A 144,179-nucleotide genomic window follows, 5' to 3' on the forward strand; every position below is an offset into this window, starting at 1 on the left:
CCTGCAGCCCATTGCTAATAATGCTAGTAAACTGACCTAGCTTTGAACAAGTCCTACAGCTCTGATAACACGATCAGTAACCCAGGCCATGCCCACCAGGGCTGTAAGGGCATTGCCTCCTCTCAGTCAGCAAATTCTGGAGATGAAAGCACCTTCATTAAATCCCTTATGTACCACCTGTGCCCAAATTTTAAGAAAGACATTTTCTCACACAGGCAGACAGGCTGGAATGATATTAGAATATTAATGTTGAAGGTATTCAGCATTATAAAATACCTAACAAGCACTCCAGACCCCTCCAGCTCAGACAGGATGATCAACAAATATTCACAGTGGCAAAAAACCCCCACTTACCTGTCACATACAACCCCCCTAAAAGTTTGCAGATATTAACTGGGGAAACAAAAGATTGGAAGAATTTTGATCTCTTTATCCTCAAATTAAACATGCCACAGCAGCAAATTATTTCTCCTAAAATAAATGTAATTAATTGACCATCAGAATTTCTGCTATAGACCTTGCAACCCTTGGAAACTGATGTACGCACCTCCTCTGAACAGACTAGTGGTTTTCAAGCCCTTCTCCTCTAAACATCCATGTTGTCTTGCTTTGCCACCTTAAAAACTCTTAACGAATTTCAATTAATCAGTTCTTATGTTGCTTTGGTAATTGTAGTGCTGCTGCTCAGTTATTATTCATATCTGTCACAACCATGGTACAGGGAGGGTAAGATCAGCAAGCATGAGGTCTTGACTTTTTGGATGATTTTTGAAAATAAACACTGTTTACTTAGGGGCCTACTTATTTAATTAGCTGTATTGCGATAGCATCCCCAGTCCTCCCTAAGGATACGGGCATGTTCATCCCTGGCCGAGGGCCCTTACCTCAAACTGGTTCAGTAATCCAATGTGCAGTTGCGGCTGCAGTGTCCTGGAGGAGAAATCCATGCACAATCCCACTGCCTTGGTGGCCAGATCTGGTGTGAAGTGCCAGCCAGTCAGAACCCCAAGGATGAAGAAGTTGGAGGAGGAGAGAGGTGGATTTTGTATTTGGTTACCAGAAAAGTGACTCTCTAGGGACCAGAGCCAGCTGTGAGAGGTCACAGGAGCCCCTTGGGAGGTGCATGTGTGGGGGTGGGTAGACAGAAGCTGAATTGAAGATAACTGAATGAATTAGTCTAGCTTCTACCTGGCTCTAGACGAGGATTTACTCTGGAGATTCCACTTTAGTTACTTATGGTGAAATACCTGCCCAACACCACAGAAAAAATTAATCTCAAAATTAGGATTAGGAAGTAATCTAGGACACAGGCTGAATTTCAGACCTCTGCTTAGACCAGTCCCTACCCTGAGATCCAAGAATTGCTAATTAATTGCCTTTTTAGCATGACTTTGCAATTAACTGCTTCCACTGGTTCTTGAAGGACTTCCTAACGATACTCTTCTGCAGTGAAACACAGTGTGCTTTCATTCTTGTTTTCTTATTTTTGATCTATAACTATTCAGAAAGATAAATCTCAATTCTTCTTTGCTAGTACGAATACTTCAAACCTACAGAATATTTTGGGGTTTGGTTTTCTTTTTTTACTGACCAAATGTCTCAGGTTTGTAACTATTCCTGCTTTAATTCCTCAGAAGTCCCTTCCATGTAAGGCCCCAGATCAGCACAGTTATCCATGATCTAGTTGCTGCTCTGAACACCAGAGTGCCAAGACTGGGTCCATCCCAGCACATCCCACCCCCTTTAACTGTAGGACCACTCTGTACTGATGATAAAATGGCAAGAGGAATTATAACCTCCTTGGTTTTCTAGAGAACATGTGCTAAACATGCTTTCCCCTGGTTCTTTCTAATTCTAAATTTCATAATAACTTCTTAAATACCTACATTCGTTGTCATGCATTTGCAATTCCTCACAAAGGGCAACCTAAACGATCACAAACACACCCTTCCCCACACAGGGGGAATGCCTTTGTGATGCAGTTGGGAAAGTGCAATAGTCTTCCAGGACACCACAGGGTTTTTGATGACCATACCTACCCTGTACTCACAGATCCACCTGCACTAGAATTTGGTCAGTCATTCCAAACAGCTGCCTTTTCTTTCTAATTGCCCTTCCAAAGGATTATTTCTTTTTATTCCCAAATGCAAAACCCCCCCTCTCTTCCAAAATTATAATGGCTAAAGGTCTGTGATGGATAATATTTTGTCCTAGTTTCACTAAGACACTTTGGTTTCTGTGTTCTTTAACAACGAAAGCAGGCAAGCATTTAAAACTCTGGGAAGTGAATCTTGCTGCATCTTCTTTTTCTAATGGATTTGGTTTACGTATTGGCTTTTATGTCTTTTTCTCAGGTTGTTTTAGGGATCCTTCTGAGTCTCACAAGCCTATATCGTTGATCTCAGAGAAGCCACCTATATTTACTGATGGATTAGTTAAAATATAGTCCTAGTATCATTTGGAAAAAAGCTATAAAATAGATATCTGAGATATCTGGACTATGTACACATGGTTTGATAAAGGACGGAGCCAGCTCAAATTTGTGCCAAGAAACCCTTACAGCTACTCTCCAGGACACACTGTTCTACATGCATACCTGTACACACAGAGCAAGAGAGATGCAAGCACACGTGTGTACATTGTACATTTTTCAGCCTATGCTGCCTCTAGGTTTGAAAGACAACAGTTCAAACCAGCATGTAGCCATTTAGTAGAGGAAGTGAAAAACTATATTTAGCTGAAACTGTGGTAGAAAGGAGATGAGCAGAATATTGCTTATGTTCATGTCCCCATTCCTGTGAACACCGGTATGAGACTGGCTGAAATGATATGGAGTCCCCTACTCAAGGGCAATATTCCCAGCGTAGTTTACCCTCCAGCAAACAAAGGGACAGTTGCCTTCAGTGCTACCACCAGTATCACTGCACAATGTGCTCAAAGTATCTGCTGAGTTTGGCAAGTGCTCACTGGGAAGCACTGGAAAGATTGCACGTCAAATCAGTGTGGTCGTAAGCATGCTTTTCTGTTACATGAATTTCAGGAGATTTTATGTCTCCTCTCTGGATGCACCAAATGCAGGTATCTTTGGAGAGCACCTCTTAGTCCTTCAGGGCCACAAAGATGATTAGGGGGCTGGAGAATCTCCTCCTAGGAGGAAAGGCTGAGAGACTTGGGGCTCTTTAGCCTGGAGAAGAAAAGACCGAGAGCGGACCTTATCAATGCTTATAAATATCTAAAGGGCGGGTGTCAAGAGGATGGGGCCAGGCTCTTCTCAGTGGTGCCCAGTGACAGGACAAGGGTCAACGGGCACAAGCTGGAGCACAGGAAGTTCCACCTCAACATGAGGAAAAACGTCTTTACATTGAGGGTGACAGAGCACTGGAACAGGCTGCCCAGGGAGGCTATGGAGTCTCCTTCCCTGGAGATATTCAAAACCCGCCTGGATGCAGTCCTGTGCAACCTGCTGTAGGTGAACCGGCTTTAGGAGGGGGGTTGGATTAGATGATCTCCAGAGGTCCCTTCCAACCCCTACCATTCTGTGATTCTGTGATTCTGTGATTCTTTGTATCTTTACAGTAATATCCTGATCTTGGTGCAATGCATCTTGAGCACAGACATTTCCTTCCTGACACACACCATCCCCTAGGACTAGAAAGTGTACCCCTTATCAGAGCTTGATAGACAGCAGAGAGATTTGAAGACACTGATTTGTTTCCAGTTGCCTCAACTGTCCCTTCCCCACTTAAACATCTCACACGTTCTAGGTTGCAGTTTCCTTTGAGCAGTACTTTGCATTGCATCTAAGACCTGATGGGGCAAACAGGACTTGTTCCACTGATTCAAATAAGCTTAGATTAAGTCCTTTACAAAAGACGGCTCTTGAGGAGCTTTTCAAAATCGTTTACTCAGTTCAAACCTGTAAATGTTGGTATTAGATTTATTTACCGCACTGCAGAGACAGATATGCAGCCTGGGCAGACGAGTCACTTGATAAGAAAGCTTTTGTGGCTAACAAGTATCTAAAAGCTCCCATTCCAGCAGAAGTCATGGGTTTGATAGGGGACTTACCAAAGCAGTTCTCTGGTCTGCTCTACACAGGAGATTCGACTAGGTAATCAAAACAGTCCCCTTTGAAGCTAAAATCTGTGAACCTTTCCACATTCCTCCAGTGCTTGACCTTTTTATATCTACATTCATCACATGGAATCTGTCAACTGTGATAGTGGGTTTTGTGCCAAAAAGACATTTCACTGAAAAGATGCACAATCATTACTTCATTAGGCAGCCTGGTTCCCCAGAAACAAGAACACTGTAACCCACCCCAGCTACCTAAACCAGCCATTATCCCAAAGGACTATTTAATATTTGCATAGTATGTCTCTGTCTCAGCTCCCTTCTGCTCTCCTCATCATCTCCTCCGTACATTTGCCAGATGATGGAAGGCATATACCTTTCCATGAAACTGTGGTCACCAGGCTCAATCAGCTCACATTTCTCCAGATGTTCTGTGATCTCACCACTTATTAACGTTCCTAGGAGTTAGCCCGACTCTAGGCCAGAATTACTGGTTAGACTTCGCTGTTTCCCTCCCAACCCATTTTGGAAGAATTTGGTTAGACTGATTTCTTTCCAGCTCCTAGGTACACTTTTCCCCACATTCCTCTCAGAGGAGCTACTAATTCTGGAGGCAGATTTCTCCCCAGTGTCTTTCTGTCATCTCAGAGTTGTAAGTCAACAAAACCTCCTTCTTGATTTGCTATATGCAGAACACACCCTTCAGTCATTACTAAAAATGGATAGATGGTTACTTTCCAAGTTGCTAGGGTATTTTTATGATAATTTGCATTGCCACTGATTCTGTGTATGTGAGTAAGCTCTCCCATTTAATTGATAGCCTGAAGGCTATGGTGAAGGTGCAACCTCAGCAATTGCTCATGCAGTATTTGTCCACAAAATTTTAAAATCAGGTTCAAATTCTCCATTGGCAGCTTGCTGTATGTTATTATCTCTTTTGAAAGCTACCAATTTTACCTACACATACTTTGTGAAATTGGTGCCACAACATTGGTGCCAATGTGACCATAACAGGAAATTAGCTCAACATCACTTAGACACGTTTCTAATTCTGTAATATTTTGGTGGCCACAAGGTATGCATGCTGTATAATTTTGTGGATCTCCAGCAATATTGTGGCATGTAAACAGAAAGAGTTAAAACAGATTTTTAAAAATACCTAAGTTCCTTTTTATGAGTGGGAGATAGATTGAAAATAAAGACAATCAGTTAATGAAATAAAAGGCCATTCTGCTAAATTGTTCAGGTGCTCATAAACTTATAAAAAACGCATGCATCATGCCCACTCATGCTTTAATATTCCTGCAACCACTTGATTTACAGTCCAAATCCAGGGTCTATGGCTTGTTTACTGTCTCCTGCAACTCTAAATTGAAAGCAAACCTTTGCAATCATGTGGGTCCTTTCAGACAGGCTGAGAAAGAGATAAACAGTATAAATCTTTCAGTTTCTCAGTACTTGGCATCTTAACTATCACAAACGCAGGGAATATCTGCAAAGTGCAAGTTCTTTGGATTACGATCTACTAAACTTAAACTAAACTAAACTTACCATCTACTAAAATTTGACAGGGATTGGATTCTTTCTTTTTGTCCTGATGGCTGTGTGATCTTTGTCCCTCAGTGTTTAACATCAAGGGGAACTGCAGAATTGTACCTTGGAACAGGAGTGTCATTGTTCCACTTTATGTAAATAACTGAACAAGGCAAAAGTAGTTACAGCTGTAATGCAGGATTCTCCCTCCATCCACTGCACTCCATGCACATATTTAGGAACAGTGCTACAGTGAAACTATAGCACGCTAGCCTGTCAACAGCAATTTTATCAAAGGGGACTGATTTGCAGCACACTCAGTGACTGAAGATGCAAGTATCCCATATCCATCTATTCAGCTTCCTCTACTGCACACATCACAGACACATCTAGGAGCTTTTATTTGTGGGAAACTGGCTAAGTGTGCTAGACAGATAAGAAACCCTCTTAATATCTGGTATTATATGTTTTTTCCAAGGGGGATGGACGAAGGTTTCAGCAGCTATGTCATTTTCCCCTGATTGTTTTCAACAGGAAACAGAAATGCTCAGCTTCGGCATGGGCTTCATGATACAACAGAGCCTTGGGCACATTCCAGCCTGATCCTGGGATCCCAGTAGCTGATTGTCCTCCCAGTCAAAACCTATTTTCTCTCCCACTACATTTTCTTGGGGCTTGACCCTGCAAGGTGCAGTGTCTGTTGGCCAGGAGCAAGGGAAGCCTGGAGTCTTTTCCTAGCAGAAAGCACATCTGAAGTCTCCTGGGAGTCTGTGGACAGGGTTGGTGTGTACCTCCGTGTGCCAGAGCTGGAGTACCCATCAGCTCATAGGGATGAGCCCCGACCCACTTCTGAGCATTTCAGTCGAAACAAAGCAAGCCTCCCAGAAAAGATTTGTCATGTTTCCAAAAGCACGAAGCTCCCTAATTCTGTCCTTTGCCCTAAACTGCAGCTTGGAATTCATTCTTCTTTTTCCCTAAATATCTAAGATGAAAGCTAACTAAAAGCATTGCAGTTTGTTTTCGGCTGGAACATGTTAGCTAAAGGCAATACCGTAACTTACAGTACAATCATGCCACACCATTGTGATTGTGTAGCTGATAACCCGGCAGTCAGCTCATAAATGCAGCTGAGAGCTCTTTGTTAAGTAGGAAAAGGAAAGAGAGAGTTATTAAACACAAGCAGTCACTAAAGATTCAGGACTTACCCTGAGTCATCCCTGGCTCCCTGGTCTCCTGCTGATGTTTTCATTATTACAGCAAACTTCAAGACACTTTCTGTTTCACAGTGGCTTAAGAGTTTCTTGGTAAAGAAAGCAATTCCTTTCCATCGCTGAGCAGAACCTCCACATCCTTAGGTTTTGTACTGAAGATGATATTTCAAGGGGCAGCAGGGGGAGGATGTTTAAAACCAGCTTCAGACTCAGTACTATCAGAGGACTAAACAAGCGCTGAAATGAAAGCAAACTACCAAGAACGTCTGATTTTAGCCTCTCTTATTTCTACTTCCTGTATTTATATGAACGGGGGATTTCAGGAAGAGGCAGTCTTTGGTGGTCAAGGGTGTGTGTGTGCGTGCATGTGTGTGTGTGTGTGTTATAAAGCCATATTTAGTAGTGAAGTCAGGTTAACCTTATTAGAAAGAAGGGCCTGCAACTGTCAGCTTGCTGGTTTCTCTAACTTAAATGAGTTTCGAGGGAAATTGTTTTACAGACTACAGGTATATCAGGAGGCAACAGAGCACGGTGAACTTTGTAAAGGATTTTATAAGGCAGCAAAGCAGTAAGTCTCCATCTGCAAATTCCTGAAGCATGTGTATTTCTATTGCTCGAGTAACTGGAACCAGATGGAGCTTGGAAATCTTTATATTTACACAGGACCTGAGAAAATGAAACGTCTAACACTGGCAGAGCTTTGCAAAAAAATTCCCAGTTAAAGCAAAAGCTAATGATAAAGTTGTAAGACTGCTAGTAAATGAACAGCTCTCCATGCCATGAAGCTCCACTCTGTCTCAGAGCATGTTTGCCCTGAGTTACTTAAGTGGTTGAGTAGTGTTTGCTGTACTGGAAACCTGACTGAATATGGACCAGCTGTGGAGGCTGGGGACTGACAGATGTGCTGTTAGACAGGGCTGGTGGCACTCCTATTTGGCGGCTCTATCATTCCGGAAATATATCTTGTTAGGAGAATACATAATGGAAAAAATAAGGCAGCAGTATGAAGAGCAGAGGCAGAGAAAAGCAGTTGCATGGAATGGAGAGGGAAACAAAGGTAACTTTTTGCCCCTTTTATCTTTAGAAGGAATTTCCCAGCTTTCTAAGATTGAGTAGATTGTGCCAAACAGCCCACAGCAGAAATGGAGATGCCAGCCAGCTGCGAGTCTATCAGCACAAGGGAAACTAGATCTCGGTGTGGAACACAGAGTCAATTCTGCTGTAGCTAAGCTAGGGAGAGCCAGAGGGACCTTTACAATCATCAAGTCACACCTTCTGTGTAATACAAGGCAAAATTTTCTTGGGGTTTTTTTGATCACGTCTGTTACTTCTGTTGACATTGGAAAATTTATCCTTTAGCTTTTAGAAGGAGTTATCTTAGAAAATCAAAAAGTCTGACTGAAATGCTGCATGATGGAAAATTCACCACCCTCCTATGTAAGGAGTCTTAGTGCAGCCATCCTAGACAAAGGCCTAAGATTTTGCAAATGCAGAACATCAGTTTTCAGCAAGTGTTAGGAAAAAAATGGTAAAAATATAGAATACAGAAATCTAGTACCATGGTGCTATTTCAGTTTCACGTAATATGAGAGAAGCTGGTTTTTTGTGTGTGTGTGTGAAATTTTTCATGCTATTTGCAATTTAAAGAATGCAGAGTTTCAGAAATTTGAAGTTTAGAAATTAGTTTTATTAAAGATATCGACCAAGCTTCATATGACACAAAAAGTGTCATATTTTTCTACAAAATATTTAGTATTTCTGCAACATAGTTAAGTATCCGTAAAATATTTAAAATATGAAGACAAATTTTAACATAAGAAATTCTGTCTGAGCTTTGCTGGCTGTTTTTTTAAGCCAAAGACTTGATAGGTTTGGAATGTGACACTGTGTTCTAGTATCAGGCTTTGGAAGTAAACAATCGTATGAAAGCTAAATGGCAAAAAAAATTCCAGTTACTGGAAAATGCCGCTTCTCTGACAGATCCAAGCTGAACGTGAGAATTCTTGTCTTTTCTAGGATTGATTCACCCTTCCCATCTTAAGCCACAGTGTGTCGCAGCTTTGTTTTAACTTGCATTTCCTGGTAGTAAACTGGATAGGAGTATTCATGAGAAGACTCTTGTCTAATGAAATTGTTAAGACACCAGAACTGCATTTATAAGCTTTTTGTCAGCCCAGAACACTGTACCAGAGACTATATGTGTGTATCAGAAGTCATCACAGACTGAGGTGGACTACAGAGATGTTGGAAATGGACAATCAAGAGTAAAAGGGATTATTCCTTCTCTTCACAGTATTTCCAGTATTTCTACGTAACTGGGAAAGGAAAGTATTACTGTTTTCAGTAGCAGTACTTGGACCTTGCTTCCATCCCCTCTAGTCAGCATCCAGTACTCAGTGTGAACCTGCTGGATACCACTACACCATGGGATGAAGCAGCCAAAATCTCTTGACCAGAGTGTTTCTGAGACTGCCATAATGGCTTCTGGATCAGCGCCTCAGTATAGCAAACCATCTTCTCACAAATCACACATTTCTAGTCCCAAAAGGGCAAACCGTGTGTTTCAGAATTGCTGCAAATCAAACTGATACATTTAACTCACCTCAAATAATGGCTTGATCCAGGTGATACTCCCTGGAATAGATGAAATGTGGGCCTTCTGTCATTCAGTTCAGCAGGGTCCAGACTTCACCAAGAATGCACAGGCACATATCCTAGTTGGGTCCTGAAATTTGAGATTTTCAACAATAAATATGAGAATGTTTCACATGTTCTCATAATCTGAGGGAAAAAAACCAGCAAACACTGTAGTAGTTTATATAATTTATTAATAGTGTACATATTTTTTATATAGTGCATTACAATACTGACTGCTATAATCCTTTATAAATGCTGGATTAACTACTCTTAAATTTTCACAACAAAAATAATCAAATATCATGCCAACATTTTGTAACAAATTATCACATTAAATCCATTTGGATTTCATGACATATTTATCTGTACAAAGGACCCCATATCACAGAGCATTCACAGTGCATAAGGTCACAGTCATTGAAAAAATAAATAACATGATAAATAGATTTCTGTTATTTACAGTTTACAAACCCATCCCTTTCTCTTTTCAAAGTAAGCAGTTCTAGAAAGTTTTAATAACATTTAAAGAGGTATTGCACCTCCTAAGGGTGCACTGCAAATGCCTGCAAGTATGAAACAGGGAATTTTAAAAGGTTCAGAAGTTGAACCTTCAGTGATCATAAATGATTTCAAATACTTTCTTGCAACGGAGGAGATAGTGGAAGCCAAATTCTGCTCTCAGTTCCACTGATAGAAATTCGTGCCAACTACCAGGACAGTAATAATGAGCACTGGCACCACTCCCAAGAAAATGAAGGCAAGAATTTGGTCATAACTTTGCTGCAGAGTTTCAGCCATTTGAAACATAGATGCTGCTGGGGAAGCAGATTTACAAGTGTGCTTTGCATACACAACTGGTACACGAATGAAGGCCATAATCTTGCTGTAAAAACCCTCTGAAAGGAAGCATCTCAGTTGGTATTAGTGTTTCTAGAGATAATACCTGTCTGATTTTGATATATTATGATGCCTTTAGATCACATTTCCCTATTTCCCTGTCACAATTCCCTATTGCTATAAATCAACCTTTATATTTGTCTTTCAAGTCTACCAAGATCATCTATCAGTGATGTCAATGATCACTTATATTCTTTGTGTAAGTGAAAAAGAAAAGTAAATGGAATTAAATTCAAACTGGTAATTCTTGTAAGAAAACATCCAAATGGCACTAGTTTCCCATAATCATTAATTTCTTTCAGACAGTGCACTGTATGTCAGAAGTACGGCAGCAAGCAGAACAATGTGATGTACAGATTGCCACAATCACTACACATCTCAGCCTGTGGAGAATGAGCTACATGTCTCCCTCACATTTCAGGACAGGGATGTATAGGACTTCACAGCTTTCTCGGAGGACAAAATATCAGGACTCCACACGGGGAAATGTGAGAAAAGTGTATGCTCAAGTTATTCAAAAGGAAGTTTTAAACATGTACACAGTAGGTCAGAAACTGGAATGCACATGTCAGTTGAACGACATTCTTCTCTTCAGCAGAACATTGATCACTTGCATACAGAGTTTTCAGAATAGTTCAAGGGAATAATAAAGGGTTGGGTGCAGAACTGCTGGAACTAAATGCTGTCATTTACCTGTGTAACCATCACATAAATCTCACTGCCCAACAAAATGAAAAACCTGGAGTTCAGACTCAAAGAAATAGAAAGGAAATTGTGTAGTAAGTGCCTGAGCTGCAGAGATTTTCTTCTGAGTGCTTGAACACAAATAACAGAGATCTGAGGCTTGCAATGACAAAACATTATGCTCAAAGGTGATGCATTTCAATTAAGAAGATTCTTTGGTTTCACCTGGCTATCAGTGTTATTTTAGTGTTTGTTTCATATTACATTAGGTCTGGTCTTTCCTTGGCATGAATAATCAGGCAGTATTTACACAGCTTAAAGCACTCTTACTAAAAACACCTAACTGTAGGATGCAAATAAATGGTGCTGCAATTGCAAGAAATCCAAGAAAGGAAGACAACAAAACTCATGTGGGATTTGTGCAACTAGAGCAAACACATAATAGAAACAAGTGTGTCTAATTAAAGCACAGTCACAAAGGAAATCAAAGACAGACTAGAATATTCTCTATAATTGCTAAGTAATAGACTATTAAAGAAATTTTCCATTTGTTTACATGTTGACAGAATGTTTACAAATATAAGTTACAGCTGCAGCAAGCATATAAAAATAAAATAAAATTGGCACGCCAATGACTGAGCCAGGAGAAAGATGGTTGACTATGCTGTACCTGGGAAGACTTAAGGTGTTCTTCTAGGCTAGACTTCAGCCCAGAGAGCAGCCCTTAGATCATCAAATAGTTATTAAGATAACCATAACTGTAGCTTTTTAGATTTAGAGACGTAGGTCCTGAGCCTGAAATCTTTACTCATGCAATACTTTATAACGCAGTACAACTGTTATGGTAAGTAAATGGAATCAAACACTGCTGAACTCAATGGAAACATTCCCACTTGCTCACTACAGACAGGATTGCACTCTGTGGGTCTATGTGGGACTGTGCTACTCCAGTGTACTGCAGCGGAAAAGTACTGCTAAAAGCTCTCCTTGGCCAGCTGCAATTCAGTTTTGATCCTGCTCGTACACCAGGGCAGATGCACAGTTTTGAAGTCTGAGACAAGGAGCCAGTTCTCTTATTTACAAAAGTGGACATCCAAAGTGGTACCAGCAGAGCAGAAGCCCACAGATTCTGGCCAAATCTTTTTATCAGAGAAAAAATAAAATCTTTAGACTGCAAAACCAATAAAATATGAGATCTGAATATGATAGAAAACCCAGAAACCATGCTCCGCTGTCATCTTAGGACACAATCCAGCAAGGCACTTGGACATTTACTTAGCTTTAAGCATGGAATCAATCCTACTGAAGTTAAGCTTTGCTGGATATGGGATATCTTTCTCTGATTTGTATTACTTTTCAGTGTTAGTATGCTGGCAATTTTCAGATCACAGTAACAGTTTTCCCTCTCACATCCACCAGCTTTCTTTTCACTCTTGAGCTGAACATTAACTTACACAACATTGTGACACCATTCCAAACTTGGCCAGCTAACTTTTGTAATGGTTAGTACAACAAAATGGCTACGAAATTTTACAGACACAAAATGAACAGCTGCAATATAAAACTGTATTAATTGCAGAGCGCCAAGCACTAATCACTTCTTTTCTTGGAAAGCGGCAATATTTGTAGTGGTTTCCTGACCACATGAGCAAATAATTTTTTTTTTTTTTTTTTTTGTATACACGTGAAAGGCACTAGTCTGCTATTACTTGGCAATAGCCTCCTGAATTACCAATACATTCTGATGCAGGTTTATCTGACATACAACTGTTTGTCAATCAGATCTTTCTCAGGCCATTCAGTTTAGCTGCACGGCTTGATCTGTAACCGCCATCTTTATTTATTTTAGCATGACTACATAGGGAGTCTTTAGACTACTTCATATGATTACGTGTCATCAAGGCCCTGATACAGCATCTCATAATTCTTTGGCAAACAATACATCCCTGGTCATGTAGAGGTGTCAGAGGAGAATCCTACTAATGTTATTTATAGTGATAGGCATGGCGTGATACCTGTCTCATAGCAGGAGATGCATATGAGACCACCTCATGAAATGCAGCATTAGAATTTAATATAAATTGTCCTCAAGTGGGTCTATGTTTTAGGGAGGGCTATAGATGACAGGACTGGCTGTGTGATTTAAGGTCAGTATTACCTTCTGAGACTGTCTCTTGCTACAAAAGAACACCCTGGCTTTCTGAAGCAGGTAATATTCAGTTTAGGCAGAATAATTCTAAATGATGTCTGAAGGATTCATGGCATTAGCAAACACAATTTCATGCATATTTGGGCCTATTTGCTACAGAACAAATTGCTGCCCCTAGTTTTCTAATGTTGCCTGGCTCAGAAATATGAAGATACAGTACAATTTGCTAGGTCTGGCACTGTAAACATTGATGCCCTCATCACTGTCAATTCAGCTGATCACTAGGCATTCAAAACTAGATTTTGGAACTACTTTTCTGTAGTGTAAGGACATCTGAGCTGCCTGAACTGTGCACAGAAAAGCAAATGTTTGCTTGGAGACAGCTAGTTCTCCAAACCCACCTGACAGCAAAACACAGGAAAAAAAAACATTTACTCAGCCTCTCTCTCTGCTCCTTTCAGCCTCATATCTAAGCCATCACATGATTTCCAGCAGCAAACTGTCCTCCTGGAAGATAGCAGGGAAGAGAGCAAGACTACAGACGGATGCTCCTACAGTGGTGCAGCAGTATGCTACACCTTCACAGCCTTTCTGCAACAGAAGACTCACAAAGATGATCCATGAATTCCATCTCCTCAGCTTTACACTGCAGCAAAAATGTCTTGAATGCCTGGAAATGGGGTCACTGGCATACTTGAGATCAAATATGTTTACTGTCATGCTTGCCTACTGAATAAAGCATTTGAGTAACGCTGTATTTGTCGCCATCTTTAGGACTGGCTAGTTAAACTACATAACTACTTAATTAAGGTGAAAAACTCTAAATGGATACTAATACTGTCATTTGTAACAAAGTGCAAAGCAAATAACAAATATGTTGCTCTTTTTTTTTCTTCGGATTACATTGAAAGGATCCCATTCAAAAAAATATTCAACAGCAGAATACACTTCTTAATTTGTACCAAAATAATTTTTAAAATACCCTCAATCGTAAACACATTGCCTGGTGTAAACAGTATTCTGCATGTGAGCTGGCAAAAGAGAATTATTTGCCATATATGTCAAAATAGGGAACTTTCTGATTTAGTGCATATTTGCTACGGTTTTATAGTATGTTCTCACTGACACAATAATGGGATTTTTTGTATATACTCTTAAGTGCAAAATATTAGGATATTTAAAAATGCATCAACTGTCAGTTGATAGATTTGGTTTGGTTTATAAACATTAAAAAAAATCTATGTATAAAGTTAACTGTGCTTCTTTAGAAACTTTATGTGATCATTCACATACAGCTTTAAAATATTTTTTTAAAGTTTAGTATCAATTCAAAATACACTGTCTCAGTGATTTGCAATCATATGACTGCTACAATGTGGAATGTTACCCATTATTTTTAATACTCTGGGCCAGATCTTGCTCTCAGTTACATCCAGAGTAATTCCTTATATCAGATTTATGCTGGTGGAAAGGATATCAAAACTTGGTTTCTACTGGGGCTTAAAAAGAAGTATATCATGCTTCAAAACTTGCATGCAATCAAATCAAGGACCATATTCTCTTGACAGACTTGCTTTTGTCTAAGTGTTTCTTATCTGTACTGCTCAGTGTCAGACACTTATCTTCATTAACTTCTGGGAATAAATAAAAAATGGAGAAGAATACAGCAGCTTCTTGACTGATGAAATAAGCTTCTTCCCCCCACCAATCAATCAAATCATAATCAGGGTGGGTTTTGTCAGAAAGTCTGGATTATGTTCAGATACTACTCAGCTGATAACAATAACTGATAGTTATTGAGCACCCAGTTGTATTTTATTTGTGTAGTTTCTTCTAAATTTACACAATGGGCTTACAAGGGCCAATGCAAAGTTTTTCTTGTGGTGTAATATTCCATAAAAGTTAGTTTATATTTATGTATACAGCATTCCTCATTCACGGTAAAACATGTTTTTCAAGTATGAATTTCTGCATGTAATTCTCTTCTTCAATATGCAGATACTCTGACTTTTAGTGTGCATCATCACAAGTGATACAACATACAACCATTTCCTCTTCTTTCTCTGCCACACTGTTCATGTTTATTGAAAATAGCAATAAATATTCAACACTGCCATCAAAAACTGTCAGTGCAGTTCCTCTATAAGCAGAGCACTTGAAGGGGGAAATGATGTCCTCAACAGTGCATGCCATGGTATGTGCCTTGGACTTTCTGGTCCTGTAGTTGAGATATTTTGACTGAGCCAAGAAAAGTTCGGAACTTGCTTCTTACTCTTCCACGGAAAGTAAATGTGAAAACCAAAAGAACTACAAAGATTTTTCTCCCGTCCTCTGGTTAACCTTGGTGGTAGTAGTTGATTGTCTGCAGAAGGAGAATGAAAACCACAACAGAATGTCCCAGAAATGGGTCATTTTAGAGTTCTGCATAAGATCCATGCAGCTTTATGACTGAGCAGCAATATTCAAAGAGAAGGAAAATGCTTTGGTTGCCTCGAGCTAGCATGATAAAAGAAAGGTGTGCTTTCCTTCCACACAGGTAAAAGTGCTTGTTAGCTGATGAGGCAGGAACAATGCTCAAATTACTGATGGAAAGAAGTAGTAAAGTGAGATGCCACCTGTCATTTACAGCACATGTAATCAGAAGAATTTCAGTCTCTCTCCTTGTGGTTTAAAGTTCTTCTCGGCACATAGGGAAGTTGACAAAGGTGAAGACATTAAACTCTATCAATATAGAGAAGCACAGGAAAACAGCATAAAGAAATAACACGTAGATGCCTAATTTCCTGTCAAGTTTCCATTTATTTGCATGGATTCCAAACACCTGCAAACAAACAAAGTGTTAGTTAACTAAGCCCCAAAGGAGACTTTTGGAAACAACCATTATAAGCTAAAAATGAGTCTTTTGAATTAGAGATCCTGAACAAAGATAAAAATACATTCTCCGTATTTTATAGATCAAAAAAGCAACATATGTTTTTCTGATCAAGAAAAGGAACATAGAAGCCCAAACTAAGAACCAAAACACTGGTCTGACTCTCAGTTGTCCTAAGATCCTTTTATAAAATATTAAATTAACTCATTTAAGGCCCCTTCACAAGTTCTTTCTTTGACTGAGAAAAGGGCCCCTACGTCCTCAGTTTCACTCTGTGGTGCATTTTCAGTACATGAGGCACATTCTAGTCAGGCAGCACTCATTCAGTATAAACTAAAGGAATGCACTGAACTATGCCAATGCCTCTCCCTCCAGTGTTCCCCTACAGATCCCTTATGTCCCAGTAGTATGCCAGCACCTAATGTTCATTCTTTCAACAGCTTCAGAAGAGGTGCTTGCTTTGATGTTTTGCTCAGCTCCAGAACTAGAGGGAGTTACAAGTTACAGGTAGCAAAGCAATGAAGTCCTCAGGAAGGCACCTATTTTCAGTGGTGTTGAGTGCCTCTGAATTAATATTTATTTTCCTCCAAACTCTCCACTGGGTTTTGCTGGGAGAGTCTGTGCAAATCAGGGTATCCAGCAGAACAAATGAGACAATAATAGATGCTTTGAACTCAGGTGACATGGCTTCTATGAAAAGACTCTTTCCAGAAAAGCATGAGCAGCTAGCATAGTAAAACATTTGCATAATCCTCCCATTTTTTTCCAAAGTGCTGATTACCAATATGCATGCAGCAACATCAGAAACAAATGTCTACTAAGCATTTTTGTTGTTTCACAGGTGCTGTGCAGTATGGCAGAACCGGGGATAAGAAAAGAAAAGAACAGGCTCCCACAGTTTATATACCATATGCATTAGGAAGTTAGTGGCAGAGTGAACAGCCCTGGCCATTCTCTATCACTTAAGTCGTGCACAAATGATGTGGAATTTTGTCATGCAACAGTGTGAAATTTCCAGTGATGATGCCAATCCTCTACAGAGCCTCCACAGACAATCAGTGAAAGATGTTTGTACAAGTGGATATTTTTATACCTTTGTGATTTGGTTCTTCCCACAGAGGGTTCCCTGGGAGTCAGCAGGATCAGACCTTAAGTACCAGCAAAATTGACTTTTGAAACAGAATTATTGTTTCACCTTAACAAGTCATGTCTTACAAGGGTAAGTGTCTTATGCCAAATGACATTTAGCATGCCTATTCAAAGTCTTGAGGTTCACAGTCCTCAGACTAGTCTTCATTAAGGATTTTGGCTACAGAACTTGATTAGTCCAGGCTGGTTTTGGGAATTGGAGACACGGGCAGAGGGTGATGAAGCATACCTGAGTCTTATCCCACCATAAAGTAGAGACAAGCTGGGTGTATGCAGCTGGACACAGGAGCACAGAAGTATTACTGAATCTCACAGTTTCAACGTTGCCACTGAAATCAATGGGATCTACACAAATCCAGCATCTCTTGCACCAAATGTCAGATTTCAGTCCTCACTGAGGACTCTACAACTCATGGTATTGCTAGAAGAATGATACTTTACAAGAATCAATGCTTCAGGGATAATAAGTATTTCCATTTTGTCCTTTTATAGCATGTAAATACCTAACAAGTATTTTGCAATTGAAATACTTGGAGACACTCAAATACTTACAGTAAGTGCCACTGATCCTAGCAAAAGTGCAACTGAATACACCAGTCCTTTGCTGTTTATCTTAACCTGTGGGAATTAGAGAGAGAAGAGACCTTTAAAATGCTCAGCATATAATAACTGTGCTTTGGAGATCAGAAATCAATTTACTGATTTATGGTCCACCTTCTGTTTTGAATAGTGACTAACTTGCACATTTTAAACTACGCAAATCCATGACAGATTTATCATAATGAAGAACGGGAAGATTAAGGAATCAAACTAAATGTGTAAGTAATCCCACCTCCATAAAAAAATAAATCGGCTTTTATAATTGATTTTATGTTAGAAGACACTCAGGAGAGAGAGAGACTTGGTGTTATTCTCATCTTACAGACAAAAATACTAAGTTACAAGGAGACAGACAGAGTGCTTGAAGCTGTGTAGTGAGAAAATGACAGCGCCATGAACAGATACCCATGGCGCTATTTTTTCTGCTATGCAGTATAACGTACTCCAGTTGAAAACTGGGAATTAATTGCACCTTGTGGAAGGAGAATTGCTTCCTTAACTCCTAGTTCCTTGGCAAAGAAATAACACCTTATTTAGCAACCAATAACACGTTCAGCAGATTGTTGGGTTTTTGTTGTGGGTTGTTTTTTTTTTTTTAACAGACAAAAAGAACAAATTAAAGATTTCCCAAGTATACATACAGTTGATCCATAATCAATCACCATGGTCTGCAAACCCCATGGAACGCCAAGGCCCACCAGAATGTCAAAGACATTGCTCCCTACTGTGTTTGATACTGCCATGTCACCGAGACCTGCAGAGAAAAAAAGAAACCTCTTGGGTAAAAATGAAGTATAGAACCATTACTCTCTGTACTAGAGAAAACTAAAGGGGAATGATCTGCACTGATCCAAGCCCTCTTGGACTGGCCAGAGCATCTGATGTAAGGAGACAATTTCCATAATCTTTGCATGACTTCTGAAAAAAGTGTGCAAAAATTGCTCACTCCAACTACATCTTCCTTGTGTCCTGGAGAGCCTTTACTGGGTGCGTGGTGCCCATTCAGCACACAAGTTCTATGCCAATTAAAAAATACGTCTTGTTCTAGGAAGTCTGCTGCCACAGGGAACCTGGAGATTATGTACCGGCTTTAGTAGGTGGACACATGGCCTTTATCTCATGTGAATGATGAAAAGTGATCCTGAAAAGAACCCAACCAGATGGTAATCTAAGATATTAAGCATTTCTCAGAGGCTTAATCAGTAATGATTTCACTTCAGGAACAACAAAATGCTACAAGAAAGGAAAAAAAGAGTGAATGGTGGTGAAGTCCTAGGCATTACTCAAAATCTACTCCTAATGCTCATCACCAGCTGGCATCTCATTCTGCACCAGTGTCAATGTATGTGAGGAAGGCAGAACTCTTCTCTGCCCCTGCAAATTTCCCTTAGGCACCGGTGCGACTACTGAATCACTTCCACAAAGTGTAAGGGAAGGAAGAAGAACTCTGATATAATTGGGACATGTCCCCCAAATACTTTGAAAGTACACTGAGTGGAGACAGACACTACCACACCATAAGTACAATATCTTCTTGCAGGAAGCTGCTGAGAGGAAGGTTATGCTCTGGATCCATATTATGGCAGTGTCCATCTCTACTTTATAGATACTTGTCTGCAATCTGTCAGTTAACTTCTCTCTTGAATCTAAGTAGTGCAAAGTCCCTGTATTGTCTTTGTGAGAATGGGGCTGCTTTTTGCCAAGCTAGTGCTTATCTTCACTTTCAGAGGAAACAATCCCTACAGTAGTTTTGCCTAATACTAAAGAAGAACTGATCTAAAGAAGCCGTCTGCTCATTTAAAAAGGTAATGTGTTCCTTCTGTTCTTGCAAAAATCTGTTCACTTTAATACTACATATGGAAAATTAATTTAGTAGGAAAGTGGTTCTGTAAGAATCCTGAATACTGGTTTGCACTGCTTTTTGTGAGATTTTCCTGCGCACAACAAATAACACAACCTGGAAAATGAAATGTTTTAAATGTATAATTCTTTTTAACCAAGCAATAATTAACAGCACTGCTCCTATCTCAAACTACAAAGGTGGGGCTTTTGAGTGCTTAATTTATCACTTGGGAGTGCTTGCTGTTTGCCCAATGATGTGTGCTGGAGATCTCATTATCTGGAAAAAAAACTTAATGTGAATCAGAATAGTGGAAAAGAATGCAGTTAGGACCTTTTCTTGTTCTACTGCAGTACAGGAGATCACGCTGTCAGGTTTAATGTTTTTCAATAACAGGAAATGATGTGACTACAGGTATTTCTCAAGCAAAAAAAGGAAATGTAAAGAACCTTAATCAAAACTTAAAGATACACTAGAAAGCCTTTGACAATTTCAACTGGAAAGCTGATGAGGACATAGCTGACATTTATCTAAAACTCTTTCCAGTGTAGCTATCCGTATGTCCCAATGGGAAAGAGGTTTGCATTTGGATGAGAAGTATGCCTGGAGCAATACCATTACTGCCAGATCCTTAAACTACTTCCCTGGGTTCAAGAGGTCTTCTAGAAATCAGCACAAGTTTTACAGCGACAAGTGCTGGTCAGCATATATTCTTCAATGTATTTACTAGCTGATATTCCAGTTTTGTCTACTATCCTTTCACCCTGACTGATACACACTATGCACGGGATATCTGAGTGTTGAATGACCTTCTGGAATGCTAGAGTGTGCCCAGTCGCAATAAGCAAAGATAACAGGAAAGGGATTATTTTTTTTTGGTTTACAATAATTAGTGAAGTGTTTTGGCTTTTAACGAGGCTCTGAAACAGTAAAAATAAAAGAAAGAAAGATAAAACTGCATTGAGAGTTCGTGTGTATGGAGAAAGCAAATCACAGAGCACATATGTAGGATTGCATATGCTTCAGCAGACACAGTACCTTGTCTTGCTACTATTAAGCTGGCCATGCAGTCTGGGACGCTTGTTCCTGCAGCTAGGAAAGTAATGCCCATGATAACATCTGGTATCCCAAGGGTGTATCCAATCACGGTTACCTGAACAGTGAGGAAAACAGATTAACCTATCATATCTGGAAAGTCTCCTCATTCCAATACAGTTGTGGCATACTCTTAACTTGGATTTCTAGTATGGACCCTAACAGGATTAGGCTCAGGATACATATCCATTTCTGCAAATTAAATAATTGTGGAACAACCAGCCTAAAACCAACCCTGTGAAAAGGAAAAGTACTTTGGGTCATGTTGTTCAACATTAATAGGCAAATAAAAAGCTCCGTTTTCTCTACTTCTAACAGGATATACTGATCTTTTAAGGAGGAGCACAGACGTAATCCAACATGTGGGGTTTTTTTATTTCCAGGAGTGGCAAGATTCTCACTGGTTCTATTCTCAAAAGGACTGCAACCAATTTATATTGTGATATAGGGGCAGAGATATAAAGCACTTATTTTATCTTAACACATGGAGAAGGAATCAGTTTCTTGCATGACTTCTGATACAATCCCAAAGAGACAAGTCTGGTTATATTGCATCCTGAGAGTCCAGACGCAGCTTTAAAAGAGCTTAGGGAATAGCTAAAGCTTGTAGCAGAGCTCTTGGAAACGACAGGGAACTGTATTTAGCTGGAACATCCGAGGAAGGATGAAAAAGTGTCAAGAAATAAGGCTGAACAGGCAGCTGAAAAGGAAATAGCCTTGCATGAGTGAGAAGACTGAATCAGGGACAGGCAGCTGCTTCCCCACTGAGGCTGCTAAGGGTGGAAGTCTTTAAGGCTCTGTATTGTTTTTTGAAATAGTCTGCCAGTCTCTTATATGAGGAAAACTGGACCCTTCACCAAAGAAAAGGTGTATTTTAGGAATCTTGTTCTCAGAGGCAAACTGTGACTCAGAAATAGGAGCAGGCATGATTTTCCTGGTGCAAGTGGTAAAGGGGTATTAAGGTCTGGCTGCTTCTTAAAATAAGCTGTGTTGCAGCCTTCATGAGCCCATCTCTTGTTTGTGAAGAGGATATCTACAAACAGAACCAAGGTACAGAGTGTGGCCTTGCAAAGGACATGTGGTACAAAATGAATGTGTGGCTTTGGCACCATTATGCCAGGCAGAATGAGAGGCTGGCATAGAAATTTCTCCAACGCAGTCTACGTTAAGAGAAAAAAGGATTAGCTTACAACGCAAAAAGTATATAGAAAACACAATCTTCCATGAGAGGAAACATAAAGCGGTTTGCAAACACCTGAGATATTTGAGGAAGGTAGAGATGTTCTCCATCCAAAAAAGACTTTGCAGGTAAGAAGCCCATGAACAAAAAATTCTTCCATATGCAAGACTAGAAGAGTGTCTGTGTATATTTATATGTATATGTATACATATATAAATATATATGACTATTTATATGAGACTATACATACTGCAGTACGAAACCAGATGCAGATTTCTTAACTGTATTTTCCTTTAAAAGGAAAAATGACATATAAAATCTTCAGCAGCACATCCTACCAATCTTCCACTTACAGGTATATACAACTTCTTGGTTTTCAACTTTTAGTGTAGATAAAGGTAACCTTCTGTACTTAAAAAGTATAGCTAATTTTTCAATCACAGAAACTATCTGAGGAGCTTTCCTATTCATGCCTCTTCTCTGAGTGAAAACATAAACCTGAGAAACTGAATGAGGGTCAGAAAGAAAAAACATGAACTTATTAAAGTCTTCAGGTGTGCTCCTGAATTGACAACAATTTACAGATCTACACCTGCTTCGCACAGACCTAGGGCAAATAGAAACATACTAGCAATCATAATACTCTTCACTAAGAAGGGTTTTCTTGCATTATTCTAATCTATTTGAGGTGTTTTACACCACTTCCGAGTCTTCAAATTTTGTCATCCATCTGCCTTTTATGCATGTTTCAGTATCAGACCCCGTAACTAAATTTGTAGAATTGTCTCAGCAGCAGAGAGCTAATTGTTTTAATTTAAACTCCCTTTTACTAGTAGGATGTGGATGTCCACATTCTCTTGAAGATCAAGCTGGCTCCTTCCTATAGTGTATTTGGCCTTATACAGTAAAGGCCCAATTATTTGTGCAGAAAAGAGCAGCAGAAAGCTAAAATTATAATAATTAGGGTATGAGCTGAAGAGACTGCCCTACAATTACATGCCTGCCTTTAACAAATACACAAAATATCTGTTTTGACATGCACATTTCACCCAGTATGGGAAGTCCTGCTACATGCACTTACCATCCACACCATGAAGTAGGAGAACAAGGCAATCCAGAGAGTGGATAAGATGAATGTCACCATAAAACACTTCTCCCAGCGTGGTCTGCTGCAGTTGGGAATGGTGCAAAAGAGCACGAATATCAATGGCCACGTCAAAATCCATTTAATTTTGTTCATTTTTCCATCTGCAAAAGGAAGGAATAAAGGAAAGAACCAGTTTAGCTTTCCCATCGCTATCCCGGGCCCAGTTATACCTCTTTGAACACAGCAGATGATCCCCGAAGATCCCAGAAGGATGTTTACAATTGCGCATGCCAGCTTGTTTTCCAGTGTACCTTTCATGCCTACTTGGTCTCATGACTCTCAGCCAAGTTCTGCAAGTACATCCAGAATCTTACAGTTAAGCCTGCCAAGGTCTCTGTAAATCTATGAAAGAATTACAATGATTTTAAAGCATGGCTGATTTTAAAACCAAAATTAAGTCAGGTTTGTTGCTCTTTTGAGTATCTGTATTACCATTAATCCAAATTTTAAAAAAACCCCACCAAAATTAAATAACAAAATAACTGACCCCCTCACCTTTTAAAAAGGAAGATGGAAATCCCTGCAGTGAAAATAACCTTTACTTTCTGTGCAGCAACAGAAATAACTTTCACAGAAAACAGAAGCACAGACCCGACCTATACATGACAAACTCGTCTCACATGCCTCACTGTGGTCACTTGGGCACAACTTTAAACTGGTACTTAGGAGATCTAGACTTGTTAACTCTCTCCAACTGCATATAGCACCACTTTGAGATGGTCTCTTTTCCTCTATAAAAGGAAACTGAAGATACTGACTTCCCTCATACAGCTCTCCAAAATCAACTGGTGAGAAACATCAGAGAACTGTAATTACTGAAGACAAGTACACGCCATCTCATGTTTTAAAAATACAAGATACTGTTAACGTCAGATAAATCTCAATCTGTAAAAGAGAATAATTTTATAATTAGGCCATAAATGAATGGGGCACTTTTATGTTTCATGAAGTATCCTGTAAGTAGGTAACAAATTTGTTTCTCAGGCTAAACCAAGGTATCACAGCCAACAGCATGGTGGTTTTTGTTTGCGTTTTCTTTACATTGTTTTAGACTTGTGCTAGTAAGGATTTCCATCATTAACTGATAATTATATACATGAGATCCAATAAAATATGCCATTTTGAATAAAATTGTTAATCGCGTTGAAGAAAGTTATCAGATATGTCTTACATTGAAGTTATTTAGCTGAATTATAAAGGGCAGGTAATAATCAGTGAAAGCACCTATCAATTTCACCAAGAATTTTCTTTCAGCAAAGATACTAGGATGTTTAATAGGAGTTTTTGTCAGTGAATTTAATTAGATTGAAATCTGTCCTCTGGACCAATGCACACCAGATGCAATGAAATTATATATTAAATATTTTAAAATTAATAATACTTCTGTAATTTATAAGGCTACTTACTAGATTAATTTAACTTGGTAAGTCCAAACGCAAGTCTTTATTCATTTACTTCAGTATGTATTCTAGTACTAAATAGTCTTGCTTAAGATATGGATGAGCTTAACCTATGATTTCCTTGTGAATTCTGAGATGCCATCAACCCACCAGGAAATCTTAGCCTAGGCTTGGCTCTTTATTCCCACTTAGCTTGTGGCTGTGGAACTTCTAATGCATAAAACTACTGAAGTCTCCTTGGGTCAATTCTAATTCTAGAATTTTACATGTCACTGGGGATCTACTACAGATATTACAGGAAAGTCCTTTTTCCTTCTGGTTACACACTGCCATACAGATTTTTAAAGCAGTTATCTTTTATCTGTTCTGTCCGAAAAATGACACTTCTTGGAGCACATCTCACTTTAATTCTGTTAACAAGGCTGTAAATATCCTATGGTAATTTATACCTCCTCCTGTTTAATTTGTTACAGCTTGGACCATTAAAAGACTCCTGCTAGTTAATTTGTACTCTTTGTCTACCCAAGTTGCTAAGCTTGGTTCATAGTCAAACAAGTCAGCATGGCCTAGGCCAGTAATTTCCTCAGTGCATAATTCCAAATACAGGGTGAGTGGGCGACTGACAGGAAAAAATAATGGATCTGATGTGGCTGTAATCGGACTTCAGTGGTGCTACACACAGGAGATTCAGTCCCATCTCTCTTTTCAATAACATGAATAAAAGAAACAAAATTGCCTGAACAAATAGAGAATAAATAGATGCACTCAGCCTCTGCTGGGGAATATGTATCTTGTCAGGGATTCTGTCTAGCGCCCTGAATTACTTAAACAGATGCTTAACTGTGAAAATTCACAGTCCCTTACCACTGGCATTGCTATGTTTGCTCAGTTCCAGGAAAAACGAAGTATTAGTGGAGGAGGACTTGCCTTTCCCTTATCTTTGCTCAGTTTGAATGGATGTGTGTCAGATTAAAATTCCTGGCTCTACCAGTGGTGATGCTTTATCCACACAACGTCATGAGTCAGAACTGGTTTTTACAGCTAGATGGTTTATGGAAGCGACATTTGCATTCAGTACATGGCAACCAGGCTTGAGACTTCGGAGAACAACTTCATGTAATTCTGGATTTTGCTGGGTTAACAGTGAAGCTGTCCGGCCATTTGCAGTTAGCCTGGAATAGTTCTGAAACACCATGGCCAAAGTAGCCTTCTTGACACATTTTACATTGGCTTCTCTTTTGTGCCAGGCTTTGCTAGCTTTTATAAACTTTTAGACAAAGCCTTAAGTATATCTGGCCTTGGCTCTACCCCAGGCCATTTTCTTCAGCTCCTACTATTCTGGGTCATGGAACCTGTGTGGCACCCAGTGCTAAAGCAGTCTACTATTATGCTGTAACTTGGTAGTTTTTTAAGAATTTATTAAGTTTAGCAACAACCTCAATAAAGTGAGACTTTATTTCCTCTGGATATGGATGACTTCATTAATTTCACCTAGCTTAAATGAGTGCACAAACAACACACAGCTTGGAAATTTTATTTTGGGGGGTTTTTTTTGTTCTTTTGAAATTACTTCTTGCGGTGCTTTGTTGTTTTGTTTTTGACCATCCATCCTAAAACATTCATTTAGATGACTTAGCGATAAATTTGTTAAATTGGAGTATGCTTTTAGTTCATTACAAATTGTTTTATGATTGTTGCTTAGCTCCCTAGTACATCTGCAAGGAAGAAAATTATCATCCTCATTAAGGCTATTACCCAATACATCACTGTTCTGCAAAACCAGACAAACTGCCCCATTACAAGACGCTAGCTCAGTTGTTTTAATAGCAGTACCATACACTCCTGTGAGCCCTGGGTCTGAAGGCTCCTGCAGCAACCCACATAGCTAAGGAAAGGTGTATTTTGCTTGTCGCACCCTCCACGACAATAATGAAAGAATATTGCTTTATTAGAGAAAGCAACACTAGTCTATATTCTGTTCACTTTACCCTGCTATAAAACAGAAAGATGAGGTTTTTTGCATGAAGTTGTTTTTCATACTTTATACATCCATTTTTCTGTCTCTCCAGATATTTGGAAGCCAAGCACGCCACTTATTTCAGAGAGGTATCATTACAGAAGACCCTGATTACAATGTTTCTGAAAAATGAAACAGCAGCCCTACAACAAAGAACTCTTTTCTAATTTTCAATACATTTCTGGGCTTGTCTTCTTTCCAGATGTTATGCTCACAACAATTACTTTCACATACAGATAGCGTCCTGGTGAACAAAGTCAACAACACACATCACAGCACTGAGAGGAAATGAGTATTTCCTTAAGGTGATAAAGAAACTGCCTTTTACAGGAAAAATAGTCCTGTTCACAACATTCATGCAGAGTTGAGAGGAGCTCAGTATGAAATTGTGAAACTACATTTGTGTTTTCATTCATATCAGGAGCATACCCTTGAAGTAAATCTCTTGATTGTCCTCATTTACTGTATTTTGGTTTGCAATTTACTGTATTTTAGTTTGCAACACAGAGCAGCCTCAAGGATAATGAGAGTCCCTTCATTTAAAGCTGAACCAGAGGCAAAAACTTAAAAGTGCTCCAGATAATAATAATGGCGATCAGTCCATGGGACCAAGCTAGAGCTAGTCTGAAATAGAACTTCCAAATGCTTATAGTGCAGAGAGCCTACATGTCCTGGTCAATAAGCTGCATAGAAAAAACTTTTAGACAGACTGGAGTCTGCAATACACCATCAGAGTCAGACTTAAGCTATTTTAGTTGGTTAAATTTGATAGCTTTTCTACTTATTCTTCCCTCCAAAAGTGTGGCAGTCAAGCATAGACCACTGATCCACATATTAGCTGCATCAGAACATGCCTAAGCCTTCACATGTGAAAAAAGCTGACTGATCTAAAAAAAAATATAACATCCCTGAAGAGCATGAATCTAAATGGCACACAGAATTTTCATAACTGTGTTGCTATGAATTCATATAAATCACTAATTTAAGGTAACCTGAAAAATGGGAAAGGTTTTCTCTATTTTAAATCTATCTACAAAACAAGAAAGGCTTCCTGGAGTTTACTATTAATCTCTACTTTTCTGGGGGTTTTTTGCTTTTGACAATTGTAAACTTAGAAGAAAAATAAGGCATGTCCAGGCTGGCCTAGGAAGATTATTGCTGCAGAATTGTTGGTGCTCCACTTTAATATTTAAATTCCTTTTTTATCTTTTTAAATCTCTCTACCATTTTTCATTTGGAAAAAAACAACAACAACAAAACTAAACCCAAACCCAAAAAAACACAACTGCTTTTCCCCCAATGAAAAGTGATTTTTAAATCACCTGTCCCCTTGGACCTAATTAGGCTTTATATTTACAAAGATATATTTACACCCACATATCATTACTGATATTAATTCAAATCTCAACCTGAAAACGCGTAACAGTAACATACACACCTCCACACCAGGAGCTTTGTAATAACCCAGACAGCAAGTAAATTTCTGCTAGAAAGTGCTGTTGTTCATTAGAGTTGAGACTGACTAGAAAACTTTAATATATGTAAATCAGCAGATCTGAAAGCCTAATTCATTTCTGAGCACACAGAGTATCCAAAACACAACAGAGGAATACAAATTTCTGTCCCAAGTACAGGACTCAACATAGAAACAACTGAAATAGTTATAACAAACTAGTTCCATTGTGAATTTTCCATCAGAATTATTTTCCACTGAAAAAATGCCTTTGTTGCAAAATACAAAATTTCTGAGAAAATGGTTTTCAATTTGCTGTTAGGAAAATTAACACAGCAGCTGCCTCTCCACCTTCTTGGAAAATCCTTATTGATTTCAGCTCTGCAACTTCCCATAGGAAGTGTGGAGGCAAGAGATTCTTTGTGTTACCACACTAGAGACAGGCTACATAGTGTCTAAAAGGGTATCCAAGAAGGCCCAACCCTTGTCAGCCTTCCAAGCGGGCAGCTGACATACTAAAACATTTTTATTGCAGATCTCCTGCAACAGAGCTTTGGAAACAATTTTTTCCTGTGGAAAATACCAAGGTTTTACTTCTCATCCTCATCCAAAAGGGACTATTTTCCAAACTACTGACACTTTTCTCAGAAGTTCCATTTTCCAGAATACAAGTTCCAAATTCCAGGCCACAATCTGTCCAAAACAACTCAGATTTCCATTTTCAGCCTGTGCCTTTACCATACTTTGCAAATACGGATTTATGCCAATAATTTTCTCTTAAAGACACATTTTTTTGTACAGTGAGAACTGGTCCAGTTTCATTTTCTATCAAAGCAGTCTGGTTCATGAGCTCCAAGAACATGATGCAAATCAAAGTGCAGGACATGAGGACAACAGTGACAAGTACCTGAAAAGTGCACTTGTGTTCTGAAATAAAATTCTATGGTAGATGTGCTGTTACATAGACAGTAGCAAGAGGAAGTTCTTCCAAAAAAGCATTTCAGAATACTACAGTTAGGTCCTGCTCTGAAGTACTTTCTTGGAAGAACTTCTCTCTTGCAACATCAAAGAAGCTAAGGAAACTCTCTTCCTCACTCAGCCACCTGTCATGTTTCCAAACTTTGGCAAAAGCAGAGCAAAAAGAGAGTCTGAGGAACAACTACAAAGAGGAATCAAAATTCACTATAAATCTTACTTCAAACACATTAGGAGCACAAAGTCTACTAGTGATCAAAGTATAAGGGAGCACTGAGAGAAGATAGGGGCATTGCAGAGAAGCTAGAAGAACCCTGTGCATCAGTGTTTGCAGAGACAGAAACTATAGAGGTTTCTACATGGAACTCTATTCTGTGTCTGGCTCAACCTTGAGGACATTACAACTCCATAGGGGATACAACAAAGAGCTACAGCATCCTGAGTGTTCAAGTGGGGTACACGGGGTTTGCTTTTTTCACTGTGTTCTCCAATAAAAGAAGACATCAAATGAAGCTAGTAGAAGCCTGGTTCAAAGCAAGTAAAAGGAGATGGCTCTTCACACAACCTTGAAACTCCCTCCCAAAGGATGTTGTGGGTGTTAAATATTTCCAAAGATTCAATGAGATTTTGGCAGGTTAATGAAGAAGAAATACATTAAGGATTTTTAAATACTCAGACATTACACCCAGTCCAGGAAGTTCCTTGAGCTGAAAATAACTGAAGGCCAACTTGTCCTGTCTCACTGTTTCCCAGGCTTCTTCATAAAGTCATGGTTGGAGTCAGAATATTGGGTGAGACAAATATTTGGTTTGACCAAGTATAAACATTTTTTATGTTTTCAGTGAATACTGTTAATTCCTTTTTGCTTCTATCCTACATGTTGTCTTCATGTTTTGGATCCAGACAAAAATAGGTAGGATTGCTAATCTCCTTTATTGCCATCTCATTTTAGCTCTGGGAATTATTATTCCTATTTTAGCTAACACCATCACGACTTACATAAAGCATCCATGGTCCAATCCTGTAAGAGAAGGAGTTCTTCATTTCTGTGAAATCAGCAGGAGCTGAGAACACTGAGTATTTTAAAGGATCCCGAACATGTGACAGTGAATGGGATTTACACATCCATTAAGAGCTGCACAAAAGTGCTTTTCCGAGTCTGGGCTCTAAAAGACTACAGAGCTATGCAAGGGCTTTTACAGATCATTCTGTTGTCAACATATGCCTGCTCAGTTTCATCCTGCTTTATTCTGATCTGTGGGTATTTTTAAAAAGTTTAAGACCTGTTTCCAAACAACTCTAGAGTAATTGAATTGTAAAGCATTAAATGAGCCTTTCTCTTGGAAGATAACCATCATGGCCTAAAAGTTAGGCCAAGAAAGAAATTCCTCATTTACAGAGGATATTTCTTCCCACACAGAAACCAAAGGCAAAGGCTGGTTTGTATGATATGTATGTAGTTTCCATAAAACCTATGTGTTGCCTCCTATTTCAAGACGGGCCTGAATCACACCCTGAGGGTGAATCTCTCTGGGTGTCTGACATACGGGATCTAGGCTGGATGCTACAGTTTGAGACTGTTTTCATATAACAATTTTATTCTCTATTTCTGTGTGTTAAAGCTCTACTTTATTGCTGAGAACTTCCATTGACAGAGGATAAAAGAGCACAACAAGCAAAACTTACAGATGGCAAATGATTAGTAGGAATCAGTCAGAGAAGATGTAGCACTTTAAACTTCACCTACATTTATTTGTTTCAGAAAAAACTTGTTCTTGCAAAAGGATCTAGAATACACAATTTGGAAGAAAGTCAAACCCCAAACTAGGCTAAAAAAGGCGACTACAGAACAGCAGAAAAAAGGGTTTGAGCCAATCCATACCCATTTCTGTTGCAGCTCTTAAAATATTGGAAGAAATTTTCTACTTAGCACACTGCAAACAGTTCACTTGGAAAGTCTATTGGAAAGTGAAAGCATATTCTTCATAGAGCTCTTTATTGTACTGAAAGAATACATGAACTTCTGATCTTTAGAAAATGTATGTGCCTTATTCCTGGCCTGAAAATATATCAAAAGAAAAACAGAGAGGATTCTGGGAAACTGTCTGTAAACTACCTTTTCCCTAAAGCCAGTTTTAAATGTCAGGATTTTTTTAGGCTACTCATTGTGCCACAGTACTTAAACAACAACAAAGCATGATGCTCATTCTTTACATTCTCTCCAAAGTTATTAAAGTAGTACTTGAAAGCAAAAATAAAAGAATTCTCCCTCAGAATATATGAGTTGAGCAATGAGAATCCAACCAACAGATAATCATCTCCAGACAACAGAAGTAACAAAACCTGAAGATAACGATGAGGATTCTAACCAATCACTTTACCACTTTTATGCAACTCTGAGTTCATGTTGAACTTTTGCTCGATTCCAGTATGAACCATATAATCAATGGTTCCACTTTGGCCTGTTACACCTCAATTACTTTTAGAGGCTTTCTCAAAAACACACAAAAAAAAAACTTTAAAAAAGGCCAATGGCATAACTAATAACTCCCTCCTTAGTTCAAAGCATTTTATCCATAGTGAACATCATACACTTAGGAAGCTCTACTCTGCAATCGATTTTTTATTTATAAAGAAGTTGTCTGAGTCTTGAACATATCCAAATATGGTCTCCAGGTAATATTTGCCACATGTCAAGATTTCTGCATTGTCCTGGAATATAAGAAGGAATGCATGATTGCACTGCCCTAATTAAAACTTGAATCCAAAAACTTGTTAAAAACAACTCAGTTAAGAAAATCTTCTTTGCCAACACATGCACTGAATCCTGCATTTTTGAGATGATTTAGGGAGACAGTTTTGGTTTTCAGTAGTTTATTACTGTTACTGTTATTATTTTTGTTGTTGTTATTATTATTAAGAACATGTTCATGTGCACAAGCATATTGCTGACTTGGATCCACTCATTTCACCATACAATAAAACCATTTTTTTCATTATCTCATTGATTATCAAGAGCCCATCTAAAGGCCTATCTTCAGTGAATTAGTTTGTTTCCATTCTTCACCCCCGATGATAGTCTGTAACTGCTGACTGCAAGAAACTCCTGTAAAAGCACACAGTACAGTAACACATGAAAACATAGTTTTATCCAGTCTTCACATAGTATGCTTCAATGTTTGTTTAGAATATCTTCTAAAATGATAGCAACTGAAGCAATGGGATCTCTAAGAAATTAGAATCATATACAACATGGAAAATTCTTCCTTCTTTTTGACTGCATGTGATATTCATTTATGGCAAGTAATATTTATGTTAAACAGTAACTGTGTGACAGATGACAACTGACTCCATGTCTGTGAGGGATGATCTAAGTCTCATTTGGGGGACAGTCAACCTGCAATGTGCTAAGGGCACCAACACAACAAGGTTGATTATATATAGCCCTCTACACCAAAGAGTTTCCAAAAAATGACAAAAGGTGAATATTATTACATACTGCTATTCTAAGAATTTTAAAGACTGTCAAAGATATTAAACACTCTTCCTCCCCCTAAATAATTCTTCCTCTTCATCCAACAAGCCTTCCCTACAGTCACTAAATCAAGTTATTATATATTTATACAGCTAGCTGACTCTGGCCTAGCAATCTCCAGCAGGCCATTATTAACTTTGACTTCAAAATTACTAGCAGTGCAGTGCTCATCGGGTTGGTCTGACATGTTTCTTAATATAAACCTGCCTTACCTGCTTTCTTTTCGCCTCTGGCAAACCAGCACTTCTATCATTATTGTGCATGACGGCTGGAAAACACTTTCCTAAGATCTGCTTTTAGCCATGTTTTAGCCTCCAGCCCAGTTTTACTGTCATCAAACCCAACTTTCAGGCAGTCAAATCAATCCCCTTCCTCCTTTCTCCCCACATACATTGTCTTTTCTTATAACCCAGTGTTCGGCATTTTAATTTTCTTCTCTTCTCTTTCCTTGCTATAAACCTGTGGAAAGCAAGCCTTACCTGGCAATGAAAAGGGAGATAGATTGTCCTGTTCATTTTCCTCCTCTTGGTTCACCACAGGGATGTTCCCATTTCCAATATTAGCATGTCTCCCATTCTGAAGTGGTTTCTTGGAGCCAGTGGCAGATTGGATCAACCGCTGACGCTGCACAGTGTCAAAGACAAAACTGCCATAGTTTGGAAAATACTGACTTTGTTAAATCTCAGTTTTGCTGTCTGTCCAGTCCCACTCACATGAACCGTGATGTTTCTCCCAAAGCCTTCCTTCCAGTCAGCAACAAACAAATCTGTCTGTGGCCTATCTGTCTTCAACAGGCCAGTGTTGAACATCCATGTCAAAATTACTGGCAGGAGTCTTTCAAGCCATGGTTGATAAAGTTATCATATCTCTTCTTCCACACCATGTTTTAACGAGTGTGGTTATTCTGAAGCACTTCTCACTCAACAGTTCCCACTCAAACCAGCAATAGCACCATAATCTAGAGGTAATACTCAAGACATTTCCTCACTATTAGAGTTGGCTTACGAATAACTCATTACACAGGATCTCTCCTACTCAGGTCGAATTCTTCTCCCTCCTTCTCAGCCCCATTCCTTGAGGTAAATGTAAAGGTCCTACTTATAATTTCAAAGGCAAGACTAACACCTGTTGCCCTTGTCCAAGTATATCTTTTCATGAAGCTCATACTTGCCCCTGCAGACACATACAAGACTGCTATAGTTCCAATACACAGTACAGCAATTACAGGGGTAGGTTTACAATGTCAGTATATTTACCCATTAATACACTAGGCAATGTGAGATGTAACAGCAATTTCCTACTTTTATAAAAAAAGAAATATTTTTAGTTTGTTAGATAAGATAATGCAGGGTTGATAAGTGTTCTCATGAGAAATTGTTGCAACTTCCTAAAAAGTGCTCTGAAATGCCTTGAAAAATAAAGTAACTGCACAACATGCAAAAAAATTCTGAAACTAGTATTACCACACTGTAATTAAAAATAGAGAAAATGCGTATCTGAATACTTTGCAAAGCTTTGGCAGTGAGAATATGTAAGAACGTAGATCCAAAATGCTCTGGTTTAGAGAATGTTTTTTGCAGATGTTGAACTAGCAAGTATCAGCTCTCTGTGCACATATCCATTAAGAATTAATTTTTTTCTGATCAATGAATTGCCTTCAAAGCAGAACTTTTATAGAATCAGCTGCTGCTTGTGTGCCCTATCTGATCTTCCGCTCTTGACTGTATGCCACCTGCTGACTTCCTAATAAACATTTCACTGTTTTACTGTTAAGTTGGACTTTTGTTACAAATGTATTAGTGCTGCTTTCTTTCATTGGGGTATTCACAGTGCTGTGTAGACACATGAACTGTGCTATGATGTTCAAATTCTAGGAACTTGCTAAAGCTCATATTTCTAACCTACTGAAATTAATTTATTTGCCAGAGTAAAAACCTCTTATATTCGACATTGTAGGGTGCAAAGGATAAAATCCTGCCTTCATAGAAGCCAAGGTTGGCAGGCCAAATATTTCACACAAGCTCAGAACAGTGTCACTTGGCCAGTCCTGTCACTTCAGCTGCAGGGTATGAAACAAGCAATATATGATGGTGACAATATATCACGAAAGAGTTAACTGAAACTTCCCAGGGCAAATTCCCCTCATGAAAATATTTTGGTCCATTTTCATTTCACGCTGAGGACTACACTGAAAACTAAAGAGGTAGGCAAATATCTGATATGATCGTGATGTGCTGCTAATATAAGAGTAGTTCTTACAGATTTTTGGTTGCCCTGTCCATTATCCTTTCTTAGCCTGACCACTTGTGTAATGATCAAAACTAACTCTTCTGTTGCATATAAAATCCAAATGTGCACACGTACACACACACACACTGAAACAAACATCTTCTGGCAGGGAGATAAGGGACACCTTCCCTGGTAACTGCCCTCCCATTAAGTCAGGCAGCATCACTAATTTGGAATCCATCTTCAAATCTGCTGTGACGTAGCTACTAGAGAAACACATAGCTCTAGCCCATCCCTAAGAACATGGGAGAATCTGAATTCCAGAATCACTGTGAGCATGGCTCTTTGGCAATGGCTCTGCCTCATAGTCATTTATTGTTTTCTTAATGAACCTACCTCATTAATGATGAGTCGGCTTGCCATGCGCATCCTGGTGCGTGGTCCAAACTTGTTTGTAATCATAATCCGTAAACCAGCTTCAGGGAACCGGTATTTGGGGGGACTGGAGCAGATGATCTCATCCACCATCACAACACTGTTTTTGCCATACTGCTGCATCCCCTTCACTAATGATCACAATGGACAGAGTTAGTTGTGCAAATGATCTTACCATGCTTCCCATCACCCAGAGTCGTTCTTTTCAGGCTCAGGTGGGGGTAATCCTCAGCTAAATGCTTGAATTTACAAGTGACTTTCCTGTATCTGCAGCCTGGTGAATCTGCTCACCAGTTGTGCACTTCATTTAGATCACATGCTGAAAAGGGATTGTACTTTGCTAAGGTAGCCGCCAACACACTCTCAGATGAACAGGAGCAGTTTTTACCCAGCCACTGATGCTGTAGTAACAGTTTTCTTTGCTTATGTCCCACTACAGTTTTCTAAGTCTTCTGTAAAAGCACTTGCACTGTGGCAGTGTGGGCAGCGTTCCTGAAACTTCTAAAGCTATCCCATTGGATCAAGGTGCTGCACATCCAGAAGTCCCTAATGTGCTCACTCCTTTTGGAAATCTTCACTTTACTCCCACAGAATATTATCAAAATCTCTAACATGATAAGATTTGAAATAATGAAAACCAATAATTGTCAAGAACAAATGTATGTTATAAATAAGCCTTTGTTAATATAAAGGACCCTGTACTAAGGTTAAGAGTTTTGTTCTACCATGTTAAGAACACAGAGAGACAAAATTATATTGGGAATCAACACAAGTACAGGCAAGGACTTTTAGAGCTCAATAATAAACCAATATTCTCACAAATGCTACAGACTACACATAGCAAGCAGAGCAAGGCTCAGCAGACAGGAGACATACCCATGTGGTGTTAGAAAGCAGGGCAGGAAATACGCATATGACTGATAAATATTAATTATTACATGTAATAATATGTATGGGAAAAAACCCAACACAATTCTTTGCTGCTTGTTTTCTGCTTTGCTTAGCTTGGCTTCACCCTCCCACTCCCCTTTTGCATTAAGTTACTTACATTAAGAAGAGGAAGATAATTTAGGAAGTAGAAGTGAAAGATAATTATTAGTGCATGGTTCCAGCCAGGAAGCAAAGGAAATCTAAGAAAACATTCAACTCAAAGAAAGTAATTAAAATGGACCTGTTCTAAACACACAGAAAACTATATTGTTATTTTTTTTTGCATTGTTACAGTGGCGAAATATTTTTGTTTTTCAGGAAGAAGGCTGGATCCATGCATGCATGTAAATCACATCATGCAATAAAGGCTTTGCTGTCTCAAGCATCTTCTAACATATTTGAAGTTGAAGAAATACATCCTTCCATTATCATTCAACAAGAAAAACCTAGCGAGCCTATAAATAACCAGTAAACAGTCACTTACAGCTTTTACCCTTTAGCATTTGAGTATGTTGCTTTGTTTCACTAAAATGAGTTTTCAACGAGTAGACTGGGGTCACCTGAACTGTCATAAAGAGATCTTTGGTTTCACAAAGAAAGACGCCCTACTCAAAATTCCACTCTGTAGTCTTGTCTTGCAGCTTAATATCTCTAATGAAGAACAGAACCAGTAGTAATTTTGCATTTGGTAAACATGAAGGAGCAATTATCCTCCCCCCACCCCAACATCTAAAACAAATTAATCTTGCTGAGTACTGCAGCTGATGATGCAAATAAGAAGCACATCCATTCCAATGACTCTTACAGTTAGAGCATAGCAGCTTTTCTGTCTATAGCCAGACAAGCTTCCTAGGAACCAGTCCTCACAGACCACAGTAGCTTAACGTTTGTTTTAGTTAGACAAAGAAAAAGAAATGTTTGACAGCAATCCCGGTAATTGCTCTCAAGTGAGTTTCTCCAGTGAAGTCTCTAAAGTGCATCTTTATCTTACAGTGTCATGAAAACCATGGAAGCACTGCAGTTACTCTAGAACTGTTTCTTAGAGCACTAAGGAGACAGTGACCAAACATACTCAGCTTCGATGAAATACCATGATAAAAAACCAGCACTGATGTGAATGCATCACTATAAATATATATATAACTAACTACAGCTGTTTTTACTTACTTATATTTTCATAATAGCTCTTCAGTCTCACTCCCTATGCCCACAAACGTACATACCTTAGCCCCATATGGTAGAAAAAGGCTCCACCTAAAAATCGTGAAAGTAGTTGTCACAAACGTGAGACAGAGAAAAGTCTTTTTTGCACCCCATTGTGATATTCCTTAGAAAAATATCTTCTGAGAATGGCTTTTCTTTTTAACAAGCTACCTAAACTTCCTGCTCGCCATGAAAGGTCATCACCAACAACCCTGTCAGCTTCTTGCTGACTTTGGTTGACTCCTGATCAGGCCCTCAGAAACCCACTTTTTTCAAAAGTTTCTGGTTTTAGGCAGGAATCGAACCATGCCACCTGGTGGAAATTTGGGTCAACATAATAAAAGCCCAGTGCAGTGAGCCACATGTTTGTACTCTGAAAATAGCAGCATTATTCACAAAGTACAAATATTTCACCTTTACCTGTGTGTAGAACTCGCCCCTGAAACTGAATTTATCTTATGGTGAAAAGCTCTCCTTTTTCTTTCCGAAATGAGTAATGGAAGCTTTTGTATTGTACCTTTGGAAGCTCTTGAAAGTTAAAAAAAAACTTACAAGCATAAAAGAGAGCTGTGCAGCATGTGAAGCCCCCTTTTATCTGCACCTTGAGCAACAGACTAACCAACCTCAGCAGGAAGAAAGTTCCTCACCCAAAGCAACTGTTCTTTTTTGGGAAAGTAATCAGGCTTTCCTCCTGTGGAAAGTCAGATTAAGGTTAGACCTACGCTTTGGTGAAGCCAAGGGAAGTTTTTTGGTGGATCCTGAAACTTGCTAACCACTGGTTGGAGGTAAGGCAGAGGGCAGCTTTAGTTTTCTCCCTGCTACTAGCAGTGCTCCTGTTTATGAAAGCTGCTTCTGGGGAAGGTGCAGCTCAGCTTGTGAAGCCAGTCAAGCGTCAACTAACACAGAGCCACTTATAGGTCATGGCATGTTGTGACTCAACAGGAGGGATATGCAACAGGCAGTCATGTGATGGTTTTCCAGGACAGCTTCTTGACACATAAAGCACCCGTCTACAAAGCAGCTAGGCTAACACTGCCCTCCTCCTCTCCCACTACTCACTCCAAACCCTGTGACCTCCTTAAACTCTTCTTCATGTTCTCTCTCATCCTAGGTATATTTGCTTGTCATAATAGCTCCATTCTCACACTCTGAAGAACGGTCCCTCCAGCGCAGCTTATATTTGCGTAATGAGTGCTAGAGAAGGCAAAGGGAATCTGACTGAAACAGGAGTCTCGGTTCCTCTTTGAGGGCAATTAGAGAAGAAATCTGCTGTGAACAGTTGCTAGTGGAGACATCATTCTCATGAGTCCAGGCTTTTATTAGATTTCTTGCTCCTTTTCCTAAAGGTTCTGCATGCTCTTCACAAGCATTAAATAATCTTCACATTTCCTGAAAAGGAAATAGGTGGACAGGCAAGCACTCTGCACTGTCATCCCTTTACCACATAGGAGCTAGAGAGGAGATCGTGCAGGGAGGTGACATCAGAACCCAACAAATCCCTCAGAAGTAAAAACCACTAATGTCTGTGTTCTTTCACTGGGTGACCCTTTTCCTGTGTCCCTACTTGAATACATAAGTAACAACTGCCCTAGGAGGTATCTTCTGAACCTTGTATGTATGTACCTCCACGTTCAAGTGACAGACTTCACTATATCATAGTCAGTGTTCACAAAAATTCTTTGTAAAATGAGATCAAAGTATTTCAAAGACATCTTCATTTAATTATGTTACAATGTCCTATGAGAAGTAATTTTATATCTGTATTACGCTATTGTCTAAACACCATATCTGAGACCAGAGTATCAGTGCGCTGTCATCGCATAAACCTGTACCAAGTGACAGTACCTCCCCTGAAGAGATCCCAGCCCAAACATTAAAAGCAGAAAAGAGTGGGATTCTCCAAGTCTGCTCTAAATTCCTGTTTGCCGCTATTTGTTACTACATGAGGACCTTTCCAAATGCTACCTACACTGCTGCTGAGCTCAGCCTCCTAGAATGGGAGATGTTTGCAAAGAACAAAGCAAGGAGACCTCACTCGTTAAGAGTAGCCCAAGAGCTCACTAAATTACATGGTTTGTGCTTTGAAGGTAGGAATGATTTTGCTCTACAGAGAAGAGGGAATGGAAGAGAAGAAGAATAAAACAATGATAAAAACAGGCTTACAAAAAAGCCAAAAATACCCAGGTGTGTTTTCTTACCTTCAGAAGCTGGGTATCATCTTCTTCCCCTTTACGACAAAGACACAGACAGCAAAGAACCTGCATTTTTCAGTTTTACGTATGTGCTTGGCAATGTATGCAGAGCTATTTAGGCATGTGAAAGTCAGTCTTCTGAGGATCTGAACTCAACATGTAATCCTTCTTGCCCACTGATCTGCCCATGTCCTTTCTTTCAACACCCAAGTCTCAGCTTCTAGTTCCAAACTAATCTTTGAAGTGAAAATTACCTTCTTCCTGGCAAAAAAAAATGATTCCTTTCACAAGTGCTGTAGCTCATCACCGAACAGGAGATAAAAAGGGAGCAAAATTGCCAATGTGCAAAGCAGTTTGTTTTCAGAATATATATAAAAAAATTGCATTAGTTTTCTCTTATGTGGCAGTCTGACTGCTGAATTGTTAAGTTAACCCAGTAAAAATACCTGCTTCTGACTGAATAGTAACACTCTTTAGATCCGCATTAAAGAAATAAAAAGGATATCCTGTGAACTACACTTTTCCAAGTCCTGTCTGCTCAGCCTTACCTTTGCACAGTAATGGAATGGATGGGTCATCACAACTAGAGGCATAACATTTATTACCACCTTCCAGCTCATTGTTGGTTGTGTCACCATTTCCAACATTCTTGCTTTTAAGGGTGAAGAAATTTTGCATCCTCACATTGTACCTGCAAGTGCAAAGGAAAGGTCTGAAGAGGTTGGATTGTTGCACTGTAAAACTTTTAAGCATCTGAGAACAACTTATGTAGGCAAGCAGTAAAGCCTAGATGCATGTTCTCTGACAACTAACAGGAAGTTAAGAGAAAAGACTATCCAAATCAGTGGCAAGCTGATAGGAAAGCAAGGGCTGCACCTGTCTCTCATGAGATACAGCAAACTGCAAAAAGACACTAGAGCAGATTTAGTGAAAACAGAACAGCAGAGCTGCAGATTTTGGAGCCAGGACATTCACTCTACAATGGCTTCTTTCCTCCTGCATCAGCTCACAATTCACCTCACTGTTTCTCTCAGTACTGTGTTCTCCATGGCAGGTGTCTGAGCATTTCTGGGACTGTTGACCATACCCTTCTAAAGAAAGAATGCATCTATCTTGGCACTAGGGTGGGATCTAAGAGGGCTGTCAATGAACTCTGCTAAGACCTGATGTAGGAGAAAAGGGAGGCTGAAGTTCCAAAAAGGGTGGTTTGAGAGCGGAGGGCACCAAGGGGTAAGTCTAAGCAACTTGCAGTAGAAGGCTGGACTCACAGTTCCTTGCAGTAACAGACAGACCTCTGACTCTCCTGTCAGAGGAAGTGACACGACAGAAGAAGGATGTCAGTATACAATCTGGTATGAGATGGTCTGAAGACAAATACATGCTTAGCGGTCTGCTAATGTTCCTTGGCCTTCCTCTCCAGAGGTTACAAAATATGTGTAATAGCTGACATGCTGTGTGCGTACAATCCAGAGTACTCAGTGGACTTTTTCATATGTCTGTATAAATGACATTTTCTCTCAACTTTTTCTGAAAGCTTCTTTACCTCAGTGCACTACGAAGAGGATGCATGAAAATATTTGCTGCTGACTGAGCACAAATCTAGAGTGAAACTGGTTAAGCACGAAAAAGCAAGGAATCTTACACAGAAACATGACTGGCTGTATAGTCCTCAGCAGGAAGGCCAAGGACAAAACCACATCAAAAAAATGATGGTCAATTAACATCTAAAGGGCATATGGAGGAGAAAAGCACTTACTTCATGATAAGTATGTAGAATGAATACATAATGATGAGTACAAGGCTTTCCCACCTCAAAGAGAAAAAAAAAAGTGTTATAAGGCCATTCAAATAGCTGTATGCTTTACAAGTTTTAAGTAGGTGTGTGCATTAAACATCTAGTACAAGTCATATTTCTGTACACAGGATTCACATCATTAAGATTAGATGGTGTCTCAGCAGAATGGAGGGGAAGCAGACTCTCAAGTTCCAATAAACATGCGAATAAAATGTAATGCATATATTTCAGAAAAGTGCTATGCAGACTGAAACCATCTGAGTATCATAGTGCCAAGGCCTTTTGTTGTTTCAGTGCTGAAGCACAGGCCAGGTAGTCCGAGAGGACCCTTTTAGAAGATGCTTATGGTCTTCCACTAGGATTCCACTTTAGACTGTTCTTTGGGACACCTAACATCCCCATAAATATTAACAGCCAGAATCAGAGCAGCAGAACTTTGTTTACTCTCCCTGCATGTGCGAGTCTTCAGGCCTTACATATACCCTATTTACTTCATTAATGTTTCCAGGTTCTTAAATTTTCTTTTAGTTTTCCCTGATCATCATAAAAAATATAACCAAAGAAAATACATATGTTTTCCTGGGTGTCAAATCTAGCTCATACTCCCAGCATGTATGAATGAAAGCTAATCACACTGCAACTCTATTTACCGATGAGCTCGTGGCAAATACAGTACTGTACGGAATAATTTACACAACTTACCATTCTATTTTCTCATCATATATGAACTAGAAGAAGGAAAAGAAAAAAGGAAACACACAAATTGACCATTTCTCTGAGCTATCTTGAAAACCAGTCAAATTTATTTAATAAATATCAGTCATATTTAGCCAGAAGCTACTTAGGTTTTGAACCTTTCTAACCAGAACTTTCACCGTATGGATAGTGCCACTCACAAAGCACAAACCTTATGAACAAGGCATGGCTTCCTCTTAGTGATCGTTATAAATACTATTTAGTAAAACAGTGTAAGCATGTGAAAACCAGACAGATACACACACATGTATCCACACGCTGTGCTGTGTAAATGACAGCAAAGTCAAATATTCTGAAGAGGCCTAGCTCCGAGTCCTTTTAACAGCTAAATTAGTTTTAGCAGAAAAGGCAGCCAAGTAGTTATACACATTTTACTCCACCCTATGTAAGTCCTGTAACTGAATGGGCAGCTAGCGATCCATATTTCTTACAAAACAAACAAAATGGATTCTTTCCCTCCTTGCCACCAGACACAGTAAATGCGTACATTCAGTAACTACTACACCGCTCTAGATTAACAAAGTGATATCTCACCACTATGATGGTGGTCTATTTATAAAATGCTCTATTTATAAAAATTTACCCAGAATCTGCGAAATAAAATTACTGTGTAAAAGCAAGAAACAGACATCTTCCCTATTTAAAATAGAAGTGCAGCTCAAAACTTTTCATCTCCACTACAAACAGTCCCCTAGGTCAGAATTGAGTGCTAACTGCACTGTGTAACAGTAGCCTGCTAGCCTGCAGAATGTTACAGACTGTAGGTGCAAAATGAATGGACACTGATGGACATGATGGACACATATTCTGGGAGGCTCTATGAAGTTTTCATACAGTTTTGGACCATATTGTGGAGCTCTCACTTCTAGATGTCAGTAGAACTAGCTGGGAAAGTATATCAATGGTTAGCAGGTTTCTAACCTCCAAAAATTCAAGCAATGTAACATATTAATTAGTAAGAGAACTACTTACAACAATAAGTATGATCACAGATATTGTGTAGTACACAGAGTCCCGGAACACAGCCCACTGGGTGAGACAAACCACCTGAAAAATATCACACCTTCAGCCAACAAAAATATGCTATTTTAAAGACAAAACAAAGGCCTCTACCTTGCAGTCACTTAGGTGTCTGAGCAGAACTATTATTAGCAACAATTCTGGAACAAATCACAGTTTTATGCTAACAGGAAGTTAGTGGATCTGTAATAACCACCAGTAATAAAAATCATATAGAAACTTCCATTAATGAAGCACATTTCTTACTAATAGTATTTTAATTGGTTATAATTTCAATTGTAAAGTACAATTCATTGTACTGCAGTAAATCAGTGGCTCCCACTTCACTATATTTGTGGATCTATTGGACTTAATACCTGAAAAAATATGATACACAGTCTAACCATCTACTGAGTAGAGAGAGCAAATCTCATGCTTGTGTCCTAGATTCTTTCATAACCATTAGTACCAGGAAGGATTAGCAGATGCCACTGATCAGTTGATTATGAACACAGCACTGTATGAAGAGGAACCAGTTTCCTGTATGTAACATGTTCAGAGTGCTGAAACTACAGCTGAACTTTTTGGAAACGTGCTATTTGTAAATTCCTTCCAACATTTTACATTTTTCACAATGTCAGCCTATTTTTGGTTTTGACTAGTACTCCTTTTTTTTTTTTTAGTATTTGCCCATGGAAATCCTGAAATTGTAAGCAATTGAATTCCATAAAGATAAGTATCTTACTAACCTGTCCTGCAAATATTCCACAGACACCAACAATGCAGAGGATGTTGAAAACTGCTGAACCGACAATGGTCCCAACTCCTACATCTCCATGAGTGATAAATACACCTGCAGAGGGAGCAAAACATGCATACTACCTTCTGTGACTTCATTTTAGGTCACAGGCAATTACTTAGAACATGTACTACCTGAGAACAACAGGTTGTTTGAAAGTTTAACCAAAATATGTTTCATAATAAATGCTCACTTCTCTGTGGAATATTTTGTGCTTTTAGTCTACCTAGCAGCTCCCCATTTTTGGCTTAACATCTCTACATATATATTTTTATTAAAAGTAAATTATTTCTTAGCTAGTTAGTTCAACAGTGAGTCCTGTATTTCACAGCCTGGTTGTTAGTGCTGTAGTAATCTGTTCAAATGAGTATAAAATATCTCCAGTCACATCAGGAGCATGGAATTTGTTTCAAACAGTATAATAAAGCAAAGAAACCTTTCTCCCAAGTAAGAAATCAGATCTCTCTTGCTGAAGGGAGCCTCAAAGGCTTACACTTATTTATTTTTAATAAGCTGTACATGAGGTTATAGTGCATTACTTTAGAATGTATTTCCTTAAAGTTTGTAAAAATGTCAGTTGGGATAGTAGCAGAAAGTTTACTAAGGCTTTGTTATAGACAGATTTACCTACCATGCTGCTAGAAAGCTACAACCTAGTTGCCATTACTGAAACTTGGTGGGACAACTCCCATGACTGGAGTGCAGCTATCTATGGCTACAGGTTGTTCAGAAGGGACAGGCGAGGAAAGAGGGGTGGAGGCGTTGCCTTCCACATCAAGAAATGAATAGAGTGTGAAGAGTTGTCTCTGAAGAACAGCCATGAGCAGGTTGAAAGCTTACGGGTAAGAATTACAGACTGAGTTAGAAGCAATTAGAGGCAACAAAGGGAACCTTGTGGTTGGTGTCTACTACAGGCAGCCCAATAAAGGGGAGCCTATTGACAAAGCCTTCTTACTCCAGCTACAGGAGGCTTCGTGCTTGCAGGCTCTCATCCTGCTGGTGGACTTCAGCCATGCCAACTGCTGCTGGAAAAGCAACATGGGGAGCTATAGGCAATCCAGAAGACTCCTCCATCAAGGATAACTTCTTAAGGCAGGTAATAGACAGCCCTGCCAGAGGGGATGCAATACTGGACCTGTTGGTCACCAGCACAAGTGACCTAATCAGTGACATCAAGACCGGTGGCAACTTAGGCTGCAGAGAACATGCAATGATGGAGTTCACAGTCCTGAGGGATATGGGTTAGGCAAAGAGTAAAGTCAGGACCCTGAATTTTAGGAAAGCAAACTTCCAGCTCTCCAAGGAGTTGGTCAATAGGACCCCCTGGGAAACTGCCCTGAGGGACAAGGGAGCAGAACAGAGCTGGGGGAGTAAAGTGCCTCCCACTGTAAGAGGTGATCATGTCCATGACCACCTGAGGACCCTGAACATACATAAGTCTACGGGACCTGATGAGATGCACCCCAGAGTCCTGAGGGAATTGGCTGATGTAGCTGCCATGCCACTCTACACGATATTTGAAAAGTCATGACAGTCAGGTGAAGTCCCTGGCGACTAGAAAAAGGCAAACATTGTGCCTATTTTTAAAAACAGTAGAAAGGAGGACCTCGAGATCTACCAACCTGTCAGCCTCACCTCTGTGCCTGGGAAGATCATGGAACAGATCCTCCTAGAAGCTATGCTAAGGCACATGGAGGACTGGGAGGTGATTTGAGACAGCCAGCATGGCTTCACCAAGGGCAAGTCCTGCCTGACCAACCCAGTGACCTTCTATGATGGAGTGACTACATTAGTGGACAAGGGAAAAGCCATAGAATGTGTCTATCTGGACTTCTGTAAGGCCTTAGACACAGTCCTCCCTTCTCTAAATCCTTTTATCTAAATTAGAGATATGGATTTGATGGGTGGACTGTTCTGTGGGTGAGGAATTGGTTGGATGATCACATCCAGAGGGTAGTGGTCAACAGCCCAATTTCCAAATTTCCAGATGGAGATCAGTGATGAGTGGTGTCCATCAAGGGTCTGTACTGGGACGAAAACTGTTCAGTATCTTCATCAGTGACACAGACATGGGATCAAGTGCACCCTCAGCGAGTCTGCACACGACACCAAGCTGAGTGGTGCAGTTGAAACGCCTGAGGGACGGGATGCCATCCAGAGGGACCTGGACAAACTCGAGAAGTGGGCCCATGTGAACCTCATGAGGTTCAACAAGGCCAAGTGCAGGGTCCTGCACCTGGGCCAGGGCAACCCCCGGTATTAGTACAGGCTGAGGGATGAAGGGATTGAGAGCAGATTGAGAGCAGCCCTGCCGAGAACAACTTGGGAGTACTGGTGGATTAAAAGCTTGGTATGAGCCGGCAATGTGTGCTTGGCAGCCCAGAAAGCCAACCGTGTACCCTGGGCTGCATTAAAAGAAGCGTGGCCAGTAGGTTGAGGTAGGTGATTCTGCCCCTCTACTCTGTTCTGGTGAGACCCCACCCGCAGTGCTGCATCCAGCTCTGGGGTCCTCAGCACAGGAAAGACTTGGACCTGTTGGAGCCGGTCCAGAGGAGGGCTTCAAAAATGATCAGAGGGCTGTAGCACCTCTCTTATGAAGAAAGGCTGAGAGAGTTGGGGTTGTTCAGCCTGGAGAAGGCTCCAAGGAGACCTTATTGTGGCCTTTCAATACTTAAAGGGGGCCTGTAAGAAAGATAGGGACAAACTTTTTAGCAGGGCCTGTTGCGATAGGACAGGAGGTAATGTTTTTAAACTGAAAGAGGGTAGATTTAGACTAGATATAAGGAAGAAATGTTTTACAATGAGGGTGGTGAAACACCGGCACAAGTTGCCCAGAGAGGTGGACGATGCCCCATCCCTGGAGACATTCAAGGTCAGGTTGGACGGGGCTCTGAGCAACCTGATCTAGTTGAAGATGCCCTTGCTCACTGCAGGGGGGTTGGACTGGGTGACCTTTAAAGGTCCCTTCCAACCTAAACTATTCTATGATTCTACGCTTCTATGAAATTTGCTGCTTTCTCCCTTCTCTATCACTGTAATCCTGTGTCCTTCCTTCTCTTAGTAGTACTGCTTTTGCCATTTAGACCTTCTCTCTATACCAATAATCTTTAATATTTCAGAGATTACTTTGAATAATTCTGTAAGTAACGTATGCCATGTCCTTCTGCCTTTAACAGATCTGACTTACCTATACATTAATTTGTTTTTTTCCCATGATCCCTGTTCTCCTACTTCCTTGCTAAAATTAATTCCCTTTATTTGGGAAGACAGAAGCCAAAGACACATCAAATATCTCAAATTCTCTCTCAGGGGACTTCAATAAATCTCTTCTTTTCCTTCCTATGTTCAGAATCAGCCATTCCTCTGTGTTTTGAGAGGAGATTCACAGTTTCATGAGATATTTTGAGTAGTTAATTACACCATGAACTACAGACTAGCTGACAGCTGCAATTGCTGATTATAAATTGACAGAAGAATGGTAGCACTTTTGGATATCTCTGCTTGATTTGCTGCTCATTTTTTTAATGGCAGATCTCCTAAAAGCTAGTGTGTGGGCTCCATACCTATAACAGATGCAAATAGTTCTGGAGTGGAGCTCCCTGCTGCCATGAATGTGGCTCCAGCAACATCTTCACTCAAATGTAGTTTCTGGAAGACAAGCATTGGTAATTTCAGCACTGCTACTGTATTTGCATTACACACTTCTACAGTTGCAAAGATAGAAGCTCTTCAATTTCTGGCCACAGTGCTGCTAAAGGATGAACAGTTACTGTGATACAAAATCAGACACTGCCTTTGGAGAAGGCAAATATACTTTGAGAGAGTAAAATGTTTACACCCTAACTCAACGACGTGATGGACAAAATTACCTACTTACATGTAACTGAATAGCCAGTCATGGCTTACATATAGCTGATTAGAGAGAAGCATCTCTACAGACAAAAGTCACAAGTGACTTTTAAAACCAGAAGTATAATAATAAACCAAACTCATCCAGATGTCATATCCATCCTAGCTACATGCCTCAGGTATATTTAACCAAGGCCAAAAGGTTGACAGGAATGAACTTCAAACAACAATGGCACAGGATGTTTGATTCTATAATATTCTCTAAATAAATCTACAAAAGAGGAATAAAGTTCTTTAACCTACCTCACAAATTTTCTCTAACGATGGAACAAAGAAGTCATCACATACTATAGCCAAAGCATAGAACATATAAAGAGCCTGTAAAGAAAATAAATTCAGGAAATACTTCAGGTTTTACCTGTACATGAAAAGAGGAAAGAAGGCAATGCTATATTTATTCAGACTAGCAGAAATATATAGCTTCATTTTTCATTCCATTCCAAATAAAAAGCCCTCTGCTAATCAATTTATGGCATAAAAACATATTCTTGAATGTAAGATTAAGTTTGAACAAGAGTGTTTGCCAGACCCTAGAATATGAAAGGTACCACAGTTTGACAGAATAGGGTGCCACAATTGACATCATATTAAAGGAAAGTAACGAGTAAAGCTAACAAAGTTACATAGCCATCATCTATATTTTCAATTAATTATCAGATCAAGTAATTAAATGGAAAGTAACACCATGTTGATTAACAATACTCAAGAAATAGTCACACCTGGAAATAACTGAACCCTGACCATAGCTCACTGCACCAAACCTCTCAGGAATGGTCCTGGTTCCCTGCATACATGTGATTCTCCCACTGTCTTATGGCTTTATGCGCTGTACTCACGCAGTACACCTAATCCTGCTGTTGTCCATCAAACACAACTCCTTTTTACTTTACTTTCCCTGAGCTGTGAAGGGAAAACTGGAGCCTGAAGGACTGATTTGTTTTGGGTTTTTTCCTACAATAAAATATAAAACTCTACATGACATATTCTATATTTCTTCAGGGTTGTTTTCTTTTTAATTACAATTGAATCTTTTTCATAAAGGCACAATAGGAAAGAAAGAGAATCAAAAATCTTCCACATCATGCTTGACGCCACCAACAAAGGAATCCCAAACCCTATTTATACAAGACAAAATACAAACAAATACAAGCCTGTGATCCATGCAGCCAGAATTTTATCTCCAAGAGGATGAATGCATAGGCACTGCAAATTCAGACTTGCAATGTTTTCTTAAATAAATCATAGAATCATAGAATCGTTTACATTGGAAAAGACCCTTAAGATCATTGAGATAAACCATTAACCTAACACTACCAAGTCCACCACTTAACCAGGTCCCTAAGATGTTACCTTTTAAACATTCGTACCCTATAGACGTATCACAAATACTGAAATCAAACTATCAGAAACATGGTGATATATACAGAGTGCTATTTAGTAAGGCCACTAAGATGATTAACATCTTACAAGACAAAAGGAAAACAAAAACTAAGCACAGTAGAGGAAAACTTACGGCAATGATATGAAGAAGAATTCCTCCTTGCTGCCGTTCTTTATTTGTAAATATATCTTCAGGAAATTCATTAATGGCTGAAAGAGAAATATACTTTTAAAAAAAAAAAAATAAATTACAGCATCTATAAAGAGAAGACTAAAAAATAAGGATGCATCTGTAGAAATGTAAGACCAAACATGAGTGTATCTTCCAGTTCATTACATTATAGTTTGCCACTTCAGAATCTCTCCTCTGCTCTGTAGAAAAAACAGAGAACTGATACTTAGGTGTTATTAACTATCATCATTCCAGTGACTTAAACCAACCTCCACTGTACCAAGAGTTTCACATTCTTAATGCCTTATTTTTACAATCATCTCCTCTGTCTCTCCTCTAATATAATTCCAAAATGATAGGCACAGGCACAAAAATTCATCCTGAAATAATATGCTTGGCTTTAAGTGTGCCTTGCCTGAAAAGTTATGCAACAGTTGTAACCTTCCATCAGGCTCTGAACTACAAACTTTTATAGGGCTCCACAGTCTTGCAAATTGTTTCACAAGGATTAAAGTGATTCCGAGTACTTTCTCCAGAAACTCTACTATCTAAATCTGGTGAAGGAAGGAATGAAACTGAAATAGTAGGTGGATGATAGGAATGTGCAAAGACATGAGTTTTGGGATTATTTCTGGGTGACAGTGAAGTTGTGTGGAGCTCAGATAAAGGATCTACGTTCCATGCAAAGGCAACAGAGTGAAAAAAAAAAAAACATTCCAGGTGGTGGAGACAAAGACAGCAACTAAATCCAAGGCCTGAAGAAATATATGAGATAGAAAACATCCAGATTGACAAGGCAGGCAGGGATAGAGATCTACAGTGCCTCAGACAGGACTCCGGGAAGTTTAAGGGTGAAAAGTATGTCAGCCACTGGAATCCAAATACACTGAAGTCATTAAATTATTATTCAGAAACAGATGTTCCTTTCTTCAAGGAGTTGCAGATGTAGGTTGACAACAAGATAAGCTCCTGAAGGTTCTTATGAACTTAACATAATATACTGAAACTTGGGGAAGGCAACAGAGGGAATATATGATCAACTTCCCCATATCCAAGTCTGCCAGTTTAAAGAAATGCTTAAGAGCATAATATACGATACTTACGCTGTTCTATTTTCAATTTCAATGGTATATTTTCTCAATTTCTTGATATAATTCTGCAAACAATAACCATGAACATAAAATCCAAGAATTTGAGGTTTGGTTGATGTTTTTAGCTACTAAACTTCAAACACACTAAACCAGCCTTATTTTCAGGAAGTGTTGCACTTGAAATCTTCACTTTAGAGTACCTTAAATTTGAGTTACCAGTAATCATCAAACATACTTGAAAATCTTCGTGCAGTGAGAGGATAATCTAGTTTCAAAGAGCTGAATGACTTGTCATCTCCTCCATCTTTTAGTTTTATATAAATACAAAAATGTCTCTTCTCATCCGTACTACATACGCCTACGTATGTTGCACATGTTGCACATGTCTAGCTTGCAAAAACTGGAACAGTGTCTCTGTGTGAAGTTGAAGATGCCATAGCTCTGTTTTTTCCTTAGTGCCCACTACCATAAATGTATTATTTTCAAATTAATACACTGGCAGCAGACTGTGGTGGAAACGTTACATACATAAATCATACCTTCCTTCCAAAAGTCAAAGTTACTATTTTATGAGATCTCTCTAAAACCTCCAACCTGAAACTTAAAAGCCACTATAGTTTTGATTAAAACTACTAACAGTCTATAAAATATTTAGCATAAAATAAAAATTTGTCAACAATGACTGTAGATCCTTTACTTATTTTCACTAGTCTTTTCAATAAGACCTATTCTCACTGTTGTATTCTGACTAGAACAGATATCAGGACTTGATATGAATACAGCTTTCCCAAAATACATGTGCATCTTTTCTTTTAAATCTCAGACAACAAAAACTACATAAATCTATACCAAATTTTGCTTTTGTAGTTGTAGTTGTATGTAGTTTCCTACTCCTAGGTAAATGTTCTGTTCCTGGTCCTCCTTCTGTAGTCACCAGAAAAAATAAAAGCAATAGTGGATATAAATATACAAATGCATCAGCACAATAGCACACTAATACCCAATTGCTCATTGAAGTATGGAATACCATTCAAGGGTATACAGAGTACTTCACTGCCTAAAGACCATCAGAGAACCAGTGTTTAGCAGGTCTAGCTTAAAGGAAGTGAGTCTGGGTTGCTACAGAACTCCACAGTCTTCAAAGGCCATGATTTGCCCTGTAAAGAGATTTGTGGCCTTATGAAACAGTCTGTGGAAATAGCATTGGTATACAAATGCAAACCACACCGTAAATAAAAGACATTTGCTTACTGAGCCAAACAAATTCAAGTACTTCTATAATCAAAATACGTGAATAAAACATCTTCCTTTCTGTTTGGTTTTCATCACTGTTACCCTCAAACAAGGAAAAGGATAGTGGAAATATATATAAACTGGGAGAAACACGGTTGCACTGTAGTTTTGAAACACTCTGTACTTAGAGATGACATTCTCACTCTTTTCCTGGAAGACAGTGCAGGACAATCCACAAACTATTGGTCAAGACGCATCTATCTGCAATGCTTTTATCTACAGATAAACCTTTTAAAATGCCAACAGAACCTTATATGCATGTAATAGCCAAGCAGGTTCCCTGCAGTAATATACTGCTGTATATAGTAATATAGTAACATCTAATATAGTAATATAGTAAAATAGGGTAGTATTGTTCCCCCCATGTAGCAATCAGGGAGGAATAACCTTCTGGAATAATATTGGAATACCATCGAATTTAAGATCTTCTTGTCAGCTACACTAGCTGCCAAAAGCAAATTTTTTCAGAGGAGTTATTCCCTGCCACATGAAAGAAAGCATGGCAGAAAATTAATCAGCACACAAAGCACGTGGTTTTAAATAAATTCCTCCCATTAACAATTAATATTAACTGAAATGATTAATAACTAAAAAAGCATTAAGGAGTCTTCTCCTTTAGGAGAAAAGACTCAGAGCTGCAGCTGCTGGCATCTGAACACAATATGGTTGTTCTTGCATCACTAGCTAAAATACCATGCCCACATGGATGAATTCAGAACACGTACACTATTTTCCTTATTGCATCCCCCATTTCCCCTCTGTCTCCCCGATTCAAGCCGTGGCTGTGAGAACACACATATCCCAGCAATGCACTAGGACAGCAGAGGCCAGAGCCCCGCCTGAGCCTCTAGCAATGATAATGTGACCCTGCACATGGGGTACATCCTTTCACATAATCTGATGCACAGGTTTGCAGCTCACATCGCAGGTGCTTGTGCCAGGTGCACCATCGCCCTTACTGCCACCATATAGCAGAGGGAATATGTCCCTGTCCCATAACTTTGCAAAATGGATATGTGGTCTGGGTAGCTATTACATACCTGGTAATCTCATTCAGTTGACTTAAATATTTCACAGTATAACATTAAAATGGTTAAGCCAGTATAAACTGAAGTTTCAAGAAGCAGGAATGAAACCCACTATCTTTCTAATCTTTCTAATGTGCCTTTACTTATTCGAAGCTAATACTAAAGAGGAAATCAGAAGACCAGAGGATAGAGCCGAAAGATAGAAATGAGCCCAGGTATCTGATCACCCAGCAAAAGCAAACCAGCTTCACTGCAAACCATCTTGCTTCATATGTAGTCTGGTGATGTAATATTCATAAGAAATAACTACTTGTAATAAATACCTACTTGCCTCACAGTGGTAATTTTAAATGAGTTAACATGAAGACCGCTTTTATCAAAGATAATGCTCCTCTCTACACAGAACTCATGGCGTGCAATTGTTCTCACACAGAGACACTACAAAGTCAGGGAAATGAAGCAAGGCTCTGGAGCTTGGTGAGTAAGATTTCTTCCTTAATGAAATGGCCACCTGCCAGTGAGTTCCAAGGTAAAGTCTGGAGTTTTTCAGGATAAATATTTGCTGGTTTTATGGCTTTATTATCCAGATAATCACAGGTTTTGTATAATTGTCATCGGTAAATTCTGTATACCTTATCTACATGCACTGTTCTTTATTTACTTGCTGTACTGTGGTTTTAATATTTTAAACAAAGATTTGTTTTTCTTACCTACTGCTACGATAACCTGGTTGCTCAGGAAAAGGCTGTTTGGATTCCCTTGGCCTGTAGCTTAGGCCTAGGAATCAACATCACTTAACTGAGGGGGGCAGTAGTATTCCCTCATCTGTAGGAGCTGACAGAATAGATATGATATTATCACGGAGTCTGAGAGAGCACGGTCTGCCCTCATGGCACAATCCGATGTGTGTGTGCAGCAGGGCACCACTCTACTTCACACAGAGATACCTTCTCATGTATGGGAGACAAAGCTATCTGGCAGCCTGAGTGGGAGCTACATCTCCTTGGTTTCTACCAAAAAGAGACAGAACAGATGGGAGATGGAGATGAAATGAAGAGCAGTACATCTAATGGGGCTAACCTTTGCCAAAAGAAAGGAGGGGAACATACACCTATCTTCTTAAAATCAGCCAGAAAACCAGAAATATTTATCCTGCTGGTACTGTTCCAAACCCACGGCTCCTGCAGCTCATCTTATCAAGCATAGATTTATTGAGGGGGAAGGGAGGGCCCCAAGAAAACCAAGTCTATATTGGAACTATCATCATTCTGCAGCTCATTCCCTCTCCTCAGTCATGAAATGAGTGAGGAAACAAAAGCAGCTTATCTAGCCACAGCTTGGAGGGGACACCACCACCTTTTTCTCTGAGTCATGGAAACAAAACATCCTTGATTATGCCATGACAGAAAGGATGATTCACCTTTGACAAACAGCTCTGGCTGAGCTGTCTGTGGCTAAAGAGCTACACAAGGCATGCAAATAATCATGCCGCAGAACAGAATATAACAGCAGCTGCACAGCTTAAGCTGTCTGCATGGCTCTGGAGTGAAGATCTGGTATGCAGCAGTCGGGGTAACCCAGGCATGCCAGTGACACCTGCCCAGACTTAGGCTGTTACCGGATTACTTCTGGGTACCATCAGAGCATTGTTCCCATATGCCTTATCCATATTGTGACAGGCAGTCTGCCAACGAAGTTAAGTTTCAAAATCTGCTAAGCCTGACAGACCATCTCAACGACCACGTGGATCTGTGGTTTTATAACGTGCCTTGACATGTGATTTCTTCACTTTATCAGCAGTTGATTTACTCACAGAGGCAACAAACGTGCCAACTCTTAATACCTGCTAAGCCTTCAAGCCTGTTACAGGTCTTAAATTTCTCCTCACAGGGAGAAGGGAACTGTAGCTGTTTGAAAGGACTCATGCAATAGGCTCCACTCTGCCTTTGCAGGAAGGGGGTTAGGCCAATTACATACACAGAAGCCCATTTCTCCTTCTAATACTTGCGTCTTGTTCCTCTGCCCATGTTCCTCTGTCCATCCAGGACATGTTACATCTACAGATTGCAATACCTGCCCCTTTGCCCTGGCATTCAGGGGTTGTTGATCATCAAACTCACTCAGCGCAGAGGTATAAGGGGAAGAAAGACAGATGGAAGACAGAATTACATACTTCCACTTTTACTCCCTCAATAATCATATTAACAAACCAGCTTGAATATTTCAAATTTGTGTCTCTGTTTAAGCACTGCAAGCAGCTTTAGGCACCTCTGCACTTAGTGTATTTCTGCTTGTGTGCAATACCCTTTTCGCATTGCGGAGCCTCATCTTCCCAAGGCCTGGTGTTGCGTTCATGCACATGTATTTGTGCCTCAGTGACAGCAAACAAATTCCTCATTGTGTGCAGAAATGTGTTTCTTTATACCTGTCAAGCAAATGCATGCATTACATGGTGTAGCAGTAAAATGTCAACAGTTTGTGCAGCAAGAGTTGAACTTGCAACAGCTTTCACAGGACTGCAACTTGCACTAACATAACGTTAGAAGATTCGAGTGAAAGCCAAAAAGTTATCACTTCTTCCAACCACATCTCTCTGAATGCAGGGGTCCTATATGAGCTGAGTTTCAATGAATGGGATAAGTATGTCTTAGAATCACCCATGCTTTCAAAAGGTTTGTGGCTTTGGCCTATACTGTTCTTCAAAATCAGTGCACTGGGAAGATTTTTACAGAAAGGTTAGCCACTTTGAAAGCATGGTGATGCCACTGGCAGAAATTCCTCCCATATTCTCCTTACCACCAATGTCAAGAGAGTCAGTCCCCTGTCACGTTTCACATATTAGCTCAGGTGCTGAAGTCGTGACAGTCTCAGAAATGACTGTAGTGAGCTCAGTACAGCCAAACAGACATGTAGGTGGTCTCGGGGAACAGCATAACACACTCATCTGATCCTCTTGAATAACCTGTGCACTGTCAGTATTGTGACAGCAATTGTGTACTTCAGAAAGAATAGCAGGGTTGCTTTTGCTCACAGAAAAGTATTGACTTGTTTTAGTTATGTATTCCAGTGTTAACAATGGCAACAAAGTCAACCCGAAGATCATATTATCACAGTGAAATTAGTTTACTCATATATAAAAAAGTCATACGAAACTCCTCCTTTTTAATATGACTTCCCAGTCATTAGAAAATCATAAATGTGCCATAGGGCATTAAAGCTATTTTTTACAGAATTACAGAAAGCCTAAATTAAGGAAAAGAAAATCACATAAACCTAAAATTTTAAAATAACCCTTTCTAACACCACAAGCTAACATGCCCTTAACTCTGAATTGTCAGTGGAGAAAAATGGTATAGTCAGCAAGTGCTTTTACACATGAAAACTGATAACTTAAAAATCTTACAAGGACCAAAGGAAAAAAAAGAACAATCCACCGATAATCCTGGATGCCATCCGGAAAAAATAAGAATTACCAAGCGTTAAGCTCCCATTCCCATTAGACAGCTGTTTCCAGTTTTCTGTAGCAGGATGACACTAGATTTTCCCTCACTCAGTTCAGCTTCTACTGGATTCTAATCCAGCCACCAGTGTTAATGCAAATCAGGAATGGGCAATTAAAAGAAACACACAAGTTTACTTGAAAAATTCAGCAAGGAAATTCCTTTAGAGATAACTCTTTAGTAAACCTGTTTCACAGATTATACCACCTGGACAGCAACAGAGCATCCAAATGGAGTGCAATGAAATGATGTGAAATATCAACCACCTTCTTTGAGAGACATTTGTTCATCAGTGTAATGCCACGTGATTCCAAAGATCAAGCTTTCTATTTGCAGGCAAAGTACTGTATGGCAGGAGGCACAGTAAGCATCCTTCTCCATAGCCCTCACCTCACAAACAGAATTATGAGCAAATTGTATCTGCACGGTATGTTAATTCAATTTGCATCACTCAACCAAAAGAGGACTTCCAAATGAGATTATCTGTGCAATAGTAAAGTGGCGGCTTATGAAGCAAATAACTGACTCAACTCTAAACTATTAAATCCATTTAATGTATGTAAAGGATGGCGTATTAATGAAATAGCCTTCAAAACTCTCCTTCTATCAGTATGAAATGATGAAAACATCTATACAACCCTGGATTAGCTACAATAAAAAGTAACATTAATATTTTATTAAACCCTGGACTTACATTTAGTTGCTTTTCACTTTTATAAAGAAGAAAAGTATTTGCACTCATTGAGGCAATGTCAAACAATCAAGTACAAATACATTAACAATTATCTGTCAATGAAAAGAAAATCTAAAGCCATGATGAAATCTCATCTCCTAATCTAGGGAGTCAGTGATGACACAATGATGCACAAGTACTGCAACATGGGGATGCATCCACATGTTAGAGTGCAGCAGTTCTTGTATAGTAGGCTTTGTGTTACTGGTTTTAATGTCCTCAAGATAACTCTAAAAGGACCCCAAGGTCTGGGATCATGGATTTTTTTTTCTCCCTGGCCTCCAGCTGATACGCTCTCTAGAAACTGCCTTTAAAGAGCTAGAGATCAAGAACGTCACAATGAGTTTTCTTTTCTTTCTGACAACAGTTAGTTATTTCACATTATTTTCTCATATGGAGAGGCCTGATGCCATCATGCAGCTGTATCTCAACCTTATTACTACAAAGCAGCAGTTCCGCAGAAGACAGCTGGAACCTGCCTGGAACACCTCTACCACAGTCCAGGATTTCAGCACAGCTATCAAACTGTGAAGTCACTCAAATAAGACATTAGAATGAGGACATGAACATTTCTAAATCAATGCTGAACAGAGGTGAAATTACCGACACCTAGTTTTATTACAGTCTAAGAACAACTTACATTAGAAGTCTTGAATTCAGTGTAGTGCAGTGCCCTAAATCCACCTCTGTTTGAAGCTCTCCAGAGCTTATGTGAAACAAGCTGTTGGTCTCAGTGACCAGTCACAGAACTTCTGAATTCTGCTAATATCTTCCGTGACTATGGTACTGGTTTTCCACAAAGTCCACGTGTATTCTTCAAAACCCGACCCAAGGACACCAACCCTTTTATTTTACACCTCAGGATACTAAAACGTTTTTCACCTTCTCCTTTTTTTTACTGTCTCATACTGCCTCAGCTGTTTTTACACTATTCTGAGACCAAGTTGCCAAAGCAGTTCAAATACTAGCAGAGACTACCACTGGTGCATCTTATTGGGACATGTCATTTCCCAGCTTAGAGGGAATAATATGTTTCATCCTCCACTCAGGACTGAATAATCCTTGGGGAATAATGTGCACAGGTTTAAATTGTGCTACTTCACGATTGTTCTGTGAATTAACCATAGGTATCAGTCACCAGTAAAAACTGGTGTCTTCTACATGGAATTTCCTTCTGGTTTCTCACTTTGAGCTTCATACATTCAACCTCCCCTCTCCCCTTCACCTTTCCCTCATTTTAGCTTCCTGAAAGTTGATGGTTTCCGTGGTCAACAGCCTGAGGGAGGGAGGCCTCTGGCTATGCAGGGTTTTGGACTCATCTGTGCCCTTTTTAAATACAGGTAGATAGCCATGTCCCTGGCAAGATCACTACCTGATAGGAAAAAAAATTTTGGAAAAGGGATAATGACTGGATTAACTATCAATACTATGACTCATGTAAGAAAGGACAGTTATTAAAAGGTCAGGCAATTTTTCATCCAAACACAAAAATAATCATTCCTTATGTTTTTCACAGGTATGCCTTCCAGCTGCAAACAGGGTGGAGAATCAAACATCACTTGCTTTCTATGAGTTTTTGTTATTATCACCTCAAGCTCGATGAAGTCTTGTTTTGGGGATTTTTTGCTCTGTCAGACTTTAAAATCTCTTCCAGAACTAAAGGACGGAAAGTACTTATGCTAGTTGTTCAGCCTATCCATTCATCAACTCAGTTTGTTCACATCTACACGATAAGGCCAGGAGTCTGCTGCCAAAGGAGAGGCTGCATTGTCTGCAATGTCAATGACGTCTCCAAGGGGATTTCACTACAAATCTATTAGTAATGTTTATAGCCAGGGAAAATGACAGTCTGGTTTGACTGGGCTTTGAAAATCAACCAGGTAAGCTGTAGCACTTCACTGAAAAGATTATGAAAAGCGTAACATAATTTTAAGACACTGTGGACTAGTAACCCTTTTTGAAACAACACACTCCATTTGGCACAAAAGAAGGACATTTTTACAGAAGGTGGATTATAACTCCCCAATTTTGTTACTGAATATACATTGGAGCTACTTTTATATATACTGTTGTATTATGCCTAACGAACAGCTCAACAGAGCAGACCACTACCTCCCACTTTGTTCCCAAAATGACTCTTTCAGCAGTTGTACAAGGAACAACCACCACAGAAGTTGTCCTTGACAGATTTCCCTACACTACAGAATTTCACAGCTGGAAGAATCTCTTTTCTGTGCTGCTTGAATATGCAAGCAAGATGGATAAGTTAAGTGAATCTGGCCCAAGGTTGAAGTCTTCTTCCTCTCTGAACATCTGTCATGGTTTAACCCCAGCCAGCAACTAAGCCCCACACAGCCATTCACTACCCCCTGGTCAGATGCAGAAGATAATCAGAAGAGTAAAAGTGAGAAAGCTTGTGGGTTGAGATAAAGACTATTTAATAGGTAAAGCAAAAGCTGCACACGCCAGCAAAATAAAACAAAGAATTAATTCACCACTTCCCATCAGCAGGCAGGAGTTCAGCCATCTCCAGCAAAGCAGGGCTCTGTCACATGTAACCGTTACTTGGAAAGACAGATGCCATCACTCCAAATGTCCCTTCTTTCTTCTTCCCCCAGCTTTATATGCTGAGCATGACATCATGTGGTAGGAAATAACCCTGGGGTCAGCTGTCCTGGCTGTGCCCCCTCCCAACTCCTTGTGCACCCCCAGCCCACTCACTGGTGGGGTGCTGTGAGAGGCAGAAAAGGCCTTAACGTTGTGTAAGCCCTGCTCAGCAGTAACGAAAACACTCCTGCGTTATCAACATTGTTTCCAGCACAGATCCAAAACACAGCTCCATACTGGCTACTATGAAGAAAATTAACTCTACGCCAGCCAAAACCAGTGCAACATCTGAAGAGCTCATTTGGCAGATGTCATTTGTTTCAAAACTAGGATGCATTATCATTCCATTGATGCCCCATAATGGGATCAAAACTGCCCTTCAATGACAAAAAGAAAGGCTGGTTACCAGTGACAGAGCTAATATGAAAGGTGATCACATTTATGAATGGATATAGATGGAGTGGCAGGAAATAACAGTTTTCCTTAGAAAACATGACTGATACTGGTGTTTAATGAACATCTCTGCTCGCAAACTGACTATAAAAGTATTTTTCTAGACAACCAAGTTCCTTCTCCCTAGCCTTCTTCAGCAAATAAAATAGGGTGTTACTACCTCCTTGTACCTGCTGGAAATAGACCTCAAATAACACAGAGTATGAAGCGATTTTATGCCTCATACATCCTCAGTAGAAGTGACAACCACATTCAAGCTGCAAAATGACTGGCAAAATTTGACATGATTGAAGTCAGACAACAGATTAAGTTAGAACTGCTGGTAGCTAGAAAAGCTACATATTACTTGAAAACTGAACAGATTACATGTAGAAAACACTGAGAAGGAAGAAATAAGCAACTGCAAGAGCTGCCAGAGCAGCTATCTTTCAGAATAGAAGTGCACTTTAAATGTGCTATTGTGCCTTCAACACAGTTAACACATAATAATATTACCTCCCTGCTCCTGAGGACTGCTCTCCTGTCAATTGTGACCACTGAATGTTCATTAGGCTGAATATAACTGTATATCTCTGTTGGTATTGGTGGTGTTTTCATTAAATCTGTTTTCACTTCAACCCACGGGTCTCCTCTCCTTTTTCTGATTCCCCTCCCTGGCTGGTGAGGGGTTGTCAGGTGACAGAGCGACTGTTCTAGTTTAGCCCTGGATATGGGCTAAATATAGACACAAGCCAAGATTTTCAAGGAACTCAGCTCACCACAGACACCATGCCCAGCTCTTATAAAAATCAGGCTGTTGATGCCACAAGCTAAGATCAACTGCTTAATTTACTGAATTTTGCTTTTATTTCGGAAGGAAGCTCAATTTTGAAAAATTGTTTCAAGTTGCACATATTAGACTTTCAAAAAAAAGAGTGTTAAAAAACACTGGACCTATGGTGAAGTCAGGTTTTGGAGTCAAGTGTTTAGGATAATTTTTTGTCCCAGGTACCCCCTGGTGCTTTGAAAAACTCATTTTCATACTGACAAACAGAAGCACAACAGTTTCTCCCTGTGAGCCACGTTCATGTGGCGTAGCCAATTCTCTTTACTTTGTTGTAAGCCATGGGATATTTGTTTTTTACTTTTCCTGCAGCCATGGTCCTGGAATCACGCAGTTATGTAAGAACACCAGCTTTCACTTAAAACAAAAAATCTGCATCTAGCCTTTGTTTGATGAAGAGGGCCCATGCCCAAAAAATCTAAAAGACTTAGGAAACTCGGAAGACAAATAAAAAAGAGATCCAGACTTGTTGTTTATCTTTTAAACAAACTTAACAATTTTGCAAGGCCACGTTTACTAGCACTACTCCTCAATATGCTTTAGCTGACAGTCACAAATACATGCACATTGCAGCATGCATTTTCTGCCTGATGATGTGAAAGGATACCAACTTGTTTCTTACACCATAGGCTAAAGCCTACTTCACCTTTTCCACACAAGTAATCCCATCTAATGCAACCAAGACTTAACCTTCCAGCTCCTATGTCATGATTCATTTACTACACAATTAATTTTTCAAATGGCAGATTTGCACAGTTCTCTGCTATTTTTCCCCAGACAATATCCCTTTGGGTGCTTGCTCCTTACTCTAGAAATTCAGTAAGAAGCTGTAAACACTACTGGAGTACTTCATGAATGATCTCTTTTCAGTCCTAGCCTATACTATATATTTCAGCAGCCTCACATTTGATATGAAATCTGGTAAGTAAAAAACAGCTGCTTAAAAGATTTGGAGACTTCCACATATTTAGCAGCATCTTAAGCAGCATTTAAGATTTGAGGGAGAGAAAGTGATTTTTTTTTTTTTCCTAAATGCATAGTAATTATTCCAGAATAAAAGAGATCTTAATCCAGAATAGAGGCATACAGCAAGAGAGTCCACTGCAAGAAGCTAAAAAGATAAACATTATAATAATTCCACAGTCCAAACTTACAGTCCTTCTTGTACTGTCTTTGTCCATCTGAAATCCTATTCCATGATTATGTAGTATCTGTAAATGAATGTTGCAATGAAGCTCATACCAATTCACTTAAAGGAGAGACATAATCTTCACTCTGAGCAGTGCATACATGAAGCCGAGTACAAGGCCAAAGGCCACAGAAGTGAAGTTACCAAAAGGAAAGAAAAAGGGGGGGGGGGGGGGGGGAAGTGTTTTGATTTAGTGATGTCACAGACCAATCATGAAAGATTAGTACAGGGGTTTTTTAGACTTTAGAAGTTAAGTGTAGAAGAATGTATACAACACATGTGTCTCTCTTTAATGTAGCCAGGTCAGCTACCAATAACAGGGCAACTACTGTCACACAAGCTTCAGTACATATGGTACAAGCCCAGCTGGAAGCCTGGATATATAGGTCATAGCTGTAGCTTCTGCTTCGCAGCAGAAGAGGAAAACATATCTTCCTAAAATACATTAGAAATTACACAGAAAAAAAAATTATGTATATATACATACACATTCTGTTTATAGTCTCTCTACATATATCTGTTTAGCTTTGCCTCAAACTGTTAGGAAAAAAAAAACCTGCCATGCAGAAATAGGGTGGTTGCTTGTATGTCTGCTGTGCAACAGAAAACAGAGCCAGAATCGTAGTAAGAAATCTGATAGAATATGGCTGCAGGAGCAGAAGGTTGCCGAAAGACCAGTGCGGTCACAAAAACAAGAAATGTGGACTAGGACAGAGAGTAGTCAAAGGCAGTAGAGCCTCACCACAAACTTCATCTGCTTTCAGCTGATGTAAGGAGAGCAGAGGAGTCATGGCTCTAAACTGCTGATCTAATCAATCATATCTCACCTGCCCAAAGAGTCTGGCCTAACATTTCAAAGTTATTTATATGCCCATTTTTGATTACTAAATCTATTAATTTAAGTTATTGGGTCACTGTGTCATGTAATGCCAATCTCTTTCACAGTCAGAGGGAAGACTAAATGGATGAGAACGCCTCATACTCTTTGTACCTCCCTTCAACAGCCTGGCTGAATGTAGTGATGAATGCAGGAAGCTGACTGACCTGTCCGTGTATTTCTATTTACTTGGATTTAAGAATTTGCAAACCAGTTACAAACACCTAGGGACATTACCAGATGAGTACCATTTTTCTAGTCTCTTGTTTTGTGAAAATGCTTCTTCTGTTACCTTGGAATCATCAAATACTGAGCACAAATGTTGTATCTGGTTTGTGAAACTGTTAAGGGCTGGTAAACTTTTATTGCTTAATAATGGATTACACCTTTTAAAATCATTACCTTGAGCATGGCAGTGCTTCAATTCAAGTTGGCTAGCCTCTCAGAAAGCACTAGTTACAGCTTACATTAGCACATCTCATCAGCCACTAATACAATCACTGCAGTCGTTGAATCATCTTGTGAAGCTCTCGAGTTATTTTCCAGTGCAGTTGCTCTCATATACGCTAAGCTAATCCAAGATAGATCATCCAAGCTAATTTTGACACAAGCTGAATGAGAGAGCATGATTTTCCCAACTGCATGGTGTTTTTAATGCCACAGTTGGGAATGATATGTACCAGTTTGATTTCCAGTAGTTGTTCTAACCACTAGATAAACCTCTTCCCATTCTTATTCTGAAAGCATGTATTGCTGTTTAATACAAAGCTGGGCAGTTGACACAGTAACAGCTTGGGTTTTTTCAGTTCAGCGTTTTTTTTCCCTAAATTTAGCAGTTGGGGGAGATTTTGGAAAGGATCTGAAGATGAATCAACAGCTTAAATGTTTCAGTGAGCAAAATAATTCTATAGGTTTATTTTTTTTGTCAACATGGAGATTTTAACACATTTGCACTTGGCAGACATAACAAATTTGAGTAAACCTCCTTTCAGTTCAATTTCTGTTCTCTTTTACTCTCATTTCTTAATCATATTTCTGCTGAAAGGCTAATATCAAAATTAAGAAGCATAGCTCTACAAAAGTTAATGGAGCTTTACTGAGTTACATCAGCTTGAGATTCCAGCCCACATATTTTTCTTTAATCAGAAAGGTTCAGAGGTATAAACAGTGCAAGGACTGTAAGAGCTTGTTCTTAAATATGAGTTTAGAACTAGAAAAAAGAATTCTGAAATAGAAAAAAATGTGTGGACGGTGCATTTCAATACAAACAAAGTTTTCACGGCTTTCCATAACAACTACAAGGCACAAATCAAGAATCTAGATTCCATAACAGGCTATGAGTGTCCCTGTAAGGTTGTCAGCACAAATCCAGCCCACCAGTTACAGAAGTTACTATTAATATCAGTCCCATTTCAATTAGACTTCTTGGGTTTTGAGTCAGGCACCTATTTAAGTACTCTGATAAAGCTCCTGTGATGATCTTAGTAAAGTAAAGACTTACTTGCCTTTGCAGTTTATTTCACTGAAGACAGTTCAAGCTGTAACTAAACAGCAAAACCACATTCTGCTAGCCTACAGTACTATTTACACTGAGCAATAATTATAAAGAATTATCACTGGTAGGCAAAACAAAATCCTACATATTGAGAAACATATGTTGACATTAACATTTGCTAGCCATTAATTATAATCAATGGCATTGATGCCCTTTTCTAATGGATTCACACAAGTAAGATTAACAGAAGTCCAGTTCATGCTGTTGCCATAAAAACAGCACAGAAAAAATAAAGCCGAGCTAGCATACAGGTTCTGCCAAATGTTGAGAACCACCAGGTACTGCTTTCTACTCAACGGATGGGGAAAAGTACTGAGACATCTATGTCAGACTGGGCTCCTTATTCCAGTTTGTAATCTAGGCATTGTGGGCACTATGCTCCAGTAACTGCATGGTGAACCAGTGGTAGCCCTGGATACACATGATCTGAATCACTTAGGCACTCTCTTAAAATGTGATGCCAAAAGAGCTGCCACACCTAACGCAAATTCCTTGTAGAAAGCAATTGGAATGTAACCCCTTAAGGAAGCATGGATAATGTCCGAGTATTAGAGAATTCCAGCCATATACAGTAACGTACACTGATAACATCCCAAGCTAAGCCCTACCACTTTTACTCAAGGAATTCTGTGGCAGTTATAAACTCAATTATTTGTGGAAATATTTGGAACACAGGAGGTCAGAGGACTCAAAGACACAAGTGGTGTTTGACATTGGAAGATGCCTGCCCTGGTTTTCAGATGAGGGACACCACACGTAAGACTGAATGGTGAAAATGTAAGGAAATGACAGATTCTGACACGTACAGTAATAACTGAAGACCTTAACAAATACCAGCAATATATAATAATAACAACAGAGAAGACTGCAGCCAAGGAGAAGTGATGGGGTACTGTCCACATGGCTCCTCTGCCACCACATCAAGTGGGAAGAAATTTATTTGAAAATCAAAAGCAGGCACAGCTTCAGAGAAAAGGAGGATGGCACAGCTGTGCCAGCAGGCTGAGGAGGTGTCAGTGGCAGCTGGAAGAAGCTGAGGAGGGGGTGATAATTGTCTAAAATTAACATTTAAAGAAGGAAGAGGGTACCCATGAATAACTGACATGAACAATCACAAGACGAGTTGAATCTGTTCCTGCTAAGTGTGGCCACATAAAGGCATCAGAACATTGACAAACCTTCAGTGAATAAAAGTAGTTAAAAGTTAAAGTAGTGACAGCAAAAGCACTGCAGGAAAACTAGATGTAGGACAAGAATAACGTTAATGCCTACAGAAGAAAAAATATATACACAGACTTTACAAAGTCATATTTCTCCACACATTTGATATGCAACCAAATACTTCATCTTCCCTCAAAAAAAAAAAAAAAAAATCAAACCCTACCTGGCATAGCTCCGGGTTAAGGGATACAGACTGCAGCAGGGAAGTGTTTGGAGGAGATTCCACAAAGCCAGTTTACATGCATTTGGATTAAATGCCAGCTGTACTTCTAGTAAGCCTTTAAATGCTACCATACTGAAATCCCAGAGACGTGAAAGTGCGATCACAAGCCTGTACGTGTTAAAAATAATCAAAGTAATAGCCTAATTTTGCAAGCAATTTCCTACAATTCAAATCCAATGAAGTAGAGCTACAAATCAGTTCACACAAGTGTCATGCCATCATTACGGCATGTTCTCCTTGTTAGGAGAAGCTGAAGTAGTGGATTATCTTCATAGCACTCTTAAAATTCATTATTATGTATACACTATTTGTAAAAGGTATGTACACAATAATACAATGAAGCACAGTAGTTTATGTCATAAAACCAAAAAGAAATCATAGACAACACTACACAGAATGAAGAGATCACTGATAAAGAAATGCTAAGGGACTAAAAGATTTTAAGCAAAACATAGCACGTAAGAGAGAAGAAATCAAAGACTTCTTACAAAGACGCAGAGCACTAAGAAAGAGAGGACTGAAACAAGTGCAGAGCATATGGAGAGAAGTACAAAAAATAAAACGAGGAGCGGGAAATTACACAAAACATGCACAGTAAGGAATAACTACTGAGAAGCAAAATGATGTACCGCTTTTGACTAAACGTTCAGGGATGTGCTAATGAGACATGAGGCCATTCAGGAAAAAATGCCTGGAGGTTCAAGATCTGAGAATGGAAAAATGTGTGAGAAGCAGGCACAGATGCACATACTTGGAAATTACCATCAGAGAAGTTATGATTGAACCCGTCAGAGTTATAAAGAAAATAAGGCAACAGTAGGAAGAAACATGAATTATGCCAAAAGAAAAATAAAAAGGAGGCCGAGGAAACTACGAGCAAAGCAGAAGATATCTGATAGAGAGCTACACCAAAGATGACAAGAGCAGGGAAGAAACAGAGGCATCAGCAGTAGTATGAGAGGAAGAGCCCAGCCAGATCAAGAACCGTCCCAGGGATCTCCCTAAGGAGATGGACACACAAACATGGCAGTTGCTGCACATATTTGATTAGAAGTGAACCTGTGGGAACCACAGATATTCAAAACATTTTAATCAAAACAGTCAAACTGTAATTCCTATCAAAGAACCCACAAAAATAAATAACATATGAAGAGCCTGACTGAACACCTTCAGTCAGGTAAAATTTGCAGTTCAGGGCGGGTAATCTGCAAGACTTCAATAATTTGCAATGCTGAATTCCAAAATACAGTAAAATAAGCCCAGCAGTACTTACTTAAGTCAATTTATTTTCATGGTAGCTTTCTCCTGAAAAATGACTGCACATTTTGGCCCAACTCAACATAATTTTTCTTTAGATTTAAGAATCTTTTCTCTGCCAAAATCTAACTTACTTTTTGGCTGACATTTGAACAGTATTAATTAATATACTATAACAGCTGGGCAACTATTCTATTCTCAACTCAGGCAATACCCTGATACATGACCTTGAATAAACCAGTTGGATTCAGATCATCTGTTTCCCTTCTCATCATTTTGCCTCTTCTGATGACTGGGATACAAAGAGGTTTTACAAGTGAAGATTCTGTAAACAGTATCTACATTAAATGGCAAGCTAAAAAACTACTTTCTTTGTTATCAGACATAGACATATCAATAAGAGTAAAGAATATAGTTGCAACACATCTACTGAGATGTATGAGACCTGGATCATTTAGATATTTGTTAGTTGGACTTGCTATTACTTCAATCTTTGTATCTGTAAAAGCTTAGTTAACAATCAAACAGACATGAGCTAGCTCTGTTTTTCTACTTTTGATGTATGTGTCTATACATGCTTTTGTGTGTGTGTTACTTTGGTGATTTTGCTGGAAATATTTCAGACTTTAGTGATAACAAACATAATGGTCTCAAGATTTTGCCTCTTTCTTAAATAGAAATTCAGCAAAGGAAAAAAATACACTGCAATGTGAGTACATGCTATGCAGAGGCACAAAATAGCCATTGCGGTCTCAGAGAAATTTTAGGCAGTGCTACATTTCACGTTTTGAAGTGTTAAACTCTACAAACTCTGAGACTATCTGACCCTGTTAGTACCTGCCTTTCCACTAGCAAAAAGAATCACTGAATTGCAGCAGCAAAAAAAATACTGCTTTTTATCAGCTGAGTAGAAGCAGACTCTGGCCAAAAAATGGAGTTGAATGAACTGGAAGCATCCTCGTCTACTTGGACTTCCCTGAATTGCATAACCGGGTAAAACAGCATGTTAGCTCAGGTTTGAAACACCCATGCTGTCATGTACAAGTAAACCCCCACTTAACTCAATCCACTAATACATCTTCCCTCTCCCATTCAACCATATGAATTATATAACTCTCCTGATGAAGGGAAAATAGAAAAAGAATTTCATCAGCTGAGATCAAATTGAGTTCAGTATAAAATAACTTGCACTCTTTAGCTTCTATTAAAACATAAAGCAAGCAATATAATGGGTTACCAGAGACATATCAGAAGACAATGCTTTACTGAACACTCATACTTAAAAACAACTCCATATCAAAATAAGAAAGGAAGAACCCAACCCAGCATTAGGGGTAGGGTGTAAATTTTTAAAGGTCATCAAATATCATTTTTAAAGTTCTAATTATTATAAATCTTGCGATTATGTTTACAAAGAAACAGCCCCTGAATTCCATTATAACACTAATTCAAATAAAACTTGGGGAGGGGAGAAGGTATTTAGAGTGGGAGTTTTAAGACCTGAATCTGCTATTTGAGTGTGTGTTCCAGTTCTGTCCTAAAGGAGAATGAATCCAGATGACCCCAATTTTTTCTTCCAGCCCTATATTTCTCCAACTGGAGGTGCAGAAACTCCATCTGGCTGATTTATTTAAGTACAGGTGCCCCAAACAAAGTCTGAGGATCATGATCATAGATGCCAATTTCTGAATAATTACCCAAACTGACCATTTGCTGTCACTTCTCCAGCTCTCAGCTTCACATTTCCACCCACGCTCACCTCAGCCTCCCACTCCCTTTGCACCAACCTTGCTCTCAGCCCTTTTAAAATTGCATTTCTAATCCGTAGCCTTCCTGTTTCAGGTCCAGCATTTGCAGGACCTTCTTGCATCTCACTCACTTTCCTACATTTTATTTTAGGCTCTAATCTAGGGAAGCACCTTAAACATGGGTAAACATGATTTCTCAGATAAGGATAGACGTTAACACATGCTATACTAAGCTGTGCTTCCTGTTGAAAGCTAGGGATTTTTTTCAGTTGTGATAAATATCTTTCTAGATATCCTGTTTGGCATCTTGCAAACTTACAAGACCCCTAGAAATAAGAAAAATACAGGAGGGAACAATGTTTCAGGTTCCTTTTCATTTACTGAATTAGAACATATTTAAAACTGATAATAAAGCACAGCTGTAAGAAAACAATAAAGACTGTATTGGGGTTTTGTTTGGGTCTTTTTATTTTAAGAGATTATTGTCCAGAGCAAAGGTATATAACATTTTCCTATACGTTCTCCTAATCTTTTCAATATAAGCTCTCTTCTGTATTACAATATAGCCCTAAATAACTAATAGTTCCTCTTCTCCTTCTATTCCCACCTTTTAAAAGTTCTCAAACCCAGTTATTTTAAGGTAACTCTGGTCACAGCAAGATACAGAAACAGTGAGGTAAACAGCTTTTATCCCGTACAATGAGAGCAAGCAATTAAGAAGCCATAAGCATCATTCTTGGTCTTACAAAACCACAGCACAAGAGAGAAACACTCAGTAGCAAAAGAATAAAGATGCCAGTTTTCAAAGATGACTGGAAGATTTAGTCCTATTTTGATTTTGTTGAAATTGTGTATCCAAATCCCTTAATCAACCGTGAAAATTTCAGATTCCCTGACACTAGAGGGAAAATGTCTCAAATTCTGGTCTGGGCCAAGGCCGAGCCCATCAGTGATGGTGGTAGCACCTCTGCAATAACATATTTAAGCAGGGGGAAAAGTTACTGTGCAAGAGCAATTGCAGTGGGAGTGAGAGTATGTGAGAGAAACAGCTCTGCAGACACGAAGGTCAGTGGAGGAGGAGGAGAAGGAGGAGGAGGAGGAGGAGGAGGAGGTGGTGCTCCAGGCACCAGAGCAGAGATTCCCCTGCAGCCTGTGTTGAAGACCATGGTGAGGCGGCCTGTCCCCCTGCAGCCCATGAAGGTCCACGGTGGAGCAGATATCCACCTGTAGACCATGGAGGACCCCATGCCGGAGCAGGTGGATGCCTGAAGATGGACGTGACCCTGTGCTAGAGCAGGCTCCTGGCAGGACCTGTGGCCCCACGGAGAGAGAGGAGCCCACACTGGAGCAGGTTTGCTGGCAGGACTTGTGACCCCATGGGGGACCCACGCTGGAGCAGTCAGTTCCTGAAGGACTGCACCCCATGGAAAGGATCCACACTGGAGCAGTTCATGAAGAAGTGCAGCCTGTTGGAAGGACTCACGCAAGAGAGGTTCGTGGAGGACTGTCTCCTGTGGGAGGGACCCCATGCTGGAGCAGGGGAAGAGTGTGAGGAGTCCTCCCCTGAGGAGGAAGGAGCGGCAGAGACAACGTGTGATGAACTGACTGCAATCCCCATTCCCCATCCCCCTGCACCACTCGCGGGGAGGGTGTAGAGAAATCAATCGGGAATAAAGTTAAGCCCAGGAAGAAGGGAGGGGTGGGGGGAAGGAGTTTTTAAGATTTGGTTTTATTTCTCATTACCCTCCTCTGATTTGATTTCTAATAAATTAAACTAATTTCCCCAACTAAAGTCTGTTTTGCCTGTGACAGTAATTGGCGAGTGATTTCCCTGTCTTTATCTCGACACATAAGCCTTTCGAGGTATTTTCTCTCCCCTGTCCCGCTGAGGAGGGGGAGCAATAGACTGGCTTTGGTGGGCACCTGGCATCCAGCCAGGGTCAATCCACTGCAGAGATGAAGATACAATAAACAGAATCCTGGACAACTTTTCCAGTCACAAAGGGTATGATAAGTACTACCTGCCTGTATATGATGCACTCTTTTCTAAGGTTTCTGTGGCTATATAATACAAGGCCAAAGGCAGACCTTCCAGCACCTTCCAGGTGCTTAGAAAAGAAGAAATAGTTTCTATTAACAGCTAATATATGCTAAATTTAAAATATGTATTCAAACCAAATAAACTGCTTGCAAAATGAGTTAGTCAAAATGAATGTTAAGAAATCTATTATTTCAGAAATTTCAGCCCAGTGACTGCTTCAAGAATAATCTCTAATATAATATCAAGGCTCAAGGTGAGTCCCTTACTGCTTATACTATTCCCTTTTGAGATATTCTGGAATAAAAAAATAAAGTGCCAGTACACAGTTTATCTTCCCAAGAAAGCATTAACTTGCTAGGAATAAGAACTGCAAAGCTTAAGTATTACAGCACCACCTGGTGTGGCTTGTCATGGGTACAAATTATAAGTGGACAAAACCTAGCAGGTCATCTAATTTATCTGTCAACCAGTGCAGAATTCATCATTATAACACACCTTCGGTGCTTTTCATTCTCTTTTTCATTTTAAATTATTTGTTTTGGAAGACATAATTCATATCTAATCAGATTTCTGAACAATATTTGATGCAGAATTGTCTCATCAAATTCCAGTTATAAGATTGATTGTTCAGTTTTAATTAACAAATACACTGTTGGTAAACCCACGACTTCCTAGCTTATGATGACTGTCAAGCAAGAAAATATGCCACTATCTTCTTAGAAATTTAACTTTATTAAATGTTTCAAGTAGAAAAATGGGAAATCTCAATGTGAAAACATAAAGGTGGATTAGCAAAGATCAAGATACAAAACAGCATGACCCTTCAAATCCTATGAGAGAAGGTCTTTCTATCAGGTAATGAAGGGACATTCTGCTGAGATTATGTAGAGGACTACACAGCACACTTAACTGCACTGCGCTTAGCTGTTTATATGCTTAGCTGCTTCGCAAATCATAGAAGAGAAATTAATTCTTTCATAATTCTATCAATATCAGTATAGATGGCCTTAGCAAAGTATGTCTGGAACACCTTAAAACATCGGTGTATCTGGGTCACAGGCACCCTGTGCATTGCTTTATAAAGTGTTCCATTTCCCCTTACCTTTCTCTGCTAAAAAAGAAAAGTTATTGTATGACACATATAATCCAGAAAGCAAAAGGCCTTATTTACCTCTTGTGCTGTCATAAATGAGGAATAATTGCATGAAATCCAATAGAACGTGAAACGGTATAGATTAGCAGAAAATCTGCCCCAAAAGCTTCTACTCCTTCACCCTGACCTTTCTCTTGTCAGAGACAAGAAATGAGCTGGTGTGCTCAGCTACACCAATTCTCTTTAACACGCAGATATTAGAGTGCTTGTGTTTATTTTTTTTTCCCAGGCTAGTGATAGGAAGGTGCATCTCTGGCTAGGTACAGAACAAGCTAGCATCTGTCTAGTCAAACAAAAGTGCTAGCTTCTATCTAGAACAGCACATAGAAACCTTATTCAATCCAGCCAAATTCTAGTGTCTAAACAGTCTGTAAAACTGATTTTTGTGTACACAGTAATCCACTGTCCTCCATTCTGCAAAGCGAAGAGCATTCTTGACAACAAATCACAATACAACTTCATTAATAAGATGGCATATCTCACTATAAACTGGCATACCTCACTATAAATTTGTACAAAAGAAAAGGTGAAACTAATACTGAAGTATGGATGCAGCTGCTTTCTAAAACACTCCATAGTAATATTATCTACATTCTTGCTATGACATTGTCATGAGTTTGGATAAAGACCAAGCAACTTCCAGGCAGGCCTTTCTTAATCAAAAGCTTGCTAAGTTTCTAAATTCCTCTCAGATTCTGCCAGACACTTTTGGCAATTTTAAAATAGATTTTTTGTAATTGCAATGCCATTACAAAAAGGAATCTGATAAACGAAATCACTTCTGGAAGTTCTGAGTCTGAATGCAAAAAGCTTATGCACACACATCACCCACTGTCCCGTAAGATAATCCCCTAAAATCAGTGTATCAACACTGTCACTCAAGTTGAAACAGCCTAAAGGAACCCGTAAATTTCCTTTATCACATTTTTAATTTTGAAGATCTGTTACCCAAAATACACCACCTGCTGAGTTCTTCTGAAATACAGAGGGGTATGTTTCAATGGAAGAAAAATCATGAATGTTAGACACAAATACACACAACACTGAAGTGGCAATGGAAAATTCATTTTGCTGTTTGCTTATCCCCTTCATTTCTCATTTTATGTGTATATAAGTCATTAAAGTTTCCCGTAGGACCACTCTACCCTTATTTTTCGAGCTTCTTTTCTTTGAGGTTGAAAGTGTGCATCACTAGAACACCATCAATTGCCAGCAATTAAATTAGGTAAAACAGTATCAGGCAATTTTGAAAACCATTTTCAAAGAAACTACCCCCTCTGCAAGAAAATTAAGCGAGCAAAGTATCTGTAACCCCTTGTCAGTATCCTGAAAAACTAATTAGGTCTATGCTTTTGATAAAGTAAGCTGACAAGAACCTTTCACCTCTTCTGTAAGATCCAATTTGCCTTGGAAATTTCTAATTTCTTTTTTGGTGTGTCACATGTGATTCATCCAAATACAAAGCAAAAAAGAAAAAAAAGAGAGAAAAGGAAAGATCAAGTGCTTTTGCACTTGTAGTAATGAATAATGTATATCATTATTCCAACCATAGTATAATTTTTCTAAATCTAAACTTTCATTCCTAACAGTTCATACAACATACCTTCAAAGTTACCATAAAAATAGCTTGAGGATGATTTTTTACTGAAAATAGTACAAACTTCCAGAAAAGTGGTGTAAATGATGACCTCCATTCTACTTAGCTATCACCAGAATCTAAACATTTACCTAACAACACCAAACGCATGCAAAAATAAGTTTAGAAAAGTCTTATGGTCCTTGGGAACTGCTGAAACTAGAAGGTGTCCAGCTGGCTGTGCTATAATGTTTTGCCTACTTATTTAAGCTGGTCTATATGAAACACCTTTGTGACTCTTAGCACACAGGGGTCTTGGAGAAATGCCTTTCAGCTTACCTGCCACTACTTCTGATGTTAGAAGGGAGAAAGCAAACCATTTAGTCTATTATTAGAATTACATTCTTCATTTGTGGGTCATCCTGCTTCAGGAAGGCTGAAGTCTTTAAACAAAGAGACTCAACTGGAACTGGTCATATGTCCAAGAATCTGACTATCTGCAGTCCCCAAAAATGAAAAGGCAGGGTGCCCTATTACTCTCAAGTTACTCTTAAATTTCATTTCAATGTGTTTTCCCATTTCCTAAGAACTAAGTCAAAAACTAAAAAAAAAACAAAAAAACCAAAAACGAAATATCAAGCAGTGAACATCTTTCACATGTTGGCCAAGATTTTTTTTAACACCCAGTTTCTAAATGCTAACTACTGTTCTTCCAACAGAGCAACCAGTGTGCTTTCTTTTAAATGGTCCCCTTGATAGGGGAAGGTTTTTCCAGTGCTCTCCCAGTGTTCAAATCAGAAATGCAATATTGTTTGTTCTCTGAATATTTCATATGAAGTTCTCAAACACATGCAAAAATCAGTGAGGTGATATCCTAGAGTAAGGTTCTATCACAGCAAATGCTTTTTCCTCTTTTCCAATCAGTTTTGATAGAATTGCACGTTTTGAAGCTAGAAAGGACCTTTCTGATCAGATATCTTAATCTTCCATTTAACTACTGCAGGATAGGTTATGCCAAGAAACCTCACATAATCATTTGTTTATTAATTCACTCTGGATTTAAAGACAATGCGTTACGTTGCTAAGTAATCTTTTTTGAAGCTGGATTATGTTCATAGTTAAAACATTCATTTGCTTTTTACTGTGAAATTATCACAGACTTGCTTGTGTTTTCCATTTCCTCCTGGATGAAAGTGCCAATTTTTCAAAGACTTCAGGACAGTTATACTTGTTTATATCAGGTAAGGATCTCATATCCCAGGGTACAGTTCTGCACCATTACTGCTTAAGACACGATGGACATAAAATGGCAAGATTTTCAACAATTTATCTAATAAATTATTTCAAAGTGCTGATAAGCATAAGGGCATTGAGGCATTCAGTTCTGTAACAAGAAAAAAGATCACAGGCTGTTTTGGTCAGGGACAACTGTTCCTGTGTCCCTGAGTCACGGAGGCAGTCACAAGCTTATCTCCATAAATGTTTGTAAAAAGCAGGTTCTATTCCTGACAGGGGTTATTGGTGGCTAATGTAATATATCTACATATTACAGACACAAATTATATCTTAGTGCTGTAAAATCCTATTACACAAGGATATCTTAGTTGCAGACCCATACTTAAAGGCATCACTGTACAAACATAAAGCAATTGCCAAATGCAGCAAATAAATTCACTTCTTATTTAGACAAAATAACGGTTACCCAGGTCTTATATACATGAAGCAGGTATCTTTATCTGCATTTTTCTTCATTGTTTCACAAGGAAATTGTTAGGCTTATGTGCCCACATCAGTACTATTAAAGCACAAAGTGATCATGAGCAAGACTGATGCTATTCCTTGGTGTCCTACCCACTGAAGGCACCACATCTTTTCACCTGAAAACCCTCCCTCGCCTGGACAACTGCCTCTAATTTGTAGTTCAGATACGGAGGCTAGCCACAGTGAAATGGTTGCAGTGACTAAGGCTGGAAAGAGTCCATGGCTGATGCTTACCATATGATCCCTGCCAGGCTGCTAGTGAGGTTTTGAACCTCAGCTGCATCACTCAAGTGTCAGAATTGCAAAACAGTTTATGCTGCTGTGAATCCATACTGTGAAAAATGAAGAAAAGAGATGAATCCAAAGAACTCTTACGTATACTCAGAGTCACCTCAGGCTGGTGTGATAACAGCACATTTTAAAAGATCTTATTTTTAATAAAAGGTCAAATTCTGCCATCAAACACATGCACATGAATAATTTTAATAAGGAAAATGAAGCTACATTTACGTCATTAGCAAACTTCTATATATTGAGAACAAGAACATTTCAGAAGTGAGGATTTCAATGTCAAGAGAAAAAACCCCTGTATCTGAACTAGCATTTACTCATTACTAATATGCAGATCAATCAAAAAGATGCACATACAACAGGTGACTGTTTTGTTTACACATTTCAGCTGTTTTCTGTATGTGAAAATAACAGTACTGAAGTGGAACTCATGAATGGTATCAGACCCAGGAGGAGTACAGGAGAAATGCATATTTGGAATGAAAGGAAGGACAGCATTTAGAGATAATGGGGAAATAGGCAGATTCAGCAACTCAGCACTAGTATCTGGGGGGGGGGCAGGGGCAGCAGGTAAAGAAAAGACTGGGACAGTTGGAAAAAGAAAAGAACCACAGACTTGCTGAGTAAGAGGCCTTTCCAAGCAGACCTTTCCAAACACATTTGGTGGAATGTGTACCCACACGCACATTCCTTACTGTTACCTAATCATAATGTTAAAAAAGAAAATGTGTTTGGCTACAAGCTATATGAGATGAAGCTGTAAGCTGTCTCTCTCCTGAGATCTCACCAAAGCTGACAGCCTGAGTTAACAAAAGGAAAGTTTCCAATGTGTTTGGAGAAAAGACATCTTAGGAGCAGCCTGGTTTTGGTGACTGTCAGAGGACAACTCAAAAAGGAAGATATGAGGGTCACTGCCACAGAGATGGCAGTGAAAGAATGAAGAGAAAAAAGAATACAAATGACAGACACCTGAGTGATCCCAAAGGATGACAGCAGTGACAAATGACTCAAAAAAACCCTGCAGTAGCACTCCAAAATGAAAAACAATCCATGTTATTTACGTGTTGTGAGAAGGTCCTTTAAATGAGTGCATTTAAAAGAGCAATAGGTGCAGAGATCCTTTTTACTCCTGATGCACTGACACTCCTTTCAGTCTCTTCAGCTGGATGCACAGGAATTTTCTTTAATTCCTGAGTGTTCAGTGAGAGCTTGGCACTACTGTGAAGACACCACACTGAGACGTATTTATGGGCTAGAGAGAGAAATATGTAAGCCTGAACAGCTACTACCATGCCTAAATGAGATACTCATGGATTAAAACAAGAGTTAAGCTTTTCAGCAGGAGTTGAGCATACCTACAGCACCAAAGTCCAGGTTATTGTAGACTAAAAGTACTTCTGATTGCAAAGAGAACATGTATCAAATAGACCAGCACTACTCCTTATCACTATCAGAGTACTGTCATTCTACTAACAGTAAAAATCAAGCTGTTTCCTTGCACAAAATACTGTCCTCGATTATTACATATGATCAAATTGAGTAGATTTTAAAAATTCTGCTTAGATCATAGAATCATAGCATCATAGAAGAGTTTCGGCTGGAAGGGACCTTTAAAGGTCATCTAGTCCAACCCCCCCCTGCAGTGAGCAGGGACATCTTTAGCTAGATCAGACTGTACATGCAGTGTACCCAGCACACCTCAGAGCAATAGGCTGAGGGCCCTCGCTAGCACCCCGTCCCTCTAACCATGGCATGTCATTCCACAGCTTGTCACAGGCAAGCCTGATATTATCCCTGTTCCCATTCAAGTCTAGTTTAAAGTCCCGTCAATGAGCCCCACAAGCTCCTGAACAAAGATGGAGAAATTCTTGACCACTGCAATGGAAGAGTCAACACTTTACACATAATCTGGTCAATAAAAGAAACTAAGTGGTTCTCAGGTATAGTAGAGCAATTTTAGTACTTTCTAAAAGAGTCTCTGAAATGCATTGTCATTCCCCAGAAGACAAATATCTTATACTCAGTGCACCAACCTACTGCAAAACAATAGAGTTGCATTTGACTGACTTTGTTACAACCTTTATAGTATTTTGAGCTGAATCGACGGAAGGAACTAATAATCTAATGGTAGTTTTCAGTAACAAAAAGTTGAGTATAAATACCTGTGTACAACTTTTATGCTTCCATTTCTTTATTACACCATTTCAACAAAGTACTTAAATTTGCACATGTCAGCAGCTTAAATAGTATCTGGAAGCTTTTTTGAATTGGGCCCTAAGGCAGTCCCAATGAGTAGAGAAGGCCCGTATCTAGAATCAAAAGACAATTACATAGTAGAGTACTTCCCAGACCAATATAATTCTTAAGCTCATTTTCAAAATAGCCACGATGGCCTCAATGAAATCACACATCTTCCTGTTACACATCCATGAACTTTTTTGCTGTTTAATATTCAGAGCTTACTCATATTGTCATGGAGCTACTTCAAGCAGAAAGTTTTCATGCCCATGTCATCAGAAATTAACTACAAGACTACTAATTTTTTTAGTACAGACAGTCATTAGTTGGTATTATTTATGTCTTTAAATTTGCTAATTTCTGCAAGAGAAGAACAACCTTTCAAAACTCTAGATACTACAGAAGAGTAAATAGTGTTTGCACACTCTATTCACTAACTAGGAGGAAAAAAAAGGGAAGAAAATATCATAGCAACGAGGGACACGGAAACAGCTCTGTTCTACTACCTACCTGGTCACTTGATATACCTGCACGATTTTGTTTATCACAGCTGTTGAAAGAATGTTTAACCTTAGAAAATACATCTCAAGTAAGGAATAGTTCATATTTGCATTGCCCAGGATTCAGGTAGGAATCAGAGGCTCATGACCATTATCCTGGCCCACTCAGATTTCAAACTACTGTATTTATCAGATCTACACTCAATATCTACTCTCCTTCTAGAAAGCTGAAGTCATTCTATTTTTTTTCAATGTCTCTGAATTTACATGTCAGAGCAGAAAGTGTCCCTGAGTCCTTGGTTTATCTGACGCAGGGGAAGGAGGTATTTTCTTGCTAGAGGAAGAATCACACATAGGTTCAGATTTTTTTGGAAGTCCCAGAGTCAGTAAAGCACTTTTGTGGACACACTATGAGCATTTCAGTATTGCACAATAAAGGGCTGCGCAGGCCTGGGAAGCAGATTAGCCCTCCTAGGTGGTGCTGTACCAAGGCTATAACTTCACATGTAATTAAAAAAACACCCAAGTCTTAAGTGGTGGCAAAGCTGGAGTAAGAAGCTCCTGTCTTGTATCTGCCCTGCCACACATTTTTTTCCTGCTTTTGTTCTCCTCACTATCCAAGCACCAATAGATGTGCACATACATTTATTCTGAGATGCCTTCAAATGAGGGCAGCTCTCTACCTAGAGCTTTATCTGAGCTGTTGTACTTTACAGCACAACAAAAGTAACAGTAAATGGGAGTAATGAGTCAGAAACAAGAGGTCAAAGGCTAGGTCTTCTTAAGCCAGTTTTATCACCAGCATCTCACAGAAGGAGCTCTAAGATTTCACATACTTCCAGACAATTCCTACCAGCTGCACAGCACCAGAAGTAGCAGCCTAGCACTGCTACTCTTCCCTAAGGCCAGGTGCTCACAGGTTCTCTGTACTGGCATATGGGAGGCTGTACACATCCCTTTACTCACCCATACAGACACAAATACTACAAAAAATAAAAGTAGATCTGATACAGATCCCCCTGTCTTCCTTTATGAGGTTAGCTGGATTTTTTTCTCTCATTTAATTGTGTCATACGTCATATGTACAAGGCATTATTGTGTAACCGATGTATGACATCTATATATGAACAGAATCAAAATACCCCCTTTAAAAGCTGAAAAAGATTATGTTGGGAACAAAATTTCAGCTAGATGCTTTAATGCTGTAAGATAGCACATCTAGTAATCTGTAGTAGTAGCAAACAGCAGGCATTATCTCGCTTACAGTACAGTAGGTACACTGTTTCAAGAGAGGTGGAAAAGCTTTTGATGGTTCACAATTACAATGCTTTCTAGATTAAACTGTACTCTGCAATTTCTTCTCTTTTAGCATGTGTTCACAGATGACTCAGTTTTCTGACAAGTACTTAATACCTTTGCTTAACAGAAAAATAAGTGAGAAAACCAGAAAAATGCTGATGGAAGATCCATAATAAAAGTAAGGTGCCTATGCCTCCAACTTTTTTTTTTTTTTGGTTTCTACTAGCTACAAATGTTTGATTTATTGGCTGCCTGTTTTGTATCATGAATGTTTTGGGTAGGTGTAATTCCTATCTATTTTTAATAAGAATTTAAGAGGGGTTACACGCCTACAAAAATAATGTCTTGGCAAAATCAGAAGCAGGTTTTTGCCAAGTGGAATATTTTGAAGACACTTAAAAAAGAAGATGGGGGGAAACGTTAATAGTTCCTTCTTCTGTATTTGAAACACCCATAAAGTACACTGTAAATTATTTTGCATTGCTTTTAATACAAAAAAAATACATTATAAGCTTTAATTTTGACCAAAAATAGCTCTAGGTAAAGAGCTTATGACCTGGATGAAGAAGATTCAGTTACTTAAACCAACAGCTGGAAAAATGCTTAGGTTGTATGACACCAAACATCAGCCTGCTGATCTGTTAAGTATCAGCCCTAGGAGTAGGAATAGTGAAGTAATAACATGCCAAAGGGGATCAGTAATAAAATCACCCATCTTTTTTGAGTTTTATTGTCTGTCTCTGTTCTGGATGCGGATGTTGAAAAATAGCTGGCAGCGACAGCACCTAGGATACATGCAAATAATTCCCTTTATACCTATCCCATCCAACTTGCTGTCTGAATCAAAAGGCTACAGAGTAAGGCACACCCCTCTTTCTTGATCGAAGATTAATCTGTCAGTTCCAGGAAAGACAAGAAGTGGTGAACTCACATTAAGCAAAGTAGAAATTAATAGTCTCCTTTTACCTACATTTAGGTAGGCACACTAGTGCCACTTTCCTGGCTGCACAGTTATCCCATTTCAGCCGGAAGGGTGGACCATATTCTCAGCCAGACTACCTGACACTTTAGTCATTAGGGCACGCTCCTGGGAAACAAGGCTTTTAATCCACACAGGCTGTGATGGAAACAGTGTGACTCACTATGAGTTCCCCAAGCAAGCCTCTAGACTACTAGCCTGCTACACAAAATGCAAGCACCGCTGTCTCTCCTTTAGCCACAGGCTTGAGAGAACATTGCCATAGTTTCCCTATTTTGGGCTAAGATCAGTGAAATTGTGTGCTCCAAGCACACCATTATACCACTCCTGCAGGGGAAGCTCAGGTTTGCAAATGGCGTTGGCATCTGGATCCTGAACATGGGCAACACCCACAGTGCATGCCAGAACTCTGATATAAATTTTGGTGCTTCCTTCTCTCACTGCACTTTGTGGATCACAAGATCATGGAAAAATTCAGGCTGGAAGGGACCTCAGGGGTTCTTCAGTCCAACATGCTGCTCAAAGCAGGGTGAGCTGTGAAATCAGACCAGATTGCTCAGTGCTTATACAAAGGCATCTTTAGAATTCTCCAAGGATGAACACTGCATAACCTCTCTGAGCAACCTGGTCCAACGCCTGGCTTCTCTCGTGGTGAAAAACCTTTGCTTTATATCCTACCTGAACCCTTCTGGTTTCAACTTGTGCATATCCGCAGTCCTTTATGCACTTAAATTTGCTCCTGAGCTCTGTTCTCTGTCTGTAAAATGGGTCCAATAATCATTCTTTGCTTCTAGGGAGAGGAGAGGTTGTAAGAATAAATTATTTAATACTACTCATTATTGTTAGATCTATTAAATGAGGGGCCCACATATGAGAATGGGGTAATCCACCTACGTAGAAAAGGTACTTTAACACAGCATATATTTCACTGATCTCTCAATCTAGAGCAATGCCTGCTGACCAGTTCTGCAGATACTATGTGATTTGTAGAGGGACACGGTGCAGAGCAGAAAAAAATAGTTGAAATGAGATCAATAGCTCATGCAAGAAGAAACCTCCAGCTTTGGTTGTAAACTCAGAACAGAAGAAATTAAGTGGTGACATGATGTTCATTCCTAAAGATTCAAAGCACTGTTCTATGTAAACCTTAAGCATAATCCAACCTATGCAGTGGAACAGGTAATAATTAGAAGACATATTTGTTTCTTTTTATACAAGCAATCTTTCTTTTCAACCGTATTGTTTCACAGTTTGTGAAAGGCATCCTTCTCCCACAATAATATCAGTTCAAAAATAAGAAATTAAATTTCTCTGTTAAAGAACAGTCAAAGTTTCTACCTTCAGCAGAGCCTGTTAATGTGCTTAAATGCTCTCCCGAATTAGGGCCATAATTTGATTATGTATTGCAAGAGATCAAGCTGACAGTTGATTTTAAAATATTTCCTTAAAACATCCACAGATGCAGAATTATATAATTAAGCTATTTTAGATAATTTATTAAATGATGTTACAAAAATGTACTAAAAGTAATTTGTCTCTTGGAAGCTCGTGCTGTTGGACTTATGGTTACTAAGGGAGCCTGCCTTAGTAGAGCAGGGGGACAGGAAAAAACATCTTTGTGAAAGAAATACAACCTTCTAAACATTTGACTTAAGAGCAATTTTGCTTTAATATCTAAAGTAAACAAAACCAGAGTAGGATACAGTATACTATACAGGTTTTATTAGTATCCACTGCTCACTAGCTTATTCAAACATTGGAAACGCTAACAAAATATTCACATGACAAAACACAGCCACATACTCTGTTCCTGCTTTGATCACTCGCCACACGTACACACGTCAGTGACAGTAGGTATGTGACATACATCATAGAATCTCTCAATGGGGTATCTTAGCCCTAGGGTTTTTTTAGATGATTATGACAGAGTAACATGACTTGCTCTTGCAATCTTGTGTCTCAGAGTTCAAAATTCAGAGTTCTTTCCTGAAGAAATCTGTATTTAAACAAGTGCTCCAGGGCATACAATTTACATACAAGTGTCTGGAATCATAAAATAATGCTGACCACTGCGTGCCTGAAAAGGACAGGCTTGGCTGCTGTTCCAAAGGTTACAGGACATAGTGGAATTGCTCTGCTATAGCAGAGGAACATGGCTATGAGCACTGATCTTGAGCGTGTCTTCTCAGGTACTGTGTTTCCATTTCTTTTTATGAGTTTGGCTAGTCAGCCAAATTTCTGTTTCTCATGCTATACTGCACCCATCTGACTGATACAAAGCAGACTTGCTTTTCACAGAACATGGTAGGACTATGAAGAAAGGGAACAAAATATTTCAGCTTTGATGCTTCAGCAAACATGCAAACTTACAGAAAAAAAATATAATCTTTGTTTTCTGGTCAAATGCACTCAATCAGAACATACACATTATTGAACAGACGGAACCATGTCGGTATTCATACACAGGACTGGGAGGTTACAGACGCTTCCCAGAAAAGGGATAAATAAGTGAACACGAGGTGGAGCTGTAAGTGCAGTGGGAGAGAAGCAAACGGCACCACATCAGTCTCCTGTGATGGCCCAATTTCCCTACAATTTCCATGAAACATACTCTCTCAGTTCAACTCCCCTAGTAAATAAAAAAATTAAAAAAAAATAGATCCACATTACAATAAGTGCCCCGTGTTTATCACAGTTTATGTTCTTTAGATGGAAGAAGCATTGCTATGCATGCCCAAAAATGATGAAGTCTAATTAGTACCTCAGCTACTCAGCTATAACGTACTTCGCAAGTGAGACCAACAAGCAGTGAGTCATGCAGAAAGTCCGCAGTTCATCCACATTTTAGTGACGTTCCACACAGGAGCTAGTGATTATATCCTCACTGTACATTAAGACTGGGAATTGTTTAAATACAGAATTAAAAAATATATAGATGAACAAGATATACAATGCTGCTACTGATAGCTCAGTAGGTGAACAAAGAAATAAAAAAAGCACTCAAAGGTACATCATAGAAGATAACAACCAGTAAGATGATGTAGAATGTAGTAACTAAGGAACAGTCTTGGCTTCTGTAGACTTGGGCTTCTGAAGAATTGAATCCTCCAGTACAGGTTTCAGTCATAAGTGAAGAGCACTGAGCTGCTGCCTGGGGCAGTAAGTGACAGCAGCAGTGGCAGCTGGGCTGCCTAACTGAAGGAACCTGCACTACACATTTGGTGATGAACAGAGTTGTGGAATGAGTCAGCAATGCCTACTTGGCGGGAAAAGTAGATTTGGAGCACTCTGTATTAACAACACTTAGTGGGTAAATTGCCAGTCCTGGAAGAGCAAGGAGAGGACAAGAGTTCTAAAATACTCCTAGCATCCAATAGGAGAGCCAGACCCTGGGAGAAAGAATCAGCTGGTGTTCCGAAATCACATTCTCCATATGCAGATGGCGACAATAAGCACAGTATCCTAATTTTTTTTACTTTCCAAACTTCTTTCCTTTACTACATGTAATCAGTAAGAAGTGGATAATGTAAAGCTCCAGTCACACCATACATCTCTTGTCACTTGTTCCACGAGACAGAGCAGTAATGCCTGCAGCAACACAAATGAGACAACTAAACGTCCTTCAAAGTCATGCATACACAAGATCATCCAAAAATCATATTTGTGGCAGAAGGGTCTCTTAATGAAAGCAATTCACAAAAACCTAAGACAAAGCAAAGCAAAATAAAAAGTCATGGGCAAAATGAAAAGTCACTGGTGAAACGAAAAAGAAATACAATGCAATAGCAAATTAAGAAAGAAGTTGGTCATGTTTCTACCATCTTAGCTGGACGTTTAACAAAATGTACTTGGAATTTTGTCTCTGGAGACCAATTTCTCTCATATAACACTATAAAGGTTGCTTGTTTTAGATCAGAAGAGTAAAGTATGCCAAATTCATCCGACCCTCAGTCTGCAAGGTATTTGGGATGCCTGTCTCCACTAAGGATAAACACAGTCTACATAAGTAACAGTCTGAATTTTAAAAGTCTAATGTCACATGGAAGTTAATCTCATCATAAACAGCCAATATGATATGCATTACAAGGATCCAAAAATTTAATGGTAAGTTCTGGTAATCACTACCATCTAAAGAGCCAAATAATCAACAGGTTAAAAAAAAAAAAAAAAAAAAAACAATCCAACACACAAAACCCACTGTCATCACTGGTTTTGAATGGGTGAATACTATTTTAAATTTGCAGATACAATAGCTATAGCATATGATTTTGTATATCATTTGAAAAGTCTGCAATTTTGTCATTAAATATTTTCAGGGAGGGGGTATTTCAAATGCAATGTTCAATTTGAGAAGCAATTTAAGTGCATCTTGGGCATACATGACTGCCTAGTGCCAAGTATTCTGTGGTAATGACTGTTTTTCTGTTTGTAGTATTCTGCAGCTTCCATCACTGTAGCATAGCATCTCAGTCTAATGCATGCAACTTCATTGTACTTTTGTGAGACAGAAAAGTATTTTTAGTCAAACTCCACGTGTGAGGTCTGCAATACAATGGATTAGATCAGAACCACCAAATTCAGGGCTGAAACAGGAGTAATACAGAACTTGAGTAAATAAGTCTAAAGAAACGATTGAGAAAGCCTGCACCAGCAGTTACCTATCCCTGGAGGAAGCAGGAATTCAGCACCTCCCTGTTTATCTTACCGGTTCCCTAGGCAATTTCACCTGCGCAGAGCTGCCTTCATCTTGGGAAATTGGCAACTAGCTTTTACCTGAGAAACGCTACTCTCCAGTAATAGGATAAGACAGCATTAAAACCTGCCAAAGCCCCTAGAGAGGCTAGATCAATTAGATATGCTCAAAGTACTCCTTACACACCTCAGTAAGGCTGAATTCAGCACAAGCCAGTTACTATGGCCATTTTCATCAAAAAAAGTTAAACATAAATCCTTCAATTTCCAGACGAGCACTCTCACATCTCACTAGTTGCTAACTCAAGAGAATACCACCTCTCCCTAAAAAAAAAAAAAGAAATACAGATTATAACTACCTTAACTGCAGACCTAAAGTTGATTCATACAGTATAACAGTTTTGCATCTGTGCACATCTACTAATAAAACAGTCCAAAACGAGTGAGAAAGTGTTGCTAGCAAGGCAAAACAGCTCCACAGTTCCCAACCTGCTCCACGAGAACTGCTAACCTTTGAACATGAGTTTTCTCCTATAATCAGAGACCTTTGCTCTCTGCTGTTTCACTGTCCCCCCACCTCAACAGCTCCTTGTCTTGAGTGTTAAAGATTCTGTAGCAAGAGTAACTCATCCAATCCTACCTGAGGTACTTGTCAAAAATCCATTTTGTGTTCAGAAGTCCTCGCTGACTTCACTGGGAGTGCTGCAGGTATGATTTGGGGTTAGACAAAGAAACGTGGCAGTTTTCTTTAACTTTTGCCCTACTGTTGAAGTGCCAAGATGTCCAAGTGAGACTTGGCAAAGACACCTAACTCCAACTGAGATCCAGAGAATCGAGAAACTTTACTCCAAAGATTTCACAGACAATCTGTCTATATCTAAGTACCGAGGCCCTTAAAATCCCACTCTACACCCCATTTCCCTCTCCCGTTCAAGGGAATGTTCTTTACCAACTTTAGTAAGAATGGAATCGATTAGTTTTTAGTAATATATCCAGTTATTTCACTGTCAGAGAAACAATTTCTCACTACAATAACATTTTGCTTTATCAAGCTGCCAGTATCAGTTCCATAACTTTGGACGCACAGAAATAGGTAAAGAAATTAATTTTTAAGGAGAACACAGTGCTTTTGGACCACATGCAACACTTGCTAATGTCATCTGGTGCTTTTCCACAGGCCAAAGACAAACAGTCTCAAGCACAGAGATTTACAGTTTCTGTTTTACCACCCAAAGGCATCTACCATGATTCAAGTAGTTCTATCCAAAAGATAGCACAAGAAAATTACGTGGAAGTAATTCATTTTCATAGTCTCCCTCTCTGAAAGGGGAAACGCTTCAAGCAATGTCTCCTTTGCTTTCCACTAGACAAATTAGTTCCACTGTGATCTTTTTCAGATGTATAACCCATGAATTTTAAGTTGGTTGTAAAAGTCTAACAGAAACCCAGTTTAACATCTGTACTTATTGAAACACTCTTCTTGAACACTAAAAGTAATAGTTTTGAAATGTCCTCTCCCTTGGCTCCCCTCCTTCCTCCTACTTATCTGTACTCTCTAATCATTTTGATGACATAGGGATATTTCAGTACTTTAATGATAAAACTGAGCAATGTTTTTGCTATGTAACTAGTGGAGGAAATTCAAGCACCTGACAGCAAACTCTGTGATTTTGTATGATTTAATATCAGAACAGAGTTTCATTGTTTAAAATTATGAATAAGCTTCAAACTGCTACATAGCCCTGCAGTGAAAGAAAAATGGTTTCACAACAAATTAAGAGAAAACTTTACATTTTTTCTCTTTTATAAGGTGCATTATGAACATGAATCAAGAATAATGTCTCCAAGAATGCCAAAATAAAGGATATTTCTCTCAGTGGAATTAAGATTTTAATACTTTGCCTTTGATCTGAATTACACAGCATTCTTTAAATCCAAGAGTACAAAATTCCAGACTTCCGTAAATAACCTGGAGCTTGTGAGCACAAATCTGTCAACTAACAAATCCCTCTTCATCTCTCCAAAGACTGCATTTTTAAAGGTCATTAGATGGTCAGCTCACACACTAGCTTTACAGATCATGTAAATGCAATAGACGAAGACATAAAATCTCCGTTCCCCATTTCAAGTAGCAGTGCTCCTTAAGTGTGTATCATCCCTAATGTGAATGAGAGAACCTGCATGCAGGTAGTATCGGCAGGTAATAATAGCAAGATTCTAGCTTCCACTAGATGAAGCATTTGCGGTGTATGGAGAAGTCCTACTGGTGTAAACAGCAGCTTAGGAAGGGCCAGCATGGCCACAACACTAAAATATCCCTCTGAAAAAACCCAAAACTTTAAAAACATTGATACCTATATGAGTCTAAGTCCCCATTTTGCCTTAACACAGGCTGAAACATGAATGATCCTTCCTAATGGATACTCAAAGCATTGGAAACATTCCAGTTTGAAAAAGGATCAACAACTTCAACTTCTGGTTAACTACATGTTTAATTTTAAAGTTGTGCGTAAATGCTGTACTAAATCAGAATGCTTGCTCAAATAAGTCAAGTGAAATCATGAATTAGATTCACTGTGAGCATACTTAAAAATCTGCCCTTCAAACTGAAGTGAAAGCACTGCAGTATGGGGTACTGTAACAAACTCCCAGTTCTAGACAGCTTTGTCTTGAGGCAAAAAAGGTCCCTTCCAGGGACTGCTGCTTGTGTGCTAGTACCTCAACTGCAAAATTCCATTCCATAGTCTCAGTTTCCAAAAAGTGGATAAAAAAATATGTCAATTAAATGAAAAATTAAACCAAACACCAACAGTAAATACAAACCTCTAAATCTAGCTATACGTTTAGACTAACTTTGAAAGATAGGGCTATTTCTTTAATACTGAACTGCAACCATGTTTGTGTGGGTCATTTCACTGTAGCCGAGATGTCACTCCAGCCTGTCCTCAGTGCTATGTGGGAGGTTTACACTAATCAGCTTTTTCTGAGGTTAAATTCTATCATCACATCAATAGCTGTTACACAACATCAAGAAATACGAGCTGTGCTGATTTATGAAAATCAACCTGGTCCTGTTTTCAAGCCTCTGAATTAACAGATGTTTTCCCCATAAAATTATTTTATATCATAAAGTTAAATGTTTAGTTAAGAACAAATAAATACAATGATGCATCATGCTCTGAAAAGCCAGAGCTGTTTTCCAGTCAGCATTAACTTTTTGTAAGCCAGGGAGTGGGGAAGAACCAAAAAAAAAAAAAAAAAAAAAAAAGGATTTGAGATCTCTATCATCAATGAATACTGCACAACAGTATGACTTTTTGACTTTTCTCACAACTTTAATTATATATCTCTGACTTCATATATTGGAGAATGAATGTTTTCCCAGAAGGGAGAAAAAGCACACTCCTTTCTTGAGTTTGTTTCAAGGAAAACCAAATTATCTGAATTATCTTCTCATAAAACGTGAACCATACAGCTCAATAGCCAGTAAAGCCAAATTTCTATTCTTGGTTTTTGCTATTTTGCAGTGGTAAAGCTGCCTGGTACTCATAGCAGCATCTGAAGGAACACCCATGGAATTTAAGTCTTTAAATTCTTCTAAAGTCTTCCAGCTAACAGCATTTTTCTCTAAAGCAAAAAGGAAAAAAAAAAAAAAAAAAGGAGAAAATAAAAAAGATCAAACAGCCAAAGCACGCATGTATTCACATACCAGACTCCGAGAAGAATCAAAACACAGTGTAACTCTGGTTAATCTCATAATTGCAAGAGGCTTTTATCCATGGCTGTTAAATAATACGATCCAAGTTGCCTCTCCAAGATTAAGTGTATAAAGTCACCGTGCAACTAAAATAGCAAGTCACTGAAGGGTATTCTACACCATTTACATAAAGAAGATAAGATAATTTTTAGTAATTATTCTCATAAAAGAATTGCTGTTGGTTCCTTAACACACAAATATATTTACTAGCAGAATATAACTGCATTCATTGGGAACATACTGACTGTAAAACTTTGAATTTTTACTCCTGTAAGTGCCTAATCTGACACACTGTTTTAAAACAAGCAACTCATTTGTTTTTCCCATATTAAAGATAAATTTTACAGACAGAAAAGGAGGAAAGGTATTTTTACAGGGGGAAAAAAAAAAATCAGAGCAATGAACTGAATAATCTGAGGATAAAAAACAGGTGCCTCACTGACAAGCTACACCATATTTACACACGCTCTAAATCAGAATTTATACTGTGGCACCTAAGTAGGTGCAAATCTACCATTGAGAAAGCCAGGATCATCTTTATTCTCTATGGAGAACAAGGTTTACTGTTATAAAGATGCTTTTTGTGTTCAGAGCCCAATCTAACTGGATAATAGTTGCAGAAGTGATAAAAGAGTCTAGGTTCCCCACTAGTGTTCGATTAATTTTTTCCTCCCGGGGGGGGGGGGGGGGGGGAAGGTGCAATGAAGGGGAAAATGACAGGGCAGTCATTGCTGCAGCCATGGCTAGAACTGAGGATTTCCTGGTCCCCATACTATGCTGAAAGACTGGGTCTGGGTCTCTTGAAGTAAAGTTCAGTGTATAAGGTTATTACGCAGCCCTGTACACTTCATGTCAAGGCACAGAACTACTGAATACAGACTTCAGCTACTACATTAAAATAGTCATCAAAACAAAAGACAAACATATCCGTAATTTACAAAAAGCAATGTTTTGTTGTAAAAACTCCAAACAAGATGAACAAAAAAAACCCTCTCTCCACTTAGTACAGTGACTGAACTTAGTTTTCTATACAAACCAGATGAGAATCTGGTTTTTATAATAATGATCAAGATGTCAGTTTGGGGTCATATCTATAGGCACTCCAGAATCACAAGGTATCACCCCCTACTACAGTCTGACCACAGTGAGATGTCACAGGGCTAAGTGCCTTAGCACCAACAAGCACACAGCCAATGTTGTCCAACATAGTCATTTTCCACCCTACACTTTGGATACAGGAGGTCATCATTTCTTCCACAAGTTATCAGATGTGATGCCTCTCACAGCTGAAAACCCTCTGGAGAGGATGGAATTGACCCACAGACCACAGCTGGGCCTCTGTCAAAAAGCATCTGGCAGAGGCACAACCTCTCCTCCTCAGAGCTGCACAGCAGTGCTCAACTATAAGAGTCCAGTCTGGAGTCAGCAATGTGGCAGGACCAAAACATTTGGAATCAGTGACTGGATGTAAGGCAAGAATTTTAGTTGTGAAGATGATAACTTTATTCGTTAAGAAGCACATAGTACATGCATCACTATGCCCCCCTCATCTGCAATCTCATCCCAGAAGAACTGTAATACTAGTGGTATTTGTATAGCATTCACCCCTGCAGGGGCTGGAATGGGGGAGAAAATATTAAATTTTGAAAGTGTCCAACAAAATCAAAAGATTCTGCAAATAATTTCATGCATTCCACCGAATCTGAACAATTTCAAAAGCCACTGAGATAACAGAAACATAGTACTTCCTAAGACCCTGAAGTGCTCGTAAGATCAGGGCAACTGTCATTTTTTTCAATGTAACATCTCTCTTACACATGCAAATTGGTCTTGTACCTACATCTATGGGTACAAACTGGTGAAACAGTTACTAAGTAAAGAAAATTTCACAAGCAGTTATTTAGCAGACACTTAATTATTCTTTAGCAGGTCAGCATTTTTTTAAAAGCAAATATGAGTTCGGATTGCAAAATGGAGATCATGATTGTTTCATAAACAGTTATAAATACCCCTTTCAGTGTAAGCAATTTGTGCTAGTTTTGCTACCTCCAAGACTACACGAAGAGCAATATAATTTCTACTGTCAAAACCCCATAACCATTAGAAAATCAAACTCTGAGTTGGGTGGGACCAGACTCCATGCTATACAGACGATTAACACTGAAACAAGTTCACTAATTTTCCTTTACCATTCTGTTGGCTTGCAGAGAAAGCAGCCCAGCTCCAACCTTTAATTACCTAAGTAGTACTTACTAAACTTAGTTGCCCTGAATATCCACAGATTAAAGCAGTTCTGGAGATGATCCCAGATAGTCTTTCCAAGTAAGTATGCTCCCATCAGGTGCTGTTAGTAATCAATCCTGGACAATCAAATAACTATAGTAAACCCATACAGAATTAAAAAGTATAAGTGATTAACTCCAAATCTGAAGTACTTGTTCCACACTCAAATGTGAGTTACAGCCAAGAGAAAGCCTCCCCTCACCACCACCCCCTACAATCAACTAAAAAAACCCAAATATTCAAAAACCTTTGAGTCGGGCACAAGCACAGGTTTGCTCACACATGACAAAATACTGCTGAACTTCTTCAGCCTGCGAGCAGCAAGAGGCACTTATTTTATCCCTGGTATGGCAAAGAAGTGTTGGTATTTTACACAGTCTCTCTCACACAGTGGTCCCAAACAAACATTCCTCAGTGGTAGAACCATCACCAGAGCAGAGACCTGCAACTTCCCTAGTCACAATTTTTCATCTCCATTCTCTGTGGATAGCAGCTGGCCCACAGACAGGCCAGCCAGGCATCTCTTCACCCCCTTGTGGGAGCCACTGAAAAGATCTATACATTCCATAGTTCCTCCATCAGCCCTTCTCCCTCTAAGTGGAAGAGAAGGAGAAATGATAATTGCTCTGTAATGTAGCATCCAGCTACCTGGTATAACTGGCTGGGAAGTGGTAATGACTTTACTTCCTAAAGGCAAGCCGGATACTTGACTTGACAACCTTTAGGTATCACTGTAAATCGAAAACATTCAGCATATTGAAGCAGTTGTGGGCATACCCTTGCCCCATTTATACTAGTAACTAGACTTGGTGCTCCATGTTACGCTTTGTAAAAACATACAGGGGGGCAGGGGGAACATCTCTACTGTGAAACGTTACATTTCTCATCCAAAAAGCACAATAAACGTCAAGTCATCATAAGCCGATTGGGAAGAAGAGCAGAGAGGTGATGCTGGTATCAGCAACAGCTCCAGGCTCAATGAACTTAGTATGGCTACAATTTACAACTAAAGGGGGAAAAAATGTAGCTTAGCTATTGACCCTCTATGCAGACTTTGGGCGAGTCACTTTGCCTTTTTCAGTCTTCTTTTTCCTTTTCCTTTTCCATCAGGCACTCCTAAGGACTGCTGTGCACCTCAAAAGGACAGACAATACTATAGCTCTACAGGGACCCTACTCTCTCCACCCCAACTAGCAAAGCCTCCATGCATGACTGAAACAGGACTAATTAATATGCTAGCCTGGACTTCTTCCCTGTCTAGCCAATCCTGACTGGCCGATCTCCTGAGAGCACCATGATACTCATGGCTTATAAAGTGAGACTCAAAAAAGGAGAGAATTATAATATTCCAGATAGTTTCTTTCACATACTAATCTGCAAGGAGCTACATAAAAATGACAAGAAAAGGCAAATGGATATTGGAAACTCATCTCAAAGTTTCAGTGCAGGTAAAGTAAGCAGACAAAGGCTTGCAGCAACAGGGAAGGGGGAAGGCTTCCGAAAGGCTTAAGGAGGTAAGAAAAAGCCTTACAATTTTAGGCAACAGTAGCTAAAGATCCTGTGGAGGGATTTAAAGAAGCGTGACGTCATCAGGTAAAGAGTGCAACTTTTATGAAGGCATGAAAAGTATTTAGAGAGAAGATTCTCACTGGAGAACTAAACCAGAAACTGCATCTCACCATCGAACCATCATGGCTGTAACGACATAGAGGAGTTAAGGCAGTGTACACCAGTGTGGATATGCTCCCAGAAGCCCTATAGAACAAATGTCTCTTTCTTCAAGAGTCTATGTTTTGGGCTAGGAACTCACAAAAATCAGCATGCCAATTCATAGTAAATGGGGGAGGAAAAACAAACAAACCAACCCACTATTTCCCTCATTACAGTCTCTTTGAGCTTCTAAACATAAATTTCAACCATTTTAACTTTACCATTCATAAAGTTCAAATGTTTCCCACCATCTGTGAATATTTACATCTTGCTATTCAAAGGTTTAAATACCTCTGCAATAGATCCAGTCATATTACCCTCAATCCACTGACCGAGTGCATGCATCATATGCAGGGGAAAAATAGTTCATCGGGTTTTGGCAATCTCCAAGAATAGTCCAACAAGCAAGTATGTATGGGAACTGAACAGGCAGAATATAAATTATCTTCTTACTCGCAGGAAGGCACATTTGCCACTGTTCCCCACTACGGGTAGAGAATGTCACTCTCAAGATTGTTAATGCAGCACCTGTCATTAACATTAAACCATTCATTTAATGTTGCAAAAAAGGAAACAATTGGATGAGCACATATATGTGTAGCCTGCGTTCTACCTGAAGTGTCTGCTCTGTTGTACTTCAACTTACCGGTAGAGTCCCAGCAGCAAGGAATTTGACTCACTTTCTAAGGTTCTTACATTTTCTACTACAATGTCTTCAATGTCTGTCAACTTTAAAGAATTAAGGAACAAATCACTTTTTATTGCCTGAAGGTCTTGCCTCCCTGTAGAATAGGAGCGACGCCAGTTTAATTGTCAGTAGGTTCATGGAATATTTTCAGCCTGCTAGGTGGATAACCACATCTGTTCTGTAAATAGTCATTGGCATTAACGAATAGAGTAACAGATATGTATAATAAAATTCTCTAACTTCTGAAAAGAACAATTCAATTATGAGGACTCTTAATCAGAAATATTAGCAGAACAAAGTTCAAAATTCATTTACTGTAATGAAATTGCACACTGTGCCTAAGTGTATTTTTAAAATCACTCATTTTGACCCTCAAAACAAACACTGAGATTCAGAGAAAGAGTTGAGGCTCAGGAGGGTCTGTTCTGGTGAAGCTTTCTAAATTGCTTTCTATCTAGACGGTGTCATTAGTACAAGCTCTGAAAATGTTCTTAATTGATAGGCAATCCATGTTAACAAAAAAACTAACTAAAAATAAACCCAAAAAAGGATATAGGTTGTGATGCTTCCAGTTTTGTATGCCAAACACAAGGCTAAAAGGTAGTTCTTTTGTAACCTAATTCCTTTTTAGAGACTCCCATTCTAGATTCCTTGCACAGCCAAAACTAAACCTCTCACCACATTTTGATTTTTCATACCTCTTATCGATTTCACTGCTTACTACTTCCTAGGACCTGCCTCCTTGCCCTGCTATTCCCAGGATTCTCCCGCTGTTCATTATCCAGATTCAGTCTCTCTTCACTCATGTCTTTGCATCCCTTTTACCTATCTTCCAACTCCAGGCTCCATGACTGGATAGTTTTAATCTTTCTATCACCCAGTTCCAAACCCCACATTTCTCTGTCTTGCAGCTTCTGGTGATCATTTTCCACTTCCAAGTGCTTTTCACAACCGACTTCCCTACAGCCTAGTTCTGTGCTTATCCATTTTTTCCCGAATCCTCTATGTTGGTCGTCCAAGTTATGGACTTAGGAGACTGAGAGCACAGAGATGAAGTAATGAATGCAGAGTTTTAATCTATCAAACAATCTGGTACTTCATAAAGACTTTGTCCAAGCCAACCCCAAGAGCACGGATTAATGCTCACAGACTGATTTACAATGCATTTTCAACCTGCTTCCTACAACAGTAAAATGAGGTGTGGTAACAATTGCGCATGATACAAAGCAAGACAGCAGCATCTGCTGTCTCAACCGCAGTACAAGGTGACATGTCACAGATAAGGTAAAAAGCAAGGAGTAAGAATTAAATTGCAATGGATAAGGACAGGCAAATTTAAACACAGCTTTTATACCAACAGCACAATTTTCTGAGCGGAAAATGAAGTAGATTTTCACACAAAAAGGTCTATCTGCATGGTCATACTAGTGAAGAACAGATCTACATGCACACACACTATCCTACATTAAGGGTAAGATAGTCAGCAATACCATGGAGATCTGCATGCCCAAGTCTCATTAACTTCGTTTTTGAAATCTCCAATTAAGGATTTCAAATATGTCCCGAGTGGAATGTAATTCATTTGGTTTCCATACCAGATCACAGGGAAACTCAGGTTGGATGGAAACTCAGGTCAGATTAGTCCAAACTTCTGTTCAAACACCATCTTTGCAGAAGCCTAGATCAGGGCTGAGGTATCTGGATTTGATTCTTTGTTCTACCACATATTTCCTCTTTGAGCTCAGTTCACTGATTTACACAGTTGCTGTCTGCAGTCACAGAAAAAGAGATGTTGCAATATTACTACATTAACATTTGAGAAATGCTTAGGTAATGTGGTTTGAAATACAGGCAGGCATCTAAATATTAGAGCTGGCCTAATAGGGGAAACTTTAGATCTTAGTCTAGCACTCCAGAGCACTCAACCTAGGTGTTTTGCCTTTCAAAGAAAGTACGGGCCTGTGTCCTCAGATGTTAAATTTGGTTCTGAAGCTGCTGCATTGAAAACCCACCTGTTCCTGTGTGATCTACTCTTGGTGGTCCTGCTCTGCCAGGGGGGTTGGACTAGATGATCTTTCGAGGTCCCTTCCAAAGCCTAACATTCTGTGATTCTGTGATTTTTGTTTCAAGCCTGCTTCTTGGTTTCAGAGCAAAGACTTAGTTTGTAAAAGTCCTTATCCACAGTGTGCTTCAACTGGACCAAAACCAACTGTAAATAAATCTGAGTCACATGAAATAAAGGTAATATCAACTAACATTTTTATTAGGTTTAAGGATATACAGTAATATATTAAATAGTATTTCTTTTTGTTTCATTCACCCTTGTTTACTACATCTCTAAATGGCATTTTAGTCAGATAGTTATTTATGTTAAACCACATCCTGCAAACTTGGCACCTAGACCTGGGGAAACAGATAAATTACCCTGGAGTTCGTTTTCTGTTCTCAGCTCTCCAAGGGATGCCGCTGGCAGGTTGAGCCAAAGCACAGAGATATCTCATTTATTTCTACTATTTTGGATGCCAGTATTAATACACTGGTAGAAAATGAACAGCTCAGAGAGAAGGTTGGTTATTTTTTAAATCCTAGCTTCAAACAAAGCACATTCCCTAAAGTGGTTCACAAAAAAACCCAAACAGAACACTTTTCCCAATTAACTTCAATGGCATCTACCTGTCAACCCTTTTAACACCCATATCAATAGGCCAGGTAAAGTGTGTCAGAAGTTCCACCCAAATCTAGGTGTGAATGCTGATTAGACCTTGGGAGCCACACATGAAAAACTTGCCATTAAATGTTTGTCATTTGCCCTCAACTAGTCCACGAAAAGGGTTTTTAAAATGCACACCTATCTCCCCCTGGAAACAGAAACCATACAAGTGAGATCACAATTAATGAAGTTTACTGCTCAGCATCTAGAGGGACAAGAATGAGTCCAGAGACACTGGGAGTGGGGGGCAACAACCCAAAACTAACCTAAAACAAATAAACCCCCACAAGCATATGACAAGTGTCTACAGAAATAAGCTACATGCTAGCTGGTCAGTAAGTCTTTCCACTGCATAAATACGTGCATCTGTGCATATATATACACACATATTCAGTGGACACTGTACCCATATGTTATGTGAATACCATATGCATAAAGCTACTAAGAAATTTTCTGTTAAATCTTTCCTCATTTTCATTTCCTTTTAGACCAATGCAAGAACAAGATATTTAAGGCTGGTATATTTCCTGGTCTTTGAGGGCATAAGACATTGGAGTAAAGAAACATTTTAAATCAAAACATATGCACTATCAATAAATCTATCATGCTACAACAGTTGTACATTCTCTAGGAATCACAGCAGACAGCAAGTCTGACTGAAAGGCTAGTGGGGAATATTTGCAAATAACATAACACAGTTACTGTCTCATTGAGGTAATACAGACCACGGTGTCTCTGTGCTAGGTACTGTACGAACGCATAGTAAGAAACCTGCAGGTCATGCTGAGCTTACCAATTTATAGACTGTTTATGAAACAAAGGGTTATAGTGAAATTATTAATACCACCTCCATAAAAGGGTGGGTCTAGGGCATTTATCTCTGCTACAAGATGGAAGTTTGATCTAGGGAAGATCATGAGCACATTGTTTAAAAGAAATAGATACTAGCACACTATTTAAAGAAAATTTACGTCACCACAAAATGACATATTCCACCAGCAACAAAAGTACGTTTAGATCAGCATTTATTACATAAAGTTTATGATCTTATATAGTAAGGTGTTTATAAGGATTAAGAAAAAAGGTTACAACAATCCAGCACATTGAGAATGATGCATTTAACTAAGCACTGTGTTTGTTAAATAAAATTGATGGAAATCGATGCTTCCTACAATGTCTTTACTACAAATGTGCAAGAAATAGCTTTTTCTATACTTTTGGAAAACTAAAGAGTCAGTTCTGTCTTCTCTAGTCAGTGAGAATACCATCATCAGTTTTTGTAGAAGTAACAGGCTCTTGTACTCTCTACGTCTAAGACTTCTGTAGTTTCTGTATGATACATCACATCCTACATGAGTCCCCAAGGTTATAACTAACAGTTTAAAATATACAGACTTAATTACTTTTGGTCCTGACTCAGAACTCAGTTATACACATGCTGCTGGGAAACACACTTTATTTCACTGTAGAGGACTGATTCTTTTTCTTTCACTGCAAGAACAGAAAGCATGCTACAATGTGCCTTTTAATTCTAAAGTAAAAAGGCAACTTGGCTCAGAAAGAAATGCTAACCCCTGCCTTCCCTCCAACCCACAATTCATCTTTACCCACTGATAACAATGGGAGGAACACACTTGAATCAAATCCCCAGCTATTTAAAAATCAACGTAGCTCATGAACTGTCCACGGTTGACAAACCGCTGGATAGAAAACCCCATCGACTCAGTTTCAAGGCAGCTCACTGACTAGTGTCAGAAGATTAATGGAAATATATTCCAATACATTTCTAATTCACAGCAAGTAGTTTAAATATTCTCTGCACTGTATACAGGGGTTACTCTAAAATATTCGCAACACAAAGAAGTCCAGATCAGTTGCTTTAACAGCCTAACATGACCCAGTGGAGTCACATGGTTAGAAACATCGCACCACCCAGTCACCCCAGCTTGTAATTGTTCTGGAAACGTTACTCAGAGTTCTGGAGGACATGGAGTCATGGGAACACTCTGAAACAAGAGGCGAGCCACTGGAGCAGAGAAGCTATAAATCAGACTTGCTGGGCAGATGGCACTGCGAGCTAGCGTGCTGACGGCAGATGGAAGAGAGAGCTTGGATAAGGCAAAAAAAATTAGTCGCAAACTAATGAGATCTGTTAAGACGCTAGAGACAACTACTATCCCTTTTTGATAGCTCTGCTTTAAGCAAGGGTCAGATCAACCCCTCCTCCCACAGAAATTTACTCAGGAAAAGTTTTCAGAGCCATAAAGAAAAGGTAGTTTGGTTTCCTTCAAAGAGGGGTAACCACAGCAGCCATCCAGAGAGTTACTCAATAAGCATTAGTTTCACAATTCAAAAATACCTGGCTCTCATGAAATTTTCGAAGCCCAGAGCCTTCCACATACAATATCTAAACCCTCCTCCAGCCTGGCTCCAGGACAATATAAAGACTTGTATCTTTTCTTTGCAGAGGAGCTTCCAACAAAGGGGAAGTTTCAAGCCAGGAAGGATCTTTAATGGAAAAATGCTACCCCACACATGAACTTTGGTGAGGATTTGGTCTCAGTCCAGACTAGAATTGAGGTTGACTTGGTGTTCACAAATGCTCCACCTCCTTCCTGCAGCTGACCTACAGTTCCTTTGCTGCTATTATGGGCTAGATAGTATCTGTAACTCCTTATGACTGCAGAACAGTTACTATCAAAAAAATGCATAGCATCTCTTAAGATATTCATGAGTATCAGTCCCTCTAACCTCCGAATGTTAGAAAAACCTTTCTCCTCTAGTTACATATACACACACATATATACACACACATATATATCTTCCTTTCCCTTGTCAGAGCCTCAGGGTTCTTTTTTAAAGCAGCATTGCCAAGACTTCAAAGCTTTTTGTTCTGATACAATGGCTCCAGAAGCATTAATGTTACTAGAAGAACAAAATAAAAAATTATCTACTTCAGTAAATGAGACAATCTCAGCCAGTGTGGGCTAAAGGAGCTTCTGGCAGGTTACAGCTTCCACAAGCTTCTAACATTACTTCTAGAAGCTTATGGAGTTTTTCTCCCAAGATATATACCAAGGGTGAGCCTTTCTTACCACTGTCATGAACTGCAAGGATCTCGTGGTCTTATAAACTTCTATAGATGCAATTTCTGATGACTGGGGATTACTTTTCTTAGTTGCATGCAAGTAAGAAAAGGGGGTGAAGTGGCAAATAAATTAACTTTGTTGAAAGCCTTTGGGAAAAGGGAAGTAAAGCTGCAGACTCGTGTGGGAAGCTAATAAAGAGGATGCACAGCAATAGCACTGCAATGCCACAAAGGATTAACAGACTCTCAGCAAGAACTTGCATTTCCCAAGGTATTATGGAGTTCATGTATCCTAAACACACATAAAAAACCATCCACATAACATAAGAAAAGTGCTCTATACCATACGCACACCCATGCATGTGCAGGCCCCTAGTGCTTACGGCAGATACAGAAATGACATAGGTAAGAATAAGCCCTTCTCATAAAGGAGCCTACAGAGAGCACTGTATTCATACAACATATATACATATCAACTCCCTGCTCTTAAGAGTAAAAAAAAAAAAAAAAAAAAAAAAAAAGACCAGAAATAAAGTCCAGCCATTTAAGGTGTTTGACAGCACACTCCCGAGATTTTCATTATGTTGGGATAAGCGCGCGACTGAAAGCTCGCCTATTCCAACTGAAAATCCACACTCTCACCAATTTTCTATGCAATCCTCATCAAGTTGCTTGACCTTTCCTGGGACTACTTTCTCCAGATATAGCCATGGGGTTACACAAGCTACATTCCCATCGAGATAAGCTATGCCAGTTGCTCCTTTTTGATAAGTGTTAGGGCATTGTACCTTCTTCTCATTACAGGGCAAATCTCAGTCTCTGCCTACCAGACAAGAACAGGGCAGGGGTGTGGAAAGAAGCAAACCAAAATACTTCCCCCAAACCCCCCAAATCTACAGAAGCTGTTATGGAGCAATAACAATCACGGGTTCGTGTACAGACCCATTCCTGTCCAACAAACATCAACTTCAGGTATTTTCAGATGCTCCCTTTCTTTGCTGCTCTCTTACAATCTTACATGTAGCCACTCTCGCAGCATCTAAATGCCCCCCTTCAGCTGCAGAAGACACACAGAGATGAGCTGTACATAACTGCAGAATAACAGGAAGTGACTAAAAAACACTACAATCACAATCCTGTGACATATTTGATCTGTAAATCTGTGTTATAACAGAAGAAACATCTTTAAAAAGAAAGGCTAATTTCAGCACTGTGACTAGAAATCATTAATTTAATGCAAGTCTCACAAAATTTCTCTTAAAACCTCAGCATCCTGAGGCATATTTGGGCCTCTCTTGTGTCCAGCTCTTGTGTTTACAGAGAAAAGTGCACCTCAACGACCTGAATTTCAGAAAGCACATCAAAATGACCCAACTGTATTTATTTATTCCAATTGTTCTTAAGCTAATCTTACAATTTTAGAGGAATGGAGGGAGCTGAGCTATTTCTTCTAAACATCTGGAGAAGTCAGCATTGTTCCTGGTGTACCAATTTACACATAAGCATATGTTTTCCCTTAGCAGTTTTATCAGACCATTGTAAAAAAGTTCTCATTCATATTAGATAGAAATCCCCATCATGAACTTTGATGGGCATCTTTCTGATCCAGCTTCTACAGTTTCGTGGCCTTTGTTGGCTTGGCTCCAGCTGTGCTGCCAAGTATATGCTCAGACATGATGGCATTGATGCATCCACATATGTGAAGAAAAATTAAAGTGAGAAAGAATAGTATTTTCTGAGTATTCATCAAGAATAATTACATGTTTCCAAAAGGTCATTTTTGTCTTCTTTCGTGTCTATGAACAACTTTGACAGACAAATCAACAGCATCGTAAGTTTACAGATGCAGACAACAGCAAACTAACCCTCAAGGTTCTTAACAAAAGCACAAAGAATCTCTTGGACATCCAGATGATACAGTTAATGCTTTTGGACCCACATACTTTGCACAATGTTCTTCCACTCCTCTCTCAGAAGTGCATAAGCACAGTAGTGATCCTCAATCTATACAAGTGCCTCGGCCTTACAATAAATGTAACTGAGGCAGGGGGAGTACTGCTCCAAACTCTTCTAGTGCCTGGGGCTGACGGTATCCCAGAACTCATGCTCTCACTGTTTGCAAGAAGGCGCAGACTCTGCTGTCATCCAAGAGCTTATCAGACAGTCTTATTTAAACAAAAAATACAATCTGAACTTTAAATTGATTTGGCTAGCACCATTGGCAAAATGTCTCGTCTCCCACACACCATAACCACAGAGAGGCAAAGAAAAAGAAAGGAAATACACACTGGAAACACAGATGGGAAGATGAAAGCATTGTGGACTAACACCATAGATATCCTGAAGTAAAATGCATTCCAGGGTTTCCATATTACTTACCTCATCATCCCCCTCCACACAATATAAATTCCTACTCTGAATACATATTTTATCATTAAATGAGCAAAACATGACTAAATGTATAATGGTAACGAACATAAATTATAGTGCTCAGATGGTATCTCAAACATCGCATGTTTAGCTATCCATAGTTTCAAGAAGAGCACACCTACCAGTGCAATATACATAGCATCAGCTAGGCAGGAATAATCACCAAAAGAAACAAAATTAGAGATACCAAATAGTCAGCACAAGTCTCATAGTGACCCCAAAACATTCTTATACGTGAACATTAACTTCTACCTTTGATGAAGTAAGTCATCGCATTATATAGCACAAACTTTTTTTTGGTTTGGTTTGGTTTTTTTAAGTTGGACACTTTTATGCTCACCCTAACACATCACTGCAGCTTGGTCATGACAGCACTACACAATACATCTCAAGAGCTTATAAGACATCACAAAGTTTTCCCATCTTACCTGGCTCTGTACAGTTCTTTTGTTCGTGTGTCCCATTAAGTGATGCCATCAACCTTCTATTCCTCCACATTTGTGACAAAACATGTCTGTCTCCAACAGTTGATTCTCGGCCTATATTAAATAGAAAGAGTTTATGCCCACTGTCACTAATTTTTTCCTGCATCATCTTTACTGGACCATAAGCCCCCACTAGCAAGGAGCACGGACAGACCATCCGCACGTGAATACAGGAAAATTAAGATGTGACTGGTGACACACATATGCTGGCACTCCTAGCTACAAAGGGTGAAACTAGCTATGAAGGTGCAGTATCAGAGCTGTTCGCATGTTCTGGCTGTCAAAATACCTAGCTGTGACCCACAACGGGAAAATAATCTGCAGCAAGTAAATGCTGAAGCCTGCACCTGTGAAACTCAACACTTAGCAGCTCCTACAGACGAAACCAGCCCAGCTATGCTGACATGAGCAATAATCACACTTCCATTTAGTCATCTGCACTTGCACATATTACGTTCCTGATTTCTCAAAAAATAAAAATGCATACGTACATTTTAGTTTATTCTGAGCCTAGGGGCTGATCTTTTCAGTGTTGGGTAGACTTGATAACATCAATCCCTGCATAACTTGCCAAACAAAATGGAAAGCAACTGCACTGCGAATCCCCACAAGTCTTAAGAAAAACAAACTTCCTCAGAAGTCAATGGAGCTTTTGCCTAAACTCATATTCCAGAAGCATTCTCAATATAACTTACTGAATACAGCACAGAAGGAGCACTTGTGATAATGCAGAGTATGCCATTATAAAAATCAAAGGAAGAATAGAATCTCTTCATTAAATCTCTTCCATCTCAACCTTATACATTTCACAGGAACACATTATAGTAACAAAAATTCTTCCATGGCTGATCTTAAGAGTTTATATTCAGTCACCATGTAATGCTTGTGCTTTGTTACAGTGACTCTTGCAAAAAAAAAAATCTACCTTGGAAGTTAGTTTGGCAAGAGCATTTGCTAAAATATTCTGATGCCACGATTGTGAGAAACATAGAGAACAGATGGTCAGTGTTTATGGATACAATACACTGTAAATTAGCCAGCTGAAAAAAAAACAACTACCTGATGCAACCATCAAAAATTAGGTTATGAGGGATTTAGTTGATAGCCCATGAAATTTAAGACTTTCATTAGTCATGACATTTTTTCATGTAAATCTAAAATAGTTCTGGAAAACTGTAATCTGCAACAAAAAAATCACCTCTTAACTATGCAAACATAATCATACCCCAATTACTTGCTTTCACAAACCAGTAAGTTTATGAAAATAAATAGCTGGTGCAAGAAAAAGAAAAAAGCATAGGCATGACAAAGAGTTCTAAATAAAGAAAGCAACAGTATACTCTAAAACCATGATTAACAAAAGTTGAAAGTTCTAAGATGAGCAATATGCTAATATGGTCTAAGGCACTGATTTCTTATATGGATGGCTTGTTGCCATCCTAGATATATCCCAGACAATCCAGGCAGTAATCTGAGCGCACAAGCATCAAAAAGTATGACAAGTTCCACCAGATTTTTCTTCCCTAAAGCACACATTCTAACTTCTGCTTTAATTTAAGCAGATGACCCATCCTAATTCTGCTGAGAAATTATTTTCTTATGTTGAACATGAACGTAGGATCTGGGCTTAGCTTGATTTTATTCTTAAATCCGCAAGGACTGTTGGCAGTTCTACCTAGAGACCCATGTGCTGTCCCAGAGACCTTAGACTTCATATCTGGGGGACGCAAAGCATACAGCAGGAAGAGGGCCTGAAGCTGCACACTTACAGCCCAAACTGTGCATGCAGGCGGGAGAAGGAAAAAAAAAAACCCAAAACCAAAAAACCCACGAATGGGAATGATGTAGTTAATTATAAATGCATCAGTTTACCAACACAGCACTTGCACAAAGGATGCAAAAGACTCTCTCTATAAAACATGAGATTAGCACTGTTCCTTGCCCAAAACGCAGAATTTTCTGCCAAATCCACATTGTAATTTTGGGGAGGGGCTGGAAAAATTGGAGAAAAGCAGCAGTTGTAGCTGACAGAGGTTTACAACCTAAGGACAACACCGAAAGGTGGCCCGAAGTTGCAGAGGGGAGCGCGAGCGGCTGGAGAGGATTCAGCTGCGGTGCGGCGGCAGGGGGGAAAACTTCAGGGCTGCTCCCAGGCACGCAGCTGGCCCGTGGTTCACCTTCGATTCCCGACCCGAAGCCCTCCGAGAGGCACGGCGGTCCGCCGCCAAGGCGGGCTCGGTGCTGGGAAGCCCTGGGCCACCGGCGGCGCCGCTGCCTCCTCTCCCCGGGGCTGCGGCCGCGCACCTGCCCGGTGCGGGGGCTCCTCCCGAGGAACCCGCGCTGCTCCCCCGCCTCGCCCGCCCGCTGGGGTATTTCCACGGAGAAACTCAAAACGGGAACAGCCGCCGACGCTTGACCCTGCCAACCCCCGGGCAGGCAGCCCCCGGGCCGCTCCTGCCGGGGTCCGCCGGTCCCGCCGCCACGGCCACTCACCCAGTCTGGAGAGCAGGCTGGACATGCACCAGACGAAGAAGAGGATGGCGCAGATGAAGCCCAGCTGCTGCAGCAACATCTCCCGCCTCTTACGAACTTTCCTCAGCATAAGCAGCATGGTTTTCGGGCGGGCGAGTGGTGTCTCGTCCAGCTCCATCGGAGCAACGGCGGGCGCCGAGGGGGCGGCCAGCAGGTCGGTGGGAAAGCGGGGATCACTCCTGGCGGCTTCCCGCAGACGGCTCCATGTCGGGCGGGCTGCAGCGCGGAGAGAAGCCGATGCCCAGCGCCTCAGGTCGGCAGCGGCGAAGCAGAGAGGCAGGTGGAGGCGGGCGGGGGCGCGGGGAAGACGGCGGTGGCAGAGCGGGGAGGGGGGCGGGCGAGGGCCGCTCAGTCGCTCTCAGGGGCCGGGCTGAGCCCCGCGCCCCACACGCACCATGGCCGGCGGCGGAGGAAGCGGCGCGGCGGCGTCCCGCGCTCCTCTGGCAGCGGCCGCCCCACGGCGTGCCGCGGGCTGCGAGTTAGCGCCGAGGGACGGCGGCATCCACGCAGCTCCCTGCCCGCCCCGGCCAACTTTGAAGTTTATCCCTTTCCTTCCTCCCTCCTTCCCTTCCCCGCCAGCGGCTGGCGGCAGGTGGCCGTGTCAGCCGCCGCCCCGGGAGGAGCTGGCCCGTGGGCTCTCGGCGCGGCGCCGAGCCGAGCGCCCAGTCAGCCCCGGCGGGCGGGCTGCCGCTCCCCCAAGCGCCCGGCCCCCTTCTCCCCGCCCCTCTCCCTCAACTTTCTGGGTGCTCCTCCAGCACCCATGGCAACGCGCATGTACCCTCCCCTCCCCCGCCTCTTGGGGGTGGGGTGGGGGGATTAACTGGCTAAATTAATCCTTTCCCCCAAACGGCGCAGAAACTACCCGCTCTCGGTGTCGCGGTTGGTGGGGCCACCCGAGTGAGGAGGGGAACCGGTAGCGGCGGGTGCTGCGGGCCGGGGCCGGTCGGGCGCCGCCTGAGGCGTGGGAGCCGAAAGGGGCGGGCGGCAGCGGGGTGGGGGGCTGAGGAGCAGTGCCGCGGTGGGGGGCGGGAGCCGGGTGCTGGCGGCAGCTGGGTTCTTCCCCGTGGCTCGAGGAGATGCGCTTCAAGATGGACTTCCGTGGGGGGAAACGGCGCTTCCCTGGTCCCCGCCGCAGGTGGCTTGCACTGTAACGAGACTGTGGTGTTCAGGACGACCCGTTTTGTGAAACAGCCTTTAGTTCCAGACTGTCCCAAAGCAGTTGTTTTGGGTTTTCTTAACTAAAATTTGGTATTTGCGTTAATTAAGTGATTATTAGCCAAAGAGAACAGCTCTAGGAACTTCCTACAACAGCATAGGCGTTGGTTCTGTATTCCTTCTAGTATCCAGAATGCTGTGCGTCTCAGGCAGCACATGTAGACAGCACGGGATTAATTCACCTGATCTTTTCGATACAGCATTTGGTTTTCAATGGAAGGCCTTTCAGGTGATTCCCTCTGGATCTCTGTCCTTGTACTTCAGAACATACAATGCTGCGTATCTGGCATAGTTTCTAATGGTGTCATGATTATAATACAAATATCCTAGCCTACAAAAGCAAATCTTCACAAATTAAAATATCACTAATCCTCTCTGTTTTCCCATCTTCGTGCAAATGTGGGGTTTTTCCTTCTGTTTATGCATTATACCTGCTGTAGTGACATGTGGCAGCACAGTGCTCAGGGCACTCTGGCACACACCGCATGTGAAATTGCTCTAGTTTCATGCTGAAAACTGCCCGATTGTCCGAAGTGCAAAAGGGATTACTCAAGCTGGAGAACCAAAGAGAAGCAGTTGTGTTAGCCTTGTCGCTTGCATGCACATAGCTAGAGAAATTTGTGTACCTTAACCGTTCAAGCTCCAGGGACACGTAGGCTCTGATGGCCCTTTCTGTTTTGCATTAAATTGGGAAAACAACTGCCTGTTAGAATGGCACTAAGACATGCCCCAGTCTCCTCTCCTTCATTCCCTTTATAGCTGCCAAGAGAGGAAAAGTAACTCTGAAAGCTCTTGTCTGTTACAAAGAAGGTAGTAGAGAAGATTACAAATCAGCTTATATCCCTTTATTTCTCTCCACGTCCATGTGGGAAATCTCACAGCTGAACCCAGAATGATGAAAGCCATCCCTGACCAAAAGAACTTGCAGGCTAATTAGACACAGAGGCATGGGAAGCTGGGTAAAGGTAACTGAAGCTCATTAGATCAGGACTGTTAGTTATAGTGGACTGTTTTTTTTCATTGAAGACCTTTAGGCTCAAGTGACGTTGTTGGTTGGCCTTGTCAGTAGAGATGCCACTGTGTACCCTGTCAGCTGTCATAATGCCTGGGAGCCAATTCTTCACGTGGCTTTTTATCACCTATTTTCTGGGACTAAAGCCTGCCCTTCCACTCGAAGTGGTGATGTGAACATCAGTCTGCCATGCCCCCTTGTTCTGTGTTTAATGAGAGTTGTGGTGCTGACGAGACTGTAGTTTTCTGTACGAAGATTTTATCTAGCAGTCGAAGGATGGTGACACTGGAAAGGGGTTGCAGAGATTTGTTGTTTTTTCAGCGTCCACTTGCTCTAAGTTTATAATCCTCACTGGTGAGGAAGACCAGGGCCATGGCTTCAGAGAGGCTGTCCTGATGGTTGGGTCTCTCCTCACAGTGGACAGGTTGCTTGTGATTTTTATATTTACGAGGTTTATTCTCTTGCTTGCTCTTTACATTGAAGACATTTTCAAAGCCATGGCACTCCTGATCTGAAGAGTTACTGATATTAAGACATGCAGTGACAAGTTTGTCTGGAATTGAGGTAAATTTGGGTCTGGAGATGAGACTGTGATCCACAGATATTCCATATTTGTATCTATAGGTTGTTTACACAAAGACCATGGAATTGAAGCATGGTGAGCGGTCCTGAGTTTCACATGTGAGGGATTTTCATTAATTCTGTCCGGTCCCATGAACATCACATGGATCAAACCAAAGCACATGGTTAGTTACAGGAATGCAAGTATAATATTGCCTTTTTTGACACAGGGTTTTTTCCTTTTTCTGGCTGTTACAAAGTTGTTTGGTTTAGAGGTAACAGTTAGTGACTATAGAAATCTGAGGCCATCCCTGTGGGGAACTGAAAGCAAGAAACGAAAAACAGTGAAGAGACTTTTTGTGAATCCTTTACACAAAAGAAATCTGCTACCTCTGAAAGCAGTTCTCAGTGTGATCGTGTGTGTCGCTCCCTCTCTGTGTACACAAATGAGGCAGATCAAAGTTCAGACAGTACTAATCTCCTAATCATACAAGCTTGTGATTAGCATTTTTAATCAGTCTGGTAGTCACAAGGCAGCCTTAAAATTGTTCTTGAATACTAAACTTTCAGAACAGAATTCCAAATCCCTTTTATTTTGGTGTTTCCTGTGAAAATGTGTCAGGTAACTATTTGCGTATTATGTCTCAAAGGGAAATGATACACTGCAGACTTCAGCTCCAGTTACCTCTCCCCCAACAGTGGGCAGGACCTCCTCCTGGAGGGTCTGTTTGAGTTTATTCAAGCCATTCACACGGAGGTTGTTACTGGAATGATGTCTCAACGCTTTCTTCTGATTTGAGACATCCATGCTGTGTATGAGAGAGTGGTGATACAATGTCAGAGGCAAAAAAGAAGCAAATGCTCTGTGTGTAAGGTGGCATTAGAGAAATTTACATTCATTTCTAAATTTTAAATTATTGCTATCTCTTACTGCAACCAGAACAACTGGTATATAAATTCAATAGGGTCTTTCCGTTAGTAGTCTTGAAAAAAAAAGAAAGAATAAGACACACATGGTTTTCTGAGTAGGAAATCAAGAAACGGAGCCAGGAGACTGATATGGTTAAACAGGCAACTGGTGGGCAAACTCAACTGGAAGAAGACAGTCTATAGATCATGGAAGGAGGGGATGGCCTCACTGGTGAGGAAGACCAGGGCCATGGCTTCAGAGAGGCTGACTGATATGGTTAAACAGGCAACTGGTGGGCAAACTCAACTGGAAGAAGACAGTCTATAGATCATGGAAGGAGGGGATGGCCACTTGGGAGGAATATAAGACTGTTGTCAGAGGATGTAGGGAGGCAACTAGGAAAGCTAAGGCCTCCTTGGAGTTAAACCTTGCAAGAGAGGTCAAGGACAACAGAAAGGGCTTCTTCAAATACTTTGCAGGCAAAACTAACACTAGAGGCCATGCAGGCCCACTGTTGAATGAGGCGGGCGCCCTGGTGACAGAGGATACAAAGACGGCAGAGTTACTGAATGCCTTCGTTGCCTCTGTCTATATGGCTAGAGACTGCCCTCAGGAGCCTAGACCTCTGAGGGCCCTGAGGAAGTCAGGATAAAGGAGGAGTTTGCCTTGGTTGATGAGGACTGGATTAGGGATCAATTAAGCAATCTGGACATACATAAATCCATGGGCCCTGATGCGGTGCACCCACGGGTGCTGAGGGAGCTGGCGGACGTCATTGCTAGACCACTCTCCATCATCTTTGGTAAGTCGTGGGGAACAGGAGAGGTGCCTGAGGACTGGAGGAAAGCAAATGTCACTCCAGTCTTCAAAAAGGGCAAGAAGGAGGACCTGGGTAACTACCGACTGGTCAGCCTCACCTCCATCCCTGGAAAGCTGATGGAACAACTTATCCTTGACTCTGTCTGTAAGCATATCAAGGATAAGAGGGTCATTAGGAGCAGTCAACATGGTTTTACCAAGGGGAAGTCATGTTTGACCAACCTGATAGCCTTTTATGAAGGCATAACCCGGTGGCTAGATGATGGTAGTGCAGTGAATGTGGTTTATCTTGATTTCAGTAAAGCATTTGACACCTTCTCTGCATCCTCGAAGATAAACTGAGGATGTGTGGTCTGGATGATGGGGTAGTGAGGTGGATGGTGAATTGGTTGAAGGAAAGAAGTCAGAGAGTTGTGGTCAATGAGACAGAGTCTAGTTGGAGGCCTGTATCTAGTGGAGTCCCTCAGGGGTCGGTACTGGGACCAGTACTATTCAATATATTCATCAGTGACCTGGATGAGGGAACAGAGTGCACTGTCAGCAAGTTTGGTGATGACACAAAACTGGGAGGAGTGGGTGACACCAGAAGGCTTTGCTGCCATTCAGAGAGACCTGGGCAGGCTGGAGAGCTGGGCAGGGAGAAATTTAATGAAATACAACAAGGGCAAGTGTAGAGTCTTGCATGTGGGGAAGAACAACCCCATGCACCAGTATAGGTTGGGGACTGAGCTGTTAGAGAGCAGCATAAGGGAAAGGGACCTGGGGGTCCTGGTGGACGGCAGGATGGCCATGAGCCAGCAATGTGCCTTCGTGGCCAAAAAGGCCAATGGCATCCTGGGGTATCTAAAAGGAGTGTGGTCAGTAGGTCGAGAGAGGTTCTCCTCCCCCTCTACTCTGCCCTGGTGAGACCGCATCTGGAATATTGTGTGCAGTTCTGGGCCCCTCAGTTCAAGGACAGGGAACTGCTAGAAAGAGTCCAGCACAGAGCCACAGAGATGATTAAGGGGGTGGAACATCTCCCTTATAATGAAAGGCTGAGGGAGCTGGGTCTCTTTAGCTTGGAGAAGAGGAGACTGAGGGGTGACCTCATTAACGTTTATAAATACGTAAAGGGTGAGTGTCAGGAAGATGGGGCCAGGCTCTTCTCGGTGATGGCCAATGATAGCACAAGGGGCAGTGGGTGCAAGCTGGAGCACAGGAGATTCCACATTAACATAAGGAAAACCTTTTTCACTGTGAGGGTGACAGAGCACTGGAACAGGCTGCCCAGAGAGGTTGTGCTGTCTCCTTCTCTGGAGACATTCAAAACCCACCTGGACGCGTTCCTACTCTAGGTGGTCCTGCTCTGGCAGGGGGATTGGACTAGATGATCTTTCAAGGTCCCTTCCAACCCCTGACATTCTGTGATTCTGAGTGAAGTCTTCACAGTGAGTGAAGCACAGTGGTGCTCCAGATGTTCTCTGTTTCCATTATAATCAGGACAAAACGTTTTCCGGACTAGATCTAGGAATTCTCCTGATAGAATTACATTTTGGAAATTAGAGGTATTTGGGAAATATCATCAAAACAAAGTGTAGGGGAAGAAAATATTAAATAGCACTTGTTGTCTCAAACTAAGCCAGATGCAAGAAACAATCTTTCTTTCTTATTACTGTGCTTATCATTGTGATCATTTAACTTTCATGTATGTCCCATGCTAAAAGTCTCACTAGGAGCACAGATTAATGCTAGCTTCATCTAGCACTGCCAAATTTGCTTGTTTTTCGTCTCGAGCACAATTAGTATCTAGAACTGAGTAACAGGCAGAAGGCTTTGAATTAGGGAAACATCTCACAGGAGATCCGTGAAAGCAGCTCATCTAAGAAAATATTGACGCTGCTGAGAGTCAAAGGAGAAGTATGTTTGGATTAATTCTCTGTGGTACTCCTTAAAAGGAGCAGGAAAAGCAGCAGCACAGCAGAGTAACTTGAAACTGAGGCCCTGTTAGTTGGCCATGAAGACTGTTCCAGCACGGAAGAGCCTGAAAAGCCCAAATACTTAGGAGGTGATGCTTTGTGACAGGCTGCCAACCAGCCCTAGGAGCCTGTTTTTCCAACTGGTATAACCAGCATCAATCCCCCTGACCATAAGGTCAAGAGATAGTATCAAAGAAAAGCCAACAATGTTCCCTCAAAAAAGGGAAATCTCCCATAAACCTTAAAAACTCAACTGAGAGAAAAGGCATTGGTGAGGGAGGAGACTGGGATCCTGCTTTTGCTATTTGGTCAAGATGGTTCATATGAGGAAGCCATGGAGAGAACCTTAGCTTGGTGCTGTCCATAATCACCTGTCTGTCAAGAAGGGAGTAACCCTGTGCTTGTTTAGGATGCAGTCCCTGGAAAAGGAGCACACACTCATATGACTTGACAATATAATCTTGCAGAAAGCAGATATTAGCACATCAATATTTAAATGTTGAACTGTAACTCAGGCCACCATACATCCTTAGGTACATACCCAGGTGGCTCTTTAAGCATTGGTGAAAGACGCTTTGCTGAACCGTACTTGAAATTTAGAGAGTAGATCCATTGTTGGCATCAAAACTGAGGGTTCCACCAGAGACTCTGCGATGGTAAACCCTGAACAGGCACCACTGCATTTACAGAGAAACTCCAACTGTAGGACCCATCCTTGTGCTGAGATCCTCAGTGTCTTTCTACTCATTCTCAGATTTTTATCTCACATCCATTTTCCAGTTCTAGTGGACAGCTGTTGACTGTTATCATATTGTACTTTTGCATGCTTCAAAGGCAGAAGAAGTTTTCCTTAATACAGTTATTTTTGTAGTTTATCTCAGACCTTTGTTTTGCTTCCAAGGCTATGAATAACTCAACACTGAACCAGGATTTAAATGCTGTGAAGAAGAAGTCAGTCTCACACTGTAGTATGGAATCACATCTTCCTTTAACTTACCCGACTCCTCCCTGCTGTTTTGTATCTTGCAGTCTTCCTACTGCCGCTTTCTCTTTAGTAATGTTGGGTAATGCTACTTTCTATTTCTGATGAGCATCTGTTGTTACACCCCACATTCAACACTTAGTTGTGAGCCATACACTCACCCAGACCCTACTTGGGAGTTTAACAATAGTCACTTAACAATAATGGGATTCTCCCACAGCATGCACGAATGCTGCAAGCAAGAGTTCCTTATATCCTACATGCCATAAACAACCTCACATAAGCCCAGGAAGGAGGTCAGGCTGCTACATATAATCTGCTTGCTATACAATAAGAATAAAAGGTACCAACCAGATCTAGGCTCTTAATGTGATCTACTTTAAGCTACAAGAAAATAAGATCAGTTGACTCCTGATGTCCCACGTGTGCTGTTAACACATTTTAATATAGGTGCATTGGCTCTATTTGTTTCTCTAAGCCCACCAAAATGGCTTCTTGCAGGACAGAATGAGACATTACACATATCAGTAGGATTTCATGTGTTGTTCTTCTGCCCATAAGGTTTCAAACAGTATCTACCTAAAAAGGGGAGTTTGTTAGAAAAACCTCAATGTTTGTCTCCCTAAATCAGCATTGTTTAAGCCCTCTAAATTCATCACAGCATCTATGTTTAACGCCCACGAGATTTCTCAGGATTATAGGCATCTGCTTAAATGCTTGCCAGATTTGAAGAACTCATGCACATGCATAAAGCCGTGCTGAAGTGGGGGTTAAATTACAGGGACTCTGTTACTCAGCATATCCTTCCCTACACACACACCGTTTCTTTCTCAGTTTCTCAAGCTTGCTATCTCCACTGAATCCCAGCCTCAATTGATTTTACTGGTTTTACATTTTGACAGTCATTTTCTATTCCTCTCTGCCCTCATAGTCACTTGGTTTTCTTGTTCTTCTGCTTCCCCAATTCTTTCCCTCTGTTTGCTCAACATGACTTTGTTCCCTACCTCTTGATCTTCTAGGCCCAGTGTAAATTTTTCATTTGTTCCACTCTTTGTAAACAGAATTCCTTCCTCCTCTTGAAATGTCCCATAAAATCTACACATGGGTTTGAGCTTAGTATTGACACTGAGCCCTGTTCCCAGAGGTCTGGGGAAATTTGGCTGTGCTTACCCATAACTGTGAGGAATAAGGTTAGCTGACATCACACTAAACATGAGGGATTCTGGCTGGTCAAAACTCTGCAGGTTAACTGCAGCACTCTCTTTCATCACTATACAACACCTTTGTTTGCTCTCCATAATCTTATTCCTCTCCCAGATAAAGAAACTAAATTAATTTCTGTAAAATGCTCTCCATTTCTTTTCTTTCTGGGAAGTTTTTGTATGTCTCTGAAATCAGTGAAATTCATAACAGCTACTGAGGAGACATCTTCACACACCTTGATCAACCATGCTTTTGTTCAGCTTTCATACCGACTGGGATGTGTTTCCAAAACCCTTTGCTAGTCCCTTAGAATGAGAAGGATCATTAACTAAGCAAAAATTGATTCATTACAGTGAGCAAAATTTTCAACATCTATGTGTTGTTAGCCCAAACCACAGACTGCTGTGATCTTATGAATACACAGGAGGAAGCCATGGAGAATTCCCACACACAAAAAGCCTCAGATGATGTTAGTGCTTAAAACCTGTAAACCAAAGAGGTTCAGTGAAAGTCCTGTTGTGGTAGCTGAGAGAGATTCAACAGGGCAGCTCCTTTGCCTCATTAGATTAGTCCATCAAAATCATTAAGAAAAGAAGAATAAGCATTCATCCCTAGTGACTGTGGAGAAAACAAACTGCTGACTCCAAATGCTATATAAGCAAGTGCAGGAATGTATGTCCTGGCAACTGATGTCCTTGAAACGACAATATTGAAAAGGTGAGAACTGTCCTTATTCAGAGACTTGTAGAACATATGCTTGAAGGAACCCACAGGGGTCATCCTGTTCATTGCCTTTTTCTAAGGCAGTATCAACTCTCCCCTAATGTTGAGTGGGCTTGCTCTGAAACTTAATATCCATCTTGATGCTGAAATTGCTATTTGACTGCCTATCAAAGATTTTAAAATAAAATGATGGTGAATAACATTAAGAAAATTTACACCTCCTACTTTGGCTGGCATCTTTTTTTAACACTGTTAGTGAGCAGAGCTGGAGAGTTCTGGGAATTTTCCTCCTCATCTGACCACAGATTTTATTCTATTGAAAATCTATCGTGTTAAAGCTAAGAATTGTAGCTGTCAATCAGAGAAGGAGAAGAATATTCTTACCATTTATTTCTGTAAAGCTAATAGAAATCATGTTCCTTTATAGACAGTAGGAAGAAAACAACCTTGCCCTGGAAAGATAAATTCAGTGTATAAAATCATGTAAAATGGTAGTCTGGAGGGAATGGCAATCAGAGAAATCAAGTGAGCAGGAACAGTGCTCAATGGAGTGTTTTGTATGGGGAATTCAGGTCATTTATTTCATTGCTGTTTCGTATCGTCTCCTGTGGAAGGGATAAGAAAGGAGGGTTAATTTGCCCCCCATTATGATCAGACAAGAGAGGGGAGAACAGAGAAGGCTGGTTGAGAGTCCAGGTTCAGAACAGCAAGGGGAAAGGTGTTTGTCTAAGGAGGCATTTAAGGGAAGGAAGGAAGGAAGAGCTTTGGTATACCCGAACAGGGACATGGTTCTAAGCAAGTGGGCTAGGCACAGCCATTTGTGGGAGCAGACAAAGGGAGCTTTAATCAAAGTGGATGGGAAGGGTGAGTCAAACAAGCTGAAATGGAGAAATAAGCACTGCTACATCCACTTTGAAGAGCAAGTCTTGTACTGTGAATTTGAAAAGGGTCAGTGTAGCAGGAGAGAGACATCACTGTAGCTGCGGTACTTTAAGGAGAACATCCCCCATCAAAGCTCAATTTAAGTTTCCAAAAACTGCCACATCTGCAGCACAACCTCCTCCAAACCCAGATAACCAATGTTTGTTATCGTTAATGAAAAGTCATGGTCAAAGCAAACATTGGCATATTTTCAAGCATTGGCAGGAACAATTTTTACAGTATTTCCATGTTAACTTCCTAACAGACTTCACAGTAAAATATTAAGACAATTAGTAGCTATTGCTGATTTTAACAAGAAATGTTTATCACTGGCAAATAATAAATACAGCACTCCTGCAAATTAACTCTTTGCTACTCCTAACTCCTTGCAGAGGTTAGCAGCAGGCTATTTCAGCTAGCCTTGGTTATAAGTATGCTCAGCTGCCCCTCAGCACCAGGATAGCCCAGGTTCAGCACAGCTCCTCTGAGCTGGCTGCTCTTTTCAGCTTGTAGTAGGAGAACAGCAAAGGTAGCGCTACCCCATAGTCCAATTTAATAGCAGCTACTGTGGGTGTCACCTACCTGTCATGTCTGACTCACCTCACCATCTTTTTGTTGTTTTCATTTAAATATTTAAACACTCAAATATTGCAGCCACTTTACATTTCACCTTCTCAGAAAGAAGCAATGTTTCAGAGGTGTTACCATGGAAACAATGGAGTGAGAAGGCAGCTATGACATGAAAGAAAGTCGTCCAACAGTAAATCCAGAGACATGCTTTGGGGTAACTTGAAATTAAAAAGCATATTATTAATTGGGCTGCTGCTGAGCATGTATTTGTACTTATGGCTTTCTTATAACTGACAAGAGGCCACCATTTTGCTGTGACAAGAAAATAAAATTTTCCTGTGAAGAATTTTCAGTACCTACAAGTCCTTTTTGACACAAGAGATAATACCACTCTTTGGAGATGACTACTGGAGTTATAGAATCATCAGAGAATCATAGAATGGTTTGGGTTGGAAGGGACCTCAAAGATGTCCAAGCCCCCTGCCATGGGCAGGGGCACCTCCCACTAGACCAGGTTGCTCCAAGCCACATCCAACCTGGCCTTGAACACTGCCAGGGAGGGGGCAGCCACAGCTTCTCTGGGCAACCTGTGCCACTGTCTCACCACCTTCATTGTAAAGAATTTCATCCTAACGTCTAATCTAAATCTCCCCTCTTTCAGTTTGAAACCACTACCCCTCGTCCTATCACCACCCTGACAAAGAGTCTGTCTCCACCTTTCCTGTCAGCCCCCTTTAAGTACTGGAAGGCTGCTATAAGGTCTCTCTGTAGCCTTCTCTTCTCCAGGCTGAACAGCCCCAACTCTCTCAGCCTGTTCCCACAGGGGAGGTGCTCCAGCCCCCTGGTCATCTTCGTGGCCTCCTCTGAACCCGCTCAAGCAGGTCTGTGTCTTCCTTATGCTGGCGGCACCAGAGCTGAACACAGTACTCCAGGTGGGGTCTCACCAGAGCAGAGTAGAGGGGGAGAATCACCTCCCTTGACCTGCTGGCCACACTGCTCTTGATGCTACTTCATCTGCCAGTTCCCTCAGGACCCACGGACACATCTCACCAGGTCCCATGGACTTGTGCACCTTCAGGTCCCTTAGATGGTCTCGAAGCTGATCTTCTCCTACAGCAAAGTCAGGCAAGTGAAATGGTATTGTTAAGGATCAGCAACACCAGCTTCCTCAAAAAAAATTAATCCCTGCTGATAGCAGTGGGCTGTGGGTGTTGGAGAATTGTTATCCAAGATATTTGCAAAGTTTAATCAGACTACAGGAAAAAGAAGATTAGCATTAGTGAAGTAAAAATGGAGCTAGATATGGCAAGCCCCTTCCAATTATGCAAATGAATACACAGAGCCATTCTGTTCAGAAGTGGGTATTAAATTATCCTTGTGGATAAATATAAAAGCATACCTTTGTCAATCTGTCACCATATATCCTGAAATACCATAATTACCTCTCTCAAGCATGTGAAGAAACAACTCTTGGCTATTGCCTGTGCTCACATTATAAAATTATTTCCTGGGACTTTACACAGCCTTAGCTTTACTGAGCTATATGTTGTCCGTAGTGAAGGTAACAAGAAAATCCAATGTTTCAACTATGCGTTAGGCAAGAAAATCCAAAAAAAAACCCTGTAAAGAAGATCATATTCACTTCACATATTGGAAAATTAACCACAGAAACACACAATACATTTAAATAAGCCACACAAAATGTTCTGTTCAGAAAAGAGAACACTAGAGGCTTGAGCTTTAGCTGCTCTTCATAACCCTTTAGATCATGCTTAAAACCATCGTACTTTCACTTGTGGGCAAAGGAAGGGTCTTGGGTGATGTCTGTAACCTCGCCCTAGGGCTGGAAATTGTCTTGATTAAAGGAATCGTTCCTACTATCAGTGGCCACTAGAAAAATCCTGTCATTGTAGACTGTAGAGTGGGATACATCTCTAGCAAACTGACAGCTCTGGCTTGACATCTATGCTGAGCACCTGGCTGTTGGCGTCCAGGGTGGCCTATAGTATCCACTCCACAGCTGCCCTCCTCAGGATGGCTGCCCAGCACCTGCTCAAAGGATCGCTCTTGGGACCAACTGAGTTTTTTACTGACTTTCAGTTTCTCAAGAGTCTTTCTCCTTGGAACAATGGTTTTCTTCTTCATGTGGATCCCCAAGGAAATGGAAGCATTACTGGTGGAGCTTCTCATTCAGAGACTCAGAAGTCTACTCTGTGCAGGTAAACAGCTGCCAGTGCACATGAGGAGCACCCTGAGGAAAGAGAGGACAGGCCGGATGCTACAAGCCTGAAATGCTGATTTAAACATGCACTATTGAGAGTGCCTTCTTCCTGGAGGGTTGGGCAGAGGGCCAGATAGCAAATTAGATATCCATATAGCCCACAACTTAAGTAAACTGGGAGGGAGCATGAAGTGACTAGTCTACTGGGGCTTGGGACACTGGTGGGACCTTCCTACCAGCAAACCCTGAGAAGCAGATCCTACCCGTACCCAGCTGAATTGGGAGCATGTGGAAGCGAACAGCCAGGACAATTCACAACAGGCTGGCAGAAATTCAGGGCATCGGACAGATTGTAATGGTCATCATAAAATATATTCACTCCACAGCTCTTCACAAAAGAGTTTATACCATCTTTGAGCTAGCATAACAGTACAGCTAAGTAAAAGTTTATCTGAGAAAACTGATCTTCTGTCCATTTCATAATCATTTTTAAAAAGTACTGAGTTGCATTTAGCCTTGTAACTGATGGAGTCTCACAGAATTACTTACGCTGTTGGCATTGGCTATGCAAAGGAAAAGAAGAGATGGGCTATGTTTTATGGAATTGTTTTTTCTCACTGTCGGAAATCTATCATACCTTTCCTGCCCAAATTATCAAGATGGTTGGTAAGCTGGGAATAAATCAGATCATTGAGGTGAATGTTACATAGCAAGCTATTGTGTAACTGAACTGCATTTCCTACCTTAGCCTTCCAAAATCGAACAAATTAATTAAGAAAAAAAAAAAAAAGGCAAATATTCTGGAAGATCTAGCTAGCCTTAAAATTTTGTTTTCAGTTTTAAAATTAATCCTAATTGGTGAACTTTTAATTATATGCAAAGCAAAACCACAAAATCTCCAGGAGCTTAGCTGTGACTTTGCCAGAAAAGGGAGCGAAAGGGCACAGCTTTGTTTTTGTGGGTTTTGTACCCCCAGAACAGATCAGAAGCTTCCAGAGTGAGACTGCGTCCTGCTTTCCTTCTGCTCCGTGCCAGGCGTAGCCTACCCCACCATGTGCTGTGGCTGCACTAGCTGCCATGGCAGGCATCCTGTCATGCCCACCTACTTGAGGTGGGAGTGCAGCAGCCCCCAGCCTTCGGGATTTGCACTGCTGCATGGTTTGTGGCGGTTAGGAAGCTAATAAGCACATATGCCACTACTCTTTCTTGAATGTTTACATCAAGTATCCTTCCTGAACAAAGACCCACTTCCTCTCTTGTCTGAAAAATCTCTTTACCCTTCCGCTTTTCAGTGTTTCTATCTGAGTTGCTGCTCACTGAGTGCAATGGACCCTGGACCAAGTCCTAAGAGAAGAAAAATCTTTCAGCTCATTGTCAAGTCTCTGAGCAAGCCAGTCATCCAGAGAAAAACACTCACAGAATAATAATCATGCCCAGGGTCTGATACTTTTTTCCTGTGTTTCAACAGGCAGATGAACCAATTAGTGTGAGACAGTTACATGAAACCCAGACTGCGTTTTGTTGTCGCTGACACAGTGCCCCTGGCTCAGAGCGTTGTGGAAGGGATTACACTGGCTCACTTGTGACCAACAGACACTAAGCATTGGCATGCTCACTGGTGGTTTTCAAATGCTAACTTAGAACAGGTGGGTATCCTAGCTGCTATTTTTCTTATAGGCTGTTAAAAAATGCTGTAACAAGAGAATCCTTGCCACAGAATCCAAAACACTGAAAAACTTTTCTTTGCCTTGATAAAATATCTGGCTAGTATCAATGCTCATGGTTTCTCTGGTGAAATCAAAGGTACTAAGGCATCATCACACATTCAAAAACCTAGTGCTATTTAGCAAGTAAAACATTTACAGTCTCAGACTTTACTGAGAAGCAGGCTTAGAGGGGAAGGAGATAAAATATTTTAGCTCTAGCTCAACTGTACTTTTAAACTTCTCAGTCATATCTGTTTTGCTACCTGAGGAATTTTAAGGAAGTGAAATCAAATGTCTATCTCATTTTAGGTGATGTGTGGTATTTACTCTGAAGGCTCATGCATCTTCTTTCACTCTTGAATTATTTACAACATGCACACGCTGCCATGCCTCAATAGATCACTCTATAACTCCATCAAGTAAAATGAAATTAATTTGCATATTGTAAATATGTAACTGTGTGTGTTTATGTAGAGGCTTAGTAAGAATCAGTATTAATGATCATTCATCCATGCAAAGGACTGAAAAATGTGATTTATTAAAGACAAGGAGAGGCTTTGCAGGTGGAAAAAAATACAAAGTTCAGCTAGTCCAGCATGTATCTTGAGCACCAATTAGTAATGGAGGTTGCAAAAGAAGGTTGAAGAAATTAAGCTTCAACAAGAAGGCTTGTTTTTAATGCCAGGTAGCTGGAAATCAGTTTAAATCCTGACACTTGGAGGAGTTTGATCCTTCAGTCGTTTTTTTGGTTTTGTGGGTTGTTTGGGTTTTTTTCAGTTTACTAGCTAATGAGTCAGGGCACTTGTTACAAACATCCAGCTTGTCCATGAATCTTCCTAATTTCTTAGTCTGTACGAACAGTTAACAGGGTGTTTCTTCTAACCTCACTTCACAGGTTTTTTCCTTTGTGCTGAGCACTTATACAGGGCTGTGCATACTTGCTTATGAAATGATAATTGACGTGATTTACATTAAAAATCCATGTGGGCAAAAGCGTTTACTCTTTGAGAACATGGCTAGAGTTTTCTACAGATGTGTAATTATCCTTTGGGGTTTTAAGATTGATATGATGATGTGTTGTAGGGCTAAAGAGCTGCTGAAGACAAAGACACATGTGTTTCATACCCTTTATTTTTATGTCCTGGTTTGGCTGGGACAGAATCACAGCCCAGCCATGCTAGGCAGGCCGTTAGCAGTTCTGAGTCAGCCACGGCAGCTGAGCTCAGTGAGCTCCAGGTGTAGCCCATCCCATAATGCCATGGTCATTATAAAGGGGGAAGGTTTGCTAAGGAGAGAGGGCTTCTGTGGGATTTCTGCTGTGGTTGCTCGTGTTCCTCCTCTGGCTTCTCCCTGCTCCTGAGGATGCTCTTCTGTCAGTTGTGATTGCTGCATGTTCATTTGGCTGAGTATAACTGTATACCTTTGTTGATATTAGTGCAGTTTCATTAAACTTGTTTCACTTCAACCTATGTGTCTCCTCCCCTTTTCCTGATTCCCCTTGCTGGCTGGTGTGGGGTTGTCAGGTAACAGAGCAACTGTTGTAGTTCAGCCCTGGTTATGGGCTAAAAGTAGACATTTAAAATCTCTATGGAAGAGGATATGTGCTCTTTCACAGGGAGTCTGCAAAAGAACAGTGCAGGGCAGAAGGAAATCCAAAACTAGGAACTAGAGAAAGGGTAATTCCACTATATGCTGTTCCTGAAGACTGTGGAAACCGAGATGGCTGAACTTTGCAGTCTTGTGATTCAGTGAGAACTTGGGAGCAGAGTCTGGCAGTAAACCTCTGTCTAGCACACTGTCCTGCTCTACAGAGACCCAGCACGTCCCATGCTATCAAACCAGCATTCATATTTTGTCTGAATTTGCACATGCCTTAGAGTGGAGCTTGTACGTAACGGTGCATGTAATGAGGCAGAATAGAGGACGGTCCAAGTGGAGAGTGAAGAAGGTGGGGAAGTAGAGAGAGACAAAAGCAAAGTTGGAGAAAACACTGGATGTTAGGAAACCCAAGGTTTGCCCGTTGCTTGTTTCTAGGAAGCTCCAACTACTTCTCCAGGATGGCCTGTCATTAGAGAAATTTGGAAAGGCTGATTTTCTATGTGATCTGCTGGACACCTTCCTCCCTATTACATGTCTTCTGCTGACTGTATAATCCCTGCGCCTCACACAGTGCTGTAGTAGAGGTGTTGATGTATTAGAGACTGGTTTAGTATTTTTGTTTCAGTGGATGGTGAAGTGTATTTTCCACTAAAGCATTGATACTAGCAACCAAATAATTCTTGTATTTTGCATTGTCATGATTAGTCACACCGTTTTCACCATAACTGAAAACCCGAAGTGGGCACTGAGAAATCATCACAGAGCACTTGCCTTTGTGGTTTGGAGCAGATGGGTGGGGGTTGGAGTGCAGAGGAATGTATTTCAGGTCTTTGTGACCCTGTCCTGTGAGCGTGAGGGAAAACCATGAGTTGTTCAAGAATGCATTTGTCAATGCCAGTAAGGGAGAGAAAGTTGGAAAATTTTGGGGGAAAAAAAAAGGTGAAATCTAGCTTTCTATTCTTAGAAGTCTCCTTTCTCATCTTTTTTACTCTTGCAATTACACATTTTAATTCTGTAATCTTCCATTTCAGTATACAAATTACATTCAAATGCATTTGTCTCTAGAATCCTGATCTTACCAACCCTTGCCACTGTCTTCTCTACTGATATCACGGGACTTTGAGAATTTAGCCTAATATGTTTTGGCCAGTAATGAGCCAAATGCACTTATTCATAAACATTTCAGAAGTTCATTTTGTACCTGAGCCTACTGCTAACTTCAGCCTTCAATATTGTAGCTTATTTAGCTACTGGAAAAACTATTGAGAAGACTTTACAAAATGCTGATTTTTATCAAAAAAAGAATATCTGTTCCTGTTGTACATTGTCTATTTTCTCTTCCATACTCTGTCTGCAGCCATTTGTCCGCATTTGAAGTTTTCTAGATTTACTTACAAAGCTATGTGAAGTTATGTCCTGCTGATCACATCAGAACCCCAAGCCACAGGCAGCCAGTTCCTTCTATAACTGAGACTTGCCTGTCTGGCTACCCTTCCACCTCCAAAGTCTTTCTCGGTGTCATTCTTTGTGCCCTCTGGCAAGATGTTTCTTCATTTTTCTCATCCTCACCACATGATTTTACTCCTTCCTGCTTCACACAGAGACAGCATCTGTATTTACAGTCAGTCCCCAGGCAAACACTCATTTTAGACCAGTCACACACATCTGTGTTCATGCAATGTCTCCCATAGTTCCTGCTATAGTATTCCACTAAGAAACTTAATTGCTTCCTACCTTAATGTCCTCTGGCCACACCACTGAAGTTGCAGATGGCAAAGGCAGGGAATGAGAGAATGAAGAGCTGCCCACTGTAGGAGAAGATCAGGTTTGAGACCATCTAAGGAACCTGAAGATGCACAAGTCCATGAGACCTGATGAGATGCATCTGTGGGTCCTGAGAGAACTGGCAGATGAAGTGGCTAAGCCATGATCTGCCATATTTGAGAAGTTGTGGCAGTGTGGTGAAATTCCCACTGCCTGGAAAAGGGGAAATATAACCCCCATTTTCAAAACAGGAAAAAAGGAAGACATGGGGAACTACAGGCCAGTCAGTCTCACCTCTATGCCCTGTAAGATCATGGAGCAGATCCTCCTGGAAACTATGCTAGGGCACATGGAAAATAAGGTGATTGTTGACAGCCAATATGGCTTCATTAAGAGAAATTGTGCCTGACAAATTTTTTGGCCTCCTACAATGAGGTTACAGCATTGGTAGATAAGGGAAGGGCAACTGGTGTCATCTACCTGGACTTGTGCAAAGCATTTGATGCTGTCCCGCATGACATCCTTGTCTCCAAATTGGAGAGATGTGGATTTGATGGATGGACCACTTGGTGGATAAGGAATTGGCTGGATGGGCACACTTGAAGAGTTGTAGTCAACAGCTCTGTCAGAGTGGAGACCAGTGACAAGTGGCCTTCCTCAGGGGTCAGTATTGGGACCAATGTTGTTTAACATCTTTGTTGGCAACATGGACAGTGGGATTGAGTGCACCCTCAGCAAGTTTGCTGATGACACCCAGCTGTGTGGTGCTGTGGACATGCTGGAGGGAAGGAGTGTCATTGAGAGGGACCTTGGCAGGCTTGAGAGGTGGGCTTGTGCGAACATCATGAAGTTCAACAAGGCCAAGTGTAAGGTCCTGCACCTGGGTTGAGACAATCCCAAGCACAGATACAGGCTAGGCAATTTTGATGTCACACAGATATTAATGAGGATTAATTACATAGAGGCTGATGGAAGCAACCCCAGATGAACCCAGTGAGAGCCATCCAGTTTCAAGAAGCGCCACATAAATCACTCTCACTATTTCCCATGGGTTCACTCAATAGACATTAGAGATATTAGGAGGTGTCTTTAAATAGTCGCAGGAAAAGGCATTGTTCGGTAATGCCTATAAGAGGGAGACCTCTGTGTTTATGAAAACAAGGGTATGAAGAAGCAGCTTAGCTTTTCTAACATCTTATTTCCCCTTTTCTGGGCTAGGCCAGCTGTGCTAAAAAAAAAAAAAAAAAAAAGAAAAACAAAGAATACCCTCAAGGTAGTTACATTAGTCTCTGCATCAGTATCAGTTTCTCTGCTTTTCCAAAAGCGATTTCGCAGTAGGAATTCTAGTAGGAATTAAAATACTTTCCTACAAAAGACACATAGGGAACAAGAACTGTGTGCTGCAGAATGCAGATGGGACTCAGAGCCATTTACAAGGCTGATATTTTCCCTTGATCCATACTGTTACATACATGCAACCATATAGCCGTAAAAAGCTCTCATTAGCCAAGAAAACATTGAAACCTTGAATGGCTCACAGCCCTATATTACAGGATTTTTGAAAAACATAAAAACTGAGGATTCATTTGTCAGTTCAGTGAGTGTTCCAGCTCTCAGCATTTGAACGCTATTTGTATTGTTCAATGCACCAACTATTGTGATCAGGACCCTGACAAGGTTGTGACTAAAATGGGGCACAGAACCTGAATCAGCACCTAAAGAAATCAATGGGATTTTTTTTTTTTTAGGTTTTTTTTTTGCTCAATAAGAATCAGATCTTTTCCTTACACCATAGGAAGCCATAGAAAAGAGATGACCATGCAGAAAAGAATAAGAGTAATAAATGAACTCTGCCCAATCATCATTATCCAACTATTCCTTTTAGTCATTCCAGAAAGAATAGCTGCTTTGGATCAATTTGGAAGCTGCTCTCTATGGGCAAGTTGAGAGAGATGAAAGGAAAGACTCAGCAAACCTCAGTTGATGTTAACGACTGTGATGGATCCAAGCTTCTGAAATCACCATCTGATTAGATAAACTTCTACACAGGGCAACATAAAAAAAGATAATATGCCTCACCAAGTCTTCCCAGTGCTCTGTTTGAGCATTTTTGAGGATTGTATAACAAGACTATTTCAGAGAAGTGAGAATTAAGGAAAACGTTTCTGTAAAGCCCTGGCAACACATTTCTGGGTAATAACCCAGTATTAAAATGTGATTTTTTTATTTGGAGAAACCCCAGCAAAACCAATAGCATGTGTGTGGAGAGAAACTGCAGAGTTTCGTTCCCTTCGTATATCTGAGGAATTGCCTAAACAAAGAGTTTTCCCATATCTGCAGGAAAAGATACTGCTTGTTTATGCAACAGATTTCTCTATGCACCTCTTCAATGCTTGTTTCATATTTCATCTAAGAAAGCAAAAGTTTAATAAAGGTAACATTTCAGAAATAAAGAAATAGAAATCACATTGAGATAAGCTTAGCTACAAATAAAAGGACCAAAACAGCTGCTACAGAGCTTAAACAGTTGGGACAGAAAGTCATATAATCCTGGCAAAGTTAAATGGAAAAAGATGCTTAAACCAACAGTGATTTCGCTGCAGCCACTATTGAGAATGACTTACAAAATGGATTGAAGTTTTTAATACAAAAAAAAAAAAGAGTAACAAAGAACAAACTAGGACACTTACATCAGTCTGTGTGTTAAAAGGACCCTCAAAGGAAACGTAACAATTCCCTGAAAACTGGATCTTGTTTACAGGATATGTCACTAATTAAGTCAGCAGCTAAAATGTATGAGGGGAACACGACTTTCCAAGTTGCGTATATGTAAATAGTAAGGGAGAAGGAAGTGTCTTTTGCATGCACATCAATTTCTGATAAATTTCTCCATTGAAGCAGGAATTATTAAAAGAACAGAAAGATACATTTAAACCAGTGTGCTCAGCGGTGCAGAAAACGCTGTACAGTTCTATAATCACCAGGGCACACTTAGCAAGTTAACCTTTTGTATTCACATGCTGACTACCAGGCAGTAGGTGATGTGTGTTTGTCTACCTAGGTCCATGGAATTATGAGTTGTATGATTACAAAGTGAGAACAGTGTACCATCTGTCTATCTAATACTACCCATGCAACAAGCACATCACTATTTTAAGCCTCAAATTCCTCGGTACCAAGGAGGCAGAACACAAGTGTTGCCATTACATTGTAGTTATGATTGTGTACATTTTGCCTGCGAGTGAAAATCCAAGACTAGTAAGTAGCCAAAAATGTTTTGAGAGTTATCACAGTGCCAGTGCTTTGGACTTTTCACTATACCAGATGATACTTCATTTTCCCAGAGAGAGCTAGATTGTTACTTAAAACTGGCGTTTTTGCAAAATGCAAAATGCAGAAGAATTCTTGCCTGCCTCTATGAAGACTGAGTTAAAGAAGGGACGTCGGTAAGAAGAACAGCCCAGTGGCTAAATGTCACTTGCATAAGAAGCCAGGTAAATACCCAGATCAGCTGGCACCTAACCATATGGTGGGTTGCTAAGAGTATCCAGTACCCAAGGCTAGTGAAGAAACATCTCCACGCACTGTAGCCAAGAATGGCTATGTAAATAGCAATGTAAATGCCATGTAAATAGCAAAACTAAACATGAAGAACATGTCTAGGAAAGGAGTTATATATGAAAGGAGTTAATGAATTCATATAGCAATCATTCCATGAATGTGTATCATGAGGCATATTCTGTACCCATATATGTGTATCCGGTGTGAAAAAGTGATGAGTTAACTAAGCCCTGACTTCCCTTAGCAACAGAGAAAATTTTCCTCTTTGCTTAGAACAGTAGCTCTTTCATGCTTTATTACCATGTAGTTTTCCAAAGTTAATTGTGGCAAGAGTGCATGGCTCCAGGAACTGCAGGAAAGCCCTGGCACTTGGTGCTGCCTCTGCAGTTCTGGTTTGAGTGCCATCTCCAACAGCTATTGTTTGGCCTATGTCTTTTCTAAGAGCTGATGCTCAAATCTCAAGACGATGAATATTCACCATCTTCCATCATCGTGTTTTTGCCTCATGTTTGTAGTGACTATACATATTCATGTCCCCATGAAATGTACGTCTATCCTTTTTCCCCAAACAGTTACATCCTTACATGACCCCACAGTTCTCAGAGTGCTTTAGTTTACTGATAGGCAAGTGTCTCTCTTCTGTCTTTACAAGCTGGAGTGCTGGTACTGTAGTCCCAGCTACAGTATCAGCCATTGTGGCAGGTTACTTTTACCAAGAACTATTCAGAATGTTCCTCTACCTGGGAACAGCTTGATGCCCATTTTCTTTGCTTTTTGCAGCACTCTTTAAAAATCTTAGCAATTTTATCTGCCTGTTCAGCTTTCCCCATTTGTGAGTCAACATCACTGCTTTGGAAATGTGGGGCATTTTTGCTGCTTAAACTTTTGCAATTAAAAGCACCTTAATATTTTGCCAGATATCCATACCCTAGTTCAGTAGACCTCTGCTATCTTTGCACATCCTGTTTCAGCAAAGAACTTTTCTCATTTTCCAGGTACCAATATATCAATGTACCTGGAAAATTAATAGCTTATTTTCCAAGTATCAATGTTTGAGTGATTTAGAGGTGTACTTGAAAGAATAACCTGGGTATGAAAAGTCGGTTGGGTTTGCACAGATACTATGTTCATCTCGCTGGTTCACTGACACTTCACAAGAAAGTGACGTCTGTATTGTTTGCATAGTTTATTTTCTGTTGCTTTCTTTTCACACTAGAAGCTGCTCTAGATAAGACAACATTGTCTGTCTATCCCCCTGTCATTCCCTTTCTTGTAATGCAGTTGCAGTTCCAACAGCATTCACCAAAAACATTTTGGGTTCCTTGTGGCAACACTGAAGGGCTTTGAATTGCTTCCTGTCCTTAGATTTGTTAGTCTAAGTCCTAACATGAAAACACACCGTTGCAGGTTACCCTCCATCATGTCAAGGGTAGTTTTACTCAGTTGGCAATACAGAATCTGATGTCTACAGCTCTCTGCTGAGTTCACCTAAGTTTTCTAAGCATTCCTAATACATAGCTTTTATTGACTTTGATGTGAAAGCTACCCATCCTCTCTGTGGTCCAAAATCTATCTCACTATGGTCTCTCCATTACATGATTCATTTTTGCTGGATGACAATTCCAGATTCTCCTCTTGATCTTAAAGAAACTGTTTACTCTCTTTTGACGTTGTACTACTTTTGCTTGTGTATCACTGCCTGACCTCCGTGGCTAAAGCCAGTCAGATGTTTGAAAATTATTTACCTTCCATCATATCATATACATATCAAATCCCACATTTGGAGCTGCTGCATTTTGTCTTAGTATGGTGCTTTTTTATTTTTCATTTTACTTATTTGTAAACTCTGCAACAATTATCACACATGACCCAATGTGCAGGACATTTTCCACTAGCATTTTCCACTCTCCATCATATCTTCATGTTTTCCTTTATATCAGTTGGTTTTCCCTGCCTTTAGCATTTGCACAAATATTGGTGTGTTTTCCTTGTTTTTCATGAGCAAACTAATTACCTCAGTCTTTTCACCACTTTTACACAGATGAATGGGTTCATATGTACATGTCTATGACTCTTAGTAAAGTTAATATGAGCTCTCTGAGCAGTCTTAGTCAAGCACATCTGTCTTGTCCCTGTAATTTCTGACACATTCACCTTTTAAAAAGTGACAATCCAGGAGCTTACTGTTTTGTGTTATGCTGGTCTATTGTTTCTCCAGATCTTTTCTCACAAAGAAACATTTTATTTATGACATCTTTTGAAAAATGAAATGTTTTTTTAAAGCATCACTAGGATTTTACACAGTTTGTCTTGGTTCGATGCTCCTGCTAACACATATAGCAGTTTTTACCAGCTGCAGCTGACGATGTGGCTGAGCTTACTGTGATTTGCATTATATCTACATACTAATGCTGATAAACTGATCCTTCCTTAAGTCCAGCCCTGCAGGGGTAGAAAATCTGTGGTGTTGTTATAATCAGGTTTCTTGGATATTTTTTTTTAGTTCTTTTCCTTTGTGCTATTCAATATTAAGAAAGACAGACATCCCAGGCCATGCAGCAGGGTAGTCCTTTCTCCAATTACTCTGTGGACCTGTCTAGCACCTCCTGAAAGTGGAATTCCCTGATCTCTGAGGTATAATCACTCAACAGCTTCTCCTATATGGAATATGGCTATTGAAAACCACAGGTCAGTGCCCTGCTCAGCTCTGTGCTTCCTGCATGACTTTTGAAAAATCACTCATCCTGTCTGTACTGAGATGACTAAATATTTAATTGTGATATTTATGCCAAAAAGGACTGCTCCATCGTGATACAGATGCACAGGGACCATTACGAATTCAGGAAATTTTGCAGCAGAGGAGTCACGAGTCACTAGTATCTTGCCCCTCAAGCTGAATCAGATCCATTACAGGACAGAAAAAAAATCTTGCCATTGTTTCTCTTCTTCCTCCTCAAGGCTACACAGAGATCAAGCCAGTTTTGCTTTCTATTACATTAAAGATATTTTGAAAATAAGCTTTTAATAAAACTTCAGGCAGTCTTGGATGCAGTCCCTGTGTTGATATGTATAAGAATGCTCCATACAGATGGGATTGTGTGGGCACGTTTTTTGCCTTTACCTGGCTGAAGATGCTAACAGGAGCATTGCAGCCCTTCCCTTCCTCTTCAGTAAAAACACTTTTTCATTTAACTGTAACCATTGTAAAGTAATTACACGAAAATAATGTCTCTGCGAACAAGGTGGGCTCCTGTCTTAGCATGAACAACAAAGAATGACTAAGAGAAGTGATACTGTAAAGCTTTGACCCAGAATGCAGGTCTGCACAGGAACTGACCTCCCAGACCACAATGAGGAGGGTGGTCATAGGGTCACCTGTAGCCTCAAGTACAAGACAGGTTTTGTGGGATGAGCCTTTTCTCTGCTGTAGGCTTAGTTTTATGTGAAAGATCTTGATTTGCCACATTCAAGGCATTTTCCCTAGCTGGTATGCATTTTCAGGGTTTAACCCTGACCAAAGCACAGACAACTTGAGTAAAACTGTGTACCAATTTGACTTTGCAAGTCGTTTCAAGTGCCAGCAGGGATAAACAATGTACAAGAACTTCCCAAGCAACCAAATGAACAAGGATTTCCCTTTCCCCTGGTAGCTTTACATATCTTTAAGCTAACTTAAATCAAATGGTAAAACTCAGAGTTTAGGGACTTTCGTGGGATTTGTAGCAATCTCAGAAGAATCACAGCCTGATGGGATGAGGAACAGCTCATACCAAGCCAGCCAGATAATCATGACCCACGTAGAAAGTCATTTCATCAACCACCCAAGTAAAATTCGGCAGAAATTACTATTTTTTTTTTTAAGGAAAAGCAATTCTGTTTTGTATAACATGATGATCTTTTCCAACCAAAATGATTCTATGATTCTATGATTTTCTTAAACATGCAAGAGAGGACAAAAGGAACTGAAAATGTAGTAGCTTTTGGTGACATCTAGCTTGTGTGTCACATTTCTTCTAAACTGAGTAGTAAACATGATCCCATCTGAAGATGATGTAAACACTGTTAACCAGATCTACATTTCTGTGTCCTGTTACTCTGCCTGAATTCAAGCAGGATTTGTGCTCTAATGCACACTCCCATCCAGTCTGATTTATCAGTTAGGGGTTAAAGTACCTCCAAGTCCTTGCTGGCCCTTATCCATTAGAGAGATAAAGCTACTACCCGAATGAAAGCTCAGGTTAGCAACACTGTACAAAAGTAACTTGCACAGGTGAAGGGCACATGACACTCATTTGCTCAGTGACACACAATGACATTAATGTTGCTTAAAATGCTGGCATCACGTCCAGGTGTTTGGTTCAGGGATCATACGGGTCATGACAGTTAAATTGGACTGAGAAGAGAGGAGGAGTTTTTAGACAGAAGAACAAGTCTCAGGAGGCAGATAAACAGGACTGCCAGAACTGCAGAATGATGAGACATTGAACTGTACAGATGCCCATGAAGAAGCCAAATGGGTGCACCATGGAGATGCTGCACATGGACCATAGGGCCACTATTAGCGTAAGAGCCACAAAATAAAGAGCATGTCACCTTTTCTGAGAGATTTATATTCATGTGGTACTATGTAATGGTAATCTGCTACTGATGATAGCTTTTTCATATGTTAGACAGTTGTTTCATTGAGACCATCAGCAGCAAAGACTCTTTGTCCTTCATTAACTTCTCACGTAAGCATTAATTAGCCCACAGATTCTAATAATAATAGGCTTATGAAACTCATGTCTCAGTGTACCATAACCTCTGCAGTGAGCTGTGCCATCCATCAGCAAATCCAGGAAAGTAACTGGGGAAGGAATATTCTCTTAGAGAGTTTCTACCAAGATTCCTTTTCCTCCTTCACAGGACAGTTGGAAAAGGGATTGAGGAAGCCCGTTTTCATTTTCCAGTAACTTTTAATCACTATGAAACTTAGTTACTTATGTCTCTGAAGTCAGACTCTGGCTATTTAGTGTACGTTGCTATGCAGTCCTTTTGAAACAGCATCAAGCACAAAAGGTGCACTGTCCCATCCTGCCTGTTTCTGTTACGGCTGTTACTCTATGGTACTACTGTGCTGGAGCCTGTGGTGTTGGGCACTATTGAACACTATCAAAGCTGCATGCACCTAGGAGCTAGAACAAGACAGCTGGTGAGATACATCCAGGGAGCAGAGTACAGGGACCAAGGAAGCAGCACAAGTCAGTATGACAAGCACTGATTCTAGCAGATGAGCAGTCCCAACTCCTAGACTGATTACTGATGGTCCTGGTCCTTGGAAGGTGATCTGTGTGGCTGGATCGCTGCATCTACAAGGTGGCCACTGAGGCTGCTGGAGACCTGTGCAGGTGCCATGGCCTTCCCACAGGAAGCACCTTTCAAGATCGAGTCCTCTGAATGCACAAAAATGCAGAAAGTCTCCCCAATCTACCCATGACCTTTAAGTGGCACATTGTTTGTCATGTAGCTGAAGGGGATATTTCCTTGGCATGGGGTAGGGAAAGTGCTAAGGGTGTTTATTTGCTATGACCACACACTTGAGTAGTTGCCTTAGCCCACAGTGCCAATTTTCCAGCAGTCCCCCAAGCCTTAACCCATCCCTCCTGTAGTCAGAAAACCTGCCAGCATTCAGGTTCTAGAAAGAGGAGTCCAGCGGAGTGTTCAGCAAACTAATCCTCCCCACCCATCTGTATTGTTTATGCTACATTGGCTGTTAGATGCCATGGATTTGGAAGAGTACCACCTTATGCTCTGAACTGTGCATTTACGTGTGGTGATTTATTCCAGCTTTCCTATTCTAAAACTCTCATCAGATCACCAGTTAAAAATACTTGAAGTATCACGGCCTGTCTAATCGTCTGTATGAGAAGCGAGTTCTCTGTTAGCAGCGTGCAACAATGAAATCTGCAGTGTCCTTATTTTAGTGTGCTTCCTGGTTCTCTGTGATACAGACACTAATGAACTGTAACCTGGGAAACCACTGAAAGCCTGTTGGCTTAATACATGTAAGAAGTTTTTCTAGATTAAAGTTTCTTTCAGAAGGAAACTGAGATCTTCACCCCCTACAACCTCATGGTCTTCAGATGGTTCCTTAAGACTAGCAAAGTTTCTTGAAAATAATGGAGCTAGTTTCATTTCTTTTTCTACCTGCCATGAAACAACAACAGGTGTCTGGAAGTGGAAGAATCTCTAGTTACCAAAATAACTTGTGAAAAGTGGGAAGACTGTATTTGCAAGATTTGGGTAAATAGTATTTTGCAGTTTGAGAACAGGATCATGCGAAGGTTTCTAAGCACTGCACGTGTATCAGTTAAACCTTATACCATCCAATTAACACTACCCTTACCTTACTGCCCTGACACACATCATCTGTCTTTATCTTGTCCCTCACACAACATAGGCGCTCTATGAAGTTCCACAGATGTGCCTATGTGCACCTTTAAATATTTGTTAATTTCTCTTTTGACAAGATGTCACCAAAATGCTGCCAGCTAGGCTGCTGGTAGCTGGAGCATCCTGATTCTTATATTAAGCACTGGATCCCATGTATTCCCATTTAACTGTCTGCATCCTGCTGGATCATATCTTATTCTTGGCAAACTTGGGGTTAGAGGCAGCAATTGCCTTTTTGTTCCGTGTTTGCAGAGTACCTACCACACTGGGAACCAAGTCCATCGTTCCTGAGTCTTTGGCATTAAGGTGATAAATAAGCATGGAAATTACAGTAACAGAATTGTCACAGGGAGAGCAAGTGGCAGCACTGATAGCAGGGCAGCAGCATTCTGCCTTCCCTTGCTGTTCATCTGTCACTATTCATTTCAGTACCTCTGATTCTGCACCTGCACATGTGTAGCCAGTGGAGCAGTACAAATTGTCACGAACTAGAAGTCTCCTTCTAATTGTAAGAGTAAGATCACATGGCTTTCTGCCAGCCAAATAGTTGTAAGCTCTTCATATACAAGAAGCTTTCACTTGAACTTAGCCGCCACAATCCAATTTGCTCAATTTCAGGAAGGTTTAAATTGTTCTTCCTGCTCTTTCTACACTACCAGACCCAGAACAGTATCTTAGGAAGGTGTGGATAACACGCCTGAGAGAGATTTTCAATTTGATGTGTTAAAATCTTCCTTTTTGCCCCTAAAAGTGTCCTGGCAAGAGAAAATTACTAGTTGCAGACACGTGTTTCTGTTGTATCTGTCAGCAACCAAGCTAAGCTGATTTGCAGCCTTGGACACTAACCATCACTCTACTTTCAGGTTGCTGAGGACTTGCTATATAAGCATGCCAAAAGCTAGGATGCTCCCAAAATAGAATATGCTTTGAGATTTGGCATAGTTAAAGCAGAGCATTAAGGTGAAAAAGCAAAGAGTTGATCATATTTACAGTGGAATGTAACACCACAGAAACAAAGTTACCTAAATGTTGTATAAGAGAAGATCTCTTGTATTTATTGAAGAGGACAGAGGGAGAGACAGAACTGAGAGTTAACCAGTTGTGTAAAAGATAGGAAAAACAAGTGCATTTTCCCTAGCTTGAAAACTGTGCAAAATGTGTTAAAGGTGTTAAATGGCCTCCAGAGCCTAAGCAGGCTTTGTGTGTAACGAATGTTTTCCTTTGATGTTTCTTCAGAACAACTATTCTAGTGCGCTGACCACTGTAAACCTCTTAAATTTCAAGTGCTATTTTTATGGCCTCTTTATGATTGGAGTAACCTCACTTAAAGGATTACAGGGGTTACTTCATGTCTTTGTAGCCAAATGCATTCTGGTAAAGATTGATCTGAAGTCGACTGTTATCTTTAGCTTTGATTGTTCATCATTCCCAAGACCTTTGTTCTTTGATTGTCACTAGGGAATCTTAAATGCAGGGTATGTTATTTAGTACCTGGCTTATCAGCAAGATGTGCATTATCAAATACAAGAAATATATCCCTGATATTGTTAAGAAAAGTACCTGATAGTAAATTTAAAATAACAGTATTCACCTGATGATTCCCACAATGGTTTTGCTGGTTTGGCTTTAATGTTTGCAGCTGGTTTATAGTAGAGGTATTTAAAAGGGAAGGCAAGTAGGGTACCCTGTTTTAAAAGGGATGAATGCTCTCTAAGTAAAAGAATTCACAGCCTGCATTGAAGCATTTAGACGAACTAAAATCAAACTAACAGGTTTGTTTTGCTAGGTTATTCAGTGTCAATCTGTAGCAGAAATGATGCAGACGCTGCTTTCATATTAAATAGCATGTCACAGCTGACCATTAGCAAACATCAGAAAACACGGTAGTGATTAATTACACTCTCATACTAAAGCTTTATACAGATTTGCAATGAAAAATACCGTTATGCAGAGTGTACATTGAAAAGCATAGTCCAAGTGCGATGTCATGACATTTTTAAGAGTGTAAAGAACTACTTTGTGTCTCTGTACAGCTCTGCCCTCTGTAAGACTGCCTCACAGTACCCAGTTGTACCTGGGCCTGCTCAGTCATCAGCTATCTGGGATTCACCTGTTGCTGAATTGCTTCACAATTTTTACTTTTAAAGAAGAAGGATGCAAGATCCCCAGTACTATTCTCATGTTGCACAAGCCCAGGTGTGTGTTCAGAGGAAGCGTGATTGGCAAAGGATGAGCGTGATTGTGTAGCATGTAATCTGGCACCCAGAAATGCTCATGTTGGTCTGCCACATGTTTTCAGGCATTCTTCTTCCTGTGGGTGCTTCCTTCAGTCCCAAAGGTCTCAGGTAAATGATTCCTTTGATACACTCCAGTGTATTAAAGTTCAAACTATTTGATCTGGGAAAAGAATTACACCAAGAAATTGTTCTCATTTATTAAGTTAGCTAGAGCGAAGATTTTGAGCGTTAAATTTGCAAGGAAGCTATGGGAGAAGGTGTCAAATGCTTTACTGAAATCAAGATAAACCACATTCACTGCACTACCATCATCTAGCCACCGGGTTATGCCTTCATAAAAGGCTATCAGGTTGGTCAAACATGACTTCCCCTTGGTAAAACCATGTTGACTGCTCCTAATGACCCTCTTATCCTTGATATGCTTACAGACAGAGTCAAGGATAAGTTGTTCCATCAGCTTTCCAGGGATGGAGGTGAGGCTGACCAGTCGGTAGTTACCCAGGTCCTCCTTCTTGCCCTTTTTGAAGACTGGAGTGACATTTGCTTTCCTCCAGTCCTCAGGCACCTCTCCTGTTCCCCACGACTTACCAAAGATGATGGAGAGTGGTCTAGCAATGACGTCCGCCAGCTCCCTCAGCACCCGTGGGTGCACCGCATCAGGGCCCATGGATTTATGTATGTCCAGATTGCTTAATTGATCCCTAATCCAGTCCTTATCAACCAAGGCAAACTCCTCCTTTATCCTGACTTCCTCGGGGGCCTCAGAGGTCTGGAGCTCCTGAGGACAGTCTCCAGCCGTATAGACAGAGGCAACGAAGGCATTCAGTAACTCTGCTGTCTTTGTACCCTCTGTCACCAGGGCACCCGCCTCATTCAACAGTGGGCCTGCATGGCCTCTAGTGTTAGTTTTGCCTGCAAAGTATTTGAAGAAGCCCTTTCTGTTGTCCTTGACCTCTCTTGCAAGGTTTAACTCCAAAAGGTCATCTGGTCCAAGCCCCCTGATCAAGCAGGGCCACCTAGAGCCAATTGCTGAGGACCATGTCCAGACAGCTTTTGAATATCTCCAAGGATGGAGACTCCACAATCTGCCTGGGCAACCTGTGCCAGTGCTTGGTGACCCACCCAGCAAAAAAAAGTGTTTCCTGATGTTCAGACAGAGCCTGCTGTGTTTCAGTTTGTGCCCGCTGCCTCTGGTCCTGTCACTGGGCACCACTGAAAAGAGCCTGGCTCCAATATAGGATTGACAAGATCTGCCCCACCCCATGCTCTCTGAGCCTTCTCTTCTCCAGGCTGAATAGTCTCAGCTCTCTCAGCTTTTCCTCGTAGGAGAGATGTTCCAATTCTTTAAGCAACGGCCCATTGCTGGACTCTCTTCAGTGTGTCCATGTCTGTCTTGCACTGAGGAGCCCAGAACTCAACACAGTACTCCAGATGTGGCCTCGCAGGTTCTGAGGAGAGGGGAAGGATCACCTCCACGGGCCTCCTGGCAATGCTTTGCCTAATGCAGCCCAGGATACCATTAGCCCTTCTTTGCTGCAAGGGTACATTGCTGTCTCTGTTCAACTTAGTGTCCCCAAAGACACCCAGGCCCTTTTCTCCCAAGGTACTTTTCAGCTGGGTGGCCCCCCACATATGTTGGTGCATGGGGTTGTTCCTCCCCAGGGGCAGGACTTTGCACTTCTCCCTGTTGAACTTGAAGAGGTTCTTCTCAGCCCATTTCTCCAGTCTGACAAGGTTCCTCTGGATGGCAACATGACCTTCTGGTATATCGGCCACTCTTCCTTGTCTTGCTAAGGGTACACTCAGCAGGCCCATCAGCCAGATCATTAATGAAGATGTTAAAAGGGATTGGACCCAATACGGATCTGTCAGGTAAACCACTAGTTACTGGTATCCAACTTTGTTCCACTGATCATCACACTCTGGGCCTGGCCATTCAGCCAATTTTTAATCCACCTCACTGTCTGTTTATTCAGCCCATACTTCATCAGCTTATCTATGTGGATCTTCTGGGAGACAGTGTCAACAGCTAAAGTCAAGGTAGACAATATCCATTGCTCTTGACAATCATCTACCAAGACAGTCATTTCTTCATAGAAGGTTATCAGGTTGCTCAAGCGTGACTTGCCCTTGGTGAAGCCATGCTGACTGCCCCAATCACCTTCTTGTCAGAGCAGCCTACCTATGGGATTAAAAGCTATAACAGCAGTATCAAAATCCATCAGCAGTTTCTCAAATCTTATCCAAGCTCAATTCAATTTTCTTTCAAAAGCATTGGTAAGACACCTTCCTTCATTAAGTATAGCTGGATCAGGCTCTTTATTAAAGACATTTTCTTGCATTTAGTTCTGTTGTCAAATCTTCCACAACGTTGCTATGTTCTGCACAAGACCCCTGTGTTCTGCACAAGACCCCTGTTCTAGTCTCAATGGCAAATATCCAATGAGAAAATTTCTAAGCTGTCTTTCATTTACCTAAGAGACTGTATCTCGGGTCAGTATGTATTTTAGGCAGGTTTATCACCAAAGAGATGGAAAGGTTCCAGCCTCACAGTTAAGTATGTAATTAGGGAACTCTTAAAGTACAGTTACCCGCAATTCACCTTAGGGGTAAGGGATAGTTCTTAAATAAGAAGTGTTTTGAAGTCTGTAGCATTAAGACCAAGAGGTAGGAATAGGAGCTTTACAACCTATGACTTCAATGGGATTGAATTCTGTGGGTTATTTATATACTTTTTGGAAAGATGATCTTTATGTAATGAACAAAAATCTTATTTTACAAGGCACTTGTTTCTTGTGTGGGTCTGAGATCTGTTTGTGCAATGGAAATATATACAGACCATGATAAGCTTTTCTGAAATCTCTCCTGGTAACTCGAAGCAGATGGGACTTCTACCTCGTTGGCAAAGCAATCCACAGATTCTGCATTAACATTAACTCTCTGAGAGCTAACCTTACTGGCAGCTCACCACAGAAGTCTATTAGATCAAATAAATCCAGGTGAGTGTAAACTCTTAACAATTTACTTCTGTCAGATGGATGTAGTCTGTCCTTGACCCAGCTACAGCTATTACAGTGATAGCTATTACTACCACTCTGCTTTCTGGTTTTATCTTGCTGCTCATCACTTCAGTAGTATCTGAATATCTTACAAAATACACAAACACTAACAAAGTCCTAAGTGGATATAAAACTCCCACTGACAGTATTTAAGGCACTTCTCTGGCCTCCTTCAAGGAGGCAATGCTGGCTGCTCACTGCTAAAGAACCAAAATCATTTATTGCCTTTAACTTTGAGTACAAGCTCCACAGATCATTATAATTATTCTCAAGAGTCCTCCCAAGACCATGTGAGAGTACATAATAAGGACATTTTCTACCAGGTTTTTGTCAGATTTTGTAATTTTTAAGACTATTAAAACAGTGCCTTTGTACCAAAGATATTTGAGGACTGAAAAAGACTGTTCTAATTTAAAAGAGGCCAAAATAGAAGTTTTCTTCTTGTCTTTTAACTCACTGCTGAGGTAAGTAATTCATCAGATTTGAGACCTGTAGGAGTTTTGAGGGTGCTTTTCTGTAGGGGATTCTGAGGCCATGCAAAAAATTGCTCATAATTATTACATAAATTTTTAGCTATGTAACCAGAATATATACATTGGTACAATATTTGCATTGACTATGACAAAGACTGCATCTCTTTGCAGCGCTGCCAGAGTGTCTTGCATGACTGGCTAATCTGAATTGTGGCTACAGCACTTGATGGTCTTCTGATGCTTCAGTCTTTGTCTTATGTAGTTATTTTGCTCTGTCCTCTTTTTCTACCCTGCTCTTCTTTGCAGGCTTGTGAATATCAGAAATAGTCTTTGGGAGAGAATACGAAGAACTAAGCAGCAAGGCTGCTTCCTGTCTTGAAGCTAATGCTAATGCAAGTGTCAGTCATTGCCTTTTTGCCTGGCATTCCAGATCAGCTGCACAATTTGAACAGCAAATTAAGTTGTTGAACTGTGGTCTATCTTGCTCACATCAGTCTCCTCTGGAGGAGCAATACCTTGCCCTAACTAGTCTGCAAAAAGATAAAGTTTGGTGCCTAGAACATAGTTAACACCAGAAGCTTGGAAATAACTGGAGCTTTATGTTTTAAAGAACAGGAGGAATTCCAGAAATGTGGCCCTGGTATGTCAAAGCCTCAGAAAGCAAATGACCAGAGCACATGCACCAACTTACTCTTTGGTTTTGGACTGGGCAGTGGTAAGTGAAAAAAGTAATAAACTGAAATGTTCCACACTGGATAGGAGAAGCTGGGTAAGTTCTGCTTAGATTAGAAGCGAATAAAATTCCGCTTGCCTGCTGTTTACCCTCAGCTCCAGGAGAGTCTCCAAGGTGTAATTATTCAGGCCTTTCTCCTGTGAGCTGAATAAACTAAAGCTGCTCACACTCCCAGGGAGGGAAACGCGTGCAGATACCTGCAGCACTGCGAGGCAGGCCGTGTAGTGCCCGGGGACTGAGTGGGGCAGGGACCAAGGGAAGCTGAGACACACAGCACAGTGCAGTGCCAGCAAGCACAGTCTCATAGCCACAGAGACTTGGCTAAAAGCTTTTCATTTAGTCAAGCAATTCCTTTGCTGCTTATTAAATTGATTAGAATTGATTGCTTTTTAATGAAGTTGCTGCTTTGATCTGAGGCTCAATACAAAGGATACAAAATAGGGAAACCCTTATTATGAGATAAAATGAAACATTGGAGCTCAATGAAAATGTGAGGGCTTCTTTTCTCCTGCTGTTTGATTAGGGATAATATTTCAGATGGAGGTTCATACATAGACAATTCATTGAGATTCAATAAGATAGCCACTGTATCTATTTAAATAATGAATTTAAATCATCCTGGCTCTGCACTATCCAGGTCCTCAAGTTGTGTTTACAAGGTGGCACTGAAGAGCAGAGAGTGAGGGCCCCTGGTTTCCTCTGTTGTAAGCAGTATGAGAACCAATGACTCTCTCACATCTCAACTCAAAACCCATTAGCTCTGCTTGGGTAGATGGACTCCAGCACAACTGTACACCCACATGGCCTTCCTCTGCCTCTTATCCACCAACTCCCTATAGGAGTTCTCTGCCACAGGTTTCCCATCTGTACTTTGGGGTAAAAGCATCTTCTTGTGTGGTGAGAATTAAGTCACTGACATCCAAAAATAACACTTAAGAACTAATGCTTAAATCAGAACAAGATTAAATACAAATGATCTTTTTAACATAGAAATAGCATTAGGGAGAAGTTTGCATGTACATATGTAATTAGTACATGATTAGAAGGTGGACAGCATTGTCACAGGCTTCATATTTTAGAGGAAATTCCAGTCTCTAGAGGCTTCACTCTGCCATTTGATGCATAATTACTGTTACAGCCTGAGGAGCAGTAAGCATCATCCACAAATTTCATGTGGATATGCCAAAGAAATTTTCTGTCAACTGGCATATGTAGACTAGTAACAGAAGTTTTCAACCAAGCAATAGATGGAGAAGATGGAAGAGAAATATTACTAGCATATGAATCAAATCTGTGTTTCCACAAGATAGCTGTAGCTCTAATTCTCTGAGTATCAACTAAAGATGTAGTGGGTGTAAGTGACCTTCAAGCGAGGTACAGCCCAACAGAATAGATATAATCAAAGTATTTCAGCTGTGAAATTTCAGTTCCAGCCTACTTCTGCCTTTCAAGATAATTTAACTTAAACACAAGTAATCACCAAGTTAATGTCACAGAGTTTTCATTTTTCTCCCAGATTCCCAAATTAGAAGGGAACAGAATACAAGTTTGAGCTAACAGTCCAGAAGGGCTGTGTTTGCTGATCCTTATGTAGCAGCACATGTGCCTGATCAGTCAAGCAAAAGGGCATGATGACCCCAGAACAGGTACACATGCCATCAGAACACTTTGGATGTAGGAAGAATAACTGGATTCATTGGAAAAAATCAGCTGCATTGCCTTAGCACTGCATATTCCCAGAGAGAGGGACTCAAGCCGTGCATGAAACCTGAGAACAATATCTTTGGTCAGATGATATGTTATTGCTGAGAAAGAGTGACAGCAGAGATAGACCAACTGCTTTGTGCTCATCTGATCAGTCACCAGTGACTGAAAAGTAATGTTGTTTGTAGTGGTCTTCACCCAGGCTCTCTAGGTTTTTACGTAGAGAGCCATTGCTGCTGAAAAACAGAAAACTCAATACTTTAAAGTATATTTTATGGCTTTTTTAGTGTCTTAATAACTGATGATTTCTAAAAAGACAACTTCAGAAGTTAATGTGAAGAGGCTATAAGTAGCACCTGGGACTCTGGTTATTTCTTCCAGTGCTAGCTACTTTACTGTCCTACTCTTCATGACTCAGAGGAAACACAGAAAACAGACATTTGCTACTTCAAGTAATGGTCTACAGTCAACAGCTAAACTAGACTTAGGAACTTGGAACTAAGACATGAAGAAGATAAAAAATCACCCGAAAAACCCAAACAAGCCTACAGGTAGCACAAGACCATATCCTTGCCAGACTTGGCTTCACAGCTGGTCAAAGAAAGATGAAACTGGCATCATATCAGCCCACACTGCTGAGTTTCACAGAACGTCTTCATAGTCATAGGGCTACTGCCAGGCTTGTCTGCCTGGAGAGGAAAACAACCGCATCTGGCAGCTCTGCAGGAAGAACTGATTCAGTTTAACCCTTCCACATACAATACTTTCCCTAACCCAAGTGCACATCTATGTGTGATTGTGAGTAAATGTTATAATCCATTGAGCTGATTACCCTAGTATAGCCACAGCAAAAATAGTTTCTTAACGTACCTTGTCTCCAGGGGAGGTTTAGACTGAACCTTAGGAAGCATTTCTTTACCGAGAGGGTGGTCAAACACTGGAACAGGCTTCCCAGACAAATGATTGATGCCCCAAGCCGGTCAGTGTTTAAGAGGCCTTTGGACAATGCCCTTAATAACATGTTTTAACTTGGTCAGCCCTGAATTGGTCAGGCAGTTGGACTAGATGATCACTGCAGGTCCCTTCCAACTGAAATGGTCTATTCTATTCTTGTCTAGTCTATCCTACGCTTTATTTTCCAGGAGTGATGGTAATAAGAAAACTCTGCCTTTTCTCCATGAGAAGGCAATTGATCAGATATCAATACCAGAGTATTGAAATGCAGCGTGGTTGGCAGAGTCTTGCTGAGATTAAAAGGAGCACAAGCTGGAAGAGAGGACTTAGGAGGGAACTCTGAGAATGCCCTTAGGTCCCTGCAAAAGTTGTCTCAGACTTGTTTAGCTCAGAGGCTACAGTCTCCAACCCACCCCTGTGTAATGTGCAGAGTTGCAGGATACAACACACTAACATTTCACCTTTTAGAGACCTGTTTTAAAACTAAGATCAATCACAAGGAAGAAAAATTTGGTACTTTGACCTGAGGGCCACATCCAAAGGGGAACTGAATTAGTCAGAACCAGAGAGTCCTCACAGTCCTGGGTAGGGTGTTCAGGGCTCACCAGGTACTGTCATGGAGCAGTAGAAAGTCAAGCTACACCGGAAACTGGCAAACCAAGCAAAGGGCTGTCTGAGACTAGCCAACAGGGAAGGCCACCAAGAAGAAATGTAGTTGTGTCTGCTTAGAAATGTCAGCTGTGAGCCCATTTCTGAGAGTGGCTGTTTAAAGCCAGAGAGAAACAGGTCCAGGTAATGGTTAGATAATTTCAAATCATCACTTTTGGCTGATTTGAAGCAAGGACTTGAACTTCATGATGCAAGCCTGCATGATCTCTTTGAGCTCTGTAGGTGTGCTGCATGCCAAAGACACTTTATGAAATTCTAGACCATAGAAGACAGAGTCCTTTTTCACCAAATAATTTCCCTGCATCACTAGCTCTCAAACCAGACTGACATCCTTGAATCCCCCAAGAGTCAAAAAGGGAGTGCAGCTCTTTGGCCTGCTGAGCAGACCCGTTGGACAGGTGGATGAGGGGATCCTCCATATCCTGATCCCTGTTCCATAGACTGTTTATACATTTCTTTCAATGACTTGTCCACGCGAAACACTTGGTCAGGACAGTAGCCAGCATCAACCTGCCAAGTCAGTGCACCTCTCACTCTTCCCTACCATCTCTGGTCCAGCCAAGTTTTAATGGTTTTTTTTAAAAAAATCACAACTTTAATAGACAAGGAAGAAAGCCAGAGTAATACATAGCCAACAGGGCAGGGTGGTAAGAATTTGACTCCTTTTAAGCAGAGGAAGGGACTGAATGTGTGCCACGGGCAAACACTCCAGTCACAAGAGGAGCCATTTGGCAGAAACCTGTTCTATGGTTGTATTTTAAATGTGCTCCAAACTCTGGTGGGTTAGGCTTGGCCAATGGTTAAACTCCCACTCGGCTGCTCACTCTTCACCCTCACACCCCCAACAAGATGGGGCAGAAAGTAGGAAAAAAAAACCCCAGGAACAGGAAAGCTCATGTGTTGAGATAGACAGGGAGATCACTTAGCAATTACTATCATGGGCAAAACAGGTTCGACTTGGGGTAAGAAAGGGAAAATGGGCACAAAAATGGTCAGAGGGCTGGAACACCTCTCCAGTGAATAAAGGCTGAGAGAGCTGAGATTGTTCAGCCTGGAGAAGAGAAGGCTACAGCGAGACCTTATAGTGAGCTTTCAATATATAAAGGGGGCTTATAAGAAAGATGAAGAAAGGCTCTTT

The 144,179-nt window shown here is 40.4% G+C and overlaps 1 protein-coding gene across 1 annotated transcript; it reads right to left on the reverse strand.

Moving 5' to 3' along the window:
• Positions 1-15,853: 15,853 nt before the first annotated feature.
• On the reverse strand, positions 15,854-105,176 carry SLC24A4 (solute carrier family 24 member 4). The gene is made up of 17 exons (XM_086463599.1): positions 105,020-105,176; positions 102,470-102,580; positions 49,209-49,285; positions 47,939-48,013; positions 47,350-47,434; positions 43,737-43,840; positions 42,961-43,035; positions 41,935-41,960; positions 41,194-41,247; positions 39,986-40,128; positions 35,074-35,243; positions 32,928-33,072; positions 23,003-23,169; positions 20,685-20,799; positions 18,448-18,560; positions 17,759-17,824; positions 15,854-16,006 (listed from the first exon to the last, which is right to left on the reverse strand). Exons 1-17 carry the CDS (start codon positions 105,174-105,176, stop codon positions 15,854-15,856), a joined length of 1,836 nt encoding a protein of 611 aa, XP_086319725.1.
• Positions 105,177-144,179: the final 39,003 nt, after the last annotated feature.

The sequence above is a fragment of the Leptosomus discolor genome, chromosome 3, assembly GCF_034619465.1.
Source record: "Leptosomus discolor isolate bLepDis1 chromosome 3, bLepDis1.hap2, whole genome shotgun sequence".
NCBI lineage: Eukaryota > Metazoa > Chordata > Aves > Leptosomiformes > Leptosomidae > Leptosomus > Leptosomus discolor.

What these genes read in the sequence shown, in the direction of transcription:
- SLC24A4 (XM_086463599.1), bottom strand. Translation starts at nt 105,176, where the DNA reads ATGGAGCTGGACGAGACACCACTCGCCCGCCCGAAAACCATGCTGCTT. An exon ending in ACTATTTGCATCTGTTATAG is followed by an intron (nt 43,841 to 47,349) that starts GTATGGAGCCCA and finishes CTCCCTCTGCAG; the next exon opens with GTGTATTTATCACTCATGGA. An exon ending in GCCGACTCATCATTAATGAG is followed by an intron (nt 33,073 to 35,073) that starts GTAGGTTCATTA and finishes GACACTGTGCAG; the next exon opens with CGTCAGCGGTTGATCCAATC.